Source organism: Denticeps clupeoides, chromosome 17, assembly GCF_900700375.1.
Source record: "Denticeps clupeoides chromosome 17, fDenClu1.1, whole genome shotgun sequence".
NCBI lineage: Eukaryota > Metazoa > Chordata > Actinopteri > Clupeiformes > Denticipitidae > Denticeps > Denticeps clupeoides.
Genome location: NC_041723.1, coordinates 12,416,501 through 12,542,490, shown reverse-complemented (window position 1 = coordinate 12,542,490; position 125,990 = coordinate 12,416,501). Strand labels below are relative to the sequence as shown.

The following is a 125,990-nucleotide window of genomic DNA, read 5'->3' as shown; positions in this document are numbered from 1 at the left end:
GTGTTACGGAAGGCTGAGCAATCATTTTGTCCAATAGATTAACATGTTGTAGTTGTGAATGGGGCTGAAGGCATTTCATCTCCCAGTATGTCAGTCCTTTCCTGATGACATGAGCAGGGGGAGTCTGCTCTGATTCTCCACTTTGGGGGGAGATGAAATGAGGAGTGAATGGTGGATGTTGATGTGAGGTATGAGCAGACTCTTTAGATGGCTGCTCTGCTGAAAAAAAAGTTGGTGGACCTACAAGTTTTAGAATTTTTACATTGTGTTTTGTGCTGCTTATGCTGGTCAATCAGCTAAAACCAGCTAAAATCATTAAGAAAACTGCATGAATACTCAAATCGCTTGAAGAATACTTTTGGATTATGACAAACATTCAGACCTTTGTTTAATAATTAAGTACCCTTGGATTTTAGAATATCTTTTGCATGCAAATGACATCAGCAAATGTCCTCACACAAAATTATATATTCAAGCTCAAATGTGTCCAGTTTCAGTACATCTGTGCAAGCGTCTAAAAATGGCTTCAGTGCTTGTATTTTTTCCCTAGGTCTGTTCCAGATCTGGATACATAACATGCACAACACAAATGGTCCTGGAGCCAAGTGACCTTTTAAATAACTGTGCGCTCATCAGTTCCAACTTTGAGAACTGTTTAATCAAGGCTTGCCTACTGCAGGACATAATTGACATTGGCTTTGAGGACACCAATACCGTGTACTGGTGTTGTCATATAATTAATTTCAAATATGATAGAATTTTTTTTAATGATAGTTTTTAAAAATGCCTCAATGGCCCTGTATATGCGTATAGCTCTGAAAGGAAGAAACCTTAAAAAGTGGAGATTTCACCTGAGGATGAAATTCATATCTTAATTGCATTACTAAAAAAATGTGTTTGTCATGCAGTGGATGTCTTTGAATATTTACTAGTTGTGGATAAATTAAAAGACGGAAATTCCTTATACCTTTCAAAACCTTCACTCTGTCAAGTAAACTAGTGTATCTGAAGAATCCATCTGATCCAATGGGAATCTGCTCAAGCCCCTCCATCCAGCATCCAGCCAACACTCAGCAGCTAGTGTCTGCTTTCACTCCTGCTGTGTTAAAAGGAGCCTTTTGTTGATTGGTGGGGGTGATGGGACTATTCCACCAGCACTTGCACCCCATCCCCCACCCCGCACTTCAGAGGGACAAGGAGGGAGAGGCGGAGGCTTCTTTCCTCGCTCTAGCTCACAGAAGGCTCGGCTCCACAATGCTGGCGGTCAAAATGTCAACCATGCGCTAGAGCAGGAAGCGTCCCATAATCTGGGATTAGGTTTTGTAGACAAAGGGGTAGAAAAATCACCTCGGCGTGTATTAAAGAAATGGCTCAGTGAGGAAATAAAGGAAGAAACAGGGATTTGATTTACAGCGAGAGTCTTGCATAATATTTCTTCAGCCATACTGGAAAGGATCTGAATACCGGCCTGTTTGATGTGCTAATTCTGAATTCTTCAAAGAGAACCACTCTCTCCTTCTTATCGTTCCTGCATTCTCCGCTGTGGCATTCCAGTCTGCCCTCAGTAGTTGTGGTCACATCAGCGACATGCCAGTGCATTCATTTTTGTTTGAGTGAAGCATGATTAGAACGGTGCTTTTGTCTCCGGACGATATGGGCGATATGTTTACCAGGTTATTCTCTCTCTCTCTCTCTCTTCCTGATGAGGTCTGGGAATATTGGACGGAGAATTCAAGGGAAACACAAGACTCAAGTGCGTGAACTTTTGAACGTCTAGCTCCCCAAGGCTCAGGGTTTACTGTGATATCTTACAGGCACAGAATCCAAGACTGCAGCTGGCAGGGGTTTGGGACGGTCTTGGGAAATTACGGGGTCGTTGTGGGGGCTGGGGGTTGGGTTTGTCTAAAGGGCAGTGGCTTCCTCTGGGGATACGTCAATGTGTTTTAATTTAAAGCGCCCACATGTGCGCTAAAGCCCACACGTATTTGCTTGCACTGCGGAGTCCGGTGTCATTATCCGTGTTTGTATGCGCGTAACCCGGAACATCAGACGGGATGTGTGCGCTGTGAAAGCAAAGACCACTAACCACCTGTGCTGCTGACATCCGTGAACACTTCTGCTGACAGCTCGCTGGGGATAAGACCCAAACAGTGAGATGTAGCAGAGTGTGTGTTGCTAAGGGACTCTGACTGCGTCCAGCTGTGGAGTCTGAGCACTGGACTTGGCCCCGGCTCTTTGTCAGCCCACCGAGCCTGTCTGTCAGCACCTTGGCCTGCCCCCTATACGCCAATCGGTCAAGTGACCAGGATCAGTAAACACAGCCCGGGAGGTAAAAAATAAGAAGTCGTCTCCCTTCGCGCTGCACGTCCTCGGCCAACCAGTGAAGGAAAACAAATGCTCAGCATTTACGCATTGGAGTGTCCCCTGCCTGTTTCTCCCCATTATGGCAAATAATAAGGTCAGGCGAATAAATCACTGAAATAACACTGCCTGCTCCTCTCCTCGCTGAGCTAAAAGGGACCACATGGCCCCTCCACAGAGATGTGACTTCTGAATGCAAAGCTAAAGAGGGAGCCTTCCATCTAATCGCTTAAGTGGGTTCCCTGCAGGTTTCTGTGGACATTTATTATGGGGGGATTACTCAAAGTATGATGAATGTGCTGTGGGACTGTGTACTTAACTGCTGCTTCAGACACCACCTCAGTCTACGTGCAATCCGCGGGATTGGAGCCTGGCGTCGGCATGCGCCGTAATCTGCATGTTTTGCTTGGGGACAGTCGCCGGCTGTCATGTAATGCGGTGAAATAATGCGGTGAAATGTAACGTATCTGAGATGATTGAGTGTGGGCTGTGTGTAGAGAACCTGTGCGAGAGGAAAAAAATGCTCTTTTATTTGCAACATTAATGCTCTGTTTGCGTTTCACTAAATCAATGTGTCAAAGCGCCCCTTCTGATTTGCACTTTAACGCAGTTTCCCCTCTCTCTGTCTCTCTCTCATTTACAATCTCACACAATTTCTGCTATCGTTTTTCCATCTTTGTTGCCTCCCCCCAAATTAGCCTGGCCCTGGAGGTAACAGAATAGAACATCTGCAGTGTATTTCTCGCTGTAAAGGCTCTTCTGTGAGATACACTGGTTTAACATAATAATGCACCACAGATGGCACAATGGCAGGGCGAAATCAAGAGCCCGCTCTCCCTTTATCTACCTTCATTAGTATTTCAGATTTTCTCCCTTACGGATGAATCACTGATTAATTAGCATAGAAAGCACCGGCCTGACCAGAAAAGGGAATAAATGAAAATGTAAATGTCACTTAGTGGCTGGATTATGATACATGAATTGAAGAAGAATGGGGAAAACACTCATGTGTGATCCGGGCCATTTCTTTAATAAGACTGCGATTTATCAGACTATATTCTGTCCTCAAGATAAAATGTGTCACATTTATTCAGAGCAGATGTTGCCCTGGGTCAAGCTCAAGCAGTAGATGTGTCAAGTGTAATAGCCTTTTTTTTTAACAACAGTAGGAAAATGTATGTTACTGAAAAAGCTTGTTAATTTCGGTTCTGGCCTGCTGTGTTTGACAGACAGCGCCGTTTGAAGCTCTTGACATAAAATGCAAATGTACAGTGATCTCTGTTTCTATGTGGTCGGTTGTATAGAAGAAGAAAGGGTGGGGGGGAAGAGCTCTGCCTCAAAATGGAAGCTGTTTGTGTGGATGAATGCATAAATCAGCAACATGAAGCTGGAGTGGCAGAACTGACTGCCACCCTCGCTGTGTGAAAATTATCCCATTAATTCAGCTTCCCCTGGCCTCTCTGTGCCATGCCACCCCTGTTCGCCACCAAGATGATTCCCTTCATCACGTCACAGGCCACATTATCATATCCTTGTTTCCCAGGCAACCAACTTGGAATGCCTCAGTTCCCCCCAGCTATTGCCACAAAAGCCAAGTAAACATGAGAGGTTATCTCTCAATGCTGCACGACAAATAGCATGACACTTCTTCTTGTCACAAGCACTGGTTCTTCATTCCCTGCAGCTGTTTTAGGATTTCTATAATAAGAGCTCTGTGTTCCAGTAATGAGCTTTAAACATGCGAAATGAAAAGGGAATATAGTGGGACAAATCCCAACAGAATCATGACCGGAACACGCATGATCCCACATCATGCACTGGTTGAAATGTATCACATCAAGTGGCATTTACTTATCACCTGATTCTGCACATTCTTACCAGTTCCCAACAATACATTTATTGCCATATTTTAGATCTTAGTATCTGTCTAATTATAGTCTCAAATTAGTATATGGCACCTCTAACAGAAGACGCAGCACAATATATGGTGATAAACAAGCAATCAGAATGTCATTAACAGTGAAATTGAAATATCTTAACCGAAAAACAATCATAAATCATACTTCCCAGGTCCTGCCAAATAAAGATGGTAATGACCGAAGATTATAGGATAAGGGACATTGTTGACTCCGATCATGTTGAGTAATGGATCTTGAATGGCCTACTATTCTAGCAAAAGAAGAGACCACATTAACACATTGACTGCTGACTCCCACGATCCGCTAGGGAGAGAAAAAAAATCCAGTTCCTGTTTTTTTGAACGGTCCCTGCGCTTCCTTTCACGCCAGTTCGCTCCGAGTGGACTCGCCTCTCCGGGTCTTGCCAGCAGCCCGTTCTGCTTGTTGGTTACATTGTATCAATCTCCCAGCATTGAGAGATGCAAACAGCCATTAAGATGTATTAGAGTTTCAGCGAAAGCAAGGCGAGGACTCAGGCCGGCGTGGAAACTAGCCGAATATCGGGATTTACTGCACGGAAGACCGGAGAGGCGCACGTTATTTCACCCCCCAGGCTCGAAACTGAACATGCATTGCCTCACGCAGCCGGTGTTTGTTCCATTTTCAACGGGATCCTAACGCGCGATGGCTGCGCTCCATTGAATTGGCTTTTCCCTCTGCCCTTGCTGTTGGATTTCTCGGGAGCACGTTGATTGATTTGTCTGCGTGGATCGGCAGAATTTTTTTTTTATTTTTTGGGGGGCTCGTTTTTTTTTTTTTTCTTCCCCGGCAAATTTAACCTCCACTATTTGGATCTATGGAGTGTACCTAAAAACCTCCCCCGTCGGACCGAGGTCTGCAAGTGGAGTAAGTGGCGGCATCTTATACGGTGTAAAGTTAGTGGAGGAATCCTCTGCACTTAAAAAAATGTAAAGAAATTCCAGAGGCTAGTTGGGGCTAATCCTCGTTAGCTTCCAGTCAAAGCGACGTTAGCACCACGGCTAGCGAGCACGCAAGCTAACAATTTAGTTTGTCAAGCGATTGTCTTCGCCCTTTGCCATGCTGAAATCCCCTTTGTTTGGGAAGCTCAGAAGTCCATTTTTTAACGTAAACACCGATTACATTTAGCCCACGATTCTGTGTATTATTATCGTCATTTTTTGTTGGGGGGCATTCTACGTTTGCAGCTAATTTAACGAAACGATTAAGGCAAATGTGCCTTTGCCAGGGTGTGTTTTTAAAAAATATATCGATATTTATGATGTGGGTTTTTTTCGCCACGGAAAGACATTTTTGCCAGAGCAGGGTCTTATTATCCGGCCCACACGAGGTGCCCGTGCTGTCGGGGAGACCCGCCGTTTGTCAGGCTGCCCGGTCTGTTTTCTCTGTGCCCTTGCTGGTAGCTCGTCTGTGGCTAGCCACTTAGCTTCCCACCGTAAGATGGTGTTAGCTGATTAGCTAGCCACCCTCGCCAGGAATCCGGTGTTTATGGCGGTCGGGGGGGGGGGTTCGGGGCGAGCGGCTCTTTTAGGTGGCTGGGCTGGAGATCAGATGTCCCGCTCTGGCGCTGGCCCGTTCGCGTCCTCCGTGGCCCGTGATGAAGGGCCGCCGGGGCGACTTTTCGTCTATTGTTGTCGGTTGAGGTAACGTAAGCTGCTGGGTGGCTAAAGGCCCCTCGGCGAGGCTGTTGCAGCAGTGCCTTCCCGGGCAAGTTCCAACAGCTCCGGCCATTGTGAGCAAAACGCGCCGCGCTGCGGGTCATGGAGCCCCGACGTTTGGCTCGCTGAATAACCACCATCATCATATTACTTTCCAACTCTTATACTGGTCCTATAAACACGTGGATTTTTTATAGGTTTTGTTGCAGCGCCCAGCCTGCTTGACACCGTTGCACGTGTTAATAACGTTCGTGACCCGAGTGACCGCGATTATCGGATCGTTAGAGCGTCCGTGTTTCCCCGGTTTACGAACGCCTGAACTTAAAATACATAAAGGGCCTATAATACACAACATTTTTTTAATTTTATTTTTGGCAGCGAATCACCGGCGTGCACTCATGGTGGCTAGCTATGGCCAAATGACGCGTTATTCACGTTTACGTAATTAACGTTCATTAAAACACAGTGCATGGAAACAATGTCCAAATACAGACACGTATTCATAATGGGTCGAGACCTGATGCTTTAACAATTGTGTTTTTTTTTTAATGTACGTTTTGACTACCGGACCAATATAAATTAATGCCGTGTGTTTAAAAGCTGTTTTATGTCAGTTAGGCCTGAGCGTTATTATCTATCGCTACATAAAAATCTATTTTCATCTGTAAACAGAAATGCATTAGCCCTTACGACTCCTAATATACCAGAAATTCAAGTAACATAACATTTACCGAAAATCCTGTTAAGAAACCAAAAGGGCAAACATAAATATAATTTTTATACTTGCACTAAAATACTGGTGAAATGAACGGTAAAAAGACCTAAACGGTACTAAATTGCAATTATATGCCAGAGACACTAGAATTACATGTTTGTGGCAATGCAAATATATTTGTCTATTAGTACACTAAGCATATTGCATTAGCAGTACCCCTGTAGATTTTGATTATTCTTGGCACATTGAGGCACAACTTGGCATGATGTGATTTAAAGAATTGCCCTCTCAATTTCGTTCTTCTCGATGCCAATTTTTGTGCTATTTGTGGCAGCAGTAGTGATGAGCATCATATCTGGAGCTGGAACAATTAAACTATTTGGTGTTTAAAAGTAGTTTGAGAGTAATTTTCCTGGTACTTTCCTAAAAGAGCTGATTTTGATCTCGTAGTAGCCTCAACATTCATTTTCATTTTCGCACTTCAAAGACTCACCAGCCTCAACTTTTTGTACCCTTTCTTGATAAATATGCATGTTTACGTTCACCATTTATCATTATATAACACAATATTCATCAAATAATATTGAGTAGAGTACTAGATGTCATGGCGGCCCACTGGGTCTCAGAGTAAAGTCCTTTGTTGGACAGTGGCCACTTTGGTCTGTTGGCTGGACCCCCTCCCTCTGTGTTTTTTTTTTTTTTTTTTAAGTGGACATTGATGAATTTTGAGTGCTCTTCGCAGATTATAGGGAGCATGGGTCAGTCGTTTTAAAGCCTAATATATTTGACTCCTTGTCAGACCAACAACAAACAAGGTGGTCTGTTTTATTCTCCTCTCCAGAAAGCTCTACAGCCTCCCAATATGTTCCTGTTGATTTGGAGAGAGATTGCTTTACTCAGCTCTGTTTACTTAATCAAAATACTACAATAGCTAATATTACAGTTCTAATATGATTGTGAAGTACAGTAGGGAAAATATTTCTTTGCCATCCCAAAAATAATTACGACTGTGACTGTGCATGTGTTCTCAGGCCCTTAATAGCAAAGACTGCCCTTCACTGGTCCAAATTGAGAATTAAGGTCACAGGCTGTTTGTTTTCTCCCGTGCTCCAGCATATGTTCTTCCTCCATGGGATCTTTGTTCAGTACAAGGTTCTTTGGATCACGCTGGTGCAGGCTTTTCAGCGTTAGGTAGAGCCGTGGCGAGTAAATCTGTATTAAGCTCATGGTGTACTTTTTATGGGGACTTTCACAATTGATTAAAAAGGGCTCGAGTCACAATTGTAAATCTCCCAAATCTGAAAGGGGCTTTAACGGTTTTGATTACTGGTTTTGGTAAGGAGCTATGCACCACTCTCCTGATTAGTTTGCAGAGGTCGCTCCTTCTAATTAGTTGGTTAAAACGATCAGTTGTTAGTAGCCGGTCTCGTCTCATCCTACTTAATATCATCTGAACCACTGATCTACTCAATTTTGCTTGGTGTCATGTAGGTGATTGCTCACGACTTTGCCTTTCCCGGTCATCAGGTTGGTTTGGTGATCTGTTTGACGGTTCAGCTCTTACTGCAGGCATTGAAATTTCTGACCGCTTTGTTCGGCAGTCGCGGCAGAAAGGCCATCAACGTCGAGGGTTTGTGGGGCTCCTGCAGTATTGTCACCAGTGGTGTGTTATCTGTTTTCTCCAGATGCCTCTTTCGTCAGCCCCTCTCTCCACACTCCTCGCTTTTGTTCATCTGAAATGGAACCGAACCTTGGGGGGTGTTTGGCGGTTTAAGTGTTTTTGGGTGCGTCAGGATGGCTCTTCTTGTGAATTTCAGCTTACTACCCCTTTCTTGATAATGTGGGGGCTTCATATCCTGGTTTGGTTCTCTGTGTGTGTAATTCGGTATTCATCGACAAATGGAATAAAAGAATGTGGGGGTGTATAATTGTCTACATTTAAAGAGCAGGGCTTGAAATGCCCTTCATACCCGTTAATAAAGGTAGAGCCGTGCAAGCGCTGCTGATGCCTCTGAATTTAGGGTGGTCTATAAAGCACTGGCAGCCTGAGAGCAGTGATTTACTTACAGCGTCTGCATTCGCCTCTCCGGTCCTGCCAGGCAGTTCCTCGCTTTTCACAGGCTCCTCTGAATCGCTGCCGCTGAATGAGGCGGGAAGATTGCAGATCCAGATATCCCTTTCCTGTTCAATTTACCTAGAGTAAGAGCTGCTAGACAAATAGCAATGCGGGCTTTTGTCTCTTTTGATGCATTAGTCACAGCACATTGAATTTGATTTAGAAGGCAGGATAAATAGGGTAATGAAAGAATGGGATTTATGTTGGCACTACCCTCAAAAGACCCCGAAAGAGCCTCTCGCAGCAAGTCTGTTTCAAGGAAAGCCAGTAGGCTGTTAAGAGAAAGCCCGACTGCTCCTTGCCCTTCAGCCCCGCGACATTCTGCAGCCCCTCTATCGCTGCCAGGGATCACACGGCCGTTCCTTTGAACCCGACAGAATGAAGCTGAACCAGAGGAGCGACGTGCTATCAAGCAGCTTCTTTAATCCTCAGTCGTTTGGCCCAAACAAATCTCTCTTTATTGGGGACACATTATTATTAGCCCTTCTATTGAGGCTCGCTTTTCATTAGATGCTATCTCTGTGAAAGAGGAGATACACTTCAACTGCGCCGTATCGCTGGTGAGGCCGGCGTAGCCTGACTCCTTTACAGCAGCTCTTCTCCTCGCTGGAGGTCTCATTAACACCGTCTTTCAATTGGCATGCGCACAGTCCGTTCTTACTTTGTAATGAATGCGGTCAGCTTGCGTTTTGGGGGTTTGGGCTAGTGCTAGACTGAAGTACCCCAAATTGAGTTGTCGTCGTGTTGTGTGTGTTTTTTTTTTTTTTTCTTTCTTTCTTTCTTTCTTTCTCTGGAACAGAGCAGGAATTTCAGTGGATGCGTTTGGTTTTTAGATTAACTGAGGGGCCTGTTCAGCTCATCTCACGGCAGTAAAATATGGTGCAGAATGTAACACTGCGTACCTTAGGCCTCTACTGAATAAGTTGCATTAAAACAGAAGTTATGGCACACTGAACTCTGTTAAAATGTCTGCTAATTCCATGCCAAGTTGCTTATATTGATCATGCCTATTCATTAAAAGTCCAGTTACGATGTGTGAAGTTGCTGCCAACACCCTCACTCTTTATTTTTCAGTAGTTAAAATGATTGTATTTCGTTTGCGTGAAGTCCCAACGGCCTGCAGAAGGATGCAGTGTCTATACAGGTTCAAAATGATAGCATGACCACAAAAAAAAGCATTTGTCCCCGGCTGTATGACCATGTCCTCCCTCGGTATAGGCACAGATAAAGAGAGGAACACTTAGGGGGTCGGAAGAGCGGTGGTCTGGATTTCAGTTTGTCTTGCTCGAGGAGATTGAGGAGGTTCTCCATGTCAGGATGGTATTTGTAATCCAGGGCCGCCTGGTGCACAGCGGTTTTGACAATCACGAAATGTAACAATATGCCTTGCAACAAGCTGCAGTTAGAGGAATAAGTGTGGTGGGTTTTTTTTTTCTTACCAAAATCCCCCAAACAGTCGTCTGTAATACGGGGGATTTTGTGGAAGTGCGATCTTTCGGAGGGGCATTTCTCACATTCGTTATAATCGTGCAGGCTTATGAAAAACTCTTGTTCAGATAAATGTGGCATGTAAAGCTACAGTAACATGATCCTTTCAGCAGAAGGTTGCCCCGTCCCATATGGTGTAAACGGTCGGCCGTATTATCCCTGTGAAAGCCTGATCCGTTTCCTGTGCCATAGGGTTTGTCACGTGATGAAGACTATATAATTAAGCTTTTTTACTTCTACTTCTATTATATTTAAACGTTTGGCATTGTGTGGATAGAAAAAAAAAAAAGAATTTTATTGCACAGAGGAATGCTCATTTCTACTCTACATATGACCATTAACTCTGAATCTTTGAATCTTTAATTCGGTTGACTCTTGAGTTCAGGTCAGTGAAGATTTGAGGGGATTTTGCCCCTGGCTCATGTCTACTTTGGAGAATTTTTGTGGTATCGGTGGTTCTCAGTCATGCTCCTGTTGCCCCTGCATCCATTTTTTTCTCTACCTTGCTCCGTTTCTTCATATATTCTTCTTCCAGGCCGCCATTGAGATCTATCAGTTGTTAACGATTACCTGATCCTAATTAAGCCAAGTCGAGAATGGCAGCCCTCAAGGAAGGGGGTTGTTGGAAATGATGTCCCAGTCTACCCTTTTTTTCGTATTGTTGAATGTCATGGAGACGAAAACAGGACATTTCTACTCTAAACACTTTATTTCCTAATCCTCCCGGGACTCATTCGGGCTGCCTCTTTTACACCCGCCTGTCACAGAAAAACACATTATGTAGGTGAATGGAAATGAGTTTTGTCCCCTTCCCCCACCCCCCCGTGCCCCTACAACCATTTGAAAGGCTTGACAGCGCTGCTGGTAGCGTTTCTTCACATGGTGTCAGTTGCATTGAAATGATCCACTGGCTGCATACCAACTGATGACAAACCAGATAGGATTTATGTGCTCGGGGGGACTGCATGGGATCTCTGAAAGGGCAAGTGCTTCACTGCTGATGGAGCTCAGCGAAGCCAGTCACTTTCTTGTGCTAATTTTGCCATTACTAGTTAATAGATAGTGTACCCTGTTTCTTGTGTGTCTTCACCCCCCCTGCTTTCCTGCACTTTTTTTTTTCTTCTTCTTTCACAAGCTTAGGCAGGCTTATCGCTCCAGCCGCTTACACAGTCAAGAGTGAAAAGGCTGCATTGTGATTCATTTTTTATGAGGATGATTCATGGCTTTATTATGACTTTATTCTGTTCGCAAAGGGGATTTTAAGTTTTCAGAGTAAGTGTACACATATTCTCACGCAGTACAGGGACTAGAAGCAAAATGTGTGTGCTGATCGCTTTGTGCTGTCAGTTTCATCAGCAAAAACAGACACCATAAAGCATTTCATACAGAGAGTCAAGATGCAAGACAAGTGTCCTAGCTAGTTTTGCTGAGATTTGATGGCCTAACATTGTATATATCTTGTCCAGCATGGCTTTTGTAATGCATTGTATGATATCTGTGTTGTTGCTGCAGCCTTGAGTGCCACATTTGAATGAGATGCCTCAAGAACCGAAATGTGTGTTTAACCCCGTGTGTCTTTTCTTCAAGTGCATCTTTAGCTCAGAAAAGCAAAATCCGATCTTCATGGCATGCTTGCACCCTGATGAGAGCACAAATCACTTCTCGCTGTATTCAGTACGCAGTTTAAATGGTTTCTGCATGCACTTCAGGCACTAATCAAATCCAGATGGTTGAGGTTGGCCAAATCTCTTGTCAACCAGTTCCAACTGTGTCCCTGTAGTAGGATTCGTGAAGCAGCAGCCTTTTAATCTGCGTACCAAGCAGCGGATGCAAACCCTTCCCAAAGTTACCCAGCACTTTAACAGTATTAAAGATCAAACAGAAGTATTGATTTTGAAATCGAAGCCCGTCTTTTTGAAATATGTCAGTGGGTTGGAGGAAAACGTCTTCGCTATCGATTCTGCAGTATAGGATTTCTGTGTGTAGCCAGTGTAATATTAGAGGTCTAATGCAATGCTGGTGTTAAGACACACGGGTGAGAGAAACACTCAAATCACCAGACCACGTTCCCCATACTGCGCGTTCGATATATCCCCCGCGTTCTGTGGTTCGTTGCTTAACGCATATGGCGGAGACGTATTTGAATACAATACTGTGACAGTATCGTGGTTTTGTCCATCTGTAGTATCCTTTTGGGGGCTGTTTTTCACAGTGGCTCACTTGTCACTACTTTTCTTGTATATTTATCCATTGGCGAATTCCAGCCTGTTTATCTCTGGGATGTGTTTTTTTTTGCCCCTCTATATCTGGATGTGTCCTTTTGTGGATTCTTTTCTCTTGAAGTACAACCAATAATTCATTCCCCCGCATAGCAGAATGGGGGAGGCTGAGATGAATCTGCCAGCTGCACGCGCTGCACTTTCTGAAGGCTCTCGGCACACGGTTGGCATTGAGCTCAAGGCGCTACAGGGGAAACGCGTTTATTTATCGCCCACCAGTCAGAACGGCCTTTGTGTAAATGTGCAGTCAAGGAGCTTCCATCTTTTGAAGAGCTTTTAGATTGCAACCTTTTGTGTCTTCTGGTTAGAGTTTGGTTGAGCGTTTTCTTGGCTTTGCCTCATCCCTGCACTTCGAATCGAAATGAGTTGTTCACTCACTTTCTTTATCAAATCGTCTGACACTATTGTTGAGTTCGGTACTCCCTTGTTGTCCATTGCCAATAAATGACCCCTCAACTGATTTGGTGCAGTCTATATAGATTCAGTAAGGTGTGGATAAGATGTACATTTGGTGGCAGCCAACAATTGTGATATATTGGCAATAAGTGAATTGGTAAAATTTTATTATAAACATTTTCGATGTATTATATTGTCTAAATGACACACTTTCTTTGAACATCGTGTGCTGTAGTCTCACAATGACCAACACTTTTTATCATGCTAATGATGGTGTTTTAGTGTCACGTGACTCAGGTTAGAACCACAGCAGAAATGATACCTGGGACTGGAAGCGGTCCGCTCGGTATGCCGAGGCAATTTTTTCCGCCGTTATTAGTCTCTGACTGAGTAAATGGGAAAATGCATGTCCTCTGAGCATTATTTTTCCTTAGATTAGCCCGAGCTCGAGCATGCATTAACAGCCGTGCTCTGGGTAAGTTGCGCAGGATTTGGCACCTGCCATCTCCTTTCATTTAGCTTTCAGTTCGAAGTCATTTAAATTGAGTTGTTGGAGAGCTGCCGCTGCTCCCCGACTCAGGAGTTTTTACTGACCCATTCCTGAACCCATTCCCACGTCCGACAGTGAAGTGACAGCAGACAGGGTGGTACAGCCCATCTGGGAGACGATGAGGGCAAAGTGGTGTTTCCACTTGTTTTAGTGCAAAATAAAGAGGTGCAAGAATTTCTTAACGAAGCAGATTTTCTCACGATTTTATGGCCAAAATACAACGGACTATTCCAAAATACAAAATGCTAATCCATTTCCCCCCCTCGTCCCCTGTGGGAGGCTGGATCTAGTCAGTCGTTGTTCGGATCTCGGAGCAATAAAAAAACTACTACCGTTGCATTGTTTGTATAGAGCTCCAACATGGCCAAAAAGAAACTGAACAGACAGTGGACACACCTACCAATGTGGTCGGCCCATTTTTAGACTTGCACGGTGATTTGTTAAAAAGCTGAGAGGACGTACTATGAATGGGATTTAAAATGATTTCATTTTATCAATGTGAGAAATCGGCATACCAGTGTATTATGAGAAGAAAGTCTGCATTTTAGAATCTAGTTAGTGCTGGAAGGTGGAGGATCGTGCCAGTGTTTTAAATCACCACAAAATGTAATTTCTCACCGCTTTCTGTTTTATGTTTAACTGGTTCACATGAAATGTTTTGATGTTTAAGGAACTGTCAAAGGAATCATAAACCAGAAATGTGACAGCAAAAAGAATGCAAATGAGTTGAGTTTTCACTCTCTTGGGTTGAGGATGATAAATTGTTTATCTGACTGTAATGTTCCTTTGCCAGGAAAAGCACAGACCTCCACAGAGTTTGCTTTTGGCTGTGTTCTTTTTTTTTTTGGGGGGGGGGGGTTGAGACATGAAATATATATATTTTGCTTTCTGTAGCGTTGTGAGGCCAGAGAGGTGTGAACTAGTGCGTTTAATCTCTTAACAGGGTCTCGCTGGCTCTATGTGCTTAAAAGGCAGTTGGATGCTTTTGAGATGGTTTTGAAGGCCATGTCCAGATGTTCAAGGCAAAGGATTTATTTATCTTGGGGGTACGTTTCATTTATTCACACTGTTGTTAAAAAAACAGTCTCCCCTTTCTTCTTCAGAGGTTGTTTTTGCAGATAATATTTTGTTAGGCCTTCTATGGAAGTGGATCTTAAATGTCATATTCACAACAAGCCTAATTGTTGTAATCATTATTAAATGAAGTTCATTCTTCAATTTGTGTCATTTATTTGTTTATTTATTTATTTGTAGCTAATGCATTTTAATAGCATGACACAGTGTCACTTATTATTACTGTAGGGGATCTGCTTTTGATTTTCATGTGGCTTTAGTTTCTCTTGAATGCCCTTAATGAGCCTTTTGTAGGCCGACTGCTTATCTGAACCATGTGAAGAGGTTCATAGCCTTAGATAAGTGTAAGGCTTTTTAAGCAATTGAAAAGCATGTCTGTCTGTGTCTCAAGGCACCAAACGTCACAAATGGCCAAATCAGCATGACGTTTGTGTAATTCGTTTTTCGTTTTCTTAGATATGTTACTTTTACTGTAAAACATGCAGTCGATTATTCTTGTGTTAAAGGCAGAAGGGAACATTTCTTCGATTGTAGTAAAGTGTAGTAAAGTAATAAATCCACAAAGTAGGCAGGGTCATGTTCACATCACAGCTGCAGGAAGTTCTCCAGCTCAAAGTGCTAAATGGCCCATTGTGCAGAAATGTGCTAATTCTGTCTATAGGCCTGGGGTTTGTTGTACCCTGCATAAAGGTCTTCTCACTGTAAGGACGCGTCGGCAGCTCTGCATTGACGACCTTCACAGGCCATCTGTACGTTTGTCAAGGATTGTAATAGCTTCAGGGTTCATCCTACCACAGGCGTTAGAACCATAAAGGTTGATAGCTTCTGTCTGAATGCAGTGATCTTATAGCTGTTCACACAGAACACTGTGACCTCCATGTTTTGTTTGCACTTTTTTTTTTTTTTTTGCAGTCAGCTTTTATGGAAAATAGAGGCGTATTATACTTTTAATCCATTACACCAGTGTTCTGTTCACAGGGGATGTGAATTATGCTGATTTATCTTGTTACAGTGGTTGGCAATAGCAAGTGAATCTATGGCAAGCTAAAACTGTGATCCTGAAAAGCATCCCAGTAGGGCCAGAGCACTCACCGAACGGGAGGTGTTGTGTGGTGTTCCTGGTTAGTACCGACCAAGAGCAGCGGTCCAAGGAAGTTGTGAACTTTTGAAGGGTTATGAGTCTTACTGCTGCTTTAAATCCACAGTAACGTTCAGAGAGCTCTGGCTGACTTCAGTTTAAAAAAAGATCTACAATCTAACAGTTAAAATTCCTCCAAAGGATTTATTGCTTTTGTACAATTTCTTTCGTTGTGTGCAACGAGGGACTGGAAGCTGGTGTTCTCACTGGTCCGTGTTACAGTACAAAGAAAATCCTATAGGTTTTACCCAGACAACACTGATAACATTTCTAAATCCTCATTAGTCAATGTAATCCATTTACAATCTCTCGCTTGTGCAGAATCCACTTGTCTTCAGACGGATACATTGCTCTCCTTTGGTTCTCAAATTATTTACCAAATTACTTTCGTCCATGACCTGTTTTTGTCCAGGAAAAGAAACCTTGATATGTTTGTTTAATCACAGCTTTACGATTGGCTGTGATAAGCTAAGCATTGCATCACAGCAAAACTGCAGGGTGAAGCCTGCGTGAAGATATGAATCTTATCTTGAGCCATTTTGTCTCAAGGCTAACAAACCATTTTTCCCCTCCCCTCCCCTCCGCCCTGAATGAATGCTGCTGTTCAGCTCATTCAGCCAGCCGGCTTTTTTTGTCAGCCCTCCCCTTTAAGTTAACCCCGGCCCTTATTGTCATTACCCTCAGCCTTTATCACAGCATTGTCCTGCCGGCATAAGGAATGTATTCAGTGGAAACACCATTCAGCCGAGCAAGGGCTTCTCCTCCCCCACCAGACACAAACACCCAAGGCAGCCCTGCCCCCACCGCCCCAGAGCTGAGGGCTTTACGCCGTGCAGACGGATCTTGGAGGTGGCGGGGGTCTGTAAGCCTGGAGTATCTCGCCTAATCCTGTCTACTCGCTGATCTGTGTATATGGTGCATATAGTGCAGGTAGCCCGAACATGGACTGGGGGGGGGGGGTGTTTTTAGTCTTATCCATTATTCCTTTTAAAGAATTGCTCGTTTGCGGCATTGTGTTGACTGAATAGGTTTTCTGTCCTAGAACATTCGATTTGTTTGTTTCGGGTCTTGGTAAAATGGTGCAAAAATCTGTCGATTTGCCTGTGAATGACAGGCGAGGTCTTCTCCTTGCACGGTCTGGAGTAAAAAACCATTACACTACAAACAAGGCTGCAATGCGTCTCTCAAACGATTCATGTGGATATTTTGTTTTGTAAGGACTGGAAAATGTCTTAGATTTTTGGTTTGAGCTCAAGACGCTGACATGTAGACATTCGCAGAAGACCAAGCAAAGCGTGCAGAAATATTTTCCATTTATTTAAAAGGCTTCCCCTCCCCACTCAACATGTCTCTTTCTCGCTAATTGCCCACCAAACGCTCAGAATTGCTGTGTGCGCTCACAGTGGATTAATTTTGGTCCGTGTGCCCTCTAATAAAAGCAGGGCTGTGTTTTGAGTGAAGCCGATTGTTTGCAGATCTGCTTGGATTCGCTGCTGATCAAGTCATAATCCCCCCTCCCCGAAACGCTGGAAACCATTTGATGTTCAGATCAGAGGGTCCGTGCCGCAGATGCATTATAATGATGCCACCAATGGCCGGGCTTCATCTGACACACCGCGGGTTTCGCATGGCACCGCTCGTCTCCACTCATTATTTCTGCGCCGCTTTGCATGGTAAATAAGGAAAAGAAAAGAGGCGAGGTTCACTCGTGGCCGCAGTGTTTGCAGCTCTCTCGTGTGATGCTCTTGTAATCGAGCATTCTGGTGTAGCGCTTCTCCGTGAAACTACTTAAGCGCTTCAGAAATGTGGATTTGCTTGAGCTGATTAGCTCAAAAATGAATAGCTGAGATATGAACTCCATCATTTTGAGTAAGATGCGAGTGCTTTATTCAGTCAGTCTTCAGACTTTCTGTGCCAGAAATGTGTTTCTTGGCACTAGCCATGTTCTGCCCTAGTTTTACTTTTATTGTTGTTGGTTTTTATAGTTTGTGACATTTAAAATGTCTAATGTCTGTCTTTTCTTTATGTTAAAAGAACGAATGAGTTTTCATGACTGTTCTCTTGCAGGTCCTCTTTAGTCTTTTGTGCAAATATTTAACCCCAAGAGGATAAAATCGTGTATTGGATTCATAAGTCATTGGGAAAAAAGTGTTTGCCTAGCAGTAAGGAAACGGACCCGTAATCTGAAGGTTGCAGGTTCGAATTTCGAACCGCCACGGTGCCACTAAGGTGCCGCTGAGCAAAGAACCGTCCCCACACGCTGCTCCCCGGGCGTCTGTCATGGCTGCCCACTGCTCACCAAGGGTGATGGTTAAAAGCAGAGGACACATTTCATTGTGTCACCGCGTGCTGTGCTGCAGTGTTTCACAATCACTTCACGTTCACTTCCCCTTTTAATGATGTTCTCCATTTCAAAACACTTTCAGTCTAGAACAAGGCTTAATCCATGAACGGGAAACTGACCTGAAGCGTGCTGACCGAGCCAACGCCACTGATGCAGTTCAGCTCGGTACAGCAACCTCTGCAAAAAATATAATTCATAATGAATTTCTAGCAGCACACTTTCCAAAATCTGATGCCATCCATCCACATCCCTGTAGAAGTGCCGTCGACACGTGATCTGGTAGAGAATCGCCGATTATGCATCCTGTCAGAACGTGTTTGGAATCTGTCTTGTGATTGTGTGGTCCTTAGTTTGAAACCACCTCAAGTTGTTGTGAACTTTTTAAGCTACTGATTTACGGACACAAACTGTTCTTTATTCATCCAACAGGGTTATATGTTAAGTCTGAAATCCAATTTATGGTGCTTGTTTCTAGCAAGACAATCTGTGGGAATATTCCCACATTACCAATTCAATTTACTATTTACTAAATGTTTTACTATTACTGTACTATTACTGTACATAACTGTTGCTTTTTGCCTGCTGTGCTATGTGAGTTACATAACAATTCCACTGGCAGCATATTTAAAAAGCTGTGTAAAAGCGGGACGTCCATACTTAGACATAATCACAAATTTGCTGTTGACGTCGTTGCATGGCACGCTTAAATGAAGTCTCTGTAGGGCGGCTTTCATCACTTCACAGTTCCCACTGCAAGCAGAAAAGCAACCCTAGGAGGGAAATGAGTTCCTGGGGGAGCTCCCTAGGTGGCTGCTTCCTATAATGGTGTTCTGAAAGCGCCTAATGTTGTAACCATAGGCACAATATGTCTTGACTAATTTTGGGATTGCTACTATTGAAATATACTCTCTAGTTTTTTGGGGGTTGCACTTTTTTTTTTTTTTTTTTTTTTGCACAGATATAGCTAAAAAAAAATGGTGGTATAATAAAATAAATGAATATAGTTTTGAATAAATTTAGACGTAAACAGGCCCACAGGCAACTCTACCGACCTCAATAAACTTGGTGGAAATAGTGTCAGAAAGGTTACGGCTACAGTGAAGCCAGTGTTTAGGTGGCCCGAAGGAGCGGGCATCGCAGCGTTCCTACCAAGAACCCTCAGCTCCTCTTAAGGTTACTGCTGTTTTCTTGCATTCTGTCAAAAGCTCTTGGCCTGACAGGGTGGTCTTTTTCTCTCTCTTTTTTCCTCTCTCCCGTCTTTTTGGAAATGCCTGCTTTTACTCTCGGCTCAAAATGTATTTTCCTCAAAGAGGGCCTGCAAGAGCCTGGCAGTGATCTGAAGAGCGTGACAATTCTGATTTAATTAGAGGTTTTCGGCTCGGTGCTGTTAGCATGCTGTTTTGATAGAGGACTTTTTTTTTTTTTTTTTTTTTTTTTTTTTCCTGGTTCTCTTTGTTTTTTAAATCTTTCAGAATGAAAGCTTTCGCCATATGACGGCATAATCAGTGTTTTGTTCCGTTTGTTTAGTTTCTCCACTTTGTGCCTGCACCGGCTGACGTTGATTCTGTTTGATTTCTGTCCGTCGTTCCAGCGATGACTGACTGTTCCGATTATCTTTCAACCTCTCTGGGAACTAACAACTGTTTAATTGGACTTGCGTAGCCTGCATGATCAGATTTTCTCCATAAACATCTGTGAGGAGTGAGAAATTGATATTCTAGGTGGCTGATGATGCCTTCTGTGTGTGTGTGTGTGTGTGTGTGTGTGTGTGTGTGTTCACCACCCCTCAGGGAAGAGCGTGTTGTTTTTGTCAGTTTCTCCAGCAGAACAGGCACCTTGCTGATAGCGCGGCGTAATTGAAGTGGGATGAAGGCGCGGCGTTCCAGCCATCCCTTCTGACCGGGGACCACAGCCAGCTTTGTTCCTTCAGGCGTCTTGTCTGAAAGACGAAGCTGGCACAGCTTAGCACCACAGTGCTGGGATTTGGGCGACAGTGCTTGTTGTGTGCAGCGAGCCCTGTGCTTTTTAACGTTTGAGTCACTGTCGTGTCCTTAATGATATTTTCTGTCTTTGAATTAAATGTCTTCTTTAAGTTCACATTTAAACGTCCATGACTCAATTTAATTGCTCTTTTTTTTGGTCTTGTTCTTTCTTTACTGTCATCATTATTGTTAAATGTCTTGAACAAAATGATCCCACCCCTAATGTGATGAAGTCCAATGACATTTAAATCACATTAAACCTGACCCTTGCATTGCATTTACTGTTAGAAAATATTTGAACCCCTGCTGATTTTCATAAAGCTAAATTAATTGGCATTTTCATGAATGAAACATTTATTTGATCAATCAGCAAGATTGTTATATATAAAATACACCAGAAATAATCTATCTATCCAGCTTCCAATCTCTGCACCATGGCCAAGTCCAAAGAGCTTTCCAATGATGTCAGGGACAGGGTTGTTGATCTAGGGTAAGATGGGCTACAATGTGGGCCAGTGTTGGCCTCACGGGTAAAGAAGCCAAGGATGGTTGTTAAATGCAGAGGACACGTTTCCTTGCGTCACCGCCGGCTGTGCTGCAGTGTTTCGCAATGACAGTCACTCCGTCAGCTCCCCTGCTCAAGAAAGGGTGAAAGTGGAGTTGTCAGATGAGACAAATTTGAGCATCAACTCACCTCGCCGTGATTGGTGGAAGAGGAATGCTGCCTATAACTTGAAAAATCACCATCCCCAAAGTCAGATATGGAGCTAGAAACATTATGCTTTGGGCGTACTTTTCTGCCAAGGGGACAGGATAACTGCACCTCCTCAAAGGGAGGATGGATTGGGCCATGTACAGTCAAATCATGCGTGAGAACCTCCTTCCATCAACCAGGGCATTGAAAATGGGTTCTTGGTGGTTATTGCAGCATGATAATGATATCAAACGCAATAAAACAACAAAAGTATTGCCTCAAGAAGAAGCATAGCAAGTCTTGAAGACCTTAAAACCAAAATCTGTGGAGGGAGCTGAAGGTTCGAGTTCCAAACATCAGCCATTAATGGCTTGGGAGAGATCTGCAAAAAGGAGATTTGAAAACCTTTTGGCCAACTACAAGAAACAACTGACCCCTGCAATTTGCCACCACGTTCTAAAGCACATTTTGCAAAATAATAAAATACTAATTTCTTCATTGTTCTGTCTCGCTGTTCAAATAAACCATCAGCGGTTAAAATAATTTCTGCTCTGACCTGAGGGCAATGTTTTATTTTCCTGAGACCAAGACCCTGTAACTGGTGGAAACGGCATTTATCTAAATAACTTTCTTATCATGCAATACAGGTACAATACAATACAGGTGTGCTTTTAAAATCATGCTATTGAACTCTTTAAAGTAAAGATGTTAAATTTTTACCCCCTTACCATTGCTATATGTTAGCTGAATGGACCCAATATGAGGATCTCCATTTCTGGTTGGGACTATGTGGCAGCGGCCAAGCGACGCGCCCCGCTTCTACGGGGTTCTGCCTTCTCCTGACTGAGATTTAATTAAGAGTGCTGCTTGTGATTTGATGTGATGGTTGTGTCGTCATGAGTGTCGTTTCCACACCGCAGAGATCAGAGTGGAAATGTCCTCTCCATTTCTGTTATTTCTGGCTGCTCTTCAGTTTACCCCGACTTTACAGTCTGACGTCACTCAATCACTTTGGGGTTAAATTGACAGCTTCATTACACATGATTGACCAATTGAAAAGCAGGCTTCCCAGGTACGTACAGATCACAGTGGAGAAGAGCATGGGCTCGGCGCTCTTGCGCGCTCTGCGAATGATTGCAGCACTGGCAGGAAGCCGGACTGCTCTGCATGGAAAATGAAATTCTCTTCTGGCCCAGGACCTGTTTTGGTGCCGAGGTCAGGTGGTGGTGGATGTGACTGGGTGGCCGATTGAATTGCGCAGACGGGGCGCCTGCCAAAAGTCTTTTCAGGAGCTGCTAGTTCACGTTTCATGGCGAGTCGCTGCGCAGTTCCGCCAAGGGCCTCAGTCCGGTCGCACTTGAAGCGCTGACCCATTTTTCTGTTGGGTTTTATGAGAACCGGTCATGCTGAGATAATGTGCTGACATGGAGGCAGAAAACCGCTGTGATTTATTCTCGTCACCGGGATGGAGGGTGACACTTTCCACCGTACACTTCTCCCTGGCGGCTCCTGTTATTGAACCAGCCTGCCTGCCATTACGTTGTGGCTCTGCTGCTTACCATATTCAAACGAGAACGGATGAGATCACTTGACTGGTTTAAGGAATGCATAGTAAAAACAAGCTTTACATGAGCTGATTGGGTTCGGTTACACAAATAATCTTCAAAAAGATTTACGAATGAGCAAACGAGCTAGCGTCTGACGTATATATCGTGTGCCATTCTAGGATAAGGTTGTGTCTGTGACGGCCACATGGTTGAAACATTTGTTCATGTTACACTATTAGTATAAAAAAAAAAATAGGATGTCGTGGCTGATGATGCACTGGAATACAGAAGCAACGCACTCATTTACACATGACGTGGTTCACTACGTAAAGCTAGCTAAGAGCGAAATGGCTGAGAACGGAGCCGAAGTGGGCAGCGATTATGCCTTTATATGTTAATAAACTATTAAATCTGGTATCTTCAACAATATCAGATGAGTTGTGATTAAAAATTAATAAGAAATCAAATTTGTTTGATATGAGGAAGTATACTGTGATTTAAATGTTTTGCCATATCGCCCAGGCCCTAGTCAAACCTTAAATACTTCTGTTGGATGGCATGAAAACACAGGCCACATTGCATGCAAGTATAAGGTGTTGACGAGGCCTAAATAACTATTCAGTCCTCCCCTCACAGACGTAGCGTCGTTGCAGGGGTTGTCTGCTCGAATCACCTGTATCTTGGTGTCAGACCATTGCTGTGCTCTGCAATTGAAGACGTTTGCTCTGGCTTCACAGACCCTAGCGTTTTTTTTTTTTCTTTCTTTCTTTCTTTCTTTCTTTCCCCCTGTGTGCCAGTCGGTCTACGTAGCCTGGTTGTGGAGCAGCTGGTTTTTGTTTTTCACGTGTCTGCTTCTTCCTTTCTGAAAGACCTCATCTCCTCCTCAGTTATTCTAAAAATGTAGGTTTGGGGAGCATCTCCCGCCCTGTTCCATGAGCCTTTTCGCTTCCATGCAGAGTTGCATTGGTGGAAAGGTCTCAGAAAGACTGGAACGGCCATCTGTGGATCGTTTTTTTTCTCATGGGATGAAGACTTACTTTGTTGGGCTAAAAGCACTTGTGGGATTTCAGCCGTCTTTTATTGCACAATCCGAATTGTGCTGGGTGGCAGGGAAGGGGGGGAATTCAGGCGTCTATCTTTTATAAAGTTTTTTTGGGTTTCCTGAAACCCGGCCAAAGCCCAGACTTATAAAATGTCTATGGCAGTAATTTGCACCACACCTGACGTTTACGGTGCCAAATGGAAACCACAGAACATGGCAGAACCTGACCCTGCCTTTCCATCAAAGTCCTGTTGCGTCTGCTGCCACACGGATAGGAACTTGTCGTGATGATGCAAGGTGGCTGCTCTCGGGTGCGACCAACATCTGCGCTGAGGCATGTTTATTTTGTTGCCATGTTTTATTGTGGAGATGACTGTGTGTCGATGTCTTTTTTTTTTTTTTTTTTTTTGACCCCCCTCCTCAAATTTAATTTAGTCCGATGATTTATTCTTAGTGGCGGCATCTGCGGTCTCGTTCTCTCTGGAGGTTCTGGTAAATAAAGGTCCCTTTTTTTTCCCCCGGTATGGATACTTTCATGAATATCATATAAAGTTAATCTAGGCAGATGGCGGCTGCTGCTGGTTTGTTTTTCTGCTGATTTCAAGCGTCTGTGACTCTGCTATAAACCGCATGTGAAGCCCCGTTTCTCCCTTCCTCTCGTTTTCGCTCTCAGTCTCCCTCTCTGTGTATTTCCCTCCCTCCCTCCCTCCCGCGAGTTACAGCTGGTGCGTGGGGTTGGTGGGGGCCATTATTAAAAGTGATTTATTGAATTACGGTCGTTTGGAAATCAGCTGAGGCCGAAGGCAGCCCTCGAGAAGCAGGGCTCGCTGCTCTCGACTTCATTTAAGTGTTTAATTGATCAATACTGTGTGCCAGGAAAACAGAGGGGAGTGATTTGGAGAGCAGGCAGTCCTGCACTGGCTAATGCTGGGCCCGACTGGGCCCGACTGGGTCGGCCTGAGTCCTGGCTGCACGGTCATCTGTTTCCAAAAACGCCTTTTCACCATGTTGCTCTTCACTTCTTGTTCAGCTTTTTCGCTACTTTCCCGTGAGTAGTTAAGCATTAAAACCATTAACTTTCCCATCAATGTTTCCCGGAAAAAAACATTGTAGAAAGAAATCATAGTCTAGAGGGATATTTATACCTTTATTTATTGTTTTTATTTTTAAATGAAGACGCATTTATAATATATAAATTGAGTAAATTAATAGCAGAAACACATTTTATTCTAGTTTTAATGAACTTTCGCGGTTGTAGACAGTGTTAAATTGGAGGGAATGTCCGTAAAGCTGTCAAACATTGTGTTCCATTTGTTTTTTAACTAAAATAGTGGTGGATGTGGAAAATAAAGGCCTAGTGGTGTTTGGTGTTGTGTTATCTGAATCATTTTTGCCCGTTCTGAAAATTAGAACAACAATATGTGATCAACCCTTATGAAGTAGCTATGAAATAATATTAATATTAAATATAGGTTTAATTGTTTGGTGATGGGAGTGTGTGTGTGTGTGTGTGTGTGTGTGTTCCACTCGCCAGAGTCCTTGAACAGTGTTATTAATTTGTTCTGACAACTGCAACTAGGTATTTATGAACCCATGAATGGAATTTTGTCACCTACTGTCAAAGTCTTTCTCTTCATCTATCCATCCTTCCGCTCTTCCATCAGTCCTTTATCAAAACTGTAAATTCGGGTCAGAAGTGCTGCCTTTACTTCACATTTGTATGTGTTCTCATTCCTTTTAACAAGAAATAAGGCTGGTGGGGTTTTATTACAGTAACTCTGTAATAATAGTAATACTGAAAAAGGATCAGAGATTTATTTTTATATCCAGTATTCCCCTGATATACATCTACCATAGTCAGTTGTATTGCTTTAGGCAACAGTTTTATTTAACTTGGGCTGTTTTTTTGCGTTATCTATATGCACTGTTTGCTGTAGATGGGATATTAAAAGGCTTTTATAATTGCCCTGTTTAGTCCAGTGACAGACAGATGTTCTCACAATGTCTGTAGTCTTGTCACTCAGATTAGGACCGGGGCTCTTTATGGGGTCATTTCACTGAAGACATAATTGGCTCAAGTGATTTTCAAACCTTTCTTGTTCCAGCCCACATGCAGCTTGTTTAAGACATTCCCACACCATGGTCTCTGGTCTCAGTGACATCTAAAGGCTAAGGACGAAATGTGAAAAGGACCCAAAGCATCTCTGTTGTACTTAGTGTCAGTATTTACACATAATGCACATAGCAGGTCATTTTTTATTGGCAATTTAATGTGAAATATTTGAGTTTCTGTTGGCTAGTCTGTGCAAAAGGACAGTTCTATCCTCAATTCATGAAATGAAAATGTAACTTTCACACGTGGCCTTGTTTTAACCTCTTTACTATTACAAAAATACATAAAATATAAATTATGTTAGAATAATGGTATTCTAATATTATCAAAGATGCATTGTTGCAACTTAGTGGTTTTTTTTATATGCTATTTTGTAAGCCCTTTAGATACATTTTGGTGTTTATATTATTTACTTATGTTCCATCATAGTTTCCTATGGGTCAGCAAACAGTGTGTTTAAAATTGTAGCAGTTTATTCTGTAATTGTTCTGATTACAGTGCTGTGTGTGGGACGTCTACAAGTGTTCTGTAGTTGAACGGCTGAATGTATGTACAGAATCTGGAATCGGACCAGTCAGCTTTTACGCAGTACGCTGTGTGTGCTTCACTGCCTTGTTTGGTTGTATTTTCAGGCAGAATAACCGCAGCGCGTTCATGTATTTTTCATGTTGGTTCTGTTTTGTTGTTGTCTGTTTTAGAACAGGGGCCATTTGCCAGCTGGACTCTTTTTTTTTTCCTTGTATGTATTTTTTGACTTTAGTTGAAAGCCAGCAGCAACTGATCGACCATAGCCGGTGTCTTGTCTGGGTGAAATTGTTCGTTCCTCGTGGGATCCGCTGTGGACACAGGGCTGGGATGGAGAGGGGTTTTAGTTGTTGCTGTAATAGCCCTCTGATGGAGCGGCCTACAATTCTGCAGCGCTGCGCTTCACACCTCCAGTAAAAATCAATCTGGCACCTTGTCAGGCGTCTGAAGGTGAGGACTTTGCTCCGGCCGTGGGTGTCTGCAGAGCCCAGCTCCTCTGCTGCTTGTAAATGGCCTGGAAATGATTTGTGACACGGTGGCAGTAATCTCTCTCGCTCGCTCTCACTCTCTTTCTCTCGCTCCCTCCCCCGCCGCCTCTCGCCCGGTCCCTGTGAGTTCTTTTTTCTTTTTCTCCCTAAGGGTCGCTCGCATCCAGCTTGCCAAATCAGTTTCTTATTTCCCTCTCTGTTACTCGTTGAGCGGCCATGATGGAGTGAAATCTGATGCACGGGCCTCCCCCTCCCTCCCATGTTATTCAGTCGAAAGCGTCGGGGGACGGCAGAAGAAAGCCGTAGGAGCGTTTTTCTTTTCTTTTTTTCTCTCCCCCTCCGTTCCTTATCTCACGGCTCTGGAATCGTATCACACAGCCCTCCCGCATTCAGATGCTTTACACGACGAGCGCGCGTCTTTAACAACACTGCCTTTTGCTGCTTTCAGGCTACACGATGAAAGTCAGCGGCATGCAATTTCTTTTTTCATGTCAGATGAAATGTAATGTGTTGCCCTAAATAAAATGCACATTCAAATCGCAACAATCAGAATTTTTCTTTAGCACAGCGTCGTGAATATATTTCTCAGTCAAAGGCTTACATGCATAAATATTGAATCTATTAATCTAATTGACCTTGGGGGGTGAGTGTAACTCATTTCCATTTCAAAAGGCACCGATTAATTGAACTAGTCACCATTTACACTGACTCTGTATAAACTAAATATGTTATGTAACAAGCCCAGTTTCTAGCCTAAGTAAATGTTAGCGGCGAATGCTAATGTTGTAGCAATAATTCACACAAACAAGTTATTTTGTTACCATGACATTATGCTATTGTTAATTAAGTACTCTGTAAGTCTGTAAGTACACACATGTTCTTCTTAACTTTTTTAATTAAAAAAAAATTAACATTTTTGCCTGACTTTGTAGCAATTGCGCTAACGCCTGATCTCATTACAGCTGACCAGTTATTTTTGCATGGTTGTAGGAATCCTTTTTAAATCTGATATTTCTGATTTTTATATATATATATATATATATATAGGCCAATACATTACCCTCATGGCAATGGCCTTTCACCCGTGTGAATAAATATAAGGAGCGCAATTAGCTGTTATTGCCGAGGTTAACGATTGAGCGTCCAACAGGATAGTAACCCTACACAAATACTGACTTATTTACGCTTATTTATAGACTACTGCAGACATTCGGGGAATGCCGGCCTGCTTTGTGTGTGCAGCAGGCGTACGACTCTGTACGTGGTTATCAGGGTCCTGGTGAAGTGGTGCATTGTGTGCTGATGAAAACTGAAGTCCCGCTGTTTTGGCACGGCGGCCACCCCACCTGACATTTTGCTGAGATGCAGGCTGGCTGACCTCTCCGGATCTTCGGGCGCCCGTCACCTGCAGCTCCCCTGTGCATTTCTATTTCAGTCAGCAGCTCAAGCACACAATCCAATTACTCAGGCCAGGCCTCTGCGCGGGGGGAGATGCATCCTCTCGCCGGTGGGCGAGCCGAAATGGCTCGTTAGCAGGGCCCTGCCGTCGTAATTGAGGGTCTTGTGGAGCCGCCGCTCTGCGATGCCGAGGAGCTTTCTTTGGCCACGAGATGCCACAGGGCCACGCCGTGATCCATCCACACAGCCCCCATCACACCAAGGTTCGCATGCCGTCTGATGGGTTGTAAAACACGGGATCAAAGCGAGGTTGCTGGGGTCTGCGGCAGGCTACGCTATTCTGCATTGGTGAATTACAGACTTAAAAACGCTTTAATCAGAGTTCTGCTCTGTGATCACATCATTATCCTGTGTCATCGCAGCAAAAACGCTGTCCTGCAGGGGGGTATCTCACCTTCCTTTACTTACGTTGTGGACGATGCCTCTGTGGTCAATCAGAAGTTGTATACTTGCGGGAGCTGAAGACCAGGCCTGGATCCGTATTTGAAGAGTAGGAGTCAATATTGCACGTTCAGCAACGGTGACATTTTTCCATGGAAAGTTTTGCCAGTTCTTGGTAACGGCAATAAAATTAGACCGCAGATGCAATCTCTCTCTCTCTGATTACACCTCAAAAGCTCCTGTGTTGCACCCCTGCCAAACCACTGCTGAATCTGAATTCAGATTCAGATCGCGCCCCAGAAGCGATTGGAGAGAACGCGTTATTGGGGTGTATGCTGGAACCGCTCACTGTGTGTTTCCCGGTAAAGGCCGGTACAGTAGGTCAGCGGGAGATCTGGTTACAAGGCGACGGGGGAATCCAGCCGAAACGGACGGGACAGCTGCTCTTCCCCTTAACGCCCCTCCCTACCTCAAGGGCGGGTGAGAGCGGGCGGCTGATCGAGTTTCCCCTCACGGGTGCTAATGTGGCTGCTGGAGGGTGGCCTGTTTGAGTTGGCTGATGGAGGCGCGGGTGAGTTATGGGCCCGCCTGGCAGGGCCCCCGTGGCCGTTTGGGGATGCGCCTGTCTCCCTTAATGAGAACTGAGTAATGCAGCCCGAGCCCGTGCTCCGCCTGGCAGGTCCGGGCGGGGGGGGGGGGGGGGGGTCCAGGAGAGCGGCCACGTTGATAGCGGCTCAATCGATGGGTCGGCCATCACAGGTTCGGCGATGCGGCAGGGCCGTCTGGATCGCTCAGCGTGTCATCATTTCAGCAGGAGGCTCGATAAATCCTCCCATCACCCAGGAGGCCCTGTCTGTTCTCAGATCCCTCTGCTTTACAGCGAAGAAACAAACAAAAGAAAGGGAGAGAGAGATGAAGAGGAGCGGCACTTTTATTTGAAGCAGCTCGTAATCTCACCGAAGGGAAGTGTTTTGGTTTCTCTCCATTTCCTCCTTGCTCTCTCTCAGCTCAGCTCAGCTCCCCTGAGCCCTATGATGGACTGGGAATCACACAGTGCCTGTCACCCTCTCTCTCTCTCTCTCTCTCTCTCTCTCTCTCATTTTATTAGAGATTCTCAATTACTCTGCAGTGAAGGGGGAATTAAAAATGAAAGGGTGCTCTGCAAATGGAGGCAGAAATCTCTCCACAATCGGGTCAGAGGTTCTCTTGTGTAATGGCGCCTGTTCTCCCCCCTTCTCTTTCTTTTCTCCCTGTCAGGGTGTGTGCTTTTATTCTACTATTCTGTTTTTTTTTTTTTTTTTTTTTTGGTCTCTCTCTCTCTCTCTAAAGCTTCAAAGAAAGCAGACAGTATCAAGACTTGTATCGATCGGATCTTCTGAAGCCACCACCTCTCCACTTTCCTCCGCCGCTCTGCTTTCCCGGCACGTTCATCAGGGCTGCGCCCGTCCGCTGCGGATACCCGCGTTAATTAGGCTTGTGTAGCCAAGGGAGGGGCGGAGCTCTCTCGCCACTGGTGCCCCCCCTCCCCCACCCGGCTCTCCCGCAGCCCACTGGCATGTAGCAGGCAGATCTTAAATTAGTCCAGGGCTGTTATTTACAGGCCCCTGGAAAAGGCGGCGGGAGCGGCGAGCGCCCGGCCGCCGGGCCTTCTGGGTATGTGTAATGAAGAAGATGACCTGTTCTGTTGCTTTTGAAGTGCTTATGGCAGCAGCAGGAGGAGGAGGGTGAGTGTCCACCATGGCGCTGGACAGCCTTGTGAAGGAGTGTGGGCATTATGGGCTCGTCTTTATCACATTACAGACGTTTAAGTTAATGGAGAATAGTCCATTTGCAGTATTGGCCTGGGAAATTAAACAGGAAAAGTACCCATGAAGTGGAGTCGCCCTCTACGCGCGCAGAGCGTAGTTTAATTGGCCTTTTTCCACGAGCAGGAGATACTGTCACTTTCACATCCCGCCTCTTATCCAAACCATTGGCGCAAAGAGCCTTCCATTGCTGGTTGACTGGCGTGCTCGCACGTTGTTAGCCTGCGAGCTGGAATTTGGACGCTCGACCATGATTTGGATTTTTATTTTTTATTTTTTTGGCATTCGAGTCGTAGCACTGCTTCGAGCCGCCGTATCTCCCGCAGTGTCTGTGTTCATTTGCTTAGGAACCATTTGGTTTGCATGTCAGAGGGGTGCTGCCAAGATAAGGGGATATTGTGGCTGGCAAGTTTATCTGGCAATAAGCTGTTTCCATGGCGTCCGATTTAATTACGCCCAGATGACTCTGACGTGGCTGTAGCTGTGGCTGATGGCGGCAAACATGGTGCTGCCTAGCTGGGAATGTCGGTTTCGTCCAATGAGCGATTCTTAGCTCGGTTTCAAAATGAACTTTTTGAAGGGTTTTTTGAGGTCAGTATTGAATTCCACAAGCAGGCAGCCTTACATACAAGGCCGTGATCAATAATTTTTTTTTGCATCAATATTATTGTACATTAGTCAAAAACAGCCTTTTCTTCTAAATAACATGTAAACCATGTAATTATATTCATCTTTGGGTCTTTTCTATTGTATATCAAATATGATGAAAATGTGTCAGATTTTGGCAAAGGAATCTGCCTGTAAATGTGGAAACGACATTATAACTGAGGCGTATTTGATGAAGATCTGCATTTCAGTGACAACATCCTGTGTGACCCGACTCTCTCCTGGGTGGCTGAAAGGGGAAATGAAGGGAGGCCGGGTTTCTCACACGTAGCTGGAGGTTAAATTAGCATCCCTGATAAGTCAATAATGGCATGACAGGCCCATTCAGCCCTACAGTAGCGGCCCTTCGCCGGTGTTTGGGAAGCCGTCCCGACCCCTCCCTCCTCCACTCGGAGAAAAGGCTCATTGTTGCGGGGCGAGAGGAGATCCATATGATAAGCGAGCTGAAAGGAGCGCTCTGAGAGCAGGGCTCCTCTTCCTGCACACGAGTTGGTTTTTTTTTTTTTTTTTTGACCCAGTGTTTTGAAAGCAGGCACAGCGCTGGGCTCTGATCCGCCTCAAAGGAGCCTTTTGTGGTGGTGGCCATTAAAGCGCCTTTCTTGCCACCCCCCCACCCCCCTCTTTTTTTTATTTGTCTGTCACATGTAAACAGCCCAGTGAGAAACATGCTGCTCCTGCTATCTGAGGACCTTCTGTAATTGTCTGTAAACGGCTTTTAAATGCTGCAGTCATGAGTGCAGGAAGCCAGAACTAAATTGGCCCACACTGCCAGGATTCATGCATAGGCGGCACAAATGGGGCCTTGATCTCATGGTATGGGGGAGGAAAGAAACTTGAGTAACGTTTTAGTGACTACTTTTGTTTTACTCCTGGAAATGAATCACTATTACCTGGTTAAAATGTATGTATCCTTTGTCATATCTCTTTTTGCATTTGAATTGTTTAATTTGGCATTTAGAAAAAAATATTGTATTGGAAATTTCGTGCCATTGTTGAAAATTCTTAACTCCCTTTCTTTGTTGGCCGAAGAAGCAGGACTAAACCAAAATGCTGGCTCAGGGAATGGATACATTTATTACTCCCCATAACCACTCGATACCAATGCATCACATCAATTTTATTGGCTTTTGTTTTAATACTAAATCTAAGCAGTTACATTATCTTGATGTTCTGTGTGTGTTGCTCAAGCTATGAAAAGGGTCTGTCCCTGGCTGCAGCAAGCCTTGTGCGTGTCCTTTTGGTGCAGTTTTGACCTCGGTATTGATACGTCGGGGTGTTAATTAGCCTAAATTTCCGGTCGGGCAGCGCTGGGCCTGGTGTCCAGGTCAGGATTGTGGCTTTGATGATTTCAGGGGTCTCTCTGGTGCGCTCGCTTGATGTTAACCTATTGGTTTGGGAGGAAATTGACTCCATATGTGTTAGCAGATTGAGGGATCCTTTCAGTTTCTCAGGCAGCATCTAGCAGGAACACAGATTCTGAGGTCTACCCACAGTTTGTACCAGCATGTCATTTTTAGTGCCATTAGGCATATGTCTTTCTCTGGATTTGGGTTTTGAGCCAGCCTCCCACTGCGATTCAACTCCTTCACCATGTCTGTTTCCTTAGTATGAGCTACTTGCATTAGTCACACATTTTTAAGGGCAAGATGTACCTTTTAGCTCTTGTCAGTACCAGAAAACTCAATTCTTGTTTTCAAGAGTTGACAGACTTTGGAGTCAAATTTGGTAAAATTTTCTTAGGAAGTAACTTTTTTGATTTTTTTTTTTCCCCCACCCAAAAATGTGGACTACAGACCTGCCTTTTCCAAAAATTTGCCAGTTCACGGTAGTCCTGTTTACAGTGAACCGGCATGATAAAGTTTTGGTTGGTGAATGCATTATCAAATTCACTCTGGATGCCATATATGTTGATGGAGACTGATTAGTTCTTTTAGGTTTGTGAGAACTCAAGATAAATTTGAATGTAAGCAGCTTATTTAAATGAAAATCAAAGCTCGTGCTACTTGGTAAAATTCCTCGAAAGTGTCTGGATCACTTGTTTACTTTACTTAGCAGACGCTTTTATCCAAAGCAAGTTACAAGAGGAAGACACCAGCAATTCCCGATCAAATTCTATAGATTTTGAGTTTACAAAACTAAGAGCCATGATAAGAACTTGTCAGTAAAAGAACATGCTCGGAAATATATTTTTATATGAGCAGTAGGCTGAATTTTATCTTGAAATGAAAGCTTTGTGTTGATGTTGAGTGGCTGTTTTAACATGCCGGTTCTCTCTTTTCAGGGCAAAGATGTGGGTAACTGGGAAGGGGAACCCGAGACGACCCTGAGGCAGCTGTAGAGACGCTCCCTCCCCTGCCCCCAGTAGTCTGAGGAGATCAGACACTACTGTGGCACACCTGGGCCGCTGGCACTAAGATGTCCCTAAGCAGTGGCACTGCAGGCGGGAAAGGTGTGGACCCAAATCCGGTGGACACTTACGACAGCGGCGATGAGTGGGACATTGGAGTCGGCAATCTGATCATCGACCTCGACGCAGACCTAGAGAAGGATAAACTTGAGATGTCCGGAGCTAAAGACGGCGGCGCCATGGCGGCTCCTCCCAGTGCTGTGGCCACTTTACCAGACAATATTAAATTTGTTAGCCCCGTCCCCGCCCCCCAAGGCAAAGAAAGCAAATCGAAATCCAAGCGCAACAAAAACTCTAAGGACAATAACAAAGCCTCTGTCACCGACGGGGGTAAGAAGGACCCACAGGGCCGGACCCAGGTGGAGAGCACCGGGTCGGCCACGGGCGCGGCCACCCAGGCCATCGCCGGTTCCGGAAAGGGCACCGAGAAGAGCGGCAAGGCCTCTCGGAACGTGCCCAGCGGAAAGAAGGACAAGGAGAGTGGCTCTGGGAAGAGCAAGAAGGAGAAAAACGAGGGCGTGCCCGTGGCCACCGCTGGGGCCGACAAAGACTCTGGCACCGCAGGGCTGGCTCTGGGCTCGGCCCGCAGCACCCCGTTTGAAGGCGCGCAGGGCGCGGACTTGGCCGTGGCCGAGCAACTTGGGAATATTGCCCTGGAGACCTCTGGGATTGTCCAGCCCTTGTCCATTAAGAGTGAGCCGGAGGAGGTGGAGAACAATGATTGCAGGAACTTGAAGAAGGTTAAGAGTGAAAAGGTTAGCCCCATCGCTTTATTCTTTACTTGGTTTGGGGGTCATGGTAACCGTTGGCGTTTTCCTGAGCTGCCCGGCTATTCGGCGAGTGGAAAACCGGAGTCAGACAGGTGCGCCTGTCTCACGTCCTGCCTGCTTTTCTGGAAGAGCTGTGATGGTTGTGCACTCGAGTCTTTCATGCCACGGTACTTTTCCTCCCCCTCAGCCCAAAAAAAAACGAGAGCGTGACTTTGTTCTGCAAGACCCATAATCCTCCCTGGTGACTGGGGCTCTCGCTCTGTGGAGTGCAAATGCCTTTCCTCATGGCTGTCAGCCATTTTACAGAGAGAAGGGAGGCATTCGCTCACACCGCAGCTCAGGTTCCACCCACCGAAGCAGCCGTGAACCGGTGGGGAGCAAGGGAGAGAGAGTAAAAGGGGAGGGGTTTAAAAAAAAAAAAAAAAAAAAATATCAAGGTGTTCTCAGGAGCTCATTAAAAAAAAAAAAGCTTCCTGGCTTTCAGCATGCATTTTGTTTTTCCAGAACGAAACTTTTACCAGTTGTGTGTGCGTCAGCCTGCTCGCTTGTGAGGGCCTGCCTTGTGCTTTTCTGTTGTCTTTGTTATAAAAATGAATGCGACTGGGACCGTTTCTGTGGCACAAACTCCTGGAATGAGCAGCACTTCACTTTTGCCCTTTTAACTTTCTAAAGGGTTTTGGGTGCATTATCTTCTCTATGCAAGAAACGCTTGACCCTATAGAGGTCATCGAAAGTTCAGGGGAATTCGGACATGCCAAATTTCCAAAGAGTAAAAAAAAAAAAAAAAAACTTTCCAGCCTGCTGTGCGCTGGGTTTTGGGCAGTTTCACTACCCACTTTGTAGTAGAACAAGACTTTCCAGATGGTTGCGGAATCACCCGTCCAACATCATAACAGCAGTGTTTAAACTTCTGATATTTGTGATGTGAGTTTTATTGGACTCTCTCACTAACACAACTGCCCATGTGCTGCTGTGCTGGCGTCTTAAATTTGGATAAATATCTCCTGTAGATATTGTCAGTAGACCAAGTTATCTGTTGGACTGGCGTGTGTGTGGCTGATAATAGATGACACTACATTATATCCATCGAATGTGAACTGTGCAGAACTTACAAATGTGGTGAAAGTGGTGTAATGTCTTTGCTTTTGAGAGGAGGTGAAGATTGAGGGATTTTTTTTTTTTTTTTGAGGCGCAGAAAGCCTGTTCCACCATTTTGGAACCCCAGATGAAAACAGCACAGACTGGGATTGCCTTGCCTATAGGGCTGCCAATGCCAGGCAACAATCCATGTTGGGTTTGGTATTCAGCGGAGGTCTGTGCACATTTTATAAACCTGAATTAAATAATGTACTCTTTCCTTGGCTTAAGGTTTGGTCCTAATGGTGTAACCTCAGCCCCTATTGTAGTTACTGCGGTAAACGGCCTCCTGCTCTCACAGCAACAGCTTCACAGCTCATCACGGATGTGCTTTAATTAGGGTCCCTAATGCTGACGTCAGGTTCTCACCCCATTTTTGCTGATTGCGTGTAGTGCAATCAACAGAGTGAAGCTTTGGCCAGATCAGATAGTCGTAATGAAATGGACGTGGTAACACGATTACCGTGGGCTATTCGCAGCCATTACCTACACTGCCAAATGTGCACTGCCTGCTTCTACCGAGCCTCTGTGGACAGAAGAGAGGTGACAATCAAGGCTGTTAGAGGTTGAGGAGCCATCTTGTTGAACCGGTACTGTCGTGGCCTTAGGTCAGAGATGAAGGAAATCTAGGTGGCCGGGCTGGTGTCCTGTAGTGGAACGCCCGCCATGCACTTTTTTTAGAATGCGTCTTTGTCTCTGTGTGGCGGAGGGCATCTACGATTTACATTTCAAAATGTGGAGGTGTGTAGCACTTTCGCACAGTTTAACACCACGTGTGTGCTGGCCTGCTCTCCATTCAAAGATCTGTTTTTTTTTTTTTTGTGCTCTGCTTTTGTGCCGTGTGCAGTGGGGGAGGGGAGCCTGGAAAGCGTTGCTTGTCCCAGTGCTCTTAACACCCTCTCAGCCCATGTGTACTGGCCAAAGACATTTCTCGGGTTCCATTAATGCAAAGTCTGATGCAGCCTGAATGTAATATAAATCTCCGATAATGTCACTGCTATGTTGCGTTTTGGCTGTAAGGATCACAGTTTAGTGAAAATACTAGTGCCCCACATATGTTCAGTCTTTTTAAATATGTAGTATTTCAGACTACCTAAAGTGAAATTATTATCACTGACATCAAATAAAATGGGTTCTTCAGTAGATAAAAAGTAAAAACTATAACCCAACCTTCTCTCTCTCTCTCTCTCTCTGGAATTAGTTCTTGGTTTTTTTAGCACAGTCAGCGTTCCATATTTCTTTCAGGAAAGTAAATGAATAAATGCCCTGAGCTGCTCCCGCACGGTCAGGATCTGCCTCTGGAATGCTGGATCTCAGGCAGGTCAGGAAATCCAGGGACAAAAGAGAGAAATTTCCAGATGCCGTGGGGGGACGGGGTCCAAGAGCCTGGGGTTACTCGCTGAGCATCTCTTTCTCTCTTTTTTTTTTTGCAGCACAATGCTTTTTGTTCCCCCGGCTTTTAAAAGCTCAGCTTGTCTTGACTCCATTTCCCCTCCTCCCAGCGTGTTCTCATATGGAAATGAGCCGGGCCTGAGTGACAGACTTAAGCAGCGGGGAGCTGAGCTGGTGTCTGTTTACTCAGCCCCCCACCCCGCCTTCCCTTTCCCTCGCACCTGACCCTCCCCAGAACCACTCACACACGTTCTCTCACGCTCAGAGCAGGTGCACCCCGGCGCGCCGAGTCGTCTTAACAGCACCGAGATGGCGAAGGCAGTTTGCCGTCACGCCGCTTGGCCTGTGAGGGCCTAATGACAGCTGGCTGCGAGATGACGAATGCTGGTCCCACGGTGGCAGGCAGGCGGCCACCCGGCCCTGACCTTCAGCCACACTACCTGACTTTGAATTAGAAAAAAAAAACATTTTTAAATCATAACTGGGATTTTTTTATGTTTGGGTGAGCAGAATTCCGCTTTTCTCCTCCTCCTCCGCGAGCCGTCGGCCCGACTAAATGAGGTGGGCTGCGTGTGAAATATGAGCGCGCTGTAAATGTACTGTATCTCGCTTGTTTCCCCGCTGGTGATAACTCCTGCTGAAATAAAAGCCGGAGTCGGATTCGGGCGTGCCTGCTCAGCGGTCTTCAGGGAGCCCTTGAAATGCGACTCGGCTCTTTAAACCGCAGCGTTTCTTCTCAGCCAAACGCTAAATGAACATTTGCCGCTATTTTCCCCAAGCGCTTTACATTTACCCTGCATTATAGGACAGGTCCGAATAATTACAATTATTCTTAACAAAGCTAACTAATGACCTTGAGACCTTTAGGACCTTCTCACGACTGCTGACGGTTTCCCCTGAGGAGAACTGGAGAAGCCCGCACCTTGTAATTGTTCCGCCGGGATGTTTTTTTATTTTATTTTATTATTTAATATATTTTTTTATATAAAGAGGCAGAAGTGACTCCTGCCGAGAATGAACTGGCTGTCAATTATCCCCATCTGCGCCTCGGGGCCGCCCCGGCAGCAGCTATCTGCCGGCGCGCCGTGCTGGTGAGGGGCAGAGATGACACGCTGTGATGGATTGCAGGCCTTGGCTGGAGATTGGCTCACTGATACAGAGAGAGGGGCTCAGACACACATCATTATGCTCAAAAACGGGGTGTAGCGCCGCGGCTGCCAGCGCAGAGACAGGTGTAGTTACGCCGAAGGAGGCGGCTCGGCGAGGGCCTCATTATCTCCGCTCCCTCAGGTTTAATCGGTGTGTGTGTGTGTGTTTTTTTACCACACAAACAGCAGCTCTCGGCTTGCCTCATTATGTGCAGAAGCGTCTTAATACCAAACCAGTCTCAGCCAAGAGTCCCTGCTCGATAGTCGTCTTCCACGAATCCTCTTCTAGACACTCCCAGGATGTGTGAAGGCATTAAATGGGCTGGTTCAACGTGACCACAGCAGGTCAAATTCACAGCGGTCAGGTGGCCGTGGAACAGAGACAACACCTCGGAGAGTTAGGGCCCTTTATTTGAAGAATTTTCAAAGAACAGTTGCGAAGCTGTGGCTCCGCTACCTTGCCAGGCAATACAACAGATAGAATTTCACGTCTACGGGAGCGCCACCCATCACGCTTTTCCAAATTCAATATAACGCCGTCATGAAATGGATTTGCTCTGAGTTGTGGTGCTTTTTGTTGGTGAATTGAACTAAAGTAAATCATGTCGTCTCACTACCATTTTTATTAGGGGCACGAAGGTACCGGAATCCCACGTTGCGGTCTGTACCTCGGGGTTTGGATCACGGTTTCGGTTTGTTTTCAGTACGCCTTGTGTGTAAAGTTAACAAGTTTTATTTTCTTGTGCCACTTGTGAGATTTTACTTTAATTCTGTCCCAGTTGGACTGGGCGTCTCGAGACGAGCTCCGCTTGCGTTTTACTTTCGCTTTTGAAGAGAACAGCAGGGAACGTGTGACCTCTGCATTGTTTCATGTCATTATAGTGTCATTCAGGCAGACAAAGTAAGGATGAAACATGGCGTATGGACCCCAACGGTTACACGTCATTCTACTGCTAGCATGTTAAACCGCCCCATGAGTCCAATCATTTCTGGACTAGAATCCTGCGGTATAGAAGGCCGTATTCTGTAAATGTGTTGGACTGTGCAGGGAGGACTTAGTTTGAGTACTGTTGCTACCCCTAGTAGCCTAGTGGGTAACACACTCGCCTATGAACCAGAAGACCCGGGTTCGAATCCCACTAACTACCATTGTGTCCCTGAGCAAGACACTTAACCCTAAGTTGCTCCCTGTAATAAGGGCGTCTGGATAAATGCTGTAAATGTAAATGTATATTTTTATTTATAGAATTAGCAACCACATATGCAATTACGTTTATTTGAATTGGGACATTTTAAAATTTCCCTACGCACGTCCACACATCACCTTTTAAGTATTGTGTTTATTAGGGGGCGGGATCACTGCTGAGCGCTTACTCATCTGCAGTCCTCTGGATGCCCTATCAAGATGTAATACTTCACCTCTTGACACTGTACGGAGTTCATATGTTAAACCAACTAAAGAGAGCAACGGCTCCACCCGAACTCCCGCCCCGGTCCCCCGGCTCCCCCCGACTGCCGCTATTAGGTTACTCTGCATTCCTTAAGCAAGTGCTGTGGTTTGTTGGGGCTTTAGAGGACGGTGGGGGTGGCAGCGGGACAAACAAAACACAATGTCCCTCCAGCCACCTCCCTCTGCCTGTGCCTCTGCACCGGTGGGGCTGGAGGTGTGAGAGCGGCCGCCTCTGTCCTCCCCTCCCCCTCGCTCTGGCTGGTTTAGGGTTTCTGGATCCCACGGCAGGATCTGGTGGAGGGGAGGGCTTGGTCCCTTATTCCCTCCCCCACAGAAACCCCACACGGCCCAACTGGAATTCCAGTTGAATAGCCTGGTTTTCAATCCAAATCCACCTTTATCTCGGACACTTCTCTCTTCTTTTCTCCCCCACCCATCCTTCCCTTCCTACTGAAGCAGCAGCGGTTGCTATTTTCAATTTTTCTCCCTCGTTCAGCAGTTGTCTGGATTCCCTCTCGAGCAGGAGCTTCGGTGTTCAGAGGTCAGAGCGAGTGGTCGTTCCCAATCTGCTGCAGACATAGCAGCAGAGGTCAAATAATGCTCCAGTCTCTCTCTCTCTCACACACACACACACACACACACACACACAGCCTACATTTTAATACAGGAATTTTCCTCCTCTTTTAGCCTAAGTCTGATTGCTTTTGAGCCTTCTTCATGCAGCAGGAAGGATAAAAGCCAACCGGCTCGGCGTATCTGGCCCTGAATGGCAGCGATGTTATTCCTTTCATGCCGGGGCAAAAAGAACGCTGTGACGTCTCCCATTTGTCATGTTGTGTGCTGTTGTGTGAGAGTGGCTCCTGCCCGCAGATTATAAACCGGCACTGCCGCGCTCTCCAAGAGTAAACAACAGGCCATTGTGGCTGCTGAGTTGGACGGCCTCTGAATGGGAGCTATTTAAGTGCGTGCAGTTTTTGTAGTTAAGTGTTTGTGACTTCCTTTTGAAACGAGCGGGTGGGTAATTGAAAACATGGATGGAAAAATGGTGGCCCTTGCCAAGTTTGGGTTTGTGATGGTGGCTGCACTCAAGAGTTTGATTGTGCGAGAGGGAAAAGGTTGTGATCCCTGCAGAATAATGTGGATTTCTCAATGAATTAGGCCTGCATAGTAAATCACACATTAATGCAAATAGTCAATTTGACTCTTGGAGCATGTTAATTAAAATGTTAATAGTTTTTGCACTACATATTGTTCTACACTACACGGTGGCTAGCATTTTTGTTGGAGCATGAAAGGTACCCTAATTTGATTCCAGTTGTAAATAAATTCACACACACATTCCACATATATCTTTATTGAACGCTGGTTCTGAACACTGTGGTGCGGTTACCAGCAGCAGAATGAGGACCAGCCCACGGTGGGATGCCACATCAAGGCACACGTCTGCACTGAAACATGGGAAAATCCTCCCCAAACCACAAAGTACTTTCAAAAAGAGTTCAGATTGGCTCTTCATTTTTGGCTAAATAAGTCTTAATTAAATCCTGCTCAAAACATCCACTGAGTTTCAGTAGCAAAATTGTTCTGCAAATGTAGTCAAGTTAAACATCAATAAGAGACAGACATGAGTCTCATATTAAATTGGCATTAATCCTTTGTCGTAACCTAGTCGAAAGTCAATCAAACGTAAATCAATCCAGGATCTTGGCTGGTATGGCGATCGGGATTTTAGACGGCATCCTTGCGGACTGTAGCATGTACTCTGCTCAGTTCTCGCTCCGATTATGGGACCGGCTCGTTTGCGCTCGCTTCGCTATTAGTATTTAAATCCAGTCGCAACTCAGACACGCCGGATAATTTAGTAGCTTAATGACCGCAAACGTCTTTCAACAGCTGCACGCGGCGCCGCCGCTGTCTGTCGCTGATTAAACACGTCGACTGGAGATACTCGACAGCCGGGCACGACAAATGTCGGCCTCCCGATGCCGCGTGCCGAGGAGTGGAAACACGAATCGCCTTGTTCGTCTGTTGTTGTACGGTCCACATCTCTGGTCTCTGAGTCATTCTGGCTTGACGCGAGTGTTTGGTTTACTGGTTTTACTGCCCACTACGTCCGTACAAACGCTCAGTCAGCTATTACCTACATCGACCCCTACGAACCTGGACTAAGTTTTGTTTTCGTGTCGGGAAAATCTGTCTAAAACATCCCCTTAGCACCCAGTATGGTTCAGATTCTTGTGCTGGAAATCCCCACCCCGCCCTTCTGTCCGTGTATAACAATTGCCTTTTCAGAACACGCACACCCCGCCTTTTTACCTGGCTTCACACCACCAGAGCGTTGAGATCAGCAGAGTTATTAATGTACTCTGCCTGGAGGCGTGTGTGTCCTGCCATTAAAAAGCTGATTACGGTTGTGCAAACGTTCACTACAAGTAGGGTTTGGTTCATCTCATCGCGTTCTGAATGGAGCAATGATCACCGGAGGGGCGTAAACTCTGCCTCGCCGTCATGCCAGGAATGACGTTTCTTGTATTTATTTGGGAGGAGACTTTGTTGGATTCCGAATGATTTTTTTAAAAATGAAAAATTATATTCTTTTTTTTATCATCAGGCATGCTAAGCAAACAGATGTCAGCTCCTGGTTGCCATAACAGACAATATGGCTGGAGCCGCCTTCAGTATGTTTGCAGTAATTAAGGTATAATTAGTCCTCGACCTCAGTATATTGTTCTGCCGGCGTCTCGTGTGACTTGGAGATCCAGTGTTTACGTAGACCGGTGGGTCTGAAATGCGATCTGCCTTGAACATGCGTGCTGCTTTCTCCCAGGCTGGATTTTTAACTTTCCACCCTTTTATCACCTTTTATTCAAATTTCATTTTAGTCAACACGTAATAAAAAAAAACTAGAAAATCCACTAAGTTTCAGTAGCAATAAAGAGAATTGTTTATAAGTACTCTGCCTTTTTTACGTAGCTTTTTTTTTTATTCAATTACTATCCAATTCCTGAACTGTAATTTGCTGATATTCCATTTGGATTGCTAATGGCATCCTTGTTCCTTATTCATGAGGGCTGTGTTTAACCTGGCCAGGGCTCCCTTCCTGCAGGAGTACGACGCGCTCGCCTCACCCACTGACAGGAAAAGGATTTGTGTGGTTTGGAGATGTTATTAGGTCCGTGTCAGTGTGCCGGGCGGCGTCCGAAGAGGAGAGGAGTGGCTGTGTCTGGACGCGATGAAAAGGGGAAAACGCTTGTGCTCTTAATTATTTTATTTTTTTTAGTCTGTGTGCTGCAGCCGCGGCCCCCGCTGCTGAGTTGCACTTCTAAAGTGTAAAGTATAAAGTGAAGTGATTGTCACATGTGATACACAGCAGCACACGGTGCACACAGTGAAATTTGTCCTCTGCATTTATCCCATCACCCCACCCATCAGCCATGACAGGCGCCCGGGGAGCAGTTGCTCAGTTGATTATAAGTTGCTGCTAATAAAGCCACCCCCCTGGTCTTTCCTGCTGGATTTCTCTCCCATCTGCATGATCGATCGAACTATCTATCTGATACAGATATTGACACAACACAACGACATGACATGGATTTTGTGTGGATTTACCGGGGCTTGTTGAGGAAAAGGTGCGATTGATTTAAGACTATGCCTCGACGTTGCCAATTAGTTTTACCGCTTTGCAGGTAGGTGGCGGCCATTTCCTCATTAAGGATATGTAATCTCTCGTGAAGAGCGCGGCTAAGTCTGCATCAATGCACCGCATTTACCGCGACCATATATGAGGTACAGCCGGCACAGACCCAGTGAAACCCCGTTTAATAACGCAAAGATGCCACACTGATCAAGGATGCCCTGTGTGCATGGAAGTCATACACCAGGACGCTTTTGAGCGGTTTTACAGTTACGTGTTGAATTGTTCCACCGCTGCAAATCGGAGTATTAAGAGAATTTTCTGACTATACAGTGCGCCACAATCCTCTTTCTGCTGCTTGATCTTGTGCTTAAGTTGATAATGTGCTTAGACGCTCTGTATTATATGGGCTCACCATGGATAAGGTGAGGAGAAGAGGACTAAACTGGCCAGACGAAGGATGCAGCGGGTTTCAAACCAGTTTTGACCAATAGACTTTTGCATAGTCTAACCAGTTTTAATCATTTAATCATATGTCATAATAATAATATTTATGAATCACAAACAAACCAAAACAATTAATGAATTTATAAACACGTACGTGACCATAGCAAATGACACAATACAGTTTATTTAGTGTGTAAGGAATTTGGTGGTGCTTCTGTAATAATTTGATATGTTCGGTTAGAATTGATTTACAGACCAAAGCATTGTGGTTTGGCCAATGAGCTAGGACCAAAACCTAGAGACACGCTCTCCTTCCCCGTTTGTGTGAGGAGGTGATGCGACTGGGCTTGGTGACCTGCGGAATAATATTCAGCAAATTCCTGTATGTTTGGAAATGTTTTTAATGCCTGGAACCGTCTCCACAGTAAACGTTTTATTCCCCCACCCCCAACGTCCAGTGGTCAGCTCGGCCTACTGAGTGCTGGCCCTGGCTCACGCCTCGCCTCTCTGCACAAGTGGAGAGCCGCACTTGGCTATTGTCTGCAGCCCAGCTCTGTTACATACGAAATGAAAGTTTAAGAGGCCAATTCAGAGCTCTCGGGAGCATAGCTTTTTTTTTTATTTGCTCCTTCAGAGGTGACTAAGGAACTGGAAGTTTTTTTTTTTTTCCCCCATATTCCCAAGTACACTGCATATTTACAGCCATTTTCCTTTTATGGAGCTGTGTTTTTGTAATATTAATCTCCAGCAACATCAGACTCCATTAATCTCAACACACTTTCATTCAGAGTGCAGGTTACCAAACTAACAAATGTGTATAATGGCTCGCCGTCAATTTATTACTACACTTACCTGGTGTATTAATTGGTGAACCTGGTGATGGTTGTCTTGGTCATTCCTTCTTTGTAAATGCCACTCGCATGCCATTTTCTGTTTGCTTAGTCTAATTCAGAACGGAACGTGGGATTTCTGACTTGATTTGGAGATGAATGAACTGGAATGACCAGAGCGTAAACAAGGCCGTTTGTAAGCAGTGGTTTTAGTAGCGAGTAATCAGCTGACCCTCAAAGACCCCATTCATGCAAATCCTCCTGCAGCCATTGTGTTTCCTGAACAAGGCACTTAACCCTTTGTTGCTCCAGGGAGCCCGACCCTGTAATTATCCCCCTGAATGGGTGGGAGTCATATGGACGAATGTGAATGGCCCCGGTCTGGATTACTTTTAATCAGAGAGAAACTTCCCCCCCAATAAGCAGAATAGTGTAAAATTGTGTTAATTTTTCTATATTTTTAATACCTTTTTAATTCTTCACTGAAAGCACCACCAGGCATACGCAGTCACCTTCCAATGATGAGTTTGTGCCATTAGCCACCCAGGCGGTTGTGAAAATGACAATGCATGTATCCCTCCTGTACCTGCCGCCTCCACTTGACGGAAGCATTTGTGCCGTGTGCGAAGCCTCTGGGGATTTAGACGGAGGAGCGAAACAGAAATTGTGTCCTGTTTTTTTTTTTTTTTTTTTTTTTTTTTTTTTTTTGCACTCAGGCTTGTCCTCTGAGGCTTTGTCGATCCCTCCCACAGCAGATGTGCAGTAGATGTCATATTTTTGGCGTTCCCAGCGGTGAACGTGGGACGCCCCGGAAGACCACACTTCAGAGTCACCCGGCCTGGCGCGCTGAAAGTTGGGTTTCTGTTTACTGGGGGTACAATTGCTTCGTACTTGTAGATGAATCCCCTGGGGGGGGGGGGTCTTCAGGGGCCAGCGGTGACGTATGGCCGATGGAGGTGCCGGTTGTAAGTAGTGAAATGTAACACGTGCTGAACACGGCGCAGGATCAGAGAGGAATGCCTGTGGATGGGGGGGAGGGGGCAGAACATGTCTGCTCGGCCTGTTGAAGCGATCACAGAGCTGGGAAAACAAAGCGTATTCATGCCTGGCGCTCCCCTCCTCCCTCGCTTTCTCAGTCCCTCTCTCTTTCTTCCTTTTTTTTTTTTTTTTTTTTTAACCAGTCCCTCTCTCTCTCGCTCCTCTTTCTCCCTCTCAGCCCTGGGTTGCCGTGCAGCGAGAGAGGGGGAGGGGAGGAGAAAATGAGAGAGAGGCTCGCACTGCTAATTCCGCTCGTGAAAGAGCTGTGCAGTTTAGAGCAGCTGTCTTCCATTGTCAGCCAGCAAATTTGCAGCGCGCCTCGTTTGGGCTCTCAGTGCCGGTAGCCAAGAGAGGAGAAGGGCCCCGGGGGGGGGCGAAGCAAGAGGAGAAGAAAGCACCCCTGGAGGAGGAGGAGGAGTGAGAGAGGCTCGGAATCTGAGGCTAGAGCAGAGTCAGTAGCTGAGTTGGTGAATCTAAAGGAACATCTTTAAAAATGTTGATGGAAACGTTGTTTTTTTTCCTGGTGGTGTCGAAGCGAATGTGTCTCTCTCTGCCATTAACTGTTAAATATTTAACGCGTTAAAGAAATTTCACACTGCTAAGTTTTGCTTTGTTCTTGTGTGGCTCTGACCTGTGACACAATCTTAACCAGACATAAAATCCCCACATAGAGATGGAGACACAGTCCATCAAGTTTTTAGGGATGATGCATGTTTTTTTTTTTAATGCACACTTGCCTTTTCGGTTGGTTGAGGCTTTGAGGTTGAGCGTGATTGATCAATCAAATAATTACAAGGTAGTCACACAAAACTTCCACTTTCTCCATTCTGGAGTCTGGTGTTAGATCGACTTGGGGTTCCTTGATCGTCGGCGTGTTTTTTTTTTTGGTTTTCTACAAAACAATTTTCTATTGTTTGTGGCTGAGTGTGAAGTCTCTCTCTGTTGTGTACGTCTTCTTGACCCTCCTCTTTTTGTCCTTTTTTTTTTTCCTTTCAGAAGTGCAGTATTTGGTCTTTTGGACTTTACTGTCTGGGTATTTTAAGCCCTGCTGGTCCCCTGCCACAGGCACACCAGTCACATCCTATCGGCGGCACTAAAGAGCCTTGTTGTGTTTTCCCTTTTTGTGAAGAAGTTAAACTCTGAGGATAGAGCGAGGGAGACCGTGTGTGTTTGTGCGCCTGCACACACACAGACCACAGAGTTCTAGTCTGTCGACACATGACCCCTGACCCCTACAGTTACCATTAGGTGTTAAACCAAACCAAACAGGAGGCTGCTGCCACATGGACTAATGAGCAGTTTCTCTTCTGATGTGGTTTTTGCTTTTTGGGGGTTTTGGTGCATCTAATTGTTAAATTATTACATTTTTTTCCATGTGTTTGTATGTATGAATATGTATGTGTGTGTGTGTGTATATATGTATATGTGTGTTGTCACTAGCCCACAGTTCTTGAATGGCCTGAGTCTACCCTCCCCCACCCACATGTTCGCTCCACCATTGTGTGTAAACAGGGCCATGTTGGCCGAGGTCAAGGCTGAAGAAACACAATGGTTTATTCATTTTTTTCCCCTCAGCCTACCGGTTTGTCCGGCCTGTGCAGCCTAGGGTTGGAGCACTAGTCAGGGTGTCGAGCAGAAGGCTAGCCAGCATGCCTATGTTCCCACCATGAGCGAGAGGGAGAAGCACTAGTGCAATCGCCGCCGTGAAACACAATTCTGTTTCGTGCAAAACATGTGCAAATAGCTTTTGTTTCTCTTCTTGATTTAAAGTGTGTGTGTTATTTTTTTCTGAATGTACATTTCCCAAGTTCCCCTTCTTTTCCTGTTATATAATCTGATGCGTCTCTCCCTCTCCCTCCCTTCTCTGCTCATTACTGACATAATGACTTGTCGCTCGTCTCCGTAATTGCTGTACCAGAGTTGAGTTGGCAAAGGGGGTCGGCGGAAGGGTGGACAGGTACGCGGGCAGGTTAACTGCGTCTTTCACTGGCTTTTGTGGTTTGAGTTAAAACCGGCGTTGAGAGGGTTGACGACACCGCAGAGATTCCTGTAATGAGAATAAAGGCGGGGTGGAGAAGCGCAGCTGCCAGAGCGCTTCGACTTGAGCTATAAAGAAACGCACTAACCCCCATTCTCCATTCCTAAACTGGTCTTTGTGTCGTGGTGCACCCATGTGCACTGTCCACCCCCTCTTCTGCTGAGAGGTTCATGGAGGTGGGGAAACGTTTGTCTGGAAACATCACCCACAACAAGTGTTTTTTTCACCCCTTCCAAAAGTTTCAGCACTTTCCAGTCACGTTAGCATTTAGCATGCGCTGACTGTGAACTTTTTCAAATCTGCCAGTGCTAGTGTTTTTAAGGAAACACAATTGGTGTGCTTAAGCATTTTAAGACACGAGTGCATTGGGAAGGGGTTGCCTACTGCCCATGTCCTCTACAACGTCTTAATTTAGTTATTTGCGGTCCTGTGTTTACTGGTAACATGTGGCAACCATTGGTTACACGTGTCAGAGTAGCGCTGGCCAGTCCTGTAGCTAGAAAGAAAAGGGCTTGGTGAGCTGCCTGGGATGGTGGTTGCTGGTACAAATTTGCAGAAGATTGGAATCGTAGTTTCCCACGTAAATGTCTGTCAGCTTGTAGCAGATTTAGTTTTGTTTTGGTGGGGGGAAAAAAAGAATATCTGCGTTCTGCAAATTCACAAGCTCCATTTCCATATCTCCGTTTTGAATGGCCATAGTTCAATGGCAGTTTTTCAGTCGAATACAACGTTGTGTAAATTAAACATATTTGTTATTAATTTGCAAATTTGCCTCAAAACATCATATTTGGTCGAAGTTACATAATTTGTCAGGAATCCTTGCTTTACCTTTGTTTTTAATCATCTTTGCCGCAGATCACCAGAGTGTACCTAATTGTCCATAGAATTTTCCTGGTATGCGTCCTTGTCCCACGTTTCCCATGGACATTTAACATTCTGAATGCTGTGGTTTTGATGCTCATGTAAAAAGATACGCACATACGGTTACGATTGCGTAAAAACATCACACACATTCACAGACAGTAACTCAACCGTTTGGTGAAAAGATATTTATTTAAAATGGTGCTAGTGATAAGTGCAGCTCTCTACCCTGAAAGGGCACACAGCTGGCACACAGCAATATTTGCCCTACTTGTTTGAATGTTATTTCATTATTACTGGGATAGTGCTTCCTGGAGTGTGGGGGAAGTGTGCTCCCATTCCAGGATTGTTTTATGACGTGGCTGCACCCTCACAATATCCACTCTCCGTTTTGAACAGGTAGCAATGTATGTCGTGATCAGTAGTTGTTCATTATTGCTGTATGAAATGACAAGCGCTTGATTGTAAATGCTTAGAAACCGTGAAATATTACATTATAATGTTGATGCATCCCTGTGCTAATATTGTTTGTGGATTGGTCCAATTAGGGCTGTTATATAATTACGCTCTTATATAATTTTGCGCAAAATGATTCTCAAGATAGAAAAATCCTGGAACGAGTAAAAAAGCTTTTGGATCAGAAGTGTGGAGAGACTGAGAAGTTACCTGCGCCTTTTCTCTGGGTGGCTAAAGGGGGCAGCTGTTGACTTTCATCTTGCTCGCATTAACTCCGCTCAGCCCCATGCGGCAGTGCTGTGAAAATGGTTCCCAGCCCTCGGTTGTAAGAAGTGCTTTTGTGGCCTGTCAGAAGAATTACGACCGTGTCCCCGGGGGCATGCGAGAGTGTGTCTGGAGAATTGGGCAAAATCTTTTAACGAAGCTATCTGCGTCGGTTGTCTCGTGGCAGCCATGCAGGTTAAACGTAATAGTGCGCATCGTTATCGTTTGGCTGGGCGTTTTCTCCTCACTCCCCCCTTTTTAGGAAGTTAATCAAAGTCTGTTTGCATCTGCTATTTAGCATACAGGCCTGTAAAAGGTGTAGACCTGCACATTGCTGAGGTGAGTAAAACCACATTGCTGGTACATTCCAGACACTTGGACATGGTGCTCAAGCCGGAAGGAAAGAAGAGACGTAGAGACTACCATTCTCCCTCCCATTGCCCCCTGTCTCTTATTGGTCTCTCTGTTCAAGCTGATGGTATTTTTTTCTGGACTCCTCCTGGGATGCATAAGTCTTTGAAGCGTTTTTTTTCCCTGACCAATCAGGAGGCAGACAGCACTAGCACTTGTAGTGGTGCTTGTAGTGTTTTGGTGGTTCTCTCTGGGTCAGGTGCAGGGCAGCGTCCCTTCAGCAACCCCCTTCCTTCCCGCTGGAAGTCCTTGTTTTCTGCCAGCGGCTTGTGGAAGTCTCTGCACGCTGGAGTAATCGGTCACATCGGCGTTTATGGCGGCCGGGGTAACAACGAGAATATTTGCAACGTGTGTCAGGCTGACGTGGGCGATGTTCGATTATTAGCACTCTTTTCTTTTTGTCGCACATTCGCCATTCGTCCCTGAGGCAGAATCGGTCCGAAAATACCCCCGTACTCCTGTTCCGTGACGCTAAAGACCCGTGCTTGTTTTAAGTCGCGGCTGTAAAGAGGGCGGAGCAGCGCGGATTTATGAAGTGTTAGTTTAAAGGTCCTCCATGGCCTCCACCCCCCCCGGACGCCGCTGAGCGGATATGAGGTCCATTAGTGCGGGCGGAGCGGCTCCGTGTGACTCCCCCGGTGTGGAATGTGTCTCTGGTTCAAGGTTTATCTGCACCTGTATGTCACTGTCTCTGATCCGTCAAAGAATGTGGTGCAACTGTCCGCGGTTCTCTGTTTCCTGACAGGCTTGTGTGGGACCTTTTTTTTTTTATATATATGTATATTCATGAGTGTAAAGGCTTTGCTGATCCTTATCAGTCTGGAAGTGCGTGTCTGTTTCTGGTTTCTCTGGTTTGTCTTGCATCGCCCTGTGGTGCAGTAATAGGTGGCAGCAAGAGTTAAACGGAGCTCCATCCCAGAGGACCTGCTGTTCTGTGCGATTAATGTTCCTCACACCCCACATCCACGATCATCTTCACCCTGAACGCCAGACCTCCCTGTAACTCCCCTCGAAAACCTTCTCTCCAGACAGGATTACGGACCAGAAGGAAATGAAAGGGAAAACGCTTAATCCTTTGGGGAGACCCTTGTGTTTTGGGGTGTGCGACTCGGCCAGCACCCTGGACATCGGAATCCGGTTTCCATCCTGCTGGTTAATGCAGCACTGGTCGTTTATGTTTTCATTATAAGGGCTGACTGTGTGTGTTGTAGGGGAGGCTTCTGAAGTGAAGAGCAACTGTATCACAACCAGTCGTGAACCGGTTGTAACTATGGTTACCATCAGGACCTGACCTGTATCGGATGAGTAGTTCCCCTCGAACTGCACAAAGGCTTCGTCTTCTTTCCTTCTCGGCCAGAGGTTTAGCCTGCCATGGAGCAGAGCTTCCACGGGCTCTCGTGTCCCTCAGCCCTGGGGGCCATGCTGGGGGACGACCTCAGACTACAGAGCTTCTCAGAAGCCAAGGAGGACAGGGGAAAGTCAGCCTTGCAAATCGCTCGAAACCTCGGGCCACCTCGAGCAGGGAAAAGCGAACGTTCCCACATCTTACACCGTGTGTTTTGGATCGCTCAGGGGAAAGGGGGGGAGAAGAATACCTCCTGCTCATTTTTTGCATTCTCGCCTTTCATCCGAGTGGAAAGAGGAGCCGCCGCAAGTGTTGTTTTGGATTCCAGCTCGGTCGAAAGCTCCAAAGCTTTTTTCGAGTGTCCGTGTTAGACGGCGGTGCGGTTTTCATCCGTTCTTGGCAAGTGAAACGCGTTGACGTCCTTCTTCATTTGGTTCCTCGCGATTTTCTCTGGCCCCAGCAATGCGTTTAACAGCGTTTAGTGGCGGGGCACGCTAGCTGGAAAAGCGGCCGCCCCGTTTCATCCCCCCCTGATGACAGAATATGTAGCTGTAGATGCAAAAGACTCTGGAGTGCAGCCCGTTTTTCTTTTTTTTTTGGTCGGTCAGATCGATGTGGGACGTGAAACGGCTCTCTCCTTAGTCAACAGTGCAGGTAGGTTCCTCTCAGCCGACTGCTGAATTTGAACAAAGGTTACTTAGCACCGAGCTTGGTGGGTTTTTCTCTCTGGCCGGATTGATTTTGAAGGGCTTGCACAGTCTGCCCTCCAGCCCCTCTTCACAGATTTCAGCCATGAAGGTCTGGTCATCCTGCAGGAGAAGCTGATTTAATTTTCCCCTCGGCCTGCAGCCCCTGCTCGGCGGCCAGTGTGAATGCTGCATTGCTTTTTCTGCTGCTTCTGCTGCCATCTCTCTCTCCCCTGTCCGGGCGGCACGCACCCACTTTCCAGTCCTCTGGGTTCCCAGCTCTGCTCTCCGTCTGAATAAATCATCCTCATCAAAAGGCCAGAGCTGGGTCTCGCTCTGTCTGCTTTGTCCCAGTCCATCGTTAATGGAGAGCAACTGCCACGAGCAACGCTTTCATCAGACATCACTGTGAGTGACAGACGGAGCAGTGTGTGTGTGTGTGTGTGTGTGTGTGTGTGTGTGCGCTCATGTTCCCTCGCTTCATGGCTTCCTGCAGGAGATGGAAGGAGGGTGAGGGAAAAGAGCAAGATGGCTCCCTGTTTTTCATCTCTGCTCCTCGCTCCTCTGTCTTCCTCTCCGAAAGTCACCCCCGAGGAGAGAGAGAGAGAGCGAGCGAGCGAGAGCAGAGCTTGTTTCCTTTTCGAGCTTCAGCTGTCGCCGAAGCCCCGTTTATTTACCCTTCAGCAGATTTATCGCCGCGCCGCGAGTTGGCCCCGCAGTGCTGGTTAATGGTTGTTAAGTTTAACTGCTGCTTGGAAGGTTTTTTTGTGTATTTAATGAGGAGTGGGCAGGCCTGGAAACTCGCGGCCACGGCAGGCCATACGATTACTGACAAACAATTACGATTCCCTCAGCTGGCCGGCCTGCATGTGGGAGGAAGTGGACGTGTTTCACTTTGTCCACGCCGCCGCTATGCGCGTCACCATTGTTGTGCCTGTCGCCCCTCTTAAGTGACCCCTGCGTGGCCCGGGAGCCTTCAGACGTCGTGCAGACGCCGCCTAAAGCTGACGTCTCCTCCGCTCCTGTGAGGAGCGTGGTGGATGTTGTCAGCGAGGTGGGAATAGGAGCCAGGGAATTTGGTCTTTTGACACGCGGTGACCTTTTGCTCCAGAAAAAGACAGATCAAAGTGCTGAAGCCTGCTCGGGATTAGACACCCCCCGCCCGGTCCCCTTCCTCCAGCCTGAGCTCCAAAGGCCTGTAATCTACCGGCCACCTCCTCCGCAGCTAGAATGCAGCTGCAGGGTCTCATTTCCTTTTGTCTGCCTGTCGCACACATTGATCCCCGGGCTCGAAGCAAAGAGGCCAAACCTGGGGATAAACAGGTCACCGCTGGTCTTCATAAGCAGCAGCGTTGTGGAGGGACATTTACTAGTGCAACACATGTAGATACTGCTGTATGTTACTGTTCTCAGAGTAGCCATTTTCCCTGATGATGCTTACTCGCTAAAACCTTATTTTTAGCTTCATTATCATTTCCATTACAGATTTGCACAAAGACCAAAGAGAGACTTTCAAACAGCTATAGTGTCCTCTACTATCCAGGCATGTATTTTATATCATGTGACCTGTAAACCTGAATATTTTAACCAGAGAGACCACCAAACTGTGAGCTTCATTGTAAATATATTAATGGCATACTTTTCAGTGTTGCCGCATAAAATCTGCATTGTATTTTTGCGTTTTTTAGTGTTGGCGTCTTGCGATATCTGCGGATCTCGCCAGCAGGACTGGTTTTGATGTATGTAATCCGTGTATAGATTTCGGACTCGGCAGGATCCCCTTAATGCCGGTTGTGCGAGGCAGGCGGAGCCCTGAGCAGCTGCAGGAGGGGCGCAGGTTATTTTTATCTGGACATTAGCAGATTAGGCACTCGAACTAACGAGGTCATCAAACTGAGACGCTGCAGAGGGCAGCGCCGGTGGAGCCCTTTAGGGGGCGCTGTGTTTTTATATTCATACACATATTCACCCACAAACATATATATATATAAAATGTACTTCTCAATCTGCCTGGAGTGTTGAAGGACACATGGGCGGGGCACCCACTGTCTCAGTCACGTCTCGCCTCTAATCAGAGCCTGGCACCCCTCTCCTGTTTGGCTCGGCCTCTTAGCATGGTCCCTCACCCCTGTTTGCACTTGTCACTCAGTGCCGTTGGTGAATGGAAGAGGGGGAAATATTGTCCTTGAAAGCCTGACAGGCAGCTGGGATTTGCATAGTGAGTACGAGCCGCCCGCCTGTCAACACCTCTTCAGAAGGAGGGGGGCGGAGCCCCGCCTCTAGCCCCCCCCCCTCCCCCCAGGCCTTTTTAGTTCTATATTTGGCACCTCTTCCTAGCCCCTCAAATTCATTTGATCCTTTCCGTTGTGAAGCCGGGAGTGTTTGTTCTGTGTAGGGCTTTAGAACGCGGACCTCCAGAGTTTCGACCTGGCCGGGTTGCCATGGCGGTCCATGCGCGTTCCCCAGGCGACTGGAGATCATTAGAAAGGGCCGCGTTCCTCCGGTTCCCTTTCATCTTCCTTTCATACGCAGCTCAAACCAAATGATATCTCTCCACCATCACGTCGCTTTAAATAAAATTGCTGATTGCATACAGCACTATGTGGAGCTTACGGTGTTGGTGACTGCCGGTTAATAATGGACGACTGTTGTGTCTCCGCGCCTCTGATGGGAGCCCGGGGGATGTGGGGGAGCGCGCCCCTCCCTGCTGGGCTTTGCAGTCGAACAGGAAGCCAGGGTGAAGACAGGCTCTGGCTATAAATAGCCGGCGGTGGGACTCCAGGGAGGCGGCACAGGAGAGGCGACAGCTCGTTTTCTGATTTTAACATGCAGTTAAACCCTCCACCTCCACCCTGCCGCGGCAGCAGTGCCAGCCACGCCCCGGGCCGGGCCGGGCCCAATCAAAGCCGAGCAGGATTTTTGTCATTGTCAGCGCAGGAAGTGTCCTTGTGCATCACAGTATTCATAGATCGGCAGTTAGTGCAATTGCTGATGCAGAGATTCCCTTTAAGTAGTGTGTGTGTGTGTGTGTGTGTGTGTCTTTTTAGTGAGTGGGAGTGATGCTTTCATGAAGCAGATTAAAGTGTGTGTGTGTGTGTGTGTGTGTTACAGCTTGGTAATAGGGTGATGTAAGGTCTCCAACAGACACACTCGGGTCGGGCAGGGATTACCACCGAGCTGCGCGGGCCGCGGCCTGGAATGTGAACGACACTTCACCTCTCCTCCCATTCTGCCCTCCTCCTCCATTCTCTCATCCACCACCACACAACCCCTCCAATCCTGCTCTGTTTCTCTCGTTTACCTCAGTCCTGCTCTCAGACTAAACTCTCTCTCTCTCTCTCTCTCTCTCTCTCTCTCTCTCTCTCTCGTCTCTCTTGCCAGTGTGTCTAAATGAGTTGTAGTTGTTAAGGGTGGTAGTAGCCTAGTGGGGAACACACTCGCCTATGAACCTGAAGACCCAGGTTCAAACCCCACCTACTACCATTATGTCCAAGTGTTTCCAGGGGGGGGACTGTCCCTGTCACTACTTGACTGTAAGTCGCTCTGGATAAGGTCGTCTGGTAAATACTCTAAATGTAAAATGAGTTTGTTTCTGCATCTTTAGTTTTTTTAAGGCAACACAGTAAGAGAGAGAGAGAGAGATGGGTAATGGCTTTCCCAGACTGGAAACCATGGATTGTACCAGTAGCTCCTCTTCTGCTGGTCTTGTCATGTTCTGGTTTTTCTGATCGCTGACCCCATTCTCTCTTTGACTGTGTGTGTGTGTGGGTGTGTGTGTGGGTGTGTACATACTGAGATAAGGTGCATGACTAAGCAGTGGGTCGAACCCAGGCCCCTCCCCCTCCCTGACACAGCTCCAGCCGCTGACCTTGACAAGAATGTGGATTATTATTGTAATAAATACCGCTCTTGTGGAATGGCTGGAGGTCAGAAAGGGGAGCCGTGGGGAGCGGGCAGGAAGGGGGGGCAGTTTCCGGTATTTTCCGCAGCACAGATGGAACTTTGTTGGAGCATGTCGTGGGTATACTGGTCTTGTGTGCGCAGCAGATTGGCCTCTCGGTTTGCTGTCCCAGATTCAGCTGGAGGACGGGAACATGGCGGCTACCGGACTGGGCACTTTCTTTTGAATCGCTTTAATTAAAATGAGATTTTGCGAGTCTTGGAACCCGGGAAGAACGAACATCACAGTCAGGCGGAGCTGCGTTGGGGTGGGTGTTTTCTCACTCGAAGGGGGGAGACATTCGGATCCTTCACAGTCGACAGAGAGTAAAGGGGATCTTCTGAAGAGGCGCGTTGGACCAGCCTCTGCCAGGCCGGGGCACCAGGCCCAGACTGGCGCTGTGGATCCTGCGGGGCGGGGCGGGGCTTTTCAAAACCAAGCAGGCCATCTTCAGCATTTAAATGCCTCTTCAGCTGGGTGCATCTGGAGTGGAGCAGGACTGCACTTCCTCGCAGAATCAATAGCTGCTAAGCCATCCGTTAAAGCGCGCCAGCGCGGTTATCGGCCGATCTGAGGTCTTTTTCAGTGGAGCAGCTTGCCCTGCTAGCTTCTGGTTTAGTGCCGTTTCCTGGCTCCTCCCCTCAGTGGAACACATCTTGATTGGTATGGCCGTCTGTAGAAAAAGATTTTCCTCCCCGCCGTCTCTCGTGTTGAGGTCAGTGTTACACCAAGGTTCGGGGGCTACGTTCTCAGGGCACACAAACACTCCACTTCTCAGAGTCCTCTTCTTTCCCCAACCCCCTCCATCTCCCTCTCTCTCTCTCTCTGCTCTCTCTCTCAGACCCAAACACTCTCTTCCCCACCTCTCTCTCTCTCCGCTCTCGTCGCTCAGACACAAACACTCTCTCGCCCCACTCTCTCTCTCTCTCTCTCATATCTCTCTCTCATACACACACTCTCTCTCAAACTCTCTCTACACTCTCTCTCGTCCTCTCTCTTCTCTCATACCTCCCCCCCTCCCTCCCTCTCTCTCCTCCTCTCTCTCTCTCCTCTTCCTCTCCTCTCCCCCACCTCTCTCTCTCCTCTCTCTCTCTCTCTCTCCTCAGACACAAACACTCTCTCTCCACACCTATCTCTCTCTCTCTCTCTCCTCGACACCCCAAAAAACAAACACTCTCTCTCCCCACCCTCTCTCCTCTCTCTCTCATCTCTCCTCTCTCTCCTCTCAGAACACAAACACTCTCTCTCCCCATCCTCTTCTCTCTCTCACTCACTCAGACACAACAAACATCTCTTCCACCTTCTCCCATGTCTCTTTCTCCTCTCTCCTCGCTTCTCTCCCCTCTCTTCTCTCCCTACTCTTCCCTCTCCATCTCTCATCTCACTCGACACAAAACACTCTCTCTGCCCACCTCTCTCTCTCTCTCTCTCTCCCCACTGTGATTCCTGTTTTCACGCATGGGCTAAAAAACACGAGGCGTTGGAGGTGGAGCTGGCAGCGATCCATCCATCGCGGGGAAATGCGACCTAAACGCCCTGCCGGCCCCAGAGCGGCGTGCAGTAAGTAGAGCGCCGGCGCGATGTGTGTTGTGGGAAGCGCGCTCCCGCTCGGCCACCGGCCCTCCCGGGTTTGTTGTTTTTAAGGGGAACGCCGGCCCCCAGTCCCCCGACGGGCGCGAGCTGCCGCCGCTCTAATCGGACAGCGTTCCGCCTTCGCCGGCCGGCCCACGGCTGTGCACACAGGGCCATTGTTTCCTGGCGTCGGTGTTGGCGCATGCGGCTCCTCCACTCGTCCCCGGTCTCTCGGGGAGGCCCTGGATGTCTACTGTACGTGGAAATCGGGCCTGCGGCCATTTTGAACCCTGGACAGAAGCGATCAACGCCTCCGAATCTCTTGCTGTGCAAATATCACATGGTCTGTGTTGTAAATAAAGGCCGGCTCACCAACGGTGAAACACTGATCCTCGGCACTTATTTTCTTCACCGAAATTAATATAATTCATTCGTTCAGATTTCCCCCGTCGAGCCCTAATTACGAGTTCCGTCCTGGAAAAGTAGGACGCTAAGCAACTCGAAGGCAGCGTAGCGCTGTCACGTTCCGCCATGAAGCTTCTGATTGTGCCGGAAACCAGCTATTGGTTACTTGCACGGCACAGGTGCCGTTGTGAGGTTACCACTGTTCACATCCTCTCTAGGCACTGTCTCCTGCGTACACACACACACACACACACATTGTTGTTATCGCCGCAGGTAGAGAAAGGACGCTCTTTTGTGACTTCATCACCGGGAAGCTGAGAAGCGTGTTCTCAGGTAAAGCTCGGCGGATCGCGTTACGTTCGGCTGTTGTCTTCTACCTTCTTCTGGGCCGTAACGTTCAGCCACGACGAGAGAGCAGCGGGTTTACCGTCTTAATCACCATTTCTCATTCGAAGTCCGCGAAGACGACGTCGCCGTCGGCCCGGCTGAACGTGAGCGCGGTCGGTGTCCTCGCCGGGATTTCGGCGCGTCTCCCTCTCCTCTTAGCAACAGGTGACTGGTTAAATGAAGCTGTTGCTAAGGGCCGGCAGATGATTCGCACCAACCGGCGGCGGAGGGAGGTGGAAGGCCGAGGGCCGAGCGTGAACTCCCCCTCACCCCTGACCCTGCCTCGGCATTGCGCGCCCTTAGCTGCTGGCTACCTTCTTTAATCAAGCGCCATAAGTCTTCGTTCAGCTCGGCATGAAAATGTGATCGCTGCCTTTTATCTGCCACGGAGGCAGCCGTTCGCACGTCAGCGTTTAAGCGGAATTTATTTTTTATTTTTTTGTCTTGTGAGGATTTTGCGGTGAAACCGGGTGAAGTGACTCACACGCGGCGCTTTTTCCTGCCCGCAGAGAGCGCCTTCACCTGTTTGCGTCCACGTCTGGGGTTTCCTCTGGTTCAAACTGCTGCCGCCGCCCACGCCCTCGTGGCGTGAAGACGCGGCGAGGTCCTCGCGGGCCGGGGTTCGCCGGGCGGGCCGGTGCCGGCAGTAATACTGGTGCATAGCGGTAACAGTGTGTAGCTTTGCAGCATGTAGCTGTCGAACACGCCCGCTTTGGCAGACAGCACCCGCTTAGAGGCCGGTGTGGCGCTTTAATGAGCCGCCGCGTTACCGCGAATCTAGGTTACGGGGGGGGGAGGAGGCGGCGGGATGCTCGCTTTACTCAGCGGCTCTGCTAATCTGCTGCTCGCCTTTTGTTGTCTTCTCTTCTGCAGCTCAGCCCTGGTTGTGCTGCCAGGCATTTGGAAGAGGGGCAGAAAAGTCCGTGGCCTTTTTAGACGGCCCCGCTCGCCCCGCTTTAGGCTTTTTAGCAAGTCCGGTTCCTTTTTCCACCTCAAGCGGGCGGCCGTTTCAAGACCGTTTCACTTTCGAGACTCGAGCCGCCGGGGGAATAAGATTTGATTGTGGCGCTAGTCGTGGAACACAAGAAAAAGATGATGACCCGACCGACGCAGGCCTGCCACCTCCAACAGGCAGCAGTGGATTTGGCTGCTCCTGCCCCTGACCAATTTAGCACCTCAAATGTGGTTCCCGGGGCCAAGGGAACTCAAATTACAGGCAGCCTTCGGTTTCCCCGAATCAGATTTTCAATCAATCCTGCTCGCTAATTATAGGGAAGGACAGTTAGTGCCCGATTTGTTTTATGGCCCAGAGGTACGGCCTTATTCAGGGTGTCCTGGTCCACAGCCAACTAGAGCTCAACACAAACCGTCTAACCGCACAGTTAGCAGGGAGGCGCTGTGTGTGCGCCGAGAGACATGCATGTAGCCTGGCATGAAGAACTCCATTTTCTTTCGTGTTTGTAAAGCGGCGTGTTCCTGCGAGCTTTGAAACGGCCCCGTGTCTCGTAGCCCGCTGTGTGGGTGGGACGGTGTGGGCAACGTCCAAATAGGAGACTGATGGCCCTAATCCATACGAATTGCATTATTGGTGTGAAATGGCTGCCACACGATTTCCTGGCTCTCGGCTGGCTAGCGCTGCGCAAATGACTGCTGTGAATAAATTTGCGGCGACCTTTGATCCCGAGAAGGGGCTGATTTAAATACGCTAACCTACATTTCTCAGATGAAGCCTGTCTGCGGTGTTCCTGCCTGTTTCTGCATATTTTGTTTGGTTTTTTTATTTCCTCCTGTTGACCTGGAATGGTGGAATGAGAATATATATATATATATATATTCCCCCCGCCTCTGTCCGGGACAAAGGCCTTGAGAAATGGCAGTGTGGAGGCTTGCTGTTATGGCTGGCCTTGTAAAAGTGTTTGGGTTTCGTGGCTCTGTCGCTCATTGCACTAGCATGACTTATTTTATTTATTTAGTTTTTTTGCCGTTTCGCTGCGGGTCTTTTTGTCATGCCGAAAGAATCCTACTGCAACTCTCGTGTGACAGTGACTAGGACTTTTTTTTTTTTTTTTTTTTTAGAATCACCCGCCGCCTTCCTTCTAAAGCTCCTCTTGGAGTTACTTCCTTAAAACCCTTAGTGACCCTCTGTTTATGCGGGTCGGATTAGCAACGCTAGCACGAACGACTGCTCAGAAGGACGCTCGTCTAAACATAGCGTGACATTACTTTAAACTGTCAGCACCAGCAGGTTGGGTTGAAAAGACGGAAGAGACTGATGGACTGACTGGGCAGTGTTTCACGCTATTTCTGTTCTTTAAAGAAAGGTCTGCAAGGCTAACTTTTCCCTGGAGAGTTTAGGGAGACCGAACTGCACTTTGACAAGAGTACGGTCACACATACCCCAGTCAAGAGTGGAAAAAAATAGTGGCCATATATAGTATGAAAGCCTTTAAGGGTCTGATGTTATAAAATCTTTCCACTTGGTTCTTTTTTTTTTTGCCTTCCTTTCTGTCCAGCTTGGTTTGGAGTGAAGGACACTTGTGTACCATGTGCATTTTCCACAGTTGGGGGTTGAGATATGGTTACTGAAGACATTTAACCTGACCTGAACCCTGCTCCCTGAACTCCGCCTGACTCCATTCCTCTCCAGGACCGGCTGACCCCCTACCGAGCCAAATCGCAGGGCTCACTTGAGTGACGTCAACCATCTGGGGGTCTTCGGAGATGGCGTTGAACCTGAAACGCTCGCTCCTCGGTGGAAAGCAGGGGTGTCAGGGCTGTGCTGGAATGTTCTGTGAACCTCGGTGGAATGGAAGCTGTAATGCGCTCATCCCCTGCCAAAGCCTAATTTTGGCTGCCTCTGGGCCAAGACTCCTTTTCTGTTATACCAGTCAGGACCGACGCCCCCTCTCCCACCACACCCCTACAGCCCCCCCCCTTCTCTCTTCTGGAGTGTGTGATCGCTTTCCCCTGCTGAAATGTTATCCAGAGGGGCAACAATTCCTCTACACCCTGGCAGCCTGAAAGTGGATCCAGCGGTTTGATGCTTTCCAGACCTGAGAATCTTCAGACAAGCAAGACTCTGGCTGAAGAGGGCCTTCACGCTGCTGCCCCGCGGCGGCTCAGGCTACAGCCGCTCCTCGGCGGCGCGAGGAACAAGGAAGTGCCGGGTTTATAGGGTTTTTGTCTGGAGCTACATGACTGTAGAACCCGACTGCTGCTGGAACCTTTGCAGAGCCTCCAGGCTCTTTTAAAAAGTAATAGCGGTGCAAGCGTTAAAATGACAGCGGTGGAGTCATGCATTCATGAAACTAGGGTACAAGCCTCGTGCATCGTTTATTATGTGCGAAGATTAGAGCTTGCCTTGCACTGCAATGCTTGCAGTATTAGTAACTGGGTGATTATAAATATAAACCATTAATCAAGCTACTAATGTGAAATCTGCAGAAAATGTGGAGCGGCGCATACCTCCACAGCACGCTAGCAGTGCTACAGGACCTCAGTCAATTAATAGAAAATCAAATATAATTAGTAGAAATCATTTATTTTTTTAAATATTGGAATTAATCTATTTGGTGACTTTCAGAGCTTTTTAAATGACGTCGGCTGAGTATGGAGGGTCTGTAATTGGGTTTATTTTTGGCCTCAACTGACTAAAATGCTCAAGCACTCATTAACCACAAAAAGACACCAAGACACAGCTTAAGATCCAGGGTGTGGACAGAGTGCAAGGCCAGTGTGCGTACAAAGAAAAACTTGCTTCTAACCACTAATAGTCTGCTTGAATCCACAAAGGAGAGAAGTGCAGCCAGGAAACATTTTTCAACCGTTTGTGCTGGCCTGGTGTGATCATGATTGATTTAGATCATCGTGGAACATCTTGGTTCATCATTAAGATCCAATTAGATGAAAACTGCCTTTATTAATGGCGAAGATCAAGGCTAGATTTTCCAAGTTAAAATTCCATTGTGACTGTATAATTCATGTGACAAACTAAAACTGCAGTCTTTTATCGGAACTCACAAACACATTTATGTCATTCATTAGACACCCATATCCAGAGCGACTTACAACTAGTATTTACAGGGACGGCCCCCCTGGAGACACTCAGGGTTAAGTATCTTGCTCAGGGACACAATGCAAGTTTGTGGGGTCTGAACCAGAATCTGGGTTTACCCACTCGGCTACTACCACCCAACACCTAATTACAATACACTGATGTGCTATCGGCAATTGAAAAATTGGATTTGGAATGAAAATGTCATTTCTAGAGCTTCATCCTGGAGCTCCCCCACTTGGCTCGGTGTTGGGTGGTTCTTTGGCTGTCGCCCTGGCTCTTTCTGTGCAAGCGCTTTTGGTTTGTGTGCGGTGGTCTTTCTGTGCGCTCCTACGCATCGGTTTCTGGTTTGGAATGGCCCCCGGCAGTAGTGGGAGGTCTTCTCTCGCGTGACGCGAACAGATCTTCTGCAGTTCTCCTGCTCTCCGGCCTGCAGAGACCTCATTAAAAATACATGCGGCTGAACACGCAGGCTGCTCCCAAAAAGCACTCTGTGTTGGATCCCTCTCCGCGTAATCCTGAGGTAATCCCGTCCGAAGCCGTGAGCTCGGTTTCTTGCGCCCCGGTGAGTAAGTAGTGCGGCGTTGCCGGGGTTTGCCGCTAACACAGCAAAGATCGGGTGTCCAGCGGGGTGGGGGTTGAGCACAACGGCCACAACGGAGGCGACTCCTCCCTCCCGGGCCGACGGCGGGTGGCGAATGACCGACTTCCCGCTGCTCCGCGACCAGATTAAACCTCCCTGTGGGCCGCCGGTGTGGAGTCCTCAGGGGCCCCCGCTGGAACCCACGTGCGTGACTGCAGTCCATGCGCCAGCGCTGCGGTCCCGGGGGTTTTTAGACGCCGGGGCTATACATTTTCGGGGTTTTTTTAGCAGAGCACGAGGGAGAGAACGCCGCTGCCGAATGCAGATTCCTCAGCTCGCCCGTGTTCCTGTCAAACGCGGAGGCCCTTACAGCTCAATCTGTTATTTGCAGCGCGGCTCCGGTAATATCCTTGACGATAAGAGCCTTTGCGCAGCGCCCCCCCACCCAGAAATCCCCCGGCTGCCGACGGCACCAGCTGCTCCTCCGTCAATTAAAGGCCCTCTCTTAACCCGATTCATCGGGGAGCGTGTTGCCCCTGCCGAACACAATAACAACAAACGGCCGGGTCCTTCTGCCGGGCCCCCCATCCCCCTCGGTACCCTCAAACCAGCCCCCTTTCAGGGCTCAGGCCACCACGCCCCCTTCACTACAGACCAGCCAGGCTGCTTTTTCCCCAAAGCTGGACACTCATGCACTTTTATTTTAAAGCGTAAAGTATATTTTCTTCTTCTCATCATTAATGGTAATAATTAACAGTGCAGCGGGCGCGCAGGGAGCCCAGGACTTCTAGTTTAAATGGGTTACAACCGATGCTGGTGTGGGTAGGTATGAGCGTCCGGAGCCGTTTGACTTGGCCAACCGCGTGATAAAAGCTGCCGTGCGTTGGTACGTTGCAGTGATTTGCTGCTGATTTACTGGTTCGGTTATAATAAAGCGCGGCTCGTTGCAGCACCTACACGTCGTCTGACTGGCTGCACTGGAGGCGGGCTTCTTTTCTTCTATTCTTCCCTTTTTACGGGAAAGTAGCAGGAACAAAAGCTGGGACTCGGTAAAGGCCATCTGCGGATTTGTTTTCTAATTCATGGCTTCCTTGTAGGTGACCTGTTTCTCAGTGGCATGGCAACCTCCGTGAGCCCCGCCGGTTTCTCCACGGATAAGTGCATCTGAAGTGACTAACAGCTTTTGACCTTTTGATGGCATTAGCATAATATACTCTTTATAAGGCAACCTGAGCCGCTGAATACCTGCTGTGAATACAATGAAATTGTAGCTGCTATCTGAAGATATGGGAAGGATGGTTGAAGGCAACCCCCCACCTTCATTCCTTCCTTCCCTTCCTTCATTGTCTTCCTTTTTAGCCCTTTATCCCTCCAGGAATAGCTCTCTTTGTATACTCAAACTATGCCTGATTAGATTTTGTGTGGTGGAGAAGGGAGATTGCTCTAAATGCTGCACTTTCATGTGTGTAGAGTCAATAAACAGCGCTAATTAGATTATCAAATTGGCTCCCTCGCACTGCTTGGAGCTGGCAGCAACATTCGTAAAAATCCGATGGCAGCAGGAAGGCTGTGCTTTATTACCTCAGTGGCTTTGCTTCTAATGACTGCACTTAAACGTCCTCAACCATGAATAATAATCATGGAGATCCGTAGTGATCCACACCATCAAAGTTAAATAACCAGAGGTGCTTCTTGTCTGCTTTTGGATGCTTCTGAACGTGCTGGGGAGAACACCTTGGCAGTGGACCCTGATGCTGGAAAAATGTCTGTGCTCTATCTGAATTGGAACTCTGTTCATTTAATGGATTTTTGCTTAAATAATCATGTCCCTTGTCCCCTTCTTCTCTGCAGATGGAGTCTCCGGTCTCCACGCCCGCCCCTCCACCGCTCCACCTTCTAGCTCCGGTGGGCAACAGTGAAATCTCGTCCCCTGTGAGCAGATCATGGTAAGGACCCGCTCTGTGGCGGTCAACACTGCTGACGTGGCCCTGGCAACTGAGCCCGAGTGTCTGGGACCCTGTGAACCTGGCACCAGCGTCAACCTGGAGGGCATCGTGTGGCAAGAGACTGAAGATGGTAAGCATGGTTTACATTTACCAGACGCCCTTATCCAGAGCGCCTTGCAATCAGTAGTTACAGGGACAGTCCTCCCTGGAGAAACTCAGGGTTACGTGTCTTGCTCAGGGACACAATGGCAGTAAGTGGGATTTGAACCTGGGTCTTCTGGTTCGTAGGGGAATGTGTTACCCACTAGGCTACTACCACCCTATAATTCGCCCGTCATATTTATGATCTCTTTTTCTAGTGTGATAAAGGTGTGACAAATACCTCAGTACAAATAATGGGCTTTTTTTAGCGTTCAGATGATTGTATAAATAGTCTTTATCATCCATGTTTAGTCAATCGTGCTCTTAACCAGTTGTCAACGTTTTGGAAAATTTCCCCATGTAACATAAGGACTGTGGAAACCAATAGAAAAACAAGTATAATGTGAAGCTTTTGTTTGTGTAGCAGATCATAAATACCAACCAGATGTTATTACCACAGTGGGATGTCTCAGCTTTGTGGTCTTATTTTTCACTCTCACTTGGAACCATTTATCTGGTCCTTGTTTTCCTTCAGCCTTATTCCTGTGTCTGTAGTCTGGGTTGATGGACGTTTTACAGTTGAAGTACGTCTCATCTCGCCTCCCTGTCGCGTAAAACCCAGCGTTTTAATAGGGGACTGATTGGTGGGTGAGTTATAAGGTGTGGTCTTGAGTCTTCTGTCTTCCCCTTTGTCCGCGAAGGACCTGAATTTTGCCGCTGGTTCATTTTGGCGGGGCCGGAGCAGAACGGGCCGCGGAATCCGGGAGAATCGCTGCCTGCGCCGACGCGGTTTCCCTGCAGGGGCGTTAATTCGTTTGAACTCTGACGGACTCGCGCACCAGACTGACTAATGATGCGGCGCATGGGCGGATGCACAAACAGAATAGTTCAGTCCCTTTCCGCCTGGTGTTTTTGGGACGTGAACAACACGAAAGCGTTAAAGAGTAGCTGCCCCAGGTATGAATAAATTAAAAGCGGGACCCAAGTACCGCCAGTCATTTTCTTTTCTTTTTAAACGCTTCGTTCTTAACACGCCAGGCTCAGGTCAGGAGGAGACATTCCAGTACCCACGATGCACTAACCCAATGGCGTGGAGATGTGTGACTCATTCTATTTTCTCTTTTCCCCATCTCTCCTCCTCTTTTCTTTTTTGTACACTCTCTCCCTCTCTCTCTCTCCCTCTCCTCGCTCGCCCCGTCTCCTGGCCGTGTGATTCAGTGCTTCATTTCTGGCACCGCTGTGCCGCTCATGCAGTGTTAGTACTGCAGCTGGCCCAGAGCTCCCATCACACTGCAGCACTCCATCTGACAAATGCAGGAAATAAGCAGAGTGCGGAGCCGAAGCTGTCTCAGGAGAGCGAGGCGGAGATGAGCAATAGCGCCCGGGCGCGGGATCTCCAGTAGTCAGAGGTCCTGGAAGACGAGAGCAGAATCAAGTGGAAATAAAGTGTGTTGCCAGCGTGGAACATTTTGTTTGGCAGGCTTCCGTCTGACGCCCACTCAGATGATTGCTCCACCGCCATCCATTTCCCGTCTTACTACGCCGGTCCCACCTGTGAAATTTATAAGATGCAAGAAATTCCTGAAGTAGTTTTTTTGTTGTTTAGTATGAGGGGTGACCATTCGCCCCCATCAGGAGGACAACCTTTCACAGAAGAATTTGACTACCAAATGCCGACCTTTTTCGGCGCTCAGTATTTATAGACCGACTTGCGGATCAATGAGCGACTCGGTGCTGAGCTGTCAGAGCCGAGACGGGATGGGGGCAGAGGCGCCGCCGACCCACCAGCCCCGACCCCCTTCAGTCAGCATCCGCCAGCCGCCGACGCGGGGGAGAGGGGAACAGGATAAGGAGGGGAGAAGAGTGGCATTTGAAGCCATTTCCGTATTCCGACTGGTGACCCGCGAGTCGTTTCGGAGGAGAGCCGCCCCTCGCCGGCCCCCGCATGCTGACACTTTCAAATGTCAACTCTAAATCTTGCGAAGCTTTATCGCTCCCGGAGAGTTGCCTGTAAATCCCCGTCACCACTGCGGGTTTTGTTCCCGTTCGCCCGAACGGACAGAGACCCCCTCATTTACATCAAGGGGCAAAAAGCATCTTTCCTTGGAAACTCGATGCCTTTTGCTCGGCTTGTAATAATTGTTTTATTGAACTTAATACCAGCCGGCAAGATGGAAAATGTCCTTGTGGTGCCAAACACTTGGAGGGAGATGGAGAAACGTCTCAGGGGAAGGATGCCTTTCAGCACGAAGAGAGAAACACATCTGGAGCGGAGCCACAACGTTTTAAAACAATTAGCAATTGTTCCTCCAGTTAAGAGGGAGTCCTCCAGTTTAAAAAAAAAAAAAAAAAAACCCTTCTGCTCGGAGCTGCAGCACCTCGCTTTTCTGAACCGCCTGTCATAAACCCCACGGAGACGCGAGAAGCAAGAACAGCCTCCTCCGTGTTTGTTATTGTCTCCATTCGCAGAGAATGTAAAGAAGACCGACACTTGACATGTGGATGTCTGCTCGGGCAAGCCAGCCTGAGAGGGGAAAAAACACACACACAAAGGGCCTGATGGGGCTGTGCTGTTTGCCCGGGAAGGTTTTGTTATTCTCCCCTCTCTCGCTGTCAGTCATTGTGAGCGCGCTCAGCCAGCAGGGCCCTGTCTGTCCGCCTGCGGCTGGGCCTCGGCTCACTCAGTCCAGCCCTGCGTCTGTGGCCTGGCTGCTCTCTCTCTCTCTCTCTCTCTCTCTCTCTCTCTCTCTCTCTCTCTCTCTCTCGCTGCATTCCCATCTAGGCCTCTCCGTCTGTCCTGCTCTATCTCACTCGCCTTTGGTCTGCAGTCAGCCAGTGCTGTGGCTGGTGGCCAGATTAACGCAGAACGTTTTGGAATGGAAATATTTTTTTTTGTCTAACAAATATGTACAATGATTTCTTTAATGTACAAAAGTAAGTGTGGAAAAAAAAAAGTGAATAAGATAGGAAGAGTGTGTAATGGGCTGAAGGTGTTGAAATGTGAACGAGGCTGCAGCCGTAGGGGGAAAAAATCCCAACGAAGCAGGATGGGATTAGATTTTGCGCTGCCGAAGGACTCCAGCCTGGGAGCAGAATTAGCTGTTAACTCTGTCAGCCTCTCAAGTCTGCTTTTCTGACTTTGCTGATTTACAAATGGCACCTGGCAACCACCCAGGCCCCAGGGGAGCGGGCGAGGAGAGAGGGGAGAGGAAAAAAGCTGGCGCAGGAGGGAGGCTCGGTTCTCACCCCGGCATTCAGGCCTCGGCCATTCAGCTGTGCCAAATCGCTAGTGTGCTTATTACAAAAGAGGAGCCTTTCTGCCCCTCTCTCCCAGGGGACACTCCTGCCCTGGTCATGTGACCCAGATAATCAGAAGAGGCAGCCATGTCAGAAGATCAGATCTTCATGAACATCACATTTTAACAATGACTTTTTTTTTTTTTTTTTTTTTTTTCCCCCATTGCTGATTGGTTCAGATTTATTTCCAGAAATAGATTTTATGACTCAATGCTCAATTAATTCTGGGATTTCATTAGTGTGTTTTTTTTTCCTGCACAGTTACATTTCTTTTCATGCTGGCAAAAATCCTTTCTGACCATTCGCAGGTTTAAGAGCTTCATAATTCAGTCACCTCATCATCATCCTCCTCCAGAAATGAGAGTAATCCCCCTAGAACGAAAAATGACACAATGACTTTTAAAAGCCCTTTAAGAAAGCCCGTTCCCGGGCTGGAATTGGGCACTGGTGGGTGACGGCGGTGGGCTTTTGTCCTCCTTTGGCGTAGTTGGATTTTCTGGTCTGTTTGACCCCCAGTAGATGGATAAGAAAAGAAAAATAATAAGACTAGTTAAATGAGAATGGGCTGGAGCGCGGGGGGTCAGTGCCTGGAGTCCTCTTGCCCACAGACTTGACCCTCTGCAGGGTGGATTATTGGGGGTGCAGCATGACCGCCTATTAATGAAACTCTTCATGGGGAAGATGAAACTGGTGACCCGGAGAGAGGGGGGCTGGCAGGCAGGTCCCCTCTGAGAGCTTGTCAGCTCATTGTTGCCATTAGAGAGCTCTTTGATGGGGGTGGGAGAGGTGGGAATCGGGCTTTGTTGCTCGGAGGGGCAGTGGGAGGGAACAGGATAGGAAATGACAAGGCCGCAGTACTTGAGAGAACCGAGGGGGCAGCTGCTTTGCCCTCCTGTCTGATGAATGTTTGTAGTCTGAGGGAGTCTGAAAATGGAGTGAGAAAAAAAGCGAAAGGCCACTCGTCATCCTCCCAAACTAGATTTGCCTTGCTGGTTGGCCCATGTTCATAAACACACACACACCCATACACACCAGCAGCCGTAAGAACACCTTTCGCGTAACAATAGTCTGTGCGAGAGTCTTGTCTCAGTTTGGGCTTGTCTGCTGCACCAATTTGCTGCTTTTGGCAGCAAGTCAGTGGAGAGGTATGCAAAACAGCCACGGAGAGTCCCACACCGCAAGCATGAATAACAGCCTGGGCCAGCACAATGAGCCTTTCTCAGCCCGGTTTGACCGAGGAAGCCCGCTAGAGCCGCGCAGCTTAATCATTTACACCGTTTGGAGTTTCGTGAAAAGCGTGCTGGTGGCCAATAAACATATTTTGACTCTGGTCACTCCCATGCCTGCTCTACTGTCAAGCTATGCAGTCACGCTGCCAGGCCTTTCACATTAAAGTGATGCCGAAATGGACCCACGCTCCCCCAGCGCAAGTGGAGAGAAGAATGTCAGCTGGGGGAGAGCTGGGGCTTTACTCTCTCCAGAGGACACAGTCACAGCTTTGTAAGTGATTGCCGGGGTTACAGAAGAGCAACCATGAGTCCGGGGGAACAGATGGAAGTGAATTGCAGTGGTCCTCATTGTCTGAAGTCACCAGCCCCCCCACATTGGCCCTGTAATCATGTCAGTTCCCCCTCCTTAATCTGTCTGAGACTAAACATTAGGCTTGGTGAAAAAAATCCAGTCCGACTGTAGGGTTCTCGTTGTGTGTGATGTTTTGTGGTGTTTACACTCGAGGTGATTTATTGGAGGATGGAGTGACGACTGTAAAGTCAAGAGTGGGGCTGGAGTTTACAGAGCTCTTCAGCTGTCTGTGTGTGTGTGTGTGTGTGTGTGTGTGTGTGTGTGTGTGTTTCTGTTGAAATCTACTATGCTTATCTAACCTGGGAACCGGGCCCTGTGCCAGAGTTGAATTGGTGGAACAGCAGTTCCCACTGATGGCAGATAGTCTGCACTCGGCAGAAGTAAGAGAAGGGAGAGGTTGGCAGGAGCGGCGAGTGGGTGGCAGGGCTGTCTGCATGCTAATAAAACCAAATTAGTTTGCAAGCTGCAGAGTGTTTTTTTTTTTTTTTGTTTTTGTTTTTGTTTTTTTAAAAGCTCCAAATGGAGTGACTGGCGTTGCCTCTGCGAGCGTACCAGGCGTTCCGAGGTCACCATCGGGCCAGTGGATTTAGTTGATGTTAAGCTCTCTGTTCCATCCACCAAAGCACTCAAAAAGTGGGAAAATGGCTCTACGGATTTCAAACACACCTGTTCTTTAAGCTGTACGGGTTCTGGGGCTTCAAGCACGTGCTTTTTATAGCGTGTGTGCGCTTTTGTTGTGAGACCCTGCGAGCGTTTTTCACAAGCGCCCCAATCTTTTTCTCTTCTCTTTTCTATAAAGCCTCTGACTCCTGAGGTCATTACTTCCTTTATGGTACTCCGGTGTTAAAGGTTTTAAATGGTGCGCCATATGAAATAACATTACAAGTTCAAGCAACTGACATTGTGTTGGCAGGAGTGTTAGTTTGTCTTGCACCTTGCCCAGCCAGTGGACTCGGGTTCAGTTTCAGTGGTTAAACTCCACCGCTCCAGCAAACGACTGATGTAATGCTAATTGTTTTCAGATGGCGCCTTTTTTCCCCCCTCTCCACCGCACCTCAGTCACATGCACTACCTCATACACGAGCAAATGATCAGCGTTTCCTTCTCTCAGGCATGATTTAAGTGCTGTGTGTTCGATTTAACCTCTCCTGTCATTGGAATGGAATGGCTTCCTTTCTAATGGCTTTTCGCTGTTGCTGCGACGTTGTCAAGGAAACAGTGTTAAAGGCATACCAGCAGCGTGGGCTTATTCCTTTGCTCCGAAGATTCCATTGTGTGTTTCCCAGATGTGTGTATGTGTGTGTGTTTGATGTGCAAATCTGTAGCACTTGTTTGATAAGCCATATTCTTCTGGTGAGTCAGTCCATCGGTATTGCCTGGAAGCGCTCGGCATCAGACTGAGCTGGCATTTCTAATGAGTGCAGCCGAAACAAGCGGCGCTCCATTAAGCTCCGACAATTCCGAGGGAAATGGTGCTGACCCCATCGGAGCAGTGTTGGGCTGGTGGACTGAGACAGCGAGGTGGTCAGTGCTGTGTCAGATTGGACTGAAAAAAGCCCCTGCATTCTCTGTGGGTGAGGCAGGATTTTCCAGGAATCTGTTTCTCCTGGGGTGATGGCGGCTGCCATCTAGTGTTCGGGGGCGGTACTGTACTGTGGTCGATGGAAGGTGGGAAATCTGTTCATTTTTACACTGATCTCTGCCCTTTTCTCACTTCCACGCTGGAACAGTATCTTTCTGTACTCTTAAAAAATCGAGGTGCGAAACAGGGACTTGCTGAAAAGACCAGCTGAAGTGTGCAGATCCTCTGTACTCTTATATGCCTCAAACAGCCTGACACACAAACACAACCTTTTTTTTTTTTTTTTTTTTTAAATAAACCCAGAGAGCTGCTGCATACTGCAGCAATGTCAGCCTGAGGACACAAGCCAACCAATCCCCCCTCCTCTCCTCCTCTCCTCTCTCCCTCCTGCCTTCTCAGCTGCATACAAATGGACGTTTGTGTTCTCTGCTCTGCCCAGAGCCCGGAATGGAGAACCGCTATGTGCTAATAGGACATCTTCTGGAGAGATAGAGAATGTGTGTTAGTCACTGAATCAGACAGAGCAGTGTCTCCACTGGAATACCAAAGAGTGCTGTTTTCAGATGCCTCTAGCTTTGCTGCACTGGGTTTTTGCTGCACTGATGTTCTCTTATTATTATTTAAATTAGATTTTTTCATTCGATTTTTTTCAAAATAGATAAATGGTTTTGGTGAAGCTTGTTTTTATACTGTTTAACGTCTTCTGTTTCTGTTCCAGGCATGCTTGTGGTCAATGTCACCTGGAGAAACAAGACCTACGTTGGCACCTTACTGGACTGCACCCGGCACGACTGGGCCCCGCCGAGGTAAGAAAGTATACAGAGCACTGACATTTCATGCAGGAGTGGAGCCTAGAATGCTCTCTTGACATCTAGGTTGCCAATTTTACACCAACCCAATTTTGCTTTTCCAGTCTTTTTTTTTGTGAGTGTTTGTGCGAACGTCTGAACCGTGGCAGCAATTACAAACGAAATATTGGAGGGTAACGTCTAAAAAATGCTTCCCTGTTGACACAGAGGTTTTGAAATGCAACATCAGAGTGGAATTGATTTTTTTTCTTTTTCTTTTCTTCCTTCTCTGCCATCGATCCTGTCAGAGGCATCAAAGCAGAGACTGTCAGACTCTTTTATGGAGCATGTGCTGAGACTCAGTTTCCGCCCCGCTCTGGGTCTTAGTGTCTGCTTCTTTAGCGATTGCTCGAACCAGCATAGTGTGAAGTAAACCTTGCTTTCACCATGTGCCAATTCTCTATTGTACTCTGAGTGTTCAGCAATGAAAACATACTGCACACAATCAGTGGTGTGGGGGGAGGGGGGCAGGGCTTTTACTGAGCTGTAGATCTTTTCATCAGATCTCAGGGCAGGCTCTCTGAATGGAGTGATTCAGTTAAATGCTGCTCTCACCTGGATGATGTATGATGCCCAATACTGGCCAGGACAGGCCCTTTTCTGAGAAGACAAGCATGGAGCCCTAATAGTTGCACATGCCTGCCCGTCAGCTTGTGGCACCATGTTTTTAAAGAGTTCTTTTATTTGGAGGGTACTCTCTTTTATAATCAGAGGGTCCAGGGAAGGCTTGTGTTGCCATGGCGCTCTTTATCGGAAGGATGCAGGAGGCTGCCATCAAACCCGACAAACATACAGCTGCTCTCCCCAGAGAGGGCTGTGCAGAGCGAGTCTGGCAGCATGTTAATGGCTGTGACACATCCTCCCCTCATTTCAGAGTTGCCTGGAGGACTATTGACTGCCATTTGCCAGAAAAATAACCCGTGGAACTAAGTGATTCTTATATTGGCTGCATCACTGGGCATCTGTGGTAACAGTGGCTCCATGACTAGGCTACATACATTATATAACCCAATGAAAATGAAATATAGTTCCAATTGAATACCAAAAATCCAGTTTGTGTGTCCGATTTGTGTTGACAAAATGATCGATGTAGTGTTCAAGATCCGTGTTCATCAGTATTCTCTGGAAACATAGAAAATATTTTTTGACAGTTGCCATTTTAGTTTGTTTGTCAGTCCTCCTTAGCAACACCTTCTTAAATAGTATGTTGCACAATTGTCTGCACAAATTCCTCAAGTATAGAGCACTGCTTTTACTCCTGAGCTTTATTTCCCTGTACCTGACCTCGGTGAGAGCCCTACCCTTTGATTGAGTGCTCTAGCGGTTCTCCCTTGGTGCCTGTGCCCTGTCTGTAAGAGGATGTTATCTCCAGATATCTGATGAGCAGCCAGGTCACCCTGGCCTAATCCTGCAGCTCTGTGCTGCTGTGCCATCCGTCAGAACATGCTGGCTGTCAAGATCAGGGATAACGAGGGGATAAAAACGCACAGCACGTCCATGCCTCTCCCGAGGCTGTTCGAAAATCTCCTCTGGAATCAGAATGGAGTGGGATGATTCATAGGAGAGGCAGTCTCTCGCCTGAGTGCCTCTCAGAAACCCTGTTAATGCAGTGCATGCTGGTAATTGTGTTGGAGCTTTGTTTATTATGATTGCTTCACAAGTCCCCATTATGTATGGAATTTTTTTAACGCAGGATGTTCCTCTTCATTCTGCAGATTTTGTGAGTCTCCTACCAGCGATCTAGAGATGAGGAATGGCCGAGGGCGAGGAAAGAGAATGAGACCTAACAGCAACACTCCCGTGAATGAGAACAGTAACTCCTCTGACAACAAGGGTAGCAACAGCAGCAAGACGCGTGCTGCGTCCAACAGCAAGGGGCGCCGCGGCAGCCAGAATTCCTCAGAACGCCGCACTCCACCAAACAGTAACACGGAAGACATCAAGGCAAGCCCTTCATCTGCCAACAAGCGCAAGAACAAACCTACCTCAGACATGGAGCCCAACTCTAGCTCTGAGGACACCAAGGGCAGCAAGCGCATGCGAACCAACTCCAACAGTGGCATGCCCCATGCAATAATGCCCATACCCACCATCAAGGCCGAGCCCCTCCCCCCCACCCTGGATCGCAACTGTCCGTCACCAGTACTCATTGATTGCCCACACCCCAACTGCAACAAAAAGTATAAGCATATCAATGGATTAAAGTATCATCAAGCTCGGGCTCACAATGATGATGACATTAAGTTGGACATGGATGGCGACAGTGAGTATGGGGAAGATTCCACTTTGCACCCTGAGCCAGGGAGCTGCAATGGAGCCTCAATCTCTCAGAAGGGCTCTTTGTCTCCAGCGCGCTCAGTCACCCCTAAAGGTAGAGGCTTTGATGTACAGAGCCCGTCCCCATCCTCAGGAAAGTTTGGCTCAAAGCAGTCAAACAAAAAGAAATCCTGTGAGACAGACCATGAGGCTGTGGGAGGAGTACCAATGGATGGTGAGGATGGCCCATGCCTCACCGATGAAGCCAGCAATGATGGCATGGATGATAAGAAAGGCATAGATAAGGACAAGTCCAAGAAGTCCAGCGCTAGCTGCAAGGCAGATAAGCTTGCCCAGAAAGGCATGAAATCTGCTAGGTCCATTGCTCCTTCTATACCCCCTCAGCAATTGTATTCTCTGCAGGCAGCTGGTTTTGCTGGGGCAAATCCCGGTTCCTCCCCTGGAATGACCACAGTAGTGCAGTCCATCCCCAAGAGCCCCCAACTAAAAGCAATCCAACCCAAGCCACTAGTCATGGGAGATCCTTCACCTGTCAACCCTTCTTTGGCTGTGTCTAAGGACAAGAAGAAAAAAGACAAGAAAAAGAAGGAGAGTGGTAAGGAAGGGGACAGTCCCAAAGCCCCAGGAAAAGGAGGAAAACCTGAAGAAGGCAAGAGCCCCTATTCAGAGTCCTCAGATCCGGGAAATAAGAGCGATGGCCTCCTCAATGGCTCTTCTGATGCCCACCAGAGTCGTTTGGCCAGCATTAAAGCTGAGGCTGACAAGATCTACAGTTTTTCAGACAACGCTCCGAGCCCCTCTATTGGAGTGGCTAGTCGAATAGATAGTGGTGGCATGGCCCAACCTCTCCCTCCACTTCATGTGGTCATGCAAAATGGGGCAGACAATTCTTCAGTAAAGACAAACAGCCCAGCTTACTCTGATATCTCAGATGCAGGGGAAGATGGGGAGGGTAAGTTGGAGAATGTGAAGACCAAGTCTGAAGATCAAGGTACAAGGGAAGGTGCCAAGAAGGCCTTGTTTCCTTCTCAGACATCCAACAAGGAGTCTCCATACTACGGCAACTACGAAACCTTATATTCCCCCAACTATGCCAATCCAAATCCCAGCCCTGGGGTCTCTAGCACTGGTCCTCCACTCCAAGACGGTGCTCCAGTGAAGGTAAAGAAAGAAGATGAACCTGAGCAAGCAGAGGAGAAAGGAAAATCTGACCAGCCTGAGGACCGCAAGTCCGAGATGGGCAGTTCTGGCCAGCAGCAACAGCAGCAACCCTCAGTCATACAGCAGCGCTCGAACATGTTCATGCAGCCCCTGTACTATAATCAGTATGCCTATGTTCCCCCTTACGGTTACTCTGCAGACCAAGCCTACCATAACCACTTGATGAACACCAATCCAGCCTATAGGCAACAGTGTGAGGATCGGCAGCGGCAGGCGGCCGAGCAGCACCGTGCTGCAGAGAAGAAATCGGAGGCAGCTCAGAAGGACAGAGAGGCATCTATAAAGAACGAGGAATGGAAGCAAAAGGCCTCGGTTCCTCCAACTTTGTCCAAGGCACCTAGTCTCTCTGACCTTGGCAAAACACCACCACAGAACAAGCCCAAAGACACCTCTGAGACACCGAAATCAGTCATTATACCCAAGAGTGAAGATGTCAAGGCTCAGGCCCAGCAGGCTGAGGGACTTAAGATGAAGCTGAGTGAGGGAAGCCACCATGGGAAGGATGATCAGAAGACAGGTCTCGAACCCAGTAGGCTCTCTGCAATGGAGCAGGCCATGTGGTACAGACAGGTATGCAACTTGGTTCATTTTTCAGTCCTTCTAGATGATGTGTTTTTGTGGGTTTTAATTGTATCTGCTTTATCTAACATTTCCTCCTATTTTTTGATACCGCTGCATTTTAGGAAGCTGATTCTCGGTGGCCCTACGTCTATCCCAAGTATCCAGAGACCCACAAGCAACAAGAGGAAGAGCGCTGGAAGGAGGAGAGAGACCGAGAGCGTGATCGGGACAGGGATCGGGAAAGAGAAAGAGATCGAGAGCGGGATCGGGAGAGAGACAGAAAAGGTAAAGAGGACAGGCAACGGCCCAAAGAGACTGGTCCTAAAGAGGATTCTAAAGACTGCACTGAACCTCGAACGTCATCCACATCAGATGAACACAGGGGTGTGAGCAAAGACCCTCGAGTGGCTCCCCACATGCAGTTCTCGTCACCCCTGGCACAACATCAGTCCTATATGCCCTACATGCACGGCTACCCTTACGGGCAAGGATATGATCCCAGCCACCCTGGTTATCGTGGGATGCCATCTGTCATGATGCAGAACTACCCAGGTATCATCTTCAATACAGAGTCTTGTTGTAGATCCACAATATTTTGCATGATTTTTCCAACTCATCAGTTAAGTTCTGTTAAGATATCCTTGGCTAAAGTGTTTGTTTTCCCCAGGCTACTTGTCAGCGGGCTACTCCTTCTCCCCCTATGGTAGCAAGATCGGTGCCCCAGAAGAGGTGGAAAAGGCCAGAGCCAGTCCAACAGTCACTGGCAAGTCAGTCCCGGAGTCGAAGGCCTTGGATATTTTGCATCAGCATGCTAGCCAGTACAAAAGCAAGTCCCCAACAGTCAGTGAAAAGGGACCTCATGAGAGAGAGAGGGGCACAAGCGACCGGGAGAGGGACATTGACCGGCCACGTTCCTCACCCTCACAACGCATCATGCCTTCCCATCACCACCTGAGCTACCCTTTGCAGTATGACCTCACCTATGGCACAGGTCAGTGTGTGTTCCCCGCTTTCCTCCTCCTTAAAATTGAGCTATTGCATGCTATAGCATGTGGTAGTTTTATTGACTGAAGCACCAGTTCTAACCACCACCTTGTCCTCCAGGTCTCTCCTCTTCAAACTCTGCACCCTCCCTCTACCCCCCAGCACGGAGGTGAGAATGGTAAGGATTTTTAAACCGTTTGAAGGTAGAGGCATATGAGCTTGTAGCTTGTGTTATGATTCGGGTTGTGCATTTACAAGCTATGCCCATGGAGCAGTCAGCAGTAGACACTGCCCTCTTGTGGTGATCACAATTGGGCACATTCCTGCTGTGTAGCATTTATTTACTTCAGATCTGTTTATCAAGACCAATAGTCCTCAGTGCTAAATTGTCTGTCTTTGCTGTGTTTAAAGCTTAATTTTCTGATTTTCTCTTGTTCCTAGGCAGAGGTAATTTGGTTGACCTCAAGCTTTCCTGTGGCCATGTGACTGGATCACATGAGGAATTGTGTGGAGCTCGTTTAGACATCAGTTAAATGGTGTTCTTGTATTTTTTGTTTTTGTTTTTTTTTCTGCCTGGATGTCCTGGCGTCTTTGATCCCTGCACAGCAGTGGCAGGGTGGGAGGGTGAGAAATGAGCCCACTGCTCCCATCCCCCAGTGGTCGGCTTCTCGCTCCATCGCTGCAGTGCTGACTGGATGTTCAGCAGCGCTTGTGCGCCCTATAAAGCACTGATGCATTGAAACGGTGCTAGTTCAGCATATTAAACTGGGAGAGAGGGACTGGGATCGGACAGATATGCGCAGGATCGTGAATGCAAAATCACTACATCGGAACGGCTCTACCTGCGGACCTGGACCTCAAGTGTGCAGCTTGGCAGGAGTTACTTCGTTGCCCACCTCACCTTTTGGACTCTATGCAAGCTCAAGCTGCTCGTGGCACTGTACTGACAACCACCAATCTGCTTCTCTGGTGTGCAGTGCCAGGGGAGGAAAATAAATTCATTGCCTGCTTTTATTGCTAAGAGAAGAAGTCGAGTGCATAGCAGATTTTTTTTTTCCTCTCCTCTTTAGCTTTCAAGTTCCTTTCCCACTCACTGGAAACGATAGTCAGTCACAACTGTGATTTTATTTTTTTTTTTTTTTACCCCCCAGCTGCACACTATGCTGCCTTTTTAAACAGCAGCAAAACATTTTTTTTTCCTTCTTCGTAACTTAGGCCAGGTAAGCTACAACTGAAGGAGCTCGGGACGCTGACCTTGGGGTGATTTGGTCAGGTGAGCATGCAGCACTGTGGAAATTCAACTTATTGAAGGTGGCAGAATTGGGGCCTCAGCTCCTGCCATTCTCAGCACGAGGATTACAACCTTCACCATGTGGAGGTTTCTGCCAGTTCTCGTGCTCGTGGAGACGTATCCATCATTTTTAATGGGAATCATTCAATTTTGTGACATTAGTAAGGACAGAAGAGTACAGACTGAACTGTGTGTGTCTGGCTCTGGCCTGCCCAGCTGTTCACTAAACTCATGATGGGACTCCCAGGGGGCATTTTGGAGTGTTTTGGCACGCTAGCTGGCAGAGACTCAAGATGGCAGCGAGAGGCAAGCCCTCATGAGAGAGACAGCCCCACTGGACATTTATAGATAATGCCCTGCTACTCTACCCCAGATCCGACCAATCAGAGGAATTTATTATCCACTAGGCCGAGGTCCGGGATTTGAAATGCGTCCTGTGCTATTATTTAATGGTGTGTGATCTGTGCTGCTCTGGAGCTCCTCTTGTTCCTCTCTCTCTCTGTCGGTTTTGTGTACATCTGCATGGTGTAATATAGCACTCGAAAGCATTACCCTACACAGTGTCCTGGGGCAAAGCAGGCCTTGCACGTTTCCTCTGCTCACTGTTGCGGTCTCTTCTCACCACCACCTCCCATGTGCACTCAGCTTTGTGCTTTTTGTATATATTGTACAGAGGAATTATTTTAAAAATGTTGTTGGATGCTATCAGATTTCCTACTTTTTTTTTTTTTTTTTGTTAGCTTTCTTTTTTTTCTACCATTGTTGATATAATATGAATATGTAGCTGGTGTAACGGCTTTATAATTGAAGTGTTGTGATCTTTCCCCCTTTTTTTTAGCCCCATTTTCCCTAAAAATTATTCTCCTTGCACCTCTACCACTTGCACCTCTACCAGCTTGATTTTGCATTCCCTCTTTAAATGCATTTGGGTTTTGCCTTTCTTGTTTATATATAATCAATAAATGCAGATCTTTCTAGCTCAGTTCAGCAGCAGCTAACCACAGATTCTCTTGCCCTCAGCTTTCGTAACCCCGCAATGCTGCTCAGTGAAAACAGTCTACCTGTTTGAGGCTTTTGTTGCCATTCGCTTTTCTATAAACTCAGGCGTGTGGAAAAGCGTTTTTTTTTTTTTTTTGTTTTTTTTTGTAAACATGGATTTATTCCTGACACTGACGGGAACAGTAGAACAAAGTGAACCTCATACATGAAGAGCCACTAATGAATGCAGTGGTGGCTCTGCCATCAACACTTCAGATTGAATGGTGGCAATGATGTTGCTCTGATTGAACAGTCACTCTTATTTCAGCTTCATCATTTTATTGCAGATTTATTTATTTTTCTCCCGCCCTCCTCTAGAAGACCACCAGTATTAGCCAAACGGCTGTCAGCATCTTTATTCACAGGCTGTTTTTGTCACCTCCCCATGCCCGTTCCTATTTACTTTTTTGTTTTGGTTTTTTTTCTAATGCCCTGTGCCATTGCTGTTTGTGCACAGTGGCCATACAGTTGTCCTTTGGTTGAGTCTGTGTCACGTGTTGGTGTCAGACTGCAGTGGAAGACCCACTTTCTCTGAGCTGTAGACTTCCTGAGAATGTGCGTGTATTTAGGGCTCACGGCCAGCCATGTTATATTTTTTGATGTAATCTGTGGGAAGGGAGTTCTGAACAAGTTTAAATATAAAAAAAAAAAATCTATATATATATAAAAACAGTAATAACTTCATTTTTAGCTGTCCTATCTCTGAACGTTTAACCAGTAAACGTGCGGTATGGTAACTTGGTTCATATGTCAACGGAAAAGCGCTTGATTGTTTAATTTATTATGAGGGATCTTTTTTTTTTTTTTTTTGTAGTGAACATGTCCTTTTGTTTTTTGCTCCCTCCTCCCCAGCTGTGCAGGCTTGTCTGAGACGGTGCTATTTTTGATGGACCCATGTGATCCTGTTGTGGTTGGGAGGAATACGTGCTGTCGTGCTGGCTTCCTCTTCCTGCTTTGTCAGGTTCCCACCCTTTTGCCCTCCCACTTCCACCTCCCTTCCTTCATCTGAGAGCAGTGGCTCAGTATCAGTCATCGATACTTGAAAGAAAGATGTTTACAGCTTTTATTTTCCTTCTTCTTTTCTATTTTTGGGTTTGTTTCATGTGTAACCTCATCCACTACCACCCTCCCAACTCAGTCCCTCTCTCACACGGGGTCTCTTATGTAAAGTGTACATTGCCACATTTCTTTTTTTTTTTTTTTTATACAATACTGTAACTTGCCTTTGTACATTTAGGCAGAAAATAAATCTTTTTATGAGACAATCATTCCTGTTATTCGACCCTAATTTTGTTCAGCCTGTTAATGTTGATCATTGCTTCCAGAGCCAACATTACATGATTGTGTTTTCAGTGCATCACCAAATTGCATGTGAACACTGTCATTGCTGATCTTATTAGATGTGTAAAGTCCATTGATCTGGATTAAAACCTTCAGAGCTGTGAAAGTAATCAGATGAGGTATTTACTCGCATGTAAACATTTGTTTAAAGCGATTTTTTGTTTGTTTGTTTGTTTGTTTTTATGTACAATGCCGGGGTTTCGCCACTGGGGGGCACAATTTCGGCTTTCTTGCTGTGGCCCCAAACAGAGATAAACAGCTTAGCCCAAGATTGAGCAGATATCATTTTTCAGGGTGGTTTTACAAGCTATTTAAGCAGGCTTAAACCAAAAGAATACCAAAGTGACACAAAATAAATGTGGGGAAACAGTTCAGGCTGCCTTCAGCTGCACTCTTGTTCTCTCCCTGGAAGGTCACGAGGAATGGCCTTGGGTGAACAGTTTACTGTTCAGGTCAGTACACTGGTTACTTTATGGATCACATTAGACATTTCATCACCTCTCCAAACCAAGCAGTGCAGTGGAGGGAGTTTGATTTTACAGTTTTCCCTCCTCCAGGTGGGTTTACAGTTTATGCTGAAAATTACATGTCTCATTCAGTATCATCGTTTGCCCTATTAAAGAAACACAATTAAAGAAAATTATCTGCCAACACTAGTTTAATGGCGTTTTATTTAATGGGCTCCGATCCTTTTATCTTCGCTCTGTTTCCCTGGTACAGAAGGCAAGAAATAAAATGTACATGTAAAGCAAACTGCTTCATATCACAGGGGTTATTATGTGTTTTTTTTAAGGGGCTTAAACGAACCAAGGAAAACAAAGGGTTTTTTTTTTCCTCGATGGAAGTGAAGTGATTGTCATTGTGATACACTACAGCACAGCACATGGTGCACACAACGAAATGTGTCCTCTGCTTTTAACCATCCCCCTTGGTGAGCAGTGGGCAGCCATGACAGGCGCCCGGGGAGCAGTGTGTGGGGACGGTGTGTGCGCATTCGTTCATCCACCCGAGCGATTTAAAAAACAAAAGTCCCATTTCTATATTCAAATCCGCTCAACTCGAGCCTCGTCTGTAGACGTGTGTAATGTGTGAAGAGTGGCCGTTCTCCCCGTGTGTGCAGAGAAAGCACAATGGCCGCGCAGCAGTTGCCATGGAGACGCCGCGAATAAAGGCGGGAAAGATGGAGGGGCTGCTTTACGCCGTCACATAACGTGCTTATACATGCGCTACATCTGCGTATCTACTACCCCCCTACTCGTGACTGTGCGCTTCCGGCGTCTGCTGCAGATATGTTGCGTTCATCGCCACTTTAGACCGCAATACGGCGCAGAATTACACTCGGCGGCAGGCAGAGGCGCGCGCGCGCGCTCCCGCGACACCAGGAGGCGCGCTCCCGCGACACCAGGAGGCGCGCCCCCGCCCGCCCGCGACACCAGGAGGCGCGCTCCCGCCCGCCCGCCCGCGACACCAGGAGGCGCGCTCCCGCGACACCAGGAGGCGCGGCCCACAGCAACAGGTCGCGGCTCTCGGCGGAATGTGAGCTGCTTCCTGCGCACATGCCGCCCGCTCGTCTCCCCGCTCGCCGCCGCGGCTCCACCGGACGATGCGCGCCTTCTGCCAGCCGCCGGCGGGGGACGTGACCGCCGCCGCCACCGCCGCAGCACGCCGCCCTTAGCGCCGGAGGTGAGTCTGCGCCGCGAAACGCGTCCCTTCTCCGCCTTGGTGTCATATTTAGCGACTCGGGCTAATCACCTTTTTCCCACGGTGCTCATATCTGTCCGTATCCGGTACAAGCCACGTTCCTCGCGCGTTATATCGTTCTCATTAATAACTCCCGCTGCACCAGAATATTCCCTTTTATTGCCTTAACGACGTGTTATTGCTTCGCTTCGCGGTTATCGATGCAAGTAACAGTTCCCCCCCCAGCGCATCATCCGCAGAGATGAAGATGGGATTAAAAAGGAAAAAATGTAGTACTCTCAGTACTGTACAAGTGTGAGATAAGAACCCCCCACCCAGTAAAAAACGTGCTCTGCGTGGAGTCTAACAGGAACATCGCGGTTAGATCTTTGTCCTGGAGATCTGGGCACTTCTGATGCTGGAACCATTATCCTGCTCGCACTCCAGACATTCGCGTGGCTCCGGGGCTTCCCACAACAGTAAGTCGGTGTTCTGTGTTCGTTTATGACGGTCTCCTTACGATATAAAGAGCTTTTTAAGATGATCTGGAACACCTTTTCATAGGTGGTTTGGGGGGGGGGGGGCCGAGGGATCTGTAGTGAAATGATGTTCTTATATTTGCATTGCAAATGTCATTTCCTTTTGGCGCGGCTATGGCAGGTGTCCGTGTCCACATTCATCAGCCTGCTTCTCTGCCTCTAAAAGTATTTTTTTCCTGGAAGAGAAGTCCTTCTGTTGTTTTTTTATTCTGTAATACTGCAAAGCTTCTACTTGGGTGCTTGTGGGGTAGGTAAAAAATAATAATTTAAACACTACTTTTTCATGAAAATAAATAGGAATAGGAAAAAAAAAATACAACAACAATCAGTGACCAGGTTTGAAATAATGTAGTTAATCCCACATTTTCTGATGCCTAGGTACTACTTTTTTTCCCGATTTATGGTTTTCTAATACTGTATAAAGCTTTTAAAGTGACAGACTTGGCTTTACGAACACAGCATTCCGCTGCAACTCAAGACCAATTGTTGCTGATAAAGGTGTTTTGACCCATTTGAAAGTAAAGAAAAAGTGAAGTGATTGTTATTGTGACGCACAGCACACGGTGACGCAACAAAATGTGTCCTCTGCTTTTAACCTTGGTGAGCAGTGGGCAGCCATGACAGGCGCCCGAGGAGCAGTGTGTGGGGACGATGGCACCTCAGTGGCACCTTGGCGGTTCGAGATTCTGTTTCCTTGCCCACTGTCCCAATGTCTTTTTAATGCACCTAATAGTTATTTCCCACAACAATGAACCTAAAACGGAAAAGATATAGTGAAGTGAGTGAATGAAATTATATGACACACCCCTGCAGATTTTGATCAGGTTTATTTGTACAGCGAGAGACCAATCCAGAATAATTAATTTTCATGAATGAAAAGTATTTGATACTCTATGAAGCAGTAAGATTAGTGTTTTATTCCCATATGGATGATCCATAAAATGACTGGCAATCTCCATCGGTCTGGAGCTCCATGCAAGATATCACCCTGTGGAGCTTCAATGATAAGGAGAACTGTGTGGAACCGGCCCAGAACTGCTCTGGAGGACCTTTTCAATGATCTCAAGTCAGCTGGGACCGTAGTCACCAAGAAAACAGCTGTTAACACAGTAGCCCATAAAAGACTGAAATTCTGTGGCCTGCAAGGTCCCCCTGCTTGAAGAAAGCACATGTACAGGAGTATCTAAAGGACAGGAGCACTGGGTGAGATTTGTGGTCAGATGAGGCGAAAACTGAGCTCTTTGGAATCAACTCAACACCCCCTGTTTGGAGGAGGAGGAAGAGGAATGCTGCCTATGACTTCAAGGGGACAGGACAACTGCACCGCATAAAAGGGAGGATGGATGTACTGTCAAACCTCCTTCCCTCAACCAGGGCATTGAGAAGGGCTTGGAAGAGGATCTGCAGAAGAGGAGTGGGGCGAAATCCCCCTGGAGATTTGTGCAAACCCTGTGGCAACTACAAGAAACCTCTGACCTCTGTGATTTGCCAACAAAGATTTTGCCTCCAAGTACCTAAGCACATTTTGCAAAAGGGATCATACACTTCATTCGTGAATTTTTTTAATATTTTAAAATGACGTTTTTAAAAAAACTGTCATTGTTAAAAAAAAAATGTCAACGGTTCAAATAAACATTGAAATTATATTGAAATTTCTTTGTTAGTGGGCAAACTTAAATAATCAGCATGGGTTCAAATAATGATTTCCCCCACTATATAATAATCTTTATTAGTTTGATTGTGGCTGTTTTTTTTTTTTGTTTTTTTTTTACATATTCTTCTATGCTTTGTGCATATAAAAAAAATACAGTTTTGCAACACGGTTTTTTTGGCCATGCTGTGAACTGCATTAAAAGCTTATACAAATTTCAAAGAACATTACCAAAATGAAGTAGGATAAAAGGCTCATCAAATTTATGAAATTATAGTAAATTACCTAATGAGTATTTGGATGAGTTGGGTTGCACAGAGCATAGATATGTAAGTATTTCTATGAATTGTAGCATACAGTAAGTCACTTGTTTTTCTCTTGTTTATTCAATTCCATGAGCTGGTCTTTTAATGGCTGGCCATGAGATGAAATGCTAGACTCCCAGTCACCACAGGCCCCTACTTCAAAGAACATCTCACTTTGAATAAAAGTGGGAAGAGGATGTATTCAGACAGATGTACAGTGAGATATTGAGTGCAGGACCTCACTGTGCCCTAAGCACAGTCACTGCCGCTGCATGGCAAATAAGGAGCTTCTGAAGAGAGAGGATGAAAGCATGACATTGTATTAGAAGGAAATAATAAAAGCACAAAAAAAAATCCTTTTATATGTGAGCACCATGGAAACGGGGCAAGTCTTTGTGTTACATGTATATATACATCAATAGATTAGTCCAATAGACCATCTTAATTAACTTAATTGTAGCAGCTGATAATGATTTTATCATGGAGAGATAATAACACAGAGGCCCACGGATTGTGAAGGTTAGGGATATTACCCAATGGAATAAGTGCAATGAACTTTTTTTTTTTTTTTTTTTTTTTTTTTTTACATAGAATAAAATAAAGGGAAGTCTTAATGAACAGAGTGTAACTCCAAGTCAATCACACTTGAAATTTCACACTGTGAAATGAAACTCTCCACTTAGGAAGCAACGCTGACTGACAATCAATTTCACATGCTGTTGTGCAAATTGAATAGACAACAGATGGAAATTACAGACAATTAGCAAGACGTCCCCAATAAAGGCGCAGTTCTGCAGGTGGTGACCACAGACCAATTCTCAGTTCCTATGCTTTCTGGCTGATGTTTTGGTCACTTTTGAATGCTGGCAGTGCTTTCACTCTAGTGGTAGAGAACCTCCTGCTGCCTGTGCTCGGCAGAGGTAGCTTGACTGCCATTAGGTGCCGAGATGAGCTCCTCAGACCCCTTGTGAGACCAAATGCTGGTGCGTTGTAGGGAGGTACTACAGGCACGCGGAGGCCACACACACTACTGAGCCTCATTTTGACTTGTTTTAAGGACATTACATCCAAGTCTGATCAGCCTGTAGTGTGTTTTTCTACTGTAATTTTGTGTGTGACTCCAAATCCATCAATACTTTTAATACTTTTGTTGTCAGCACATGTTAATTTAATAAGAATATTTCATTCATTCAGACCTAGGATGTCTTATTTTTGTGTTCCCTTTATTTTTGAGCAGTTTATATATACATACTCTGTTACAGTAACATTACACACTTATTACAAAATGTACAAAGTATACAATTATAGTTTTTTTTATTTGTATTTGTGGGTGTGAGATTTAGTGTGCAGTTTAATTCAGTGTTTATACAGCAGGCCATGTAGTTTTAGAACAATTTATTTTATTCACTTAAATTATTCTTCAGTCCATCATATCCCTGAAGATTCCACTTTCCTGATATATTTCATGGTTTCCTGCACTCCCGTCTTCCCAACTTGTGCCAAAAAGTACATCTCGTACAGCATTTACCTTCCTCTTAGAGCCTGAGGATCAGGATATAAAACCCTCTTTGTGCACCAGCTGCCACACAGGCCAGCTCTGCCCCTCAGCCATCCTGATCCGGAACCCATCCAAATAATCAGCAACGGCGCTCCAGACCCTCCACAAAGATCTCCAGCCCGTGCAACCCTCAAAACAAGGGGCAGTAAAGCAAAGTGAGATTAAGACTTCCAGATTATCTGCAGCGAGGGTCCTTCAGGTTGGTAGCTTTCCTGGCTCCACGTTATAAAGCACAATATCCGCTCTGTTCAGTTTGGAGCTGGTCTCTTTAATGCACCTTTTATGGTTCTTTAATGGTTCCCAGGATGTTTGCCCGTCTAATAGCTAGTTTGGGAGCAAAAATTAAACTGGATTAAGCCTGAAGGTACTCTTCTCTCCTGTTATTGCCAGTGCCTTCAGAATCCCACTTCTGCTCACCACCACAGGGACTTTCAGTCCCTCAAGTTGTTACCTGTTGAAGTTTCTCAGTGTGAAGATGTGTTTTCTCCAACGCTGGCATACAGGACTCATGCCATATATTCGTCCAGCCCTCTGTGCATATCTCGGCATAGTTTAGTGGAGGTCTCAGCTCTATATTTAGAGCTTGTTATCGGTTACACCTCACACAGGGCACAGAAGTGATATTTCTCCCGTCCCCTCTCCTTTCAGCTGCTTGTGTCCTCAGACGCTTGTCCCGCCTTCCACTTCCAGCTTGCTGTCAGCATGGCTTACTCACACACTCCAGTAGCGCTCATCAGATATGACAGCAGCTCACAAGGCCCAGTTTGAGAGGGAACTGTGAGATGAGAAGAGACAGATATGGAACAGTTTATCAGCGCAGCTTATTTTTTTAAATTATTATTTAATTTTTAAAAAGTGCATTTCATGTATGACATCATCCACTTGCAACTTACAGTACCCTACAATAAAATCTAAGATTTTCTTTCTTATCGCACAAATAAACTCAAATACATATGAAGAAAGGCCTGGAGACATAAGAAGAAGAAAAAAGTAAATTTTAAAATGGGAGGAGCCGGTGGGCTTGACACAAAATGTGTTCTCCACACCCCTAATACCCTCACGAACAGGGTCATGTCTACTATAGTCATCTATGTACCATGGCACATCAGGGAACTCCCCGCATGCTGCTTATATACAACGCCCCTATGATCTGTTGTTGGTTTGCTCTCTCCTCTCTTGCCTGTTCTACTGCTAACGCAGTTTTTCTCGCGCATCCTGTTCGTTTGAGTGAATAAAGTAGGGCAGGGGAAGATTTTGTTAGTGTAAGCCGTCTCTCCCTCTCACACCATTTCTCTGTTTTTCTTTCTCTCTGACTCACACACATGCGCCCAGTGATTATTGTAATGCCACTTAATCTGATAAAGTCTCCTTACTGACGTCATTGTAGTGAGCTGTAACAGGAGACCCTCCTTTTTTTGTTTATTGCCGGTTTTGCATCTCTCCGATGTAAATGCGGTGCTGTGTACAGGGTGGGCCTGTATATGGACACACCTTAATAAAACGGGAATGGTTGGTGATATTAACGTCCTGTTTGTGGCACATTAGTATATGTGAGGGGGCAAACTTTTCAAGATGGGTGGTGACCATAGTGGCCATTTTGAAGTCGGTCATCTTGGATCCAACTTTTGTTTTTTCCATGGGAAGAGGGTCGTGTGACACATCAAATTTATCGGTAATTTCACAAGGAAAACAATGGTGTGCTTGGTTTTAACATAACTTTCTGACCACTTATAAAATGTTCAATGTCACCGACCATTCCCATTTTATTAAGGTGTATCCATAAAATGGTCTCTGAACACAAAGATGTAGAGTGAACTCTGTAATGGTGGCACACACAGCTAATGGCCATTTATGTGCAGTTTGTCCCTGTGCTGGTCCTTGTCAAGACAAAACCATGTGTCTTTCAGGCCCAATGACATGATGGAGAACCAAGAAAACAGTGACGACGTCTCTCTCCTGAGCACGCAGGAGCTCACCGACACCCCAAGAGAGGACGACTCGCGCGGCTCTCCGAACTTTAGGCAAGTCTGTTACCTGATATCACCTGCTAATGGAAAAGCGACCGGCTCTTTGGCGCTAGTCTTTGTTTTGTGAGTTGACAAAAGATTGGGTTCAATTACATAAAGACAAAGTCGATTTAGAGAGACAAATCTCTAGGTGTCTAGATGAGCTGCTAATCAGCTTAGCGCTCAAGTCTGAGCTTGCACCTTCAGATTGCAAGTACGAACACCCAACAGCTACGGCAGGGTTGGGCTGGGCTCCGCTCTTCGGTAAAAGCACAATGAAAGCCTAATCTGTAGAGCTGTGCTGTTCACGCTGTAACTCTCCCTGCCCTTTTTTTCATTATTTATTTCTTCTTACACAACCTTCATTCTGATTTTATCACAGGCCATCTAATTTTAAAACCGTAAGCTGTTACGTTGGAACGATATCAGCATAAACATGGTCGTGCAGCGCTATTGTTTTCTGTGGCTGGCGTGTTAAGTTGCACTATTGCCAGGAGCACTATGTAGGTATGTAATAGTCAGCGTTGGTTTATATATGAAGTTGCCTATACCCATATACTAAAAACAACTTGCAATTCTTCTTTTAGAACTCAGTTCTTACTTAAGTTCTCTGTTTCCAGTTGGTGGAGGACATGAATAAACGCCAATCAACACCTTGTTTTTAATGTTGCAAGGTTCATAATGATAAATGCAACTTTGTGTGCTTAGAAATCGAAGGTTCAATATTTCTGAGAGCATGTGAAGACCTTATAATGGTACAGAAAAATATACTGTCATTGTGATAGTTCCATGTTACCCCCTCTGGACTCGACTACCCTTTGGGCACATTGTGCATTTGTTTGTACGTTTTTCTACATTTGATCCATCCTTGATACATTGCAGGACAGATGTCTATGATACAATCTTTGTACCCGAGGGGAGAAGGAATCCTGAAAGTGCCATTTAAAATATTTCAGAGCATATATTTTATCTTAAATTTCAATACATTTGCTGCTGGTCCCACAATAAACCCTTGCTGAGCCATCCCCAGTCCTAGCTTTTAGGGTGGTAGTAGCCTAGTGGGTAACACACTCGCCTATGAACCAGAAGACCCGGGTTCGAATCCCACTTACTACCATTGTGTCCCTGAGCAAGACACTTAACCCTAAGTTGCTCCAGGGAGACTGTCCCTGTAACTACTGATTGTCAATCGCTCTGGATAAGGGCGTCTGATAAATGCTGTAAATGTAAATGTAATGTAGCTCAGTATCCACAACCTGCTACAGACTTCAGAATGGTTTTTAATATGAAGGGGTCGGGTTTAACTGGGTCATACGTGGTTCATTTAGACTCCTCCTGACAGGAAGAAAGAACAATCAGATCCTGGTCTTCTCCCACCGGACAGAATGCCAAGCTCTCACAAAACCTGCTCTGCACCTCTCTGTGGAAATGAAAATGCTGCGCTGTTAATGAAGCTGCGGTGTAGCTGTGAGCGCTGTGCCTGGCTGCCTGCGCAGGGGGTGTGGGGATCAGATGGAGGGTCTGAGCAGCATTCCTGAGGTCCCAATGGTGAAACTGGGCTATATTTGCCTGGCTCGTTCAACTGTAAAAATGAATAAATAGACAGTTAGACAACATTTTTGAGCAACATTTGTGACATTGGTACAAATGGAGAATCAGGAGGCGTGGAATTCATTTAAATTATATTATACAATAATTTTTCTTTTATTAATATACCTGGCTCGTAATTAGAATAAATATTTGTTTCTAATTCTGTTCTGTCTGCATTGTAAACATTTTTTTTTGTTGTTTTTTTGGTCAAACATTCACTGCAGCAGACACATCACATTTGTGGACGGTCAGGTCCCTGTTATGTAGCTGATACGAACAAGAGCAAAGTGCGTTGACAGGACGACCTCTGTTCACAGCTCACTGTCACATGAAGTTATAGCGTACACACACACACACACACACACATCTCTCATGCCATAGACCCACTGGGGCGATATATTTTTTCATACATGTTTTTTATTTTTTTGTAAAGGATTTAATAATTCATGTCTAATATATTGTTCATCCTGTAGCTGGAGGCATGGATTAATTAAGATCTTTGATAATGAACGATGATGCAGTAGTCCTGTCCCTGCGGAGCCTGCTGTATTTTTCTATTAGCGGGCCCAACAGTGGCAGGGGACGTGAGTGACGCAGCAGTGTGTGTTTACAACACACGAGACGCTGGCGGGCGAATGCACAGATGGGCGACACACCTTCTTTTTTTGTTCGAGGTTTGCGTCCAGACATGCATTGACAGCAGCTCGTCTCTTCCCGTCTCAGCAATCGTGCATAATCTGGCTGCTTTCATACTGTTTTTCCATTAAAAATGAACAGTTGCCCCTTTGATGCCGTTCCCCTCTCATTCCTCTCTCTGTTCTTTCAGCAAGACCCTAATTGCGTTGTGTGGTGGGAGTCGTTATGTAATGGGGGGTGTTTTCTGTGAGCTTATCTACTGCAGCCCGCGTTGGTATAAAGTCCTGGTTTGTCTGTGCTGACAGCCCATCAGGGTGCTTTTGTGCACCGGGTTGTTAAAGGGGATCGTGGAGTTTTCATAATGAGTGCTCACAGAACGGCCCACGTGAGACTTCTGTATGCGCGCGTACACACACACACACACACACACACACACAGATGCCATCAGTGTTCCTGTGGGAAGACTGAGACACTGGAGCACAATCAGGCCCTGTTTGGTGTGGACTAAAACAGGGCTCCCTTTTAATTCAGCTCTCGTGCTGCAGGGTCACTTTAACTCCAGAATACATGGGTGGCCCGTGTATATTTAATTATTATGTATATTACAGCTTAAACTAGCTTTTACTACCCAAAGGCGTCTGTATAGTGGCGTGAACTTAATAGGGTGATGAACATATACCCTAATTAACAGTGGTTGTGTTGCCCCAGCACACGGCAACTGCCGGACGCGAGGCTTCCTGAGCACAAAAGGCTGTTCTCAGAGCGGAGAGGCTTCAGCGGGGCATACTGATGGCCAGAGTCCGGCGCTCTGTCCAAGTGCCAAATGCCTGTGCCCGAGAGCCACGGTCGTCCACCGGGTGAACAATGCGGAGGCCACCCAGGGGCCGCAGAGGACGACAAACACACACACTGTCACGTTGGACAACCAACCGCCCGACAGGGAAAATTCGCTCTTCATAATTACTCACACAAACATCAACAGATATGACCGGTATATGTAGCACGTCTTCCTGCTTGAACTGTCAAAGTTTATAAGGGAAAGAAATCACAACGCTCTAGAACCCGCGAGAAGACGCCGTTGGTTGTGCTTTCTGGCTACATCTGTAATTGAAAAGTTTTGGGTTTTGAAATGCTGCTCCTTCCTGGTACAGTTACCCAAGTTACGTTATGACGAAACGTCCTCACACAAAGTTGTTCCAGTGACTAATGGTGGTTTTCATCCGTTTGGAACCAGCCATTGTTTGTGAATTTATAACTTAGTGTTTCATGATGTCTTTACGGCCCAGTTAAGCGTTAAATGTTTAACTCTACAGCTTGTTACTGAAGCTCTGTTCTCTGGTTACTGTGCACTGTGAAATTCTACTAACCTTTACAGAGGTCGGGCGCGAGATGAATTCACACCTACAATCAAATGCAGGAATGCAAATGCATCTGCATCTGAGCTCTGCGATGCCTTGAGCGATGCTTCAGTGTTCAGTGTGCATGTTTTAATTCATAGATTTGTGATTCTATGATTTCTATATAATTTCTTATTCTATAAATTATCTGCAGTACTAGATGTTTGTAATGGTTCTTTTTCTTGGAGTTTATTAATAATCACAAAGTACAAACAATGCAGTGGTTTTCTATCACAGTCACCAAACATTGATCGATTACATTTAAATGTGTTTTTTTTTTTTTTTTTAGTTTTTTGTTCTGCTTTTTATTATTATTATTTTCTCCACCAATGTGTGATTGATATCAAAAAATGTTTGCGGTCAAATTCCACTCTCTATTTGCCATCAAACCAACCAACCATTATTGCAGACATTCCTAAACTTTCCCTGATTGCGAAAAATGTGGTCAGCGAAGGCTCACAGTGTGCTGTACAGGTTTGACTGCCACCGTATGAAGCCTCTATAGTGCAGAACTGCTTCAGAAGAACAAGCACAGAGTATTGAAATTAGTTACCATATGGAAATAATTTACATGACTTTCCCCACCTTCTTGTGCAAAGCATTTGAATGGACACTACAGTGAGTGTAGGTTATATGCATATCATTTAGAATTTATTATATATATCTTTTGTGTTATGGAATTATGTGAAAACCCTTTTTTCTCGAAGGCTTGAATGTGGCCAATGCACAGGGCTGTAAGATGGCAGCTGTTGCCATGGTGACCACTAGGTCAAGGACTGGTTCTAAGGTGTGGGAGAGTGATGTTATGGTTTAAGATGCAGGAGCGCAGAAACGTGCCGGAGCAAGATGGATGAGTCAAGAAGCCCAGTGAGTTCAATTTGCTTGTCAGAGCAGATTTCATACAGCTGAGCATTCTCTCTCTCTCTCTCTCTCTCTCTCTCTCTCTCTCTCTCACACACACACACATTAAGAATAGTATAGCCTGTGTCAACTTTGTGTGATGTGTTCCATTATCATTTAAATATGTAAAACATGATTTTTCTTTTTTTTTTTTTTTTTAAACCTTTTAAAACCCAAAGAACCTAGTTAAAACACATACAACACCAGTGGGCGCACCCACTTTACCCACATTTCTATTAGGCAAAGCTCTAATCACACATTTTTAGTTGGACGTTCAGCACACGAGGAGACCAGGGTGACAGAGTATTTCATCTAGATTCAACCTGGATTACTTATGCAGATGATTATGTAACAATGTCCATAGTGCTGAATTCAAATGATTCATATCAGCTGTCTCTCAAACATGGGTGAAATGCACAATGGGTCCTCCAGTCTCTTCAACTCACCACACAATAGGAAACCGGACACCGTTCAGGGGCAGTTATTGAAATCTTCTTTCTTGTCATTATCAGCATTTTTCTTTGACAACTAAAAGGGATTGAATGAAATACCACCTATTGCATTTCAGAGTTGCCTAGATGCATTTGACTGCATTTCCTTGTGCATAGAATTGTGTTTCTGAGAAAATCTCTTCAGCATTGTGTTTTATTCTGACGTCCCTCTTCTGCAGGTTGCCGCTGATTGATGACTTGTCATACGAAGATGTGAAGAAATGTTACCGTGGCTCAGTAAGTTATCACTTTATATCCTTTCATCCATGGAGGGGGGAAACACTGTGTATTTTTAGTAATGAAGTCAACATTATATGGTTATTCTTGGCAAGCTTCATGTTATTGATGAATTGTGATGTACTGTATCTGTCCTTTGTGTTCGATTTTCCATTTTAACCAGGGGACGTACTGAAAAGCCACTGATATGAGTGTACATGTGATTGAGACAGTTTCTTTTTCTCCGCCCTGCTTCCCTCATGCAATCTACTTTAACTGATGCAATGTTCCGGCTATTTTACTTTTCGCTCACAGTTACAATGAGACACCTTTTCAGTCACACTTCCATTGTAGGACACAGAAATGGAACTCATCCATCAAGCTTCCTGTTAAATTTCTTTCTTTACCTTCTAGTTAGTGGGACCTTGTTAACCTATGCTGAATGTGACCAAAGACATTTAACAGACATCTGTAGGCCAGAAACACAAGAGAGCAGCATGATAAGTTTAGGCAGGAGACTCACCAAAAGTCTCTGTCCCTGCTCACAGACCGTCAGCAAGTACAACTCACAGTACCACAAGCTGTTCCAGACTGTGCCCAAGGAGGAGATCCTCATGAAAGGTATCTGTCTTAACCCTTGATTTTCTCTTCCTCTGAAGTGTGTCTGAATGAATTCTAATGCAGTGTGTTCCATCCATCTGTGCGGTTTTTCATTTTAATTATTCAGAATCTCGCGGATCTCTGTGGTCATTTTTTCTGACTGTGCTTCAGCTTGGTTGGTTAATGGAAAGCATTGGTTATGTGTTTTGACTGGAGCAAAACATGAACCCATGTTGCCACTCGGTGCATCACACATGGCAAACTCAACACCCAGCAGCTTTTTCCACTCAGCGGAGCACAACATCGGTTCCTCCTCTTGAGAATAGCAACCAGCGGCGCTCAGTTGGCTGTGAGCTATTATGGAATGGATCGAAGCTTTGACTGAATACTCCTCCTTCTGGGTTACCATTTTGCTCCCTCAGCTGCTATGTAATGGTCTGGCCCTCAGAACATAATTCATATATTCAGATATTTGCGTTTGGCAGGTAACAGTAAGCTGCTGTTTTGGTCTGTATACTTTTGTACAGTCATGTTGTGATAATGTTTCTTCATGCCCAGCTTTCCAGTTTGGAGATCATTATGACATTCAAATTATGTTTGTTTATGTGTGCAGATGAAGGTGCAGCTGTTGCATCACTTTGTTTCATAACTTTGTTTATGAGACTTGTTATAAAATATGAAACCTCGGGTATCTTGGAAGGGTGCAAGTTTCCAAACTTATAATTACAACTTTTGATAGCTTTTTTACTTTTGCCCAGTCATATGCAAAAATCTATGCATCACGTGCTAGGGCTTTTGCCCAGTCATATGCAAATATCTATGCATCACGTGCTAGGGCTGACTGTTAACTATCACCCCTTCACCTTTAAACATTCTGGCCACTGGAACATGAGATGTAGCAAGCATGTGTCCTGGCCACCGATTAGCTGGTCTGGTGTTTTAATGGTGTGTTCATAGGTACTTGCACTTCCATCAATTCCAAACATATTTTATAATAAGGAATAATTAGCCATTTGGATGATGGTGGCAGAAAGGAGACTGGGCGTCCTCGTGTCCTGTAGGTTGATATTGGGATATTTCTAGGTTAACTGCTCTCTCTCTGTCTCTTCCCAGTGTATTCCTGTGCCCTCCTCAGGGACATTCTTCTGCAGGGCAGACTGTACATCTCTAGGAACTGGCTTTGTTTCTATGCCAACCTCTTCGGAAAGGACATTAAGGTACACGTCAGTAAATGAGACCGTCTGCTGATTGATTTAATTGCACGCTCCTTGGAAAGATGTTCCTGGCATGTTGTAGTGTTCCTCTGAAGTAAAGGTGCTTTCAGGTACACCTGCTTTTCAATTACGCTGAGGCAGGATCACAAAGGCGGTTTCAGTCCCTTGGAGACCGTGCTGAGTCACTGCGGTGTTCAAGCAGCCACGGTGCTTGGCAAATATGACAGAGGAAACCAGCAATGGAGATCATATTGCCACATGGTGTTGATCATACTTACTTTCACAAACCTGAATGAATGTGAGTGTTTTTACTGGGGCAGTGTTTCACATTCGCTCGCAAATCCCATTTGTCAGGAACAATAGCATTTACAGAGCTTTGGTGCACTTCAAAACAGAACATAATAGCCATAATAACTTGTGTTTAGTAACAGAGGAAGCATGCACAGGCAATATTTCCAACTATTTAACCACAATCGGTTACTACGCTACTTGCTCCATAGGATTCCTGCACATAAACACAAACTAAAACATGGGTCATATATACCCAATACAAAGTACAATTAACGATATGTATTTATGTAATGCTAGTACGGAGAGTACGGTTTAGCTGGTTCTTTTTTTTTTTTTTTTTTTTTTTTTTTTTTTTTATAAAAACCTTTTACATTTTTTGTAACAGTCTGGCAAGCACAGCCATGCATCCAGTTAATGCATAACTGTTTAGGGCTGTCTGGTATGTTGTAAGGCATATGATATGCCTTTAAGCTAACAGATGCATGCATTTATAAATAATTAACAGGCCCAACCCTATTAATCAGCAAATGTTGTTATTAAATACCCCATATTTAAATATCAATATGTAAAACTTACAAAGAAACTATGCCTTCACGCTGATTCACAGTTGTTTGTTGTCAAGGTGTTCTGTTGCAGTCAAAAAAATTACTTGCAATTTAATGTATGGCTTTGCTATTGATCTATTGTCATTATTTACACTGTTGTGATATGTGCCCTGAACTGCTGCTATCAGTCATGTGTGTTTATGCTTGTGTTGGGCTACGCTTTTACTTATTTTTCAGTATTTGTTGTCACCCAGATACTACAGATATTTTCATTAGCTCCATTACAGGGAGCTGTGGAGGACAAAAGCATGATGTTTTCACTGCTACCAGGAAGTGACTAGCTCTATTGTGTTAGTCTCTCTCTGAGGCAGTCTGTGTTTATTTGTCCTAGGTGTCCATACCTGTGGTCTCTGTCCGGCTTGTGAAGAAGCACAGAACAGCTGGCCTGGTTCCCAACGGACTGGCCATCACAACAGACACCAGTCAAAAAGTAGGTCACAGACACGGTCGGCAGCATTGCAATGGCAGAGAGATTGGCATAGATTAGCCAGAAAGAGTTCACCATGATCAGCCAAGTGGGAGCAAGGACCAGAGTCCAAAGGTAGGAGGTAGGAGAACTGTGAGTTTCTCACCCGATCATGCAGAAAATCAAAATCTAAAAATAACAAAGTAATTGAAATTTATTCAATTAACTAATACATGCAGTGTTAAGCTACGCCCGTTTTTTCGGACTGGAGCTAGAAAACTCCTTATATGGTACAGGACCAAATCCCAGTAAAACTGGACCAGAACTGTTAAATCTGTATATCTGAATATTCCGCTTATTAGTCTCAGAATTGGAAAAATTATGATGTTCCTCTGATTAGCAATAAAAAGTAAATACATTTTTGTTCTACTCTCTCCACAGTATGTATTTGTATCCCTCTTGTCACGGGACAGTGTTTATGATGTTCTCAGGAGAATCTGCACTCATCTTCAGGTAGGAATTAGAAACACACAATTAGCAAAGAACTACATTGATTTTTACATTATTGCGTAACTGTTCCATAGGTATTGCTGAGATAGCATCTTAACTCTTAATTAGCAATACTTGTGATTTTGAGTACAACTTGGTCTTTGTATTCCCCTAAAACTCAGTACTGTTCCTCAGGTCAATGGAAAGAAGAGCCTCAGCCTAAAGCAGTACCTTGAGGAGCCGAGCTCATTGTCAATGGTGAGGCAGCCACTTGCTAAAGTCTATTCATGCTCTGCTATATGTTGTCCAGCTGGCAATAACAATTGACAGTTAAATTATTATTCTGCACTCACTGGATACTTTATTAAAAACAAATTCAAATAAATAATGTGACAAACTACCTTACACCCTGTCATTGCTATTTTGGTCAAGAAAGTAAAGGCTGACTAGATATTGGTTAGGGTTCAGTACGTTCTCTGTCTCGATGTTGAAAATCTTTATTTCCGCGGTAGGATGAGTTTCCTGTGACCCCCGACTTCCCTCCAGTGCTGAAGTGGAGGAGGAAGCCCTCTGTGCCTTCTGTGTCCTCGTCTCTACCAGACCTCCTGGGTAACTCCGCCAGCAGCCTGAGTGCGGTGGAAACCTCTTTCCAGGGGGAAGTGCCTCAAGGTGTGGTGCTTGATTTGTTACTGGTAATCTCATTTTATGGTGCTTCCATCAGATGTCAACAATGGTTGTATAGCATAGCTACCCTCACTCAGTACTCAGGGTTACACTGTCAGGGTCCATCCTGGAACACTGGGCGCAGGGCGGGCACACACACCCCATCCACTCACACTCACATTTGGACTGCAGGAGGATACTAGAGAACCCGTGCCAACACAGAGAGAGCATGCAAATCCCAGTCTGAGCTGGGATTTGAACTCACAACCTTGTGTGTGATGTGTGAGGCCACGTTGTCAAACGTCACGCCAGCGTGCAGCCAGCATTGCCAAAATAACACACAACTTGACAAATTCACGTTCAGCACTGTGTGTTTTTATGGGCCAGTCATTCATGTAGTCCCAAACGTAGAGAGTGTTTCCATGAACCTTGACCTATTTTGTCTAAGAATCCTAGCAGGTCAATGCATGTTAAAGGGGACTTCTCTCCCTCTCATGCTCAGGCTGGTCCTCAGGGCTGAGGATTCACAGCCAATCGTGGTTTTATGTAACTTCTGACAGTATGTAAAGATAAAGGCCTCTTTGTTGCCAAACATTTTTGGGAACTTGTCTGGAGCTGTAGTTCTTCGAGGTTTAGAACACCTTGGTACCAAGAACATAAGATAAATCAGTAAACGAGGTTAGCTGTGTTTAGGACCAGGCCTCATTCCATGAAAGCAAAAATCAGTTCATGCTGATAAGCATATGCGATAGGTTATTCTGGAGCATCCTGAAGTGATATGAAGTATGATCTATATGAGTACATGATACTCATCCAGATGTACTCAAGGCTAAATGTACACATGTTTTTAGACATTTTGTACTACCGTTGATTACTCGGTCACATCCTCATCTAGGGGTGGAGAGGAGAGGGTATTGAGACACATAAAGGCTAACAAACTGTACAAAAGTGCATTTATTTACAGTGAAACTATGTACAAGTAGCCAACGAGACATTTACCACAAATAAACGCACATAAAACAGAGGCCTTACAAAGGCTCAGCTCAGACTGTCGGATATGTAATTTAGCCCCTTATGACATCATAAGGGGAATGGTTACCTCCCTTTGCTTATGCTTTTCTACCCAGAGAACTTTGCACCCCCTTTGCACTGTCCATCATGGCTTGTAAATGTGCAAAGTATTGCAGATGCTCAGTCATTGGATGTAAAATTCTTGGGTCAATTTTATTTTATCTGAAAAAAACCACAACAAGTCTTCCTGTCTGCGGCAAACATTGTGGTTGATGAATGGTGTTGATGACATAATTTCCGCTAATGCCAGCTCACGAAGGCCGCTCTCCTCCTCATTAGCGTTTAAAGCTACAGACACCGGAACGGCGCATCCTGGGGAAATCTCATTGTGTGACTCGCTAAAAATGTGTGTACCAAGGCTGAATTTCGGAAAGAGACTTCAGATATAATAACAGGGGATCAGTAAGAAAATTTCATGTCATGGGACCTTTAAAAACGAGACCCTGTTCTGGTGGTTTGTGTCTTGCGCAGAAAGAAGGTTGGAATCGGAGAAGATCCTTCTGACTGAACCAGTACCAGAACTTGGCCACATGGAGTACCAGCTGCTCAAGTTCTTCATACTGCTGTGAGTACAGGGAAGCCTTTTATTCCAGAAGGCAGTGTTTTTAGAAGACGGTAGAAGACGGTTGAGCTGTATCTTCACCAACATCATTAAAAAGAGCAATCAAAGGGTCTGGCTGTATATCCTGTTTAAAGACAATTTTTGGGAAAAGTCTCTCCAGTATCTTTCAGTGTGTAAGCCTGAGCAGTATGTACATATGTATGAGAGATGTGTTTGTTCAAGAGGCAGTTGGTTTTTGCGGAAGATCACAACAGACACCAGGCTTATGAATTTTTCAGTGACTCTCATTTAGATGCTCTTGGTTTTTGTTATTTGGGTTTGTATGTATCTATGTTCTCATCTCTGTGTCTCTATCTCTCCTCTTCAGTATTATTCTTCTTATCATGTCTTCTTGCTACCTGGCATTCCGTGTGTGCAGCTTGGAGCAGCAGCTCTCCTTCCTCAACACTCACCCCACCATGGCCATGAGAGACAGGTTGGCTTGTAATACACATACACTGTAAATTCGTGATGATATTTGACTCCTGTTGGATTGTAACAGCATTTATTTCAGCCCAGCGTTCACATGGGATTTTGCGTTGCAACAAACCTCCGTGCAAAGTCTTCACCACCACATCCCAAAGATTCTCAATGAGGTTATGTGGTGGCCAGTCCACTTGTTCCTTGATGTGCTCTCTCCTGATACTTAATGTTGCTCAAAGAATCCAGTATATTTAGCATGTTCACTTCCATCAGCTAACACTTAATGTTGCTGAACCCAGCTGTGACCCCAGAACTTTTTCCATAGGCTTGTACTGTAACGCCTATTCATGATGGGTGCATCGTCCCCATCAGTCTGGAATAGGGTCAATCTGAATTCATCAGACCACATGACCATGTTCCATTGCTCCAGAATTGGGTCTTTTTTTTGCGTTCATATTCTGTGAGTCAAGGGGAAAAAACTATGTTTGCAACAGAAACATATTCAGTGCTGCAGTAATTAACCAATCAAAGGCTCTCTCTCCTGATACACTTGATACATATTTCATGTGTATTAAAACCATCATTTATATTTACTTGTTTTGTTTTCCCAGGTAAACTGTGGCTCATCTGTAGTCTCAGCTGGACAGTCTGTCCATCACGCTCTAAACACAGTAGTACTGGAACTCTTTGTGTTTGTTCACTCTAGACGTGTGAATACGTAGCTTGTTGTGCAAGCTCATTGGGGATGTACATGGAGGGACGGAGAAGATGCTTTTTGCGGCAATTCAGAGGATGGCCAGCAGAGGGCGTCGGTGAACCTGGACAAGGACAACCAGCAACACAAAAGACAGCACAATTACTTTTTAGTACTTACATTTACATTCTAGCATTTTAGTAGTCACCTTTCTTGCAGGCCTTGCCATATTTTATACCCCACTGTTCTACTGTATAAAAATGTTACATATTTTTTAACAGACAGAATTTGAACTCTGCTCACTTCTGTCTTCGGTGTTCAGGACGGACTGTACTGTCCAATGGTCTTAACCTTTCATGTTAATGTGAGAATGGACCTTATGCATGTCATCTTGTTGTGCTTTCAGCTTGTTAATGTGGTACCAGTAGATGTTGATGGAGTTGCTTATTTTCTCTCAGACTGAATAACAGTGGAAGACATTTCAAGGTGTTGCTGGCAATCACGTGTGACAATGTTTTAACCAGAATTATTGTTCGGTTGTAAATTTAACCAGAATGGTACATGTGACTGGTGCAAATGTTCTGACAGGATGTCTCGTTCGACAGTAAACAGTGAACACGGGTTTGATAGAACCTTTGGTGATTTAACTGGCATTAAATGCCTGGACCATTCGGGTCACATGACCGAAAAGAACAGAATTTGTGTGGCAAGTATGGAGGAGTTGAAAAGCCTGCATGATCAGCAGTGGGTGGAACATGTGCCGGATAGTTTACTATGAATAAGCGGTCTCCTGGTTGGAGAGGGTGTGTTTTTTTTTTTTTCAGGCATAAACATGCATTTCAGACATGAGTAGTCAAATAGGAACATTAAATCTGTCTCCATGTTGAGCCATATGAGCACTTTTAAAGCGCTATCATGCTGATCTGCATAGAAAAGTCAAGTCACTGTATTTATTTGTGTAAAATTTTATACCTAAATGTTTGTGTGCTTATGCAGTTCACTGGAGTATTTTGACAATTCTTAAATGAATGTGACTGTTAATGAACTAATAAAAACTGCATTTCCTGCTGATTTATTGCGTCCTTATTTGATGATTATTTAACGCGGCACTTTGTGTTTTATACTGAGCAGCAGTCAGACGTTCACAGCAGCCACATGTCAGAAGGAGTTTATTATTTTCTTGGTGTGAGCCACAGAGCCTCGTGGTGATATACACTACACATCAAACTTTTCATTTATTGTCTTATTTTCATCGCCATGTACATAGCTGGTACAAGATTAAACGTGGAAAACGTGGCGCCTCCAGGAGAAGAAGGTGAACTTGGCGGCTGGCTGCTGTGCTGCAGGGTTTAGCTTATCTGAGGGGAGGCAGAGTTATGTTTGGTATGTACGACAGAATGTGGGAAAGGCTCCTTGTGTAATGATAGCACTTAACCGTTCGCATGTGACCAGTCAAGAGGAAGAGGCGGCTTTACGTTATCGGCGCGGTTTCGAATGGAACCAAAACCCCCCCAGCGTATTTGTTTAACGCTCGGGCCGGAACGATTCTCAGTAACCAGATGTGTTTCCGGCGCTCCGAGGCCTCTGGGATTCGGAGCGAGCTCGCTGGCTGCGGCAAGGAAAGATTGTTTTTTTGCAGCCATGGACGGCCCACCGCATTATAGGCCCGTCTCACACACACACACACACACACACACACACTCTCTCCGAGACGCCAGGCCGCGGCGACGTCTTGCGACAAGCTGCACAAACACTGGCGGTAGGATCTGTCCTGTGCGTTCATGTATCTAAAGTAAACCCAGGCTGGGATGGCTGTTATTGTGGGGCTCAGTTACGCGTAAATGCCTCCCCCCGTGGGCCCAGGCTCCGGGGCTACCGCCTGTGACGGGGAAGGGGGTCACATATGGAGCTGGGCGGGGTTTAACCCCCTCACACTCCCCTCTTTGTCCCACCTGAGGCCTGCAAGATGAGGACACAGGAGCCACTACAAATCACGACACGTCCGTACTTCTTATGGAGACCGACAGGAGAAAGTTGATACAATGAGATTAAACTTTTTTTTTTTCCCCTCTGTTCCCATTTTCTGTGAATTTTTGGAGAACTTTGCAAGGTTAGGGTTCATGGTTGTGAAATTTGACTGATGTTTGCAGTACATCTACATGTCCAGCAGGAGGAAACTGGTTTGCAGAAGTGCGTCTTCTTCCCTCGTTTTTTTTTACCTTTTTTTATAGAATCCCCCACTTATGTACATGAGTTCGCAGATGATCTGCTGGATGATTCCTGCAAAAGATCGTCCATCAGGTCACACCCTCCTATCCTTCCCTGTTTCTCTGGCATTCAATGTTACATTCTTGACTCAAAATCATTTAATTTGATTTCTGAGTAAAGATGATGTTTCATGTCATGTTTTAATTGAAAACGCCTCCTCTTCATTTCATTCAGGAGACAAAAAATCTACGAGGAATTTCCTTTGTGTCGGAGGTTGTGGGGTGGTAGTAGCCTAGTGGGTAACACACTCGCCTATGAACCAGAAGACCCAGGTTCAAATCCTGCTTACTACCATCGTGTCCCTGAGCAAGACACTTAACCCTGAGTTGCTCCGGGGGGGACTGTCCCTGTAACTACTGGTTGTAAGTGGCTCTGGATAGGTCGCCTCAACTGTCCGTAGATAGCCTCACGTGGGCAGCACAAGGCTGTTTGTCCCATTACTTCAGTCGCCGCAGCCATTTCTGCATGAAGACTGCAGGCATTATGTGTGACTCTGGGTACGATTTGAACACGGCCCGGGGCGTGTTCTCAGGTTCTCGTGGCGGAAAGCCAGGCCTGCCGTAATGACGCCTGCGAATTCGGCCGCATTAGTCCTACTTGGACGGTTCCAGCGGTCGTTCCCACGTCTCCTTGGAGGCAGGAACCCTGGACGCTTTTGTGGAGGTACACCTGGTTCTCTTTTTTTTTTTCTTCTTCTCTTCCTCCCCGCGGTGAGCAATGGCAGGAATGCTTCGGCTTACCCCTCCGAGTGGAACTGTGGGCCGGATCAGCCCCCACCGCGCAACAGGAAAGGGCCGAAGACAATCCAGAGTAAACATGAGCTAACATTTGTCACATTTAGCAGCGGTGTGGTGACAAAAGACATTCTTAGCAGCTGAACGTGTCAGAAAAGACGTGCTTTCGGATTTGGTTTAGCGGCGAGGACCTGGTGAGGGAAGGTTAACAGGGTGGCCGTCTGCTGATTGCATGTGGGGATGGGGGAGGGCGGCTCTGCATGAGTGCTGGGACATTCCTGCCTGCTGGCTAATGGTTTGTGGGGCTCCGGGGAGCCTCCTTATGAGCCTCTGCTGAGGGAGCGCAGAGCAAGTGGAGGGCATCCAAACGTGTCCCTGGGGATGTGGAGGCAAGAGGTGGCGACGTGGGCTGCGGCAGCAGATCCTGACCGGCGTCCTGGTGGAAGTGGAGCCAGGAGAGAGCATGGCCCGAGAGGGAGGGGTGCAGGAATCCTTCCTGAAAACCTGCAAACAAGCAACATGTGTGGAGGAGGAACGCTCGGCAGGAACCGAACAGAGGATCTGTTCTTCATGAAAGCTCCCATGGACGTGTCATAATATGAGCACCGTCCAGGCAGAACGTCTGCGTTGTTGTTCATGTACCAGCGTCTGATCATCACCCCTGATCTGTTGTATTCACGGTGTGGGAGCAGATGGAGGTCTGGTCTCGGCCCAGCCCTCCAGGAGCCCCGTTTGCCTCTGGAATGTTCTTTGGAGGACCTTTGCGCTCGTCGGCGGCTGTAGTGGAGGAACTGCAGGCCGGCAAACAAAACGAAGTGCTGAATCTGCCGTCTCCTCTCCTCTTCTAGCCGTGGAACCCACAGGTTCTTCCCTGGTGAAAGCTGCTGTTTATTAACAGCTCGGCGGCTGGTTTTACTGCGGCTTTATGACCCTTCTGAGTTACTATCTCTCTTTACAGGACCAGGGAACTTTTAACTTTCCTTCACCCTGACCTTGATGGTCTCATGCAAACCCCCATGTGTTCGTAACGCAGGTAGAGGTTCCATCCCGGTGGCAGTAAATCATCCAGCTCAGTTCCAACCTACAGAAGAACACTCAATCAATGAGTCGGAAAATAGGGCCAATTCGTTAAAAATAAATAATCACAGGAAATCATGATTAATCACATCAAAAATGGAAGTTTTGGGTTATTTTTGGAAGTTGTAACGCTTTCAGATCGTCAGAACTTTGTCTGATGGTGGGCCAGTACGAGATGTTGGTTGGAGAAAGGCAGCATGATTTCTGTCTTGAATTACTGATGACAAATGATGTGATAAAAAAGTAAAATGTGTAGCATTTCTGAGGTTGCCTGTTAAGTATGACACTGGTGTGATGTCGGCATCTGGGATCTGTTTTTTTGCTGCACACACGAAACACCGGGACATTAATACAAATATGAAGAGTATATACAGTATATGTTCTTGAATGGAGAACTCAAATTTTCTCCTTCTCACTAACTTCCACTGGCAAGCCCTCCTCAGCCGTTTCATTTTTCTCGATGTTCAGCATTAGAAACTATGAGAGGATGTTGCGATGTGATTAATTTGTGTTAAAAACAAAATAACACAAGAAGGTTTCCAAATTCATTCATAACGCTGCACTAATTAACATACTTGTATATGCATATCCAGTATATGCATCTCCAATATATAATATACATAAAGGCTTTTACTAATTCCAAATGCAACAATACTATAGGCTGCCTAGGACTATTTATAAGCCAGACTGGAGGTGAGGACCAACTTTTCTGTGGTATGGGGTGAAGAGAGTTCCCATTAGAACGTTCCATCCAGAGACATCTGCTGGCCTCCATCCAGACACCCCAGTACGAACTGTAAACCCGAGGGCCAGAACAGATATCTCCCACGTTGCTGTTAAACCTCAATGCAAAGATAAATATTGGTCTTCGGTGTATTTATTTTCCTAACACAGACCTAGCGAGGATACATATCTCCGTCCTGTACAGAACCATACGTTTGGTGAGAAATAACAATCCTGCTGGAATTTCCTGCCTGCAAACAAAATGCAAGAAGAATTCAATGCAAGGACCCCATCATAGTCACTGCTCAACACCTTTGGGTGCTGTATTTCCTGCCCAACTTTTAAAGTACAATTATCTGAAACCCAGCACTTTCCCTGTCAACATCACTGGAAGGCGATAAAGTGGAAGAGAAGTGATTCTCATTGTGAGACACTGCAGCACAGCACACGGTGACACAGCGAAATGTGTCCTCTGCTTTTAACCATCACCCTTGGTGAGCAGTGGGCAGCCATGACAGGCGCCCGGGGAGCAGCGTGTGGGGACGGTGGCACCTTCCTTAGCCACTTCCTGAACCGCTAGGGCACCACCCAACAGAGTTCTACTTTACACGACATCTTCACAAGATCCGAAGCAGCTTTTCCACTGTGTTGCGGAACCTTGCGTGCTGATGGAGGCTGAAGGGTGGTTGAGGGTGCTGGGGAGTCCAACCTGTGGAGACGCCGTAGCTGCTGAATCCTTGGAACACGTTCGTCATACCAGGGGGTCCTTCTTTTTGTACATCTAGCTGTCCTTGGTAAATAAAAACCCACTTTGATCAATTGTGTGGTTGAGTTCCTTGTGTTTCGGCCTCATTTTCCTCACTTTGATTCACGATTTGGCCTTTTCTGAAACGAGTCCGATCTAATCTCCGCATGTTTCCCTTTAGATGATGTAACTCCATGTTTTTTTGCAGCGTTGCGGTGGAAATTAACTTTGGCTCAGTGCTGCTGCTCCGGCGAGGGGAAATATGGTAATTGGGGATTTATGGCGTGGCTGTCAGGGAGGGTCTTTTACTGCGGCGCTGATTTGAGAAGTGATGTTCGGGGGCAGAGATTAGCCCCTCTCGCCGTAATGAGGCGGATTTGGGGAGCACCTGTTTTGTATAAAGCCCCTTCGCTCCGCCCCCGCGGAGGACAGAAATAAGGCCGAGGAGCGCGCGGTGGGCCGGGCCTCACGGGGAGCGAGGACACCTTCGTGCTTTACAACTTCCTGTCAAGCCTGCTCACTCCTTCGCCGACTCTGACGCTCAAAGTCTGTTCCTTTCTACGAAATTCAGAATTGTGGTACTGACACGCAACAGGAATGCGAATATCAGACGGAGGGCAAAATACGGTGCCAAGGTCACCCGGCCTGCAGGGAGGAATAATAGGACGATGGGCCGCCGCCGCACATGCATGTTGATTTGCTGCATGGTGAAGCACAAACGACGGCTCCTCGCTGGCTGTTCAGCAAAAATATTTTGCGTTTATGTTGAAGCTGTGACGCTGGATTCAACTCACGAAATCGTAAATCCTGCAGAAAAAAGAATCCTTTTTTATTTTGGTCATGGTTTAATTTTTGATAATGTCTTAACTTGAGGCAGCATTAGACTCCATCGGCAGAATGTTCAACGTCACCTCTCCAGACATCAACGACATTTTAATTAGAGAGGGGGGACTTAAAATGGCATTAAAATTTTTTATGGTTTTGTACTTTTTCCAGAACAATCCGAATTCTGGAAAACTTGGGACCTTCTGTAAATTAAATGAAAACCAAAAGGGTTTCAAATCACGAGCTACTATTTTATTCACAACCAAACATGGAACAAGCATCAAATTGGACATGAGCTAATTTTTTTTGTGTAAATATTAAAAAAATCTTCTTATGTTATCTGTGTTCTGAATAAAATATTGGCTTGTGAGATTTTTAAATCTTTAAAATCTTTTAGCCTTCATGTTATTTCTCAACTTTTCCAGAATGTAATTCAATTTACGCCCGGAGACCCTGCATTTATCATATGTGATTTATGTGGATTTGTAGATGTATTATGTACTCTTTGCTGCTGGTCTAGGTGTGTTTGCGTGGGGGGACGGCGGCAGCTGCTGTTATTCCTAGTCTCACCAGGGTGTGCTGCCTGCACGTCTGCTGGAACACAGAGCCCCGGATCCCACATCCAGCGAGGAGTCACGTTTCACCGTAAAAAGCGAAGGAGAGATGAGATTTTCCTGGTGTCTCGCGGCTGAGAACAGATAAATGCACACTACCGCTTCCAGGTGTTTTGTTCTCTCTGCCATGTTTAGGTTCTCGAGAGCGAACGTGGAACAGGCATCAACTGATCCGTCACCAGCATTGCCACCCTGGGATACGTGTGACAGCCAGATCAATGGCCACCCTCTGTCACAGGTTAGAGTCTGTTCTTCCCCAGCGGCACTAATACTAATAGAGGGTTATGTAGCATGTAGTTATGTACCATCATCTCCTGTCCTTCTTGATATTCCATGTTATTCCAAGAACTGTTTATAATTTTACTTAGTTTAGTTAGGTTTGCTACTGTTTTTGTAAATGTCATAATTTCCCTTCTCCATGTTAACCAAGTTTTCCACCGGTTTTAATTGCTGCCACTTAGAGAAGCCGCAAGTTGCATCCACGGGTTGGCAGTATATGCAAGGCCCGCTAGCAAATGTTTTATTGGTTCAACGAACATTAATGTGGCGGCGGGGCTCTTTTTACTCCTTCTGAAATATCGGTGCCCGGGGTGGAAGCCACCCATCACCCAGAGGATGGCTCATCTCCAAAGGGGATATATCTAAAAGCCACAGGTCTCACTGCTGTTTCCTTCATTCTTCTCTGGCTCGTCTTCTTGTTTTTCAGTTTTTGCCATGATTTGCATCATATAAATCTATTTAACATGTCCTACACATGCTGGTGGGGAATCGCAAGGCAGGGAGGGCATGCGGACCCACACTGAGAACTTCCAGAATGGCAACCAATCCCACTCTTACTATATATTCCATTGAGAGAAAATTCTATTGCATGAATCTGCTCTTTCCATGTACCCTGTTTGGCTGTTATTTACTTCATCACAATTCCCTCAAATTCTCATATGATAGCTTTTAATGATTAAAAAACTCACATTCAACCTTGTACCGACTGCAAATCCAATAAAATGATCAGACCAGCTCTACTCCTGAGAATGACATGCATATTTTCTGCTTCTACTGTATAATGAATATCAGCTGTGGCCAAGGAATAAATCTATATGATAAATTCCTGACAGGAATGTATATTCCTCTACTGTTCACCATACACCACATAATTTCATACTATTTATTATACTTTCCATACCGCAGAATGACAGCATGGCTGCGATATCAGCCCCTAGATGAAACTCACAACACATCCATCTCAAGCACACATGTAGAATGTATATATGTTTCATATAGATGTTTCATACATTCCGGTAACAAAGGATGTTTTCATGTTTTAATGCTTTTCTGTGAAAAGAGGTCACTGTTCTGTCCCAGTCGTGGATCTACTGACTTTGGTTTATGAGCACAGGACCCCAGCCCATTGTCACTAAGCCCCTCCTGTGGCCTTTGGCCATTGGGGTTTTATCATTGTCAATTTAGACAGTGATGCTGAATGTATGGAATGTTGGGTAACTGTATTCCCCCTCTTCAGAGTCACATGGAACGCCCGAAGGCAGGGAAAACATGCTGTTGTTTCAGAAACATTCATCGTGAAATGGAAGCAAGTTTTACATTTTGTGCTCGCAATAGATTCGCCCTGGACTTTTCTATAATGAATCTATGACGCATCATCAGCTAAAGATGAATAAAATCGCAGATATGACCAAATTCCTCCGGCCTTTACTGATATGTCCAACGTAGGACCGGCCCCCGGCAAAACCAGCCGAAAAGAGCTTCTAATTAGTGGCTCTGCCAGCTCTCACATTAGAGCCACTCATCACCCTGGGGGTGGCTGGCCTGTCCTGTCAGGAAGCAGACTCATTTCTCACCGGAGTCTCACCGAGGGCCCGGGACATTATCAGTAGGTACAACAACATAAAGGGCTGTTTGATCATGGGTTCAAATCGAAAACATATATATATATATATATATATAGAGAGAGAGAGAGAGAACAAATGTTTAATGTTCTTGCATTAAGATGTGCTGTATACATTTATACATTTGGTGTAGGATTTTTACAGTTTCATTTGCGTGGTGTGCTTTAATATTCCGTGATATTCCGTGATATTCCGGGCCTGTCTGGGACGGCGCTCCCGTGGTAACCGCGCAGGCCCCGCCCACCGCGCCACGCCCCGCCCACCCCCACCGAAGTCACGGCGGCTTTACGGCGATTAGGGGGAGAAGCTCCGCGCGGGCCGGCTGCAGCAGCGACGTGACGTGACGTGACGCGGCGGGCGGCGGCGGCGACGGTCTGGAGGCGAGAACAGGACGGAACCTTCTGTAGCGCCGCCGCTGCGGTGTCGTGGTGCAGATTCCACAAACAAACAAGCAAATAAATAACGAGGAGGAAGGAGGAGGAGAAGAAGAAGAAGAAGAAGTGAGGACGCTGTTCGGATTTATAAATACGCGCGGAGGGGGACGTGCATGCGGCCAGAGGTAAGAGCATTTCGTGGCGTGGCGAGGCGATATGAACGTTAATAGACGCGCCGTGGGGACAGATGATGGTGCCGCAGAGCTGTCACGAACGCCACCGCGTCCCTTTGTGTCATGGTTTTATCACCGCCGCGCATCTCCGGACGCGGGTGTCGTTGTCACGGGAAGGTGTCCCCTCGCGGCGGCAGCCTGTTGTTCGGCCGGCGCAGACAATGACCGCCGCTGACAGGCCCGTGATAAATGGCCGCGTTTCGGGGACCCCGGCCGGCGTGGATGGTTCGTCGCCCTCGGGGAGGAGAAGGGCGCCTCCTTTTTCTTGCTGGCTTCATGTCAGTGGACATGGAGACGACCTCCCGCCCGGTTCTTCTCCACTATTTACAGAGATGAGCAGATGCTGGGGCTTGGAGAGGTGGTAGTAGCCTAGTGGGCCACTTACACACTTACCTACGAACCAGAAGACCCCCACTTACTGCCACCGTGTCCCTGAGCAGGACACGTAAACCTGAGTGTCTCCAGGGGGGACTGTCCCTGTAACTACCGACTGTAAGTTGCTTCTGTAAATTTACATTTACAGCATTTATCAGACGCCCTTATCCAGTAATTACAGGGACAGTCCCCCTCCTGGAGACACTCGGGGTTAAGTGTCTCGCTCAGGGACACAATGGTAGTAAGTGGGATTTGAACCTTGGTCTTCTGGTTCATAGGCAAGTGTGTTACCCACTAGGCGACTACCACCCTGATATAAATAATGTAAAATATATTTTTATAAAGTTTGATATGACCGCTTTCACCGTACTTCTTTCAGAAGCTCCCACCTGTCAACACGCCACAGACAGTGTTACCAGACGGGTGGAACAATCTTCCAGCGATGAAATGAAACACACACACACACACACATACACACCACACACACACACACACAGCCAAAACTATCTGATAAGTAGTTGCAGCTTAACATACTTAAGATAGGTTTCAAATTCATAACCAGATCCTGGCAACGCCGTCTCCTCCACATGTCCTGTTGTTCTCATCTCTGTTCTAGTCGTCTCGGACTCCAACGTAGGATCGTTAGGAATTCAGACGGACGAACGGGCGAATCTTGCATTCGTAAATACGCCCTTCGGTGTGAGATGTCGCACACCGTGGCGCCGCCCCGCGAGAAATGGTAACCGGAAGTCCCGTGTTTTCGGACGTCGGGACGGATGCTGGGCACGTGATGTCATTCAGCCCCGCCCTGCAGCTGCGCCCCACCTGCACCGCCTCGGTCGCGGGGCCGCGTTTAGTCACGCCATGTAATGCCACGTCTGACCCTGCTGTTTTGGATGACTTCATGATCTGAGCATAAGGGACCCAAAATATTGGTTCACAATAACGCGAGATATTAACTTGCACATGAACATCGCCCTCCTCCGTTATACACCGTCCTGCAGAGATTCAGAACAAATTATTAAAGGTTTAAGTGTGAAAAATGTCAATGGGATATTTGTGGGACCGCTAAACGTGCTTAATATTTGCCAGCGTGCTTAACTCGACCCATATGGGGATCTTCAGAGAGGTTTATCCATATATGGCATCGATGAATCCCTCACTGGCAAATCATTTTCCCAACTTCAGTTGCCAGTGTTTTTGTCAGAAACATTTTTTTTTTTTTTTTTACTATCTGTCAGTAAACAGCTGCGAATATTTACTCCAACATGCCATCACCCACCCAGCCAGCTGACTTACCCGGCCATATTGAACGGGATTTGCCTGTAATTAATTTTAATAAGAGCCACGTTGCCGCAAATGCGGGCCGGGGTCGAGTTAAAAGGGATTTGGAAAAGGCCTTGTTACCTCCAACATCCACAGCGCGGGAACGCTCGCCTCGTTTTCTTCTTCTTCTTCTTCTTCTTCTTCTTCTGACGTGGTTCTTCAAAGGGGTTCAGCAGTTCAGGCTGTTGCTGTGATATCGTTAATCTTCTTTATACGCCAGCGAGGCCCGATTCAGCTGCAGAATCTGAGCAGATGCTTCGCAGCCCGTATTTACTCCTGGAATAATCGCCGTTCGCTGCTGAGCACCGACCGCTCTCATGCGGGAAACTAAAGACGAGAATGGCCTTCCACCGGTGTACCTTTTGCGGCGGCCCGTTGGAACGTTCCAGCGAGTCTTGATCTAGCTTGACTTTTTTACGTCCCTCTGTGTCCTAACTTCTCAAGGAAACATTGCGAGAGCCTGTAGACTAAAAAACATGCAAAGATAGTCAGTTATCGAGAGCGGAGAGTTGACCTCTGACCTTGGAAGTAGCCTTTAATTCCACAGACGGAAATTTCACGCTTCAAAATGAGCGGCGTGCAATTAGGGTGTGGCGCTGTACGGTGTAGCCGTATTACAACACTACCAGCCGGCACCGGTGGCGGTCTTGCTGTACCCTCACCGTTATACCGCGGGGCGGGGCTCAAACTGTAACTGGGCCTTCGGTCGCAGTGTTTTATTATTACATATTATATTACATTACATTCTATTTACACATCACATCCTGCATGAACCATATTCCGTTTTTAAAGAAACGTCCTCTTATTGTCTCGTTAGAATTGAGTTTTTATTTTTGTGACTTTTATTGTCTTGACACACGCGGATCGTGCTGCCTTCCAACATTTTTATGGCAATTCGTATCAAAGCTGTAATTTTGGACACAGAGGTGGTCTCTTTCGTGGCCAATCCGTGGCGCTGTGTCTGCAGAACCCACCTCACCGGCGGGGCGGAGACTCGTCTTTCGCTATCTGCCGTATTCCGTGCCGCCGGCTTCCGTTTCGGAGCTTGTGGTGGCGGCCGGCCCCCTGGCATCCCGCCACAGAACTGCGACAGCGACCAGCTGGTGGCTGGGTGTGACATGGTCACCGGCAGGGCCTGTCTCCGTCCTGCCCTCGCCGCTCACCACTCGCTCTGACCGGAGGTAATGACAGAGACTGGGCAGGGCGGGCTCTGTTGTCTGTCCTGCGTCCTCTCGCTGTCTCACTCAGGCCGCTGAACGCCAACGTGACCAATCAGAAATGAAGCCTCCTCGTATCTCTTCTGTCGGGCGGCTATAGATCTCTTTTAGATAGTCTTCTAACGTAACGTAACCGTTCTTCTATCTTGGTACCTTTTCCTTCAACTGGTTCTTGTTGTTCTGTTCTGGTTCCGCGGTTCTTGCTTTCCTTAGCCCAATCATATTTAAACAGAACTATCATCTGCTATAGTAACGTTCTCAGAAGGCGCTGAAGCTCCAGGCGTGTCTGAGGCGTGCCGGCTGGATCTCCTGCTTCTAGGGCTGCAACTAACAATTATTTAATAATCGATTAATCTGTCGATTATTTTTTTTGATTAACTGTAGAATCCGATTTAAAAAAAAAAAAAAAAAGAAAACTAGAAAAGCATTCATTTACAACCCTTTATTCAAACACAGAACCAAATCTTTAGAAAGTGCACAAACATGTTGCTCCTTGAGCTGTTATAATAATAAAATAAAATAACAAATTGACTAACACAAAAAACATACACATGTATGCTTACATCTGCCAAATATACACCTTTTTTTAAAAAATAAAGTGCCACCGAGCTGCCCAGAATAATTTATAAAAAAATAAAGAACAATTACAAATGTAACACTACACTGCAGATGCACCACACTCGGCAGACGCACACAGTCACAAACTCTCACTGACACACACACACACACACACACACACACACTGCAAAAAATGCTTTTCTAACTAGTAGTTTTGTCCTGATTTCAGTCAAAATCTCTAAAAAAATCTTAATCAAGATACATTTACTAGACACATGAAATAGCATAAGAAAATGATGTCTTGTTTCTGATAAAACATCTCAAAATTAAGTGACTGTTTAAAACAAGCAAAATTATCTGCCAATGGGGTAAGAACGCTAGTCTTAATGAGATATAATCTCAAACAGAAGTTTTAAGCATCACTTCATTTTCTCATGCCATTTTTCGTGTCTAGTAATCTTGATTTAAGATTTTTTTAGATATTTGGACTGGAAACGAGACAAAATTACTAGGTAAGAAAAGCTTTTTTTGCAGTGTAGCTATACATGACAACCCCAAAAAGGCTAGTGAATAAAAAACATGTCTTTTAAATGGCAAAGTAACTATAGCACCCCTGCTTTACTACTGTTATTACGCGCTATACGCTAACTTGTCATGCTTGTCAAGCTGGATGACGGTAAACATTTACAGCATTTATCAGACGCCCTTATCCAGAGCGATAATCAGTACTTACAGGGACAGTCCCCCCTGGAGCAACTTAGGGTTAAGTGTCTTGCTCAGGGACACAATAGGCGAGTCGTCCACGCGGAGACGCAGAGAACAGTCCGAACGCTGTTTCATCCCCCCTCCACCACCTGTAGGTGGCGCTGTAAGTCCCCGTCTAGTTCCTCCCTCCGCGGCGAGTTAAACTCCCGCACCAGGGACATTACGTTCCTCACTTCAAAACGGAACAAAAGTAGGATTCTGTAGTGACTTCCCCTGCTGCTGAACTCCCTTCTCCTCATCTAACACGCGTTTCAGGTGCTGGATCATTGCCGTGGTGCTCCCGTGCCCGTGCCATGTCGCTTTTGCATATTTCGCGCAGATTTCTCTGCCGCCGCCATGTATCTGTCCTCTACCTCTGCTTGTTTTTTATTTTTTTTATTTTTGCTCCGCGCTGTCTATGAGGCGGCAAACTCTGCTAGCATCTGCATCCGAGTGTGTTTACTCCGCTCCGCGCTCAAATAAAGTTTTTTTTTTTAATAATCAAACGTCTCCACGTCGCGCGACATAATGAATCGATTAGGAAATTCGTTGCCAACTCTTTTAGTAATCGATTTTTATCGATTCAGTCGATTCGTTGTTGCAGCCCTACCCGCTTCGTATGATGTCGTGTGAATCTGTGTCTCTCAGAAGAATCACTGTTTGTGATTTTTTTAGAGCTGCGAACTAGTCTCACGATTCGGTTACGATGATCAATGTCTCGTTATCGGTGCATCGTGACGCATTCTATACATTTCATTTTCTACATTGTCACATGATTTAAGAGTTAAGGTCTCGTTCACTAGCATGGACACAAAACATTGTCGGCTTTAAGTCACCTGAAGCCACGAATGCCAGAAAAACGGCTGGTTCAGACGTCCGTGGTGTCAGGTGAGCCGGCGCTCATCGCGAATACATCAAGGCGTGCACGGTCAAAGTTCAGCAAATCTTGTGAAGGTGTGAGAACGAGGGCCGCAGAGTGCCGCGCGGGTGTGAAGCTCTGCTGTACTCAGATCAGGCCGCCACAGTCAGGACCGGCACTGCTGTTTTTATGCTGCCGTCGGAAAATCACCAAGCAACGTCATTATAACCTCATCGATGTAGAATCGCGGTGTATCGATTATACAATTAATTCCAACACCCCAAGCGATCATGTGATCTTGGCCGATGGGACGTTGCATCGACGCTCTGTGCCCCTGTCATTCAGAGCGTGGACAAGTGCTGCTGAATACGTGCGCTAAGAAGCCCCCCAGGCCCAGAACTAGCTGTTTTGGGCCATGACAGGGTTCGCAGTTTCAGGTTGTCCTACTTGTAGAAGCGGTATTAGTGGTAAGGGTGGTATAGCCTAGTGGGTAACACACTGGCCTATGAACCAGAAGACCCGGGTTCGAATCCCCCTTTACTACCATTGTGTCCCTGAGCAAGACACTTAAGTTGCTCCAGGGAGACTGTCCTGTAACTACTGATTGTAAGTCGCTCTGGATAAGGGCGTCTGATAAATGCTGTAATGTAAGAAGCTGGGAAAATGTAGGCCGCTGAACCAAACCTCCAGCAGCACCTGAAAGTGGTTCCTCTGTTGGAGAGAGGAGGAGAGTAAAACAATCACTAGGGCTCTGGGTCACTATATCGTCTGACATGTCCAATGTTATATTTTAAAACTGTGGAATAACTTAAAAATTGAAAAATTTAACCGGCTGCGAATCACTATGTTCCCTCAACTTCACGCCCAGTGAAGTTTACAGTTCATCGTACATTGTGAGATAAAAGTAAATCATGCACCATTAGCTATACCTTCTAATGTTCTCCAGCAATTCTTATACAGTGTATTTAAGGGTGTGGCCATTTAGTGATTCATTTACAAATATTAATGTGCAAAATGTGCAATCTGTAGTCACTATACAGCACATCTAGCATGTGTCACTCATCGGTTTAGGTCCGTTGCATTTTGACACCAATGACGAATGTAATTAAGGTCCAACGCTTTTCTGGGATGCTGGCGGCTCCAGTTCATCTGGCAAAATGTAATTTATTCCAGGCAATCTGTTTGTTGTTTTCTCTGTTTCCCATGTGACATTGTGCTGACTGCACACACACACACACACACACACACTGACTGGCTGTAATGTTTCAGAGTTAACAGGCGAGATGGATAAAGGTCCCAATATGCCTGGGACCTTCCATTCAGAACGGACGGGAATAGGCCGAGGTGTCTCATTCAGGTGCCTTGTAAATGGACCGGTTGTGTTTCTGTGGAACGGCCTGGCTTCTCTGTGTAGTCCGCAGCCCCGGCGCTCTCATTTGATCTCTCTCCGGTTGAAAGTGCAGCCGCCCAGCCGGTGCTGCCGGGATCACAGGAGGGTTCGGTGGCTCATGCGCAAGGCCCGCGTTGCTTTTAATAGCGCCCCTTTATTTTTTTCTTTTTCTCCCCCTCCTGTAATGTATGCGGCAGATGTGCTCTGTGCCCTTAAATGGGGACTGTGTTCCTCGGTGGTACCTGCGCCGCGGAGCGCTCGCTGCTTTGATGTCCTGGGAGAGCCTCACAAAGGCCTATAGACTGAGGAAAGGGCTGAATCACGGTGTCACTTTGAGCTAATTAGAGACGCAGCGCTCGCCTGTTCTACCCCGCGGGCTCTGTAGCGCGGTCGCACTTTCCCGGCGAAGGTCCTCTGGCTCGGACGGATCGCAGCGGAAACGGGAAACTTAATCTGAGCCGCTATAAAGGGCTGATGAAAGCGCTATTGTCTTTGCGAGGGGCCGTATTGGCCACCGTGCGGCGAAGTCCTGTGATTTGGTTATGGAGGCGCGGCGTGAAATGCCTCCGCGCTCTGTAACCTGCGGCCGGATTGGCGGAGGTGTCACCCTGGGGTTCACGTTGGCACCTTTGCTAGAGAATGAGGCCATCTGACGGTGTGAATGGTGGAGCTGTCGGCTCCCTGCATGTCCGCTTGTTCCTCCGCTTTCTGGACTTCATGTTTCGCAAGCGTGTTGAAAGGCCGTCACAGTCCCCGCTGTCTTCCTGTCTGAAAAATAAATGCCACTTGCATCCATCCTGCGTCCAAACGGTCTAATTTTAGCCGAAGCGTGTTCTAATGCACTCGTCTGGTTTCTTTAAATAGGTCATGATGAACACAGCAGCCCTTTGACGCTCGCTTGCTGCTGTTTGTGCCTGGGGCATCATGCAGTAAAAGTGCCCGTAATGACAGTAGACAGGCGCTGTTCGGGGACTCCATATGCGCCTTGTCTACCAACCACCGTCCGTCACCGCTTATTCCCTCCCACTCCGATTCTGATATTTAAAAAAACTGTAGATTAGAGCACGGAACGCGAGGGTGGTGGGAAGTGCTGCGTGGAGAATGCGGTGGGACAGTGCGAGGCTGTGCTGTACCTGCATGAGGAAGAGGGGGCGGGGCGGGGCGTCCGAGACACTGGAAGAGCCTGAGCTCGGAGGAAATGAGAGGAACTGAATTGCTGGCTCGCTCTCAAGCAGCTGTGGCCAAGGGGGATGGTACTGTATAAGCAGATTTGTTTCTGGACTGAGCCGCTCTCGTGAGTAAAGCAGCAGTTGCAACATTTGTCTTTGGAAACGCTGATTTTAACCTCCCGAGAACCAAGCTTTTGTTTGGAGGGTATTTTTAATTTCCTTTAGCTGTTTGGGATTAGCAGGACGTCATGAACAAAAAAACAATTTGTAGTTTTGTCAAAAAATAATGTCCTTAAATAAGGACATCTGGACTAAAATCATAGTTGTGTTACAATACTGTTTCTAAAACGGGTCCAATACTTGGGGTCCAAGGGTCCATACAGACACTTTTAAGAAATAATTCACCTCAAAAAGTTTCAACCTCAAAAATGAGTATTAGTACCTTGTTGACTTTCTGGAGACCCCATAGAAGAAATTCCACCATCTTGTTTTCTTTGTTTTTTTTTTTTTTTTTTTTTTTTTGTACATTACTTCTGACCACTAGGAGGCAAGGCAAAGGTCCCTGAATGAGGACAAGAGGTTTAAATTGAACAAAAGACTAGCCCATATGAGGACGTTAATGGGTTTGCTTGTCTTTGTCCCTTGTGTCTGCGCATACTGAGGAGCGTCCTTTTAAATAATGCTACTGACCTCATGACAAATTGTCTCCACCAGTCACAGACCCTCTTGCAGGAAACGCATATAATGACTGCTGACATATACACTCACGCACACAATTCACACGGAAGGAGGCTGGACTTTCAATTTTGAAGATAATTGAATAAATCTTGAGCAAATCAGGTTTGCACACTAAACTGACATTTAAATTTTGAGATCAGTTCTGGTGACTTTGTAAGAGTGACTGCTGTGAACTAGAAAATTCTTAATCCCACACATCCTAGCCTGCCCCATTGGATGTTGAGCAATAAATCATCAGCTTTGGCTAATTTTGGTCGGCTTGGCATGAAAAGGCCTGAGAAACGCTGTCTTGAAGAAAGCAGAAGGGAACAGTGTCCAAGTTCTCACATACCTGAGCCTCTGGGTTCGGCCAGCAGCACTGTGTTTATGTAAAGAGATCTCGCTGCCCGTCTCCGCCCGCTGGTGCACTAGTGTGCCCTCGGGCCGGGCTGGGCGCAGACCATTTTGCCCCAATAACTTGTCTCTGAGCAGTAAATGGAGTGTGTATAATTCAGCGGAGCGATAGCTTCAGAGCTCCCCAGACCACCACCGGCCAGCCCTGCTCACTCCAAGTATGTGGAAAACTGTCAAACATGACATCACACTGCTCCGCCAGTAATCTGTTTCCATTTATTTCTCATTCGTATGCTAGTCTGATCATTTTATTATCAAGCAATCAATCTTCTTTTTCTGTTTCGAATCATCACGCCGTCCCTGAAAATGCGGTTTCCAGGAGTAAACCATGTTAAACCCACAGCTGCCGTTCCTGAGTGTTCAATTTGTTGGCCACCACGGTGTCCCGATATAATCCCAGAGGATTAAACGCCTTTTAGCAGAACTCATAATCCGGGTTCGGGGTTGAACAGACAGGGTTGGTGAAGACATATTCAAGTCAGGGGGACCATTGAGTAGGAACAGAAATGTTTGTGGTTTAAATGAATATAGATGTGGGATAATACAGCGGGACTGCATGGTATTCTTGTACACAGTAATGGTTTAAAATAGTAAATGGCAAAGCAATACAGCAGTTGCACTGTTCAAAGAGTCTTTTTCTTGTTTTGAGGACAACTGTACTGCAATACACCGAGCATGGTTGACTTTGTGATATAGTTGTTGTTATTCCTGCATTACGTATTGTATTGCATAGAATCTTCTAAATACTCTGGAATTAAATTGGAATCGTCCATCAATTTTTGTTTCTCAACTGGTATCAAACAAGTCTAATGGAAACTATGCAAGTGTTAATTGGGGTTAATTGTTTAGTTATTATTTCATTCTTAAGGTCACAAACGCATTGTAGGCCATAAGCCCTTGTTTGTTCAGCATCTCAGGTGTAATATTATTTTCGTGGTTCATATGCCGTAGATGGAGAGTCTGAAGACCGTTTGTATTTCTGCTTTCCCCTCGTATTTTCCAGTAAGAGCGGCGGACCATCCTCCGGCTGGAAGTCGGAGCCGGAGAGCAGGGCGTCTAAATCTGAGGCGTTACTCAACCCCGACAAACAATGTGCTCATTGAGCAGCGGGGAGCGCATTCTTTACCCATAAGCCCCCAGCAGAGCTGCCACATCACAATAGGTTGTTTATGAGTGACACGGTATGAGTTTCAGTCTCAGCGGCAATACGGCAAAACACTGTAGGCACTGGCCCATTTCATGAATATGACTATGAAAGATCATGATCATGTTGGCTGTCAGGCATTCAAGGTCTTCAAATTGCATCTGATTTGTCAAAATATTTAAGCAATGAATGCCTGTCGTTGGTTGTCACTTAACTGTCAGTGACTAGTTTGATCAAAATTAATAATGAACTAAAACCAAACCTACAGCTCCTGCCGAAGTGACCACTGGTTGAGGTGCAGGATATATTGCCAAAGCCAATGGCCAGGAGATATAATACACCTAATAAGGGTGAGAATCAGACAGTTTTGCATTAGATACTGATAAGATCACCTGCGTAGTTTGTATCTCCGCTTAAAATACCATTTGGGTGTAGTTTCTCTTTTGTACGTTTTCTGAATAAACCTCGTGTTGCCGTTTAAACAGCAGTGTTTATCCTCAGTAAATCAGCCGTGCAGGATCCCACACTGCTCATTACCGGCGGCAGCGGACCTGTCCGGCTCCTCACTTCCCCTTCTGCTCTGGCACCGGAGAGAAATGCTGCTCTGAGATGGAGAACTGATAACGCGCCCTGCAGTTAACAGGGGGTTTTGATCCGAGCGGAAATGAGGAAGTGACTAGATGTTGGTCCTTGCGGTCTTGTCACTTCACCGACACCTTGATGGGGACAGCTTAGTACAAATTTCTCTCTCAAGCAACTTCTGAGGAAAAGTAATAATGGTGGGAATGCGTCTCTCTGACTCTGTGTGATGTGTGATATTTGTCCTCCGCATTTTTCCTCTATGCAAATTTTACACACGCTCACCAAACTACATGCACCACAGCATAACATTCATTATGTCCAATATGGCAAGATTTCTACTCTTCAATGTAATTAACATGATTTGACCTTGTTTCTGAACATGATCAGCAAGGCTGGTCCTATAAACATTGCAAATACTTGTAATTTTCTTCAGAAATCCGTGTTTTCGTGTTGTTCAGATGGACATGCATATAAAATATAACTAATCCACCAATATGTTGCCAAGCCCGGGCCGCACGGCGTGTTGCCCTGCAGACGTGTATCCCAGGCTGCACCTGGCCGGGATTCGGCCGGACCCCCCTCGGTGAGCGAGGCTCATCGGAGGTCACGTTGTGTATAGTTACTCTCTCGGCGACACGGCGTTTACACAACTGTAAAAATCTGGCCGGAGCGCAGACGTCTGGTTTGGTTGCATTCCTCTTGTTCTTGCCTGATGACCTCAGCGCTCGCGGCTGCTTGCGTTGTTGTGAGAAGGATCGGTCCATAAGTGGCAATGACTGTGGCTCAGCAGAACTTCTTCTTCTTCTTTTTTTTTATTGCAGAATTTACGTTCTCGGTTCTCAATAACCAGCTCTTCTGTACAAGGAAGCCTGCAGTTACTTATCCATGAAACAGCTCTATTTCTAATACAGCCTCTCTTGGAGTGTGACTAAAACCTTTTTCCTTGAAACTGGTTCGAGAAAATGCTGATTGTAGACATTGGTGTGCCAACTCTGGTTTTGAGGAAGGTTCTACTTACAGGAACAATGTTGCTTGACTCATTTGACCGTTTTTGTCTTTCCCTCTTAATGTCTAAATGTCTGACACATAAAATCCGATTTGCCTGAGCTGCTCTTTATACAGGTGCACTGGCACTGAAACACGTATTCACGTTCCAGGAAGTTGGTCCTATTTGTTTGTAAAAAGATTTATTTATTTATTTATTTATTTTTATACGTTGCATGATGACATTTTTTATTGCAAGACCCAGGTTAAAAATCCCACTTACTACCATTGTGTCCCTGAGCAAGACACTTAACCATAAGTTGCTCCGGGGGGGGACTGTCCCTGTAACTACTCATTGTAAGTCGCTCTGGATAAGGGCGTCTGATAAATGCCATAAATGTAAATATCCTGTACTGGCTTCATGTTTATCTTTTTTTCATATTTTGTGACCATTGTCTCATGGATGTTACAGTGGCACAGGTCACATTTTTTAAATGGTGCCGTGTCGTGATTCACTTGTGTTGTAGTGTTGGTGTTTTCTTCTGGTTTGTGGATTATCAACCATTTCGGTTCCAGTCACCTACTCACTTCCCCTCTATGGTCTACAGCCGAGGTGCGAGACCAGGCGCTTTCAGACTTTGTTCTGCTGCGTTGTGTGAGGCGGTTTTGTCATTTCAGAGGGACCATGTTAAGCAGCGTCTCTGGCCTGTCACAGCCTTCCCTCTGTGAATTTTTGATTTATGCGGACCCTCCAAAACCAGGCCAGCCAGCCCTCTCTCCCACACGCTGCTGGTTGGGACACGTCCCTGCCGTCCGGGGAGAGCAGGGCTGTTATTAGGGCAACGTTTCCACCACTTTGATGTGTGCAGATGACTTGATGGAGACATCATTTACCACATGCAATTTGTGCAGCAGTGACTGTCACTCTTTAAGCATTACAGGCTGAATCAGAATGAAACATTCGACATTCATCAGCGGAAATTCGAGGATCTTGCCCCTTTTGGCTGGGGGATTTACAGTTATATAAGAACACTAACCCTCTTTATTAAAGTGCATGGGCCCAACCCAGAATTGAGGATATGTTGAATGCAACAAATATACCTGATGAAGGCTGGGGAATATACTTTCTTTTTACAATATGCAATCTGGTAACATATCTTTTTATCTGTACAATAGTACTTACCTGGTAGTAAAATTGATATGCTTTTTATATAAAATTAACACTGCGTCGTCAGTGAGTGGGTGGGTGGTGTGTGTGTTTTTTTCAAATGTCCTCTCAAAGGTGAGAAATGAACAGATTCATGTACAAGTGTTGCGTGTAATAACACCTACATCAGTCGTACACACAATCAACTTTCAAGGCTTTTGAGGGCAAGTGCAAGCCACTGTTTGTGCCATATGTGACAGGCGGGGACATTTTGCTGCTCCTCCCTAGGAACAAAGTGTATTGACACATTCCGGTTTTCCACACAGGCCTCAGGCATGTGTTATATATTCCCAAAATGTAGCAACATTCACCGTAAGCATTGTATCATTCCAGGTTACACTCATCTTTAATCACGGTTGATGATGATGATGATGATGATGCTGGTCATCACGGTCACACAGTTACCGGAGAGTTCACCTCTAGACACATAACAGTTGATATGTGTTTTTACTGCTGACCTATCCTGCTCCGTAAAGCTCATCATTTTCTTCAAATGCTCTCATCCAGCTCTGGCCCATCATAAAAGGAGGTGGAATCCAGGACTGTGTTTATTTTTTACTTTTACTGTCAATGTAGAATCATTTTATCGTTTGAAGTTATTGACGGGTGATGGATGATTCATTCACTGTACTGTTTCATAGTTATAAAGTGAAGTGTTTCATATCCTTTTGTTGCTCTGGAGGCCATCATATCTAAACAAGCTTTAGAGGCCGTGCTCTCCAGCCCTGTTCCTTTGATATAAAGGTATTTTCCTAATAATGAACTCCGTCCGACTCGGGTGCATGTAGCTCTTCCTGTTTCGTCTCGTTTGCTGTTAGTCCGAACTGGAGCTACATGCCTGAAAAGCAGCCAGTTGTGTGATAACCTCTATCGGCGAGCCATTAGGAAGCTGGCTGACACCAACTTGAACTGTGTGCGGATTAGTACGTTTGAAATACCCATAACGCACTGCAGCATGTGCTGTATCCCCTGCACATTCGGCTTGCTGGTCTCCAGCCACATCCTGTTCCCAGAACCGAAGCAATTTGAGAATTAAGATGGCCGCGTGGGGTGACATTCTCCGAGGTGCTCTCAGGCTACAACTGCATCTGTCAGGCTCGTGGCCTCGGGGGGAGTCGGGAGGGGGTGGGATGTCCCTTGAGATTTATTTATTTCCCGTCAGAGCACGTCGATGATGGCTCATTCTGCAGTCATTATTGATCCAGCAGTTCCTAGAAGTTGGTCTGTGTGATCCAGGACGATAGATATAATATGAAATATACGCTCGACGGTTTTTTATTTGCGTTTAAGATCTTGGCCGGCCTTCCGCTGTGCCTGCACGTGTGTCCGCAGGCAGATCCTGCCGGTTGGGAGCAGCTCTGAGGTTATCTCTCAGACAGGATGCATGGGTCCCGTGTCCCCGGGGTCCCCCAGACAGCCCTCTGTGTGCTCCGATGCCCACCGGGACACCGTCAGCTGCATCCTAATGTGTGCCGCTGCAGCTGAGCTCATAGCAGGTCTATTGTCTGTCTGCATCTTTCTGTGCTCTGATGGATGAATAATTCAGAGGAGCTTGTTTGCAGGCAGAGCATCCGGATTTAAGAGCCATTAACGGAGCCGCTGCATTGATTGTGAATTAACCCTTATGTTTTTGTGATTGCTATAATTGTGTGGCGTGTTAGTGGGACTAGAATGAAACTGGCAGCCTGTTTGGTTTATTTTCCATCTTGCTGCTTCATATGAAGCTTGACAGCGGTCGGGTGGCGGTTTGAGATTGATGAGGGTCAGAATCGTTATAGGAAAGCGTAAATAACATCGCAGTCAGTCACTGAGTGGGAGGTAACCAGATGTGTGTGTCAGTGCTGCCTTCTGTGTGTGTGCACGCGCATTCATATTATTTATATCAATGTCCTCAAATTAAATAAGTGTAATATTGAATAATGCAGGTGGAATGCAGCTCGACTCACATCAGCAATCTTTCCCGCTCATGTAGATTCCTTCTCTACAATATCAGACGAATCCGTCCTCATCTGTCAACACAGGCCACCCAGATACTGGTTCAGTCCTTAGTAATCTCACGACTGGATTACTGTAACTCCCTTCTAGCTGGTCTACCACTATGTACCATCCGACCTCTACAACTACTACAAAATGCAGCAGCACGACTGATCTTCAACCTTCCCAAGTTCTCCCACACCGCCCCTCTGCTACGTTCCCTCCTCTGGCTCCCAGTAGCTGCAGGCATCAGGTTCAAAATACTGATGCTGGCCTACAAAGCCAAACATGGAGCAGCACCATCCTACCTCACAGCCCTTATTACACCTCGCACTGCACCTCGTATACTCCGAGCCTCCAGTACTGCTCGCCTGACATTCATCTAGACTCTTCTCCGTCTTGGCCCCTCGTTTAAATGAACTTAAATGAGTTTAAATGAACTTCCCCTCGAGGTCAGAACAGCACAGTCGTTGTGGATAAGGGCGTCTGCCAAATGCCTTAAATGTAAATGTAAATTCGGTGAGCGTTATGTACAGGCCTCAGGCTTGTGATTTCTATAGATTACTTTCAGTTAGATTAGATCACAAGAATGTTTTAATGTGTTTTATCAAATGAATGTAATTATGTATATTATACATTTTGATGAAGACTGTCATTGCATGTGTACGTTTAATGTAATATATGTTTATTATACTATTTCCAGTTTCATTGTGTGTGTGACTGAGACTATACCACTAGCAACAGAGAGGTGGGTGTGACTGGTGTGGGGGGGTGGGCCTGAACCCTGATACAGAAACTCATCCTTGTCTCAGACAGGCTGCAGGATGCATACAGAGAACTATAGGATTAACCCTGGACACACACACACACACACACACACTCCACCTACATACATGTAAACACTGATGCACAAGTATGTTTTCACACACCCCTCTCTCTCTTGCTCTCTCTTTTTGATCAAGTTTCAGTCCCCCCTCTTCCTCCCACCTATTTTCTATAGCTGACACACACACACACACTCACACACACTCATGTTGCTGCCTGCTCCAAGGTTGAGGGCTGAGACAAGAGCTACATTTATTCCCTCTTCCTCTTTAAATGCCTGTTTATTTCACCGTCCACGCTGGCTTGACACGTGTCCGGATTTGAGAACGCTTTGCAGTGACACACAAACAAGTGCGCTCTGGCGCGGGCTCAGGCCGCTCAGCGCTGAGGAATTCCTGGCCGGGGCCTGCGCCGCGTCCCTCTCCGTCTCCGGCGCTCTCTGGAATCTGATTGGCCCGGTCACGTCCGGCTGCAGCCAGCTGCTCTCCGCCGGGGCCGCGGCTCCCTTCGCCGCTCACCTCGTGTCGTTCTGCGGAGCCTCGCCCACGCCTACCACCACTTCTTCAAATATTTGGTGTACAGGTCTTGTCCATGCCAGTTGTTACTCTTCAGGTCAAAGGTTAAGTGTGTTAGCGCTCGGAACGTTCAGAATGTTTCTGCTGATTTTTTTTATTTTTTATTATGAGTTCATTCCAGATGCTGGAATCACATTAAAAAGTTGTGGAATGTTTCACCAGTTGCAGGGTTCTTCATTTTCTGGAGGGGCGATGTAAGGCCAAGCATCTTCTTTACTGAAATTGAGTTGCATTTCTTCTGCAGTGTTTTAAATATAAAATACAAAATGGACTCCATGATTTGACATGAA

At 46.2% G+C, this 125,990-nt stretch overlaps 3 protein-coding genes across 6 annotated transcripts in view; all 3 read left to right on the top strand.

Moving 5' to 3' along the window:
• The first annotated feature begins 5,091 nt into the window (after positions 1-5,091).
• On the top strand, positions 5,092-77,553 carry znf609a (zinc finger protein 609a). The gene is given in 10 exon segments (XM_028958312.1): positions 5,092-5,165; positions 33,039-33,919; positions 63,864-63,936; positions 63,939-64,088; positions 71,278-71,365; positions 73,123-75,475; positions 75,589-76,018; positions 76,134-76,457; positions 76,571-76,619; positions 76,892-77,553. Coding segments are annotated over 9 exon segments (4,224 nt in total). The 5' UTR covers positions 5,092-5,165; positions 33,039-33,172; the 3' UTR covers positions 76,902-77,553.
• A 4,013-nt stretch (positions 77,554-81,566) lies between these two features.
• On the top strand, positions 81,567-101,217 carry gramd2ab (GRAM domain containing 2Ab). 4 transcript variants are annotated; one of them, XM_028958946.1, is made up of 12 exons: positions 81,568-81,803; positions 87,761-87,874; positions 93,053-93,110; positions 93,638-93,710; positions 94,803-94,906; positions 96,131-96,229; positions 96,647-96,718; positions 96,890-96,952; positions 97,207-97,363; positions 98,900-98,993; positions 99,358-99,465; positions 100,064-101,217. In XM_028958946.1, exons 2-12 carry the CDS (start codon positions 87,771-87,773, stop codon positions 100,065-100,067), a joined length of 936 nt encoding a protein of 311 aa, XP_028814779.1. In that variant the 5' UTR covers positions 81,568-81,803; positions 87,761-87,770; the 3' UTR covers positions 100,068-101,217. The 4 variants fall into 4 exon arrangements, with proteins under 4 accessions (XP_028814776.1, XP_028814779.1, XP_028814778.1 ...); XM_028958945.1 differs by having other exon boundaries at positions 81,570-81,803; positions 100,159-101,217; XM_028958943.1 differs by having other exon boundaries at positions 81,567-81,803; positions 99,358-101,217.
• An 8,178-nt stretch (positions 101,218-109,395) lies between these two features.
• myo9ab (myosin IXAb) overlaps positions 109,396-125,990 on the top strand; it is an 84,820-nt gene continuing 68,225 nt past the window's right edge. Inside the window, 1 exon segment of the mRNA XM_028957398.1 lies at positions 109,396-109,592. Within this exon segment, the coding sequence (XP_028813231.1) occupies positions 109,581-109,592 (12 nt within the window). The 5' untranslated portion in view covers positions 109,396-109,580.

Excerpts from the sequence above, each read along its gene's own strand:
- gramd2ab (XM_028958943.1), top strand. The coding sequence starts at position 87,771 with ATGATGGAGAACCAAGAAAACAGTGACGACGTCTCTCTCCTGAGCACG. Across the intron at positions 93,111-93,637 it reads AGAAATGTTACCGTGGCTCA|ACCGTCAGCAAGTACAACTC; the intron begins GTAAGTTATCAC and ends CCCTGCTCACAG. Across the intron at positions 93,711-94,802 it reads GGAGGAGATCCTCATGAAAG|TGTATTCCTGTGCCCTCCTC; the intron begins GTATCTGTCTTA and ends GTCTCTTCCCAG.